Source organism: Mastigoproctus giganteus, chromosome 1 (assembly GCF_048544385.1).
Source record: "Mastigoproctus giganteus isolate SK-2022 chromosome 1, ASM4854438v1, whole genome shotgun sequence".
NCBI lineage: Eukaryota > Metazoa > Arthropoda > Arachnida > Uropygi > Thelyphonidae > Mastigoproctus > Mastigoproctus giganteus.
In genome coordinates this window covers 79,402,266-79,525,854 of record NC_143575.1, presented here as the reverse complement: position 1 = coordinate 79,525,854, position 123,589 = coordinate 79,402,266, and the positions used below count along the sequence as shown (strand labels likewise).

Below are 123,589 nucleotides of genomic sequence, written 5' to 3'. Positions count from 1 at the left end.
TCGTTTCCATCTTTAAATATTTTGAATCACATAATCTTCCTAAACTTTCTGGCCAGGTTAAATGAGTTTCTGCGGTCTGCAGCCCTGAGAGAGCGCAATTGAATCTTGGTTGGAGGTAAATGCCATATCGGAATAAATTCTGCATATATATATAGTATATATATTATATTTTGATTGCTTAGATGAATTAAACTTTAGTGTCTATTTTCCATTGGGTATTAGGGTGTATCCTGAACAGGAGATTTTGTTAGCATTTAAAGTCTAACATATTCCTAGGGGTCTGTGGTGGCGTTCAAATTATATAATAAACAATAATAAAAATTTAGTTCTAATACTAATTATTTAATTTTAATTAATGTTATTAATCAATTATTAATATAGTATATATATATATATATATATATACTGTATATATATATTTTTTTTTTAATTTTTTTTTTTTTTTTTTTTTTTGTGTTATATTATGCCCACCACCCGAAAACTAATTCCCTGCCCATGTGTATTATTATGTCTGTAAATTTGTGTTCTCTGGTATGTGCTTTTGTTTTTCTGGACGAAATAAAAGCTCTAATTTCCTGGAAGGAAGGGGGCAAAACCGTGCTATCCACGACTGAGACCGACTAATTAAGTCATGGAGTAAAAAAAAAAAAAAAGCCAACTAAAGCTCCTGGCGTCATTGACGGCATTCGAAACTGGTCCTTTTCCACCCGGTGCAGAGACGACGGTGATTAAAACCACTGTGTTACACGGGCGGGTACCTTTACATATATTGAGAAATTCTCTGAAAAGTGGCTTGCCCACGAAAATAAGTGACGTAAATGCAGAGATTAAGATTGGACATATTCTCAGTTAGCCGGTTTTTTTTTTTTTTTTGGTAGTTGTTAGCGCATCGGCTTCTGTGGCCATAGTGCACCTCCCAAGGTTTTTGCAGTACTTTGATCCAAGCCCGAGGCGGGATTCGAACCCGCGACCTTTGGGTTGCCAGGCAGGCACTTTACCCACCTGGCTAGCCCGGTCGGCCAGTTAGCCGGCCAAGGAGCTTTGCTGAAGATGGAAAGGACAGGTTGATAAGATTCCTCCCATGATTATCACCTCGTAAGATAAAGATAAGATTCCTCCCATGATTATCACCTCGTAAGATAAAGATAAGATTCCTCCCATGATTATCACCTCGTAGTTATGAAGACAAATGATATTAACCAAACAGAGAAACGGACAATTCATCGGTCTGAAACAGACTGGATGTGTTACGCAGCACACCCTAGAAATCGTTATCCACCAACCAGGCATAACCAAGAATGGCTTTAAAATTGCCTAAGATTTAATAAGATAAAATTCTTGCTGTTAACAGAATCAATTGCACTTCTTTCTTTCCTGTTTGCAGTAAGTATCTGAAAACAAGATTGATGGTGAGGGGCCCAGATATCCATGTCCTCAAGGAGACAGATATCGGTTAGGATAACGAAGTCTTATTACGCATTTAAAAGAATATCAATAAAGACAGAGAACTTGTTTTTCCGACTCCGGATGTTTTGCATGAAGCATTTCAAAGGCTTTTCTTTGAAATACTTCATGCTTATCTCTTTATTAGGCGACTTTGTTACTTTTTCTGGAACAGAATGGAATGTGGAAATCATGCATAGATTAGTTTGGACTGCAGGTGGGATCCTACCAATTCATGGATGGTACACACATAAACACGACCAAGTGACTGTGCCCCATCCTAGAGTTCAGTCATCGCTAAAGTTGTCACTACTCGAAGGTTTATCTGGACAGCTTCCTAGCTATGCTGAGAAATGCAAACCGCTACCATCTGGTCTGATGCTGGCGCACACATCTCATTCTTCGAGGGGTTCGCTTAGCAGCTTAGTAATAGCTCAGCTGTTTTCTACCCATATGGATACGTTAATATGTTCCTCGATGGTAGGACCTTGTGATTTTGATGATCCTAAAAGGAGCAAAGGATAGATTGAGCATACCAGGTATGTTCAGTTTCTTGAGGAAAATAAAGATTTTATTCTGTTGTTTCTGGTTACAGGTGATTGAATAAATTGCTAGATTCGACCTCATCGCTTTACGCTTGATGACTTTAATACCTAATATATATCGGGATTAGTACCAACCACAAATGAAAGTACGGTGTACGTCGGAGTACCACGGCATACCCATAAAATTTCATTAAGTACTGTAAATAAATAATTCTTTATTGCCCTGTCGTGCGCTACACATATATGATTTTGTTATAGTACCAACACAATAAAGTTCGCGCGATTGTTCATGATTTTTATTAATGCGCAATGATTCCTAGGATTTTATTATTATTATTATTTGTATTTTTATTTCAGATATTTTATTGTGTATTTATTCTAAGGATGTATTAAAATAAATTACTATAAAATATTTCTTTCCTAATTTCTTACCCAAACTTATTATTATAGTTTCGTTTATGGTGCCAATTATATGTTTTTCCACCAATGCAATTAAGGCTGTGTGGCAGTGTACTAGGTCTGTAAACTTCGTGTATTCTTTGATGGTCTGCATGTTTTTCTAGATGAAAAGCCGAGTCCCTTGTTGGGGATGAGGGACTTTCAGTTCTCATTCCAGACAGACCAAATTGCCCATGCCAACGTAACTGGTCAAAATTTACAGGGACTGATGGCGAGATGAAGTTATCAGCCATCTCAAAAGGCATCAGTTCCTCTCTCGCCACTCAGTACTGTATTTTAGGTCCACCTAGTCGTTTCTTTAGCTCATTGTTATCTGTGGACTTTCATATTTTAAGCATGTTTCCGTATTTAGGGGAGGGGAATGTTTTCATCTCGGCATGAGCAAGCACTTTCTTCACATCACATCCATACATACCATTTAGATGCACCAAACTCAAGGTAGTAGATAATGAAAAAGACCTGTGGGTAATTGTGTAGTCCCACATGAATCTCTATAGGTAGTGTAAACAGTCTGATGAAGCTCTGTGAACGATATATAGAAATTTTGCAAGCAGGAATAAAAGGGTTATCCCAATGTAGAAAGTGAAGTTCATGCCACATCTTGAGTATTACATACAGGTTTTATAATCACTCCTTTTAGGTGGTACAGACTGTACAGTATATCTAATGGAGAGGATGCTGAGAAGACCAATGATATTGCCGGGTTCACAATAATTCTTCTGCACACGTAGTGTCTGTAAACTAGGCATCAGCACAGAAATTTTATTCAAGCGTTAAAGTTTTATAAAGGCTGAATAAGATAAATGATAATGATAAGTGATGATCTCGCAGGAGACTAGGCACCTGCGAGGTGATCTGATTGAGGTGTATAAGGACTTGAATGGGTTGAGCATGCTGAATTCTGATAGGATTCTTCCACTTGGTCAGATTACGAACCTAAGGGGATATAAATTCAAATTGAGGAAAGCTGTGCGGAAATTTGCCTTTAGCTAGAGGGTAGTTAATTGCTGGAACAAACTTCCATCTGTCTTTGTGGAAGTTGATAGCTTAAATAAATTCAAGGAGGAACTGGACAAAGCATTTAGAGAGAATGGCTGTGTGAATTTTTTTGGCTGATGCTACATGAGCTCATACGCTTGCTTTCTTGCATCACATGCCTCTATTACTATTACGTCATCCCTACTTCTTTTTCAGACGACATACACACAAGAGGACAAATTTAAATTGATAACTTACGTCTCAGAATATTTATGTGGAAATTTGCCTTCAGTATGGGAGTAACTGATTGTTAAAATAAATTTTACCTAATGTTGTGGAAGTAGGAATTTTTAATACATTTAAATAAATAAATATCAAAATACATTAAACTTATTTCAAGAAATCTAGCGAATCTGCAGGAAAATTTAATTTTGTATTCATATTTTTCCATTTTATTCGTTTTAATTAAATTTTTGTTTTTTATTATTAAAAAAGTACACAAATAATTTCGATAAATTAAATAAAACTTACACAATTTCTGTAAAATTCTTACGTGTTAGAAAATAATGGATGTCGAATATGATATCGGTGTGTGAAAGGGTAACAAACTAAAATAGAAATCCAATTCCACAAGTTTCGTTTTGTAGGGTTCTGTTATCACATTTATTAATGAGATAATTTATATTTCAAAACTTCAACAGTGTTGAAATAAAATTCCTGATTCGCAGTGCATCGATTTTACTTAAAGTTAGAGAAGTCCATTAATATATATTTTCATTTACTTACTTGCTATATTTGTGATCTTCGAACTTCTGAGCGTTAAATAAGAAATAAATCTTTGCTACCAAATGACCGAATGTTTTATAGCACTTCTCTGTTGTTACCTATTATTGCGCCCTCTGATTTTTTTTCATTTTAACTACTGTGATAAATAAAATAGTAGAGCAGGGTCAAGGTGATTATCTGACCTCTGCAGGGTTGCAAACTTCTGTAAATAATTTTTACCAAAGATAAGGGGAAAAAAAAACATTTAAGGACAAAGTTTAACGGACGAAATAAATAAAAAAATGTGATGTAAAAACTGCCACTAATTATTGATATATTCACATACCTCGTCTTAGGTACTACTGGAACATCACCTAAAATAGTATTATGGTACTACACTTCGATCTTAGTCAAAAGGCCGAGAAGCGATTTGGTACTGACAACGTAAAATTTGAGGAGTATCATAAAGTTCATAACCCTTACCTAGAAAGAATAGCCCTGGAAAGGTGAAACTTCACAGGAATTTTAATCCTTTTCTATGTATCTCCATATATAGTAACATATTTCTCCCATATATGGATCAATTGTTTAATGCCTTGATCATAGAAGTCCGCATTTTTTGCTTGAAACCACTATTTAACTTCATTGATGACTTCCTGAGACGAATCAAAGCGGCGTCCACGCAATGGTTTCTTCATTGTACACCCCAATCGTCATTTGTCACCAAACGATCAAAAAAGTTCGCAACGTCTGCATTACACAAATCCAACAGTTGGTGAGAACATTGCATTCAACATTGCTTCTGCAAAGACGTCAGCAAACCTTTGCAACCGTCTCACTGTCTATGGACGTTGATGGCCTGCCTTCTCTTGGTTCGTCGAAGACACTTGTAAGACCGCACTGGAACTCCCGTGTCCACTTTTTTACAGTGTCATAGGATGGACAATTCTGCCCATACACAACTTTCATTTCTTCTTCAATTTCCTGAGCTTTCTTGCCCTGCAAATGCAGGAATTTAATCACTGCTCGATACTCCACTTTGTCAACCATAGCGTTCTTCCTCAGATTCCAGGCTCCAACTCTGGTGTACGATCACCTACGGGAATGAAATTTCACATGTTAGTTATTGAATATGTAGACAACTTATATTAAAAACGTCATCTTCCTACTGATGTTCTATTTAGGTCAGGGTACGAACGTTTTGATACCCCCTCATATATTGCAACAGTTTTGGTCGTGAAAAAAAGAATTAAGGGATTCAGTCACAAACACTGAGTACGCCAACTTGTAGTGGGTATTTTTTTTTTTTTTCGTCAAGTCTACAACTGAGCTATTTGACATTTTGTTTCATTTTTCATTTTTTTTCATTTATTTTTTATATACATAAAAAAATAATTAATAACAGCTCTAGCATTTTCAAAAATGAGCCAACTTTAGTATATTTTCATACAAGATGAATATATATTCATCTGATTTATGAATATAAATAAGTGTGCATATTCAGCCTTGAATTGGTATTGTGAAGTAATCAGCTTTATATTATCATATAACATCTGTCTGTTAATGAACTTTTAACTGACTTAGGGCCAGTGATGTAGTCGTAAAATTAGCAGAAGGTATCCCCTATGAATGTTACCAAAAGCAGTGGAGGATATACCCTCCATACCCTCGTAATCCTCCACTATATACCCTCGTATATCCTCCACTATATACCCTCGTATATACTCCACTGCCCATTAAAAAAGCCCATTAAAGGTTCCTCGCGTCATCAACGGGATTCGAACCAGGGCCTTTTCCACTCCGTGTGGGGAGGACAATGGCGATACTACTCTGCTACACGCACAGATGTAACCTGAAGAGAAATTATGCAGGGGAGTATTAGCTTCTGAAGTGGGCCAACTAAACTTCGTCACAGTCCCAGGATCATCACCACTGAACTGTCAGCCACCCTGACAACCAGAAGAATGTCCTTTATATTTAAAAGGAGCATCATATTCACTCTAAAATGCTTCTAGGATTGATCTCCCAACCCACCAACTGGGAGCCGTGCTCCTGGAGGATCCCACAACCTCGTTTCAGATCCACCTCGATGCTCGTCAGCTATAATAACAGGCTCATCGTTTCGGACAGATCCCTTCCCAACCAATTGCTTGACAAGCTGACCAGGAAGGCCAACAATAACCACGAAGATAGCGATAAAACTTAACATTTGGTGGTTACGCTTAAACTATTAAGAGGCTAGCAGTATCTAACAGAAATTACAAATAGAAATTTATTTCCGGTGTCATGTATGAAAATTATTTGACTTTTTTATCTTCTAAAGTTTATTGGTTAATTTGGCAAAGTACATACAACAACAAAGCTGGCTACAGCGTTTACATAAACCATTTCAACATCCAACAACTTTGACAAGAAACATAATATAACCTAAACATAAAGAAAATAAATAAATTAGTTGCCCATTTATAAGCAAATATTTGTATAATTTATTTATGAATAAGTTTATTTCAGAAAAAAAAATTCAATAATTAAATAACACCGTTTCATTGGTAAATATCACAATTATGTTTTTGATTTTCCTTCCGGCAAAAGAACTTGGTCTATACAATGAACAATTCCATCTTTCGTTAGAACGTCAGGTTCAATCACATGAGCGTTGTTTACCATGACATGTTGTTTTTTCTTGTGAACTTTCAAAGTTTGATATTCAGTCGGGACATCATAAAAAAGGCGTGAGGTGAATGATCCAGTGGAGATCAAGTTGTCGACTACGTGATTTTGAACCAACTGAAAGAAATATTGACATTCTGGTTAAATCTATATAAAGAAAATGTTAAAAGATTATTCGAAATATATTAACCAATGAAAATAAAATTGATTTAAATTAAATTAGTAATAAAGTGAGTATAAAAAAATTATTCCAATTTCATTATATCATATCACTTGCAACATAATGCAACAAATTATAGAAGAAACAGAAATTACAGGAAAAAAATATACACATAATTACAGAAGAAACATTAAATGTTTGGTCCTTGAGGTTGTCACAGACATTCTCTCAGATATGCCAGACAAGCTGTTCTTGCTACCTGGGAGTCTAAAATGCTGATGGAACTGATATTCGGGTGACACTCAAGTCAAGTGGACCCAATTTCGGCGAAGTCCGGACGGTCTATGACGGCCAAATCCTCTGCTTGCACCTTCACGATGGTGGGACTGTTAGTAATCCAGGGTATAACCTTCATGCACAAGTACATGGTGGGTGACCACCCAGGTGTGAACCAACGTAAGCAGGGGTCGAGGTGTGGTGCCCACACCACATGGAGAAACGCCGCCCCTCTATGTTACCAGGCAGTACTAGGTGGTAGATGACTCTCATCAACCGGTGAAATACCACCACTTTGCTTATTGGAGGCTTAAAGTGGTGGAACCCATGTTTAGTCTCTAGAGCTAAGTTCCGGCCAACCCTTCCCTATCTCTTCCATCATGCAGTATGATTGATGATTTTTGAGGTTATGATGAATGTCGTGGCGAGATCCATTTTCCTTACATTTCGAGGGTACAGCTCTAAAACGGTGTTCGCAGGCCGGCAGCTAGATAGTACACAGGACCAAACCTATTGGTAACTCTCTAGGAGGCTTCCGGATCAGCTAGTGTATAATCTTGCTACCTCTACTCTGCCAGATAGTGACTGGAGGGAGTCCGAGTAGTGTGTATGCAGGGAGCATTGTCGAGGCCACGTTATGTCAAGGATCTGGGTATATTCTTACCACATGTACGCCATATCCAAAAATTTCATTACTTCATACAGCATGTCCCAACCACTTTTTCTTACTATTGAATACACCATGAATTGTCAAAATAATAGAGCAAGCTTATCTGTGAAAAGATCGAAACCTCCCAAGGACTTCCTAATTCATTTCACAAGTATACGTGGTCTCAATTCCAATCTCAACGATGTCCATTTCCACTTGCAGTCTTCCAAACCCCATGTACTTTTTCTGACTGAATCTCAGTTATCAGTTGATTCAACTACTGCTCATCTCAGATGTCCAAATTATTTGCTGTATGATTCCTTTCGCCTCAAGGGTGGTACTTGTGCATATGTCCGTTCTGATATTCCCTGTCAGAGACTTGGCAATTTGGAATCTCCTCTCTTTGATCTTCTCTGGCTTAAAATCTCTCTACCTCATTGTATCAAATTCATCTGTTGTCTCTACCGTTCACCCAACTCCACTAATCACTTGGAGCTCTTTGACTTCCTCTCTTTGCAACTTGACTTTCTCCAGTCCAACTTTCCTAATAGTGAGGTAATTTTCCTTGGTGATTTTAACATTCACAACTCCAGCTGGCTTCCGTTTTCTAGTTACACCGACCCAGCAGGTCGAGATGCTGAGGCTTTTGCAATTACTAATGACCTAGCACAGATTGTTCATTTACCTACAAGAATACCGGACAATCCTAATCATACAGCCAATACGCTTGATCTTTTTCTCACAAACAACCCTTCTAAGTACAAGGTCGAAGTGAGAGGTCCTTTAGGCACTTCAGATCACAACTTGGTGATTGTCTCTTCTCCAATGGAACCTTTATCTCATGGCTATTCCCAACCTCGTATTGTTTGGCATTACAAGAATGCAAAATGGGATACCCTGCGAGACTTCTTTTCTTCTTTTCCTTGGTCTGATTACTGTTTCAAAACTTCTGATGTCAACGTTTGCTCAGATCGTGTCAGTGAAATTATTCTTGCAGGAATGGAATCCTTTATCCCACACTCCACTTTAAAATCTCGTCCTTTATCTAAACCTTGGTTCTCCAACAAATGTGCTAAGGCTGTCCAAGAGAAGAATGTTGCATATGGTAACTGGCCTCTTTCTAATTCTTCAGTTTCATTTTCTGCCTACACCAAAGCTCGCAACAATTGTAAAGCAGTTATTAATCAGTCCGAACTAGAGTTTGAACAGGCTAAGAGTAGAAAACTTGCTTCTTGCCCTAATGGTAGCCGAGCATTCTGGTCTCTTGCCAAAGCTATTGGCCGCAACTTTTGCCCATATCTGCTCCCACCTCTGTCCAAACCAGATGGTTCTGTTGTCACTTCAGCCAAGGATAAAGCTGACCTGCTAGCATCCCATTTTTCTTCCAGCTCATGTATTAATGATCTTGGTAAAACACCTCCCACCATTCCTAACACGCTCCATTCAATGCCTTCTGTGGTCTTCCGTCAAAAGGATATCAGAAGGATTTTGATTAATCTTGATGCTAAGAAAGCTCCAGGTCCTGATGGTATTTCTCCACTTGTTCTCAAAACCTGTGCTCCTGAACTTACTCCTATTCTTTGCCGCCTTTTTTCACTTTCTTATTCCAAAGGTGTTTTTCCTTCTGCTTGGAAATTTGCTCATATCCAGCCAGTTCCTAAAAAGGGTGACAAATCCCTCCCATCCAATTATCGTCCCATTGCAATTACTTCTACTCTTTCTAAAGTAATGGAGAAATCAATTAACCGCCAACTCTTAAACTACCTAGAAACCTTCCGTCTGATCAACGATCGCCAGTATGGATTCCGCAGTGTCGATCCACTGGTGATATTCTGGCTTATGTTACCCATTTATGGACTAATTCAATGGAAAGGTTCGGTGAAACACAAGTAGTTGCTCTTGACATCTCAAAGGCTTTTGATCGTGTTTGGCATAAAGGTCTTCTAAACAAGCTTCCATCTTATGGTTTGCCAACTGTTTTTAGTAATTGGTTATCCAGTTTTCTCTCTGATCGCTCACTGAGGGTGATGGTAGATGGCTCTCTGTCTTCTAACTTCTCCACTAATGTCGGTGTCCCCCAAGGTTCAGTTCTTTCCCCCACTCTTTTCCTTTTGTATATCAATGACCTTCTTCCATTGACTGGAAATCCTATCCATAGTTTTGCCGATGATAGCACATTGCATTCAACTTTCCATTTTGAGAAACCTTGTCCTGCTCAATCAGCTTCAAGTTCTCGAAAATCTGCTGCCAATTCCTTAAATGCCGATATTCAGGTAATTCTCCAGTGGGGCAAAGACAACTTAGTTGATTTCAACCCTTCTAAAACTCAGTCCTGTCTTATATCTCGCAAAAAGGATTCTTCTGCTCCTATGCTTATCTTTAGTGACACTCTGATTTCTAGGCAAAATGATATATCTCTTTTGGGGATTACCCTGACTTCTAATCTCTATCTCTCTTGGCACAAGCACATTACAAATATTGCTTCTTCTGCGTCTAAAAAACTTGGTTTTCTCTTTCGCTCTCAGCGTTACTTTTCTTCCAAACAGCTGCTCACTCTGTATAAATCGCAAATCCGCCCTGCCATGGAATATTGTTCCCACATCTGGGGTGGTGCCCCCAAAATCTCTCTCAGGCTTCTTGATTCCATTCAGAAGAGGGCAGTTACGTTAATTAATGATTCATCTCTAACTGAGTCTCTCCACTCGCTTTCTCATAGACGTACTGTTTCTGCTGCATGCCACTTCTACAGATACTTCCATGGGAAGTGTTCTTCTGAATTGGCTTCTATAATTCCCGCTCTCTCTTTCAAAACAGTCCAAACACGTGCCGCCACCAGCCAACATCCATTTACTGTCCAACTTCAAACCCACAGAACCAACTATTCATCTTCCTCATTTTTTCATTCAACTGCCATTTTCTGGAACAACCATCCTTCATACGTATTTCCTGAAAATTACAATCTTCAGAAGTTCAAGTCGAATGTCAACAAATATCTTCTTTCGTCTTTTCAACCTCCAACCCAAGCACGGTACTAAGTACTATAGGTACAATACCTCTCGTGTTTGGGGTTCTCATAAAAAAAAAATAAAAATTAACATACATTTGTATGTTATTTAATGGTTAACGGTTAACACATACTAGTATAGGGTCATGTCAGCATGTTTAAGCACCGGGTTCCTTACAAGAAAATATCGTCTCGCTCAACTATATTAAAAATTTACAATAATACAATATTATATTAATTTTCCAACGCCTCACTACACATAAAATCCTATTAATGCTATTCAATTTACCGCCCATAAGAGCTGGCACTTGAATGCCATCACTTCCAGGTTTCCTCACAACGCATCCCTTTACAAGAACATTAAATTTTCAACTAAATTTAATGACACACCTTAAATTGCAAATATTTCCTATACATTCTGCAATAACTAAGTAAAAACGAACAAAAGAACTGGAATCAGATACAGTCATATTGCCATTTTAGTTTACACCATTTCGCAAGTAGGATGTAGAGCTGCTGGAACGAGTACAGAGAAGGGCAGAGATTATTGAATGGATCAAAGGGTTGCTCTTACGAAGAAAGGCTTAAGTTTTGCAAATTACAGTGTCTGGAGACTAGACACGGGCGAGGTGATCTGACAGAGGTGTATAAAGCCTTGAATGATTTGAGCATGCTCAATGCTGATGAGTTCTTCCTCTTGCTCAAAATAATCACCTGAGAGGGCATAAATTCAAATTGAGGAAAGACAGATGTAGGATAGATGTGCGGAAATTTGCCTTTAGCCAGCGGGTAGTTGGTTGGTAGAACAGACAAAATGGCCGTAGTTGCTGATGCTCCTAAAACATTGCCTACAACAAGAGCACAAAAAATTCCTCCTATCTTGACAGCATTCGAACCGAAGACTTTCCAATGCTGTAGAGTGAAGAAGAACAGAGATCGTAATTGTTGTGCTACTTGCGAGAGAAAAAAAATTAGGTGCTTCAATTAAATAACACATAATTAAAATAATGCAACTCTCTTCTGAGCCCGACTTCCTCATCCACCTGTGAAAAAAGCTCATGAAAATTCAACCCGTCATTGACGAGATTCGAACTTGGGCATTTTACACCCGGTGTGGAAAATGCCCAAGGGCGAGCGACGAATTTATCCACTTGCTACCACTTAAACCTTGAAATAATGCATAATTATTGACATTCAGAATTAAAATGGTTGTGGTTTTTATATAATTTACATGGAGGAAATTAAAATAATGAGGATCAATATGTTATGTCTGCAAATTGAATGTATTCTGTGGTCCGTCGGGATGAAAAATCTGCGTTACGATACGAAAGATGGCTGCCATAACCGCTGTGCTAGCTGATAGGATAGCTAGCAATTGTAGAGGGGTATAATTTATTCTCACAAGGCCTTATCAACTACACCGACAAGCAGTTCTGTAGTCGCAAAATTAGCAGAAGGTATACTCTATGAATGCTATAATGTTAAATATTTTAATAATATTTGTTTTTTCCAAGTCTTTCAGAAACCAGAAGATATACGCTATTCACCTAAAAAAATCCAGATGGTATACGGAGTAAACCCTCCAGCCCTGCTGATAAGGCTAGTGTAGCGGTTAGCATTAAACTTATCAACTGAGACAACTGAGATAATCCCATGTAAATTCAGTAAGAAAAGTAGCTATATGGAACTTCTTGAAGCATCTAGAATCCGCAAAAGTTGTTTAATAATGTCTTCTGTGTTATTTATTTCATTCGATACAATTTGTTTAGATGTGCAGTAACTCCAAAGAAAATAAGGCTCTGAAGCATCAGTATATTGTGCCAGTAACTGCGTGCATTCTTGTGTCGATTTGGTGTTTTCTGACGAAAAGCCTGAGTTTTCGAAAACCAACTCGGGAGACCGACTAACTCAGTCACACAGTTGTTTTTTTGTTTGTTTTTTGGTGCGTGTGTGCAGTGATATGTGGATCATTGTCCACAATCACATTGGCTAGAACCTCTCAGAAACCCACAGCTCCGTTGAGCTTAACTACAATATAGGAGGGTTGTAGGGCATGTGAGAGGAACCTCCATTGATACTCTTGCTAAATATTTGGTATATTGATATAATCAGACAAGTAGGCAAAGAGTACTAAAAAAAACCAAACCAAACTATTATATTTAGGCCACCGAATAATTAAATTCATCTGCCGTGATGTGTCTTATATCTGTTAATTGTGTTCCATGGTCGATTTGTCTGTTTGCTGGACGAAAAACCCCAGTTTCTGGGGAAAAAACCTTACTATCTACGCCTGAGACCGACTAACTCAGCCACGGAGTGAAAAAAGCCCATTAAAGTTCCTCACGTCATCGACGGAATTCGAACCCGAGCCTTTTCCACCCGGTGTGGGGAGGACGGTGACGATACTATTGTGCTACCGCGCAGACTGGCAAAGAGTACGTGTGTGTGTGTGTGTGTGTGTGTGTGTGTGTGTGTGTGTGTGTGTGTGTGTGTGTGTGTGTGTGTGTGTGTGTGTGTGTGTGTGTGTGTGTATACTGTGTCAGGGTGGTTCCCAGGCAAAAGCCCATCTCCACCTAAATAGTTTTACAACAGAAAATCTGTAAATTGGACCTGAAAAATAAAAAGATAGCTAAGAAATAAGAAGAGTAAAACCTAATTTTGAAAAGAAAAAGGAGGGAGAAAATTACATTAAGTTCATATACTAAATCTAGTGCATAATAAATAGATTTTCGTATAGGAAAGAATGAAAGTATATATACGAGAGATATGTTTGTGAGTGTAGTATGTTGTTTATGTCAAGTCACTTTGCCATCAGAAAGCAGCTGGACTTTTCAACTACAATCTGATGCCCGTCCCCGGCACGAGGAGCCGGACCTGCTACTACATTAAAAGCTGGAGCGCCAAAGCGCAATTCAACACTCAACAGAGAAAGTGCAATACTGTTGAGTGCCAGCTGTCCAGACTTGGGCCGCCCAAACCCAAGAACTGAACAAAAAAAAAAAAAAAAAACAACCACTAGAGTGGTACATGCCGAGGAACCCCAGACCCGACCAAAGGCTTCCAGGTCTGAAGTTCCCAAGCCCAGATGCAATCATTGAAGATTCTGGTTGTATACGGCCAGTTCAATGTCTGAAAAGTTTCTTATTATACATCTTCTGGAAAACACAGTATTTGCGAACACCTGTAAGGCCTGAAAGTTGTCAACTCCTTGCACCAATGTATGCACATTATCTTCATCAAAATTAGATATTTGTTCTTTCAAAAGATGCCTTTCTACTTTATAGTAAGGACAAGAAAATAATATGTGTTGCCAAGTCTCTATCGCTCCACAAGAACACCATGGATCTGGCTCCAATCCTCTAGAGTGCAATTTATCCCGGATCGAACCGTGTCCTGTCAGCAGAAAACTGGTATACATAGTGGGGCAAAACCACGACGACACTTGCTTAGAGATAGCAAAATCTGCCACTGGAATAATCTTTCTAGTTATCGCTCCCACCTCGGAAGAACTCCATCTGGCTCTCCATATTCCAACCAAACCAGTCCAAATACGAAGTTTCTCCTCCTTAACTGTAGCCGTCAGATTTAAAGACAACCCTAGATATTGGGCAGGGATACCCTTCATACATCATTCCTCGGTATACCACGTATAAATCCAGAGGTAACAAGCCAGCTATCACTTGTAGCGCAGCCGTAGACACAGTCCTTGGCGCATTCAAATAGGTCAGCATCATTGATCGCTGCAGCGACATTAACTTACGTTGAGTCCTGATCTTAAGCACAGCCTCCAGCCACACGCCAGCAGCATAGGCGATAACTGGTAGAAAGATCGTTTTGTAATACAAACTCATAGTTGTTTTTCTGAGTCCCCACTCTCGCCTAGAAATTCTTATAACTGAACATATAAACTTCTTTATTTTATCGTTAAGATGTGAAACGTGCAGGTGAAAACCCATCCTGTCGTCCATAATAACTCCTAAATACTTGATATTAGACACAAAGGGAATTTGTTTCCCATCCAACACAACTCTGGGTGGGCGGCGATAATCAAAATGGTTTTTGAACACCATGAATTTGGTTTTAGTAGATGAAATTTTCAATCTGTTCAATGTAGCCCAATTAGAGAGATCCTCCAGGACTTCCTGTATTCTGTGCTCCAGCACGGTTCTAGACCCACCTGGGACCCCCACAATCAAATCGTCAGCATATGCCACTTGTATGCAATTTATAGCTTGAGACTTATTTAACCACTGGTCCAGAACGGCATTCCAAAATATTGGACCCAAAACGGATCCCTGTGGACATCCACGACCTACATATTTACTAAACATCAAGTGCCCGGCTGAATTTTTTTTATCAATTGCACAGTGTTGGTAATCGAGAATATTGATCATAGTGATAATTTGTACATTAACAGTGGCGACCGCCGATAATTATAAGATAAGGAGATTTTTATGGTTGTTGGAGAAGCAGATGTATAAATTTATGTTCTGTAGGCCAGAGAAGGCTGGCCTTGAAATATCTATACTTATGGGAAATAACCGGTTCAATAAAGCAGGTAATTCTTGTTATTGAAACCTGTTGAGCTGCTTTTGGTAAAAAGCACTTTTCTCAGCAAGTAGCTTGTTTTTCAAAGTGCTGCCAAGAAACTAAGCTCAGTGTCAAAAAATATTCAGGTCTTGATATATGCTGACTTATTAATATCGGGTAACTTGAGAGGCCAATTCAGTTTAGTAGAACTTTTCTTAATAGAAAACGTTATTAAAGTTGAACCGCCCGGTATTAATTATAAGTGAGAAATGAGACAGTTACTGTCACGACCTTATAGATTGTTATGTACTTGTATATAGGTTTAAGACCCAGTTGGTGTTACAACACCAGCTAGGTCTTCTGTCAGATTGATGTTGGATGTGCGGCTTAAATTATCAGCATAACTCATTAATCTGCTGGCTTATTAACGATTGCAGGATTGCTGTGAATAATATTATTGAAAGAACTACTACAGGGAAAACGCCTACTCCTCTAATTCTCCGTCAAGAGGTGCCTTCGTGTGGAGAGAAGTAATTACAAGAAATAAAGAGAGCAACAGTATCATCTTTCATGTATTAACATTCTTCGCAAAGAAAAAATGAACTTTTTTTATAATACCTCACTAGTTAATAAAGTGTTAATATATTCCTTAAAAAGGAATATTTTTTAATTACAGTTCTAGTAATCCGTTGCTTTTAAGCATACATACCCTTCTCAACCGCTTCTTGTTCTTCATCAGAGAATGAACTTTATGCATACCAAGTTGATTGAATGCATCATCGGTAGGTGCAAAAATTGTAAATGCCTGACTTGCACCACGGGATTCAAGAAACTGAGGATCAATTTCTCTGACCCGACGGATGGCATCAGCGAATAAGCTAAAGAGAAATAAAGGAAAAATCGATCAGTTGCTATATTTAATAAGAGGAAAAAAATGACCAAAAATACTGCAATCATTTCTATAATAGTAAAGGAATAAACACCAACTCCATGCCATGTGAATTATTCACAAAAATTAGTTTATTAAGGTATTTATGGGGCTTCTACGTTCAGTGTTGGATGGACCAGAAATCTGTTACAGAAGTGGAACTGTAAAACTGTGGGTCCTGCCTTGATAGGCTCTGATTCAAAAAAATTCATACCTCCAAAAATTATACGTACAATATCTATAAACAATGTAAGTATACCAAACACAGCTATTTAATTTAGGAAGATACAACACACAAAAGTGTGGGAAAGCTTCATTACACCTGTTTAACCACCTATATATATCCCACAACAATAATTTTATAAACCAAAATTGCTGAACGGGACAGGGGGCCATTAAATTATTTGATCACAATGGTGTAAATCTTGAGTTTATTTACTTTCAGTATACTGGTTTTAGACCACAAAGCAAGTTATAAATTTTATTGAAATCGTGACTCGTCTTCCAGGATCTCCAGAAACTTAGAGGAAACGACAGTCATTCACTTGCATCCCCTCCCGGTCAATTTGCTTGCAAGGGTGAACTTTGGCAGGAAATGAAAAACATTGATATTTCCCCCCCCACACACTTCCAGTTTACGATAGCGAAATTTTCAGCATTTTTATAAAGTTAGGAATCCTGATAAGTGAAGCGTTTAAAATTTCGATTGTGATCCTTGATTGCAAAATGTATATAACGGAAATCTGCTTCTGTTCTTCAACGCCTCTGGAAAACACTTCAATTCAGACCAATCAGTGGAGGACCAACATTAGTCCTTTTTTGGCTAAAATTAAGTTCAAATGCACATCTGTCGAACTGGTATGTTTAGAATAAACTAGAAACTCCGCGAGGCTTGGTGCAGCTTTCTTAACTTATTTCAAGTTTTAGTGAAAATAAATTCATATGGGTTATAAATTTCATCATATAATAGCCCATTAAAGTGAGAGGCTCGGTGTGACTGTATGGTTGCACATGCCTTATGTTGGCTTTGGTTATGTTCTTGTTTATACTCCAGCAAACCACCATGCCAGACGAGTTTAGAATACATCATGAATACAATCTTTAATTATTTAGCATTCATGCGAAATTGAACCACTGTCTACTCAAAGAGCGTGTACTACTGACCACTCGGCTACGTCAGGTTGCTGCTATTTTAAAGTTTCAGAAAAATTGTGGTACCTTTTAAGGATTTTCACAAATTCACAACTAAATTAAAGAAATTCTTTTAGCTCTTTCTACTTTTTGGCTAATTAATATTCCACTATTAGTGGAATATTAATTATTTGACTAAAATGTTTTTTGCTATCCATTTTACAGTTATTCCACGTGAAATTTTTGTTCCCCCTCTGTATGTCATAAGGTTAATTTTTTAATTAATTTTGACTTGTATTCTCACCTGAAGTTTCCATCGTGCTCCAACATTTCAATAATGCTGCGTTCCGGTGGGATCATTACTTTGTTTATGACGTGAAGAACTCCATTTTGACCTTCAATATCAGCTTCTCTTATTATTGCAGATTCTACCCCAACTGACTATAGAAAAAAGAAAATAAGTTTCTCTTAAAATTTTTAAATAAATAAATAATCGTTATCCCCAACAGCAACTTGCCAGGGGTTCACAAAAAAACGGATATTTCATACACAAAAGTACATGTGGGGAAATACTAGACAAAATAACAAAGAAAAATGAAACAATAAATATTATGATATGCATTGAACTCCTGTAATGACATAAAGGTACAACACAATGAATTGTATACACGTGGGAAAGTTAGTAGTCCTATAGAGTACAGGTTCTTACACTTTTTTATCCTCGGCTCCTTTTCATAAGACGAAATTATTAGTGACCCCAGATTCTTTTTCGCGACCCACAGTTTAAGAACCGCTGGCGTATAATAATTTCAATAGTTCTATAATAAATATTTTATTTAATTACGTTTATCAATGTTTGCTGCGATCCCCAGAATCTTTTTCGCAAAGACGCGACCCACAATTTAAGACCCCATGCTATAGAGCACTATGGCGTATACGGGTAGCCCAGTTCTCCAGATTTCGGGGGGCTGTCCATTCACATCTGGAAGTGCTGAAGTGAGTTGCAAATTGGCCACTGTTGAATGGCTCTGTTCACACAGTTATGATGACGAGTCAGCAGGGGCGTTTGCCATAAGAAGCATATGGCATCTATATGCTTCCTTGATGGCGCCTATAAGCTTCTTTGGTGACAAATAGATGGAAGTCAGCATCCAGTTTTTGGTTTATATAATATATTCAGATTTGCATATATTTTTAAGGAAATATGCAAATTTATTGGCTTTACATTTTTATTTTGACTGTAATCCTAATTTTGGATTATACTGTTAATCTTTATTATTATTAAAATAGGGTGTAGGGGCTCTGTCCGTTACCCATTGTTCTTGAACTGTAGGATGATGGAAAGGAGTCGTCCTATAAAGGGACGAATCGCTTCGCACACGCTGTTCAGATCAGACAAGGGACTATAAGTTTGAAAAGTGCCAGAAAGCGTTAGGGCACAGTTAAAAATAGTAAAGTAAAGATTGAAAGAAGTTATCGTGTCAGCTGCTTCTCTTGGTATGGGCCACCAGTTGAAGTGTCTAGAATATTCACAGTCACGTCCTGCATTGAAAGTCTGGATACTTACTTGCAACCTGCATTGGGGCAGTTCTGTAGAAATGGATCCTATGTGTACCAGTATGATAAAGACACAAGGCACAAACTCAAGCACTTCGACCGGTTTGAGGAGAATAATGCTAAAAAATTTCCCTCACTCGTACCGAGATTTGTACTAAATCCTGTGGTACATCTTTGGAATAAGGTGGAGCCTTACTGGTTTTGAACACTACAAACACACAAACCCTTTTTGTCACATTTGATCGTTACTCTGAATAACAAAAGTGCAAAATGTTAGCAACCAGTTATAAATTAATGGGAAGTATTTCCAGGATAACTCTTGGTCACATGTTATTAATTTTGTAAATAAACATCCGCTATTTTGAAAAGTACTGGTGTCCAAATACTTCTGAGAGTATGGTGTATTTCCAGCTACGTTTAGGATAAACCTACCACTTAGAACTTATACTTACCTTTCTATAGACTTTGAGACGAATGTGGTTTTCGTTACTATCTAGAGTGTTAATGATTTGATTGTCCGATATAGTTTCAGTTCTCAGTTTTCCTGGAACCATATGGTGAAGTAATAACCTGCGGATGCTTCCTTTATCTGCGGTTAACTTTTCCATTTCTGATGGCAGTAAGGACTCAAAGGCTATATCAGAAGGAGCAAATATGGTAATGTTAGTATCTACGTTTGTCAGCATTTCATCGAGGCCTGCTTTCTGAGACAGTCGAACGAACGTATTTAATGATTCTTTTCTGGTAGCCAAATCATGGACACTGCGTACTGTAAAGAAACAATCTATGAGTTTAATAAATACAATATATGAATATAGCAAAAAAAAAAAAAAAACAGTATTCATAATATATTTCAATTAGCTGAAGGTTTGCACTTATATACATAAAAGTTCAAATTTTGGGGACTGAAAACTCCAGAGTAACTCACAAGATGAAACCTTACTTCCTCCTCCTGAGTTGACCTTTCGGGTAGCATAGCGGTTATAATCATCATCCTTCCACACCTGCTGGAAAAGGCTTGACTTAGAATCCAGTCAATGACGCGAGGAATTTTAATGGATTTTTTTCACAAGGTGACTAAGGTAGTCGATCACAGGGGAGGATTACAAGGTTTTTTCTCTCGGGTTTTCGTCCACCAAACTGACTGAATGACACAAGCAATATACTGTCGTCTCATAGCCTCACTTACTTTGGCGCTTAATACACGCTCAACCTCCTGAGATTGGCTATCCTCAGTCCAGTTTCAAGAGGCCTAAAAAAATTCTTCGAGACAATATCTGGATTTGAACCCAGATTTCTCAGAACAGGTGACAAATAAAAAAAATAATAAAAACCTGTCATATTATTATTATCCGTTTATTAACCAAGAAACTGTGGGTCACCCCGGGACGACAGTGTGCCAGGAGGCTGTGAGATTTACATACTGAGGTGCAAGGAACCACAAGTACAAGAGTACATGTGTGCTCGACCCGAGATATTTACATAATTGAACTTACATACGCTTGAAATAAAAACAAAGTTTATAGCAATAGACATCAGAAATTTAAAAAAAAAAACAAAATGCAGCAGGCAAAAAGACCAGGTGTAGGTGATCGTCACAGGTTCAATAGTTGGTAGCAGTTCTTGAGGCATTCCTTTCTGTAGAGCTTTTCCTTACAGAACTTATCAGGGTTGATGCCCAGTTTATTGTAGATTTGGAGGAAGTTGGCAGGAAACGTGCCCCTAAGGGAATCAGTGTTTGTATGTGTAAACCGCAGAGGGTGGCAGGAGTGACGGCGTTCACCTCTCGTCTTCTTTGGGCAAGAGATTAACGGGGCTACAGATGGAGCATCAATTCGGACTGTGATAAGCCATGCTAGCTTGAGTGCATTTCTTGTCGTGATGAGAAGTCTCCAGGGAGTGGTCCCTAGATTAGCTTAGAGGATGGATCTGGAGATAGTAAAAGGGTGACCCACCACCCTGTTCATCCATCTGAGCAACCAATATTCCAGAGTGAGGTACTTTTTTAGGTGGGAGGCAGGAGCAGATGACCAAATTTCAGATGCGTAGAGAGGGATAGGGGTAATGCACCTCAGGCTGTACCGACAAAGCATCGCTGGCTGATGCATACCAACGAGCTCCTGACTCACTACTGACTGACTGCCCGAAGTGCCGCGTACGTCTTCTGTCTCAGCCTGACAAAGTCACAGTAACGGACAGATGTCTGAGAAGTAGGATGGACTTCAATATTTGTAGCAAGGTATCTGCCAGATCGAAGTAGTGCTTCAGAATAGTAAAGAGAGCTGATAGGTATATTTTATCGTATGCTGATTTAACGTCCAGGAAGATGATGTCAATCTGGGATTTGTTGTTGATGGCCTGTTGGATTCTGAAGAGGAGATTAGTAGTTGTTGATCGCTTGTGCAGAACGGTATGAAGGTACTCGGGCCTGTGACCAAAGAAGTTCTGGGAAATTGCTGGCTGAATCGCTTTTCAAAGATTTTAAGTAAAAAGCAACTGATGGAAATTGGTCACAGATCGTTCGAAGATTTAGGTTTCCTTATTTTTTGGAATAGGCTTCACATGGTAAGATCTCCAAATTTATGGAACTATTCCAGATTGTAAGAGTTGTCTAAAAATGTGGAGTAGCAGGTCAACAATGTATGTGCTGCATATTTTCACTATGAATAATGGGAAACCGTCTGGTCCTACAGTAGCTTTGTTAGGTAATTTGTTGATGACATCAATCAGGGCCTCTCTAGATATTTCTATGTCGTTCATCTGTGCTCTAGGGTGACCCTAGGGCACAGATGAACGACACTTGGGTGACCATATTATGGTAACACAGATGTCTATAAATTTCGCGTGCTCTTAGGTGGATTTGCCTGTTTTGCTTTACGAAAAACCCAAGTTTCTAGGGAGATGGGGGGGGGGAGAAACTTGCTCTCAACGTCAAAGAGCGACTAACTCAGCCACGGAGTGAAAAAAAGGCCATAAAAGTTCCCCGGCTCAATGATGGGATTCGAATCCTGGACTTTTATACCCCATGTGGGGAAATTCGTTTGTAAGGAGCTCTCTATTGTGTTAATTTGTATATAGACCAATGCATTTTTAAAATTTTTCCTTTGAGGATAATTATTCTTATTTATGATAATACCGTAATCATAATAACAGACTAAAATTTATGTGAATATACAGGCTGTCCATAAAATATTTGAACGGCTTCAATCAGGCGCAGTGGGGAGGGAGCATATTTTCGGGCTAAATGGCGGGGAAAATATGCATTTCATATCCTTTGGACGATCGCTAACCTAACCAGCCTATTTAATTGTCAATTACAATATCTACTTTTGGAGTCCCCCTACATTCGGGGAGATCTTGACATGGACTGAATAGTCCGTTGCGGAAGGACGGTTCTAATCCTGAATCCCTCTTTCCCTAAGATTGAGTAACACGCAGCTTTTTATTATTATTATTAGTAGTAGTAATAATAGCAGTGGCATATGATGCAAGAAAGCAAGCTTTATAAAGCACTAGCCAAAAAAAAAAAAAAAAAAAAAAAAAAATCATCCTACATCATCTTCCATCCCCTCCAGTAATTTGTCTAGGTCTTCCTTGAATTTATTCAAATTACCCGCCTCACAACAACGAATGGAAGTTTGTTCCAACAATCAGCCACCATTTGGCTGAAGGCAAACCTCTGCACATCTCTCCTGCATCACCCTTCCTCAATTTGAATTAATGCCCCCTAATGTGCGCAGTCTGAGCGAGAGGAAGAACCCATCAGCGTTGAGCTTGCTCAATCCATTCAAAGCCTTAAATACCTCAATCAGATCACCTTGCAGGTGCTTAGTTTCCAGACGCTGCAATTTTCAGAACTAAAGTCTTTCTTGGTAAGCGCACCCCTTTGTTCTCCTCACCAATCTCGTTGTCTGTACTCGTTCCAGCAGCTACATCCTTCCTAATATGAGGCCTCTAGACTTGTATGGGCTATTCAAAATGCTGTCTTGTACAATGGGATAATCACCTTCTTATCCGTGCTTGCAAAGTTCCTGTATATCGATGGCAAAACCCATGCTACATTGCACTGCTCAGAGAATTTCTTATCTTACTGCACAATTACCCCAGATCTTTTTAATATTCCACTACCCTGAGTTATACTACACAGTTGGTACGTTAATCTGAGATTACTGCTATCCATATACAGTACCTTGAATTGATAAATTCCAACTGCCATTTCACAGCTTTGTAACTGCTCGAAGTACTGTATTATGGTTTCTAATTGTTTATAAAGTGCCCCTTTACTGATGGATTACCACTTTCATATTATCATTTTTGCAGTGAATGCATAATATGAATAATAAGAAGAGAAAATGCCACACTAAAATCGATTAGGAATAAAAATAATAGAAACAACCCAAACGTTCTCATTAGTTTCCATAGTTTACAAAGAATTGAAGGTGTTGGACCGAACGCTGAAATGCGATTCGTTGTTTTAAATCTTAATCGACAGGCGCCTCCGTGGGCAGGAGCGGCAGTGCGTAGCACACGCTTCTTGATTAGATCGGTGTTCGAGCCCGTCACCACCAAATACGGAGGATGGAGAAAGGTCAGAGAATGACCACCGCATATCCAGGAGCAATATGGCCTTAGTTGCTAATGCTCCTAAAAACCAAAAAACTAACAATCTTAATCGATTTCAGTTTGGTATTTTCTCTTCTTAATATTCATATTATGCATTGAAGAATACATCACTGAAACAATACCACACAATTTACTCAGGTGAGTGTGGTTGTTGCTGTTATAGGATTTTAGGAGCATCTGCAACTTAGGCCATAATGTGCGAAATATAATGTCTGTAAATTGCATGTGATTTGTGATAGATTTGCTGTTTTTTGGACAAAAAACGCTAGTGTCCGAGAAAAAAAAAAAAAAAACGTGTTTTTTTTTTCTCTCGGACACTAGCGTTTAGACTATCATCGCCTGAGACCGACTAACTGAGCTACTTTGTAAAAAAGACCCATACAAATTCCTCGGGTCATTAACACGTTTCAAACTTAGGTCTTTTCCACCCGGTTTGGGGAGGGCCGCGATTACACCGACTGTGCTACTCATAAGAGTGAGCGTCGATAAAAGATTAATACCAATTTTTTAGATACTGATATTTGTACAATGTAAAGGGGACATTGCCCTTGAATGTTTGTTTGTATGATTAAATAAAAAAAAAAAAGTGATAATAGAATAAAAAATAATAAATACATAGATAAATAAATAATAATAATAACAATAAATATAATAAATATAAATATATAATAATTACTAACATAAATAATAAATAAAGATGTAACACGAAAAATGAAAATAAAGCAAGTTTTTCAGCAGCAACATTATTAAAATTATGCTAAGCGTGCCCATGACAATTATTAATGATACTTAAAAAAAAAAAAAAACACTTTAACTGTTGAAGTTTATCAGCTAGATAAGTACAGTTCTTTTTTCTTTAAGGAGCTTGACCTCACATCAAAACAGAGTAAAAAAAGTAAGCCCATTATAATCACTTTGATTTTTTATTTGTCAATGAAACTTAAGACTGTCGCTGTGTCTGTCACATATTACACATGAAACCGTGATGAATCATAATAAGAGGGAACAGTGAAAAAACGACACTTCTTACCTCGGTCAGGTACGAGAACATCAGACACAAGGTTGACAACCCCATTTCGCCCAAGGATCATCTCAAAAGTTGCGCGAACTCCATTCACAAAGATTCCGGAAGTATTGCACATAAGCTCGAGGTCATGTCCTCCTATCGTCTTAAGTATGAGTTTCTCGATGACAGCCGAAAGACAGATAGTGTTAGGTACGATGTGATTCTGTAAGAGAGCTAACCACACTGAACATTTAAGTTAACGTTCCATGCAATTATTAAAACATTTAAAATGATTGGAAGTTATCAACATTTTCTAATATTGTGTAAATGAACAAATATAAAATGATCTGACGGCGTTCTTAAATAATATAAGAACAAAGAGTTAAATGCAAATCGTAGTATTTTCTGATATAATGCTGTTATTATTATTCTGTACACTGTTAGTGTACAGAACTCAACAATAAAACAACTCTTCTGCCAGTAAACAATAATAATAATAAAAATAAAGGACAAGATAATCCTGTAAGCATTTTGTAAAGAAAGAAATGGCACACTTTTTTGGTGTGCCGGATTTTACAGAGTTTGCTGTAAATTCTAACCTTTGAAGTGCATCAATCGAAACAATTCTGAAAACAACTCTGGTTACTTAAGAGAATTTTTTGTGCTGTTATGAGGTGACCCTCCATGCCTAATCAATATATATATTTTAATTTTTAATTACAAAGATTGTAACTTGTTGAATTGAGTATCTGCTGTACAATGGAGAGTCAGTAAGTTCCCAAACACGTACAGTACATCATGGTCGCCGCCAGGATATTCTACAAAGTGATTCCAGTGGGAATATAATTTTTTTTCACCAAATTTTCACCAAAATAAATTAAAGAAAATATTAAAAATTGTGTATTACTTCGAAATCCAAGGGTGGTCCACTTTCACCACCTTGCACCATGCTGCCGGCGCCCACGAGTCCCATAAATACTAAATGAACATTATGAGTTTTTGCATTAGCTGGCAGAACCATGGTGGTATAAAGTCTGCTTTTTGCGTTCGTGTCAATTAAGGTTAGTCCAACAAAGATATTTAAGCCTGAGCTATTGGAAGGAAAGGCAATGGTAACTGTTTTCTGATGAGCATGGAGTTTTTATGCATTTTCAAAACCCTGGAGAAACAGTAAATGCCGCCTCACGTTGCATCCTGCTGAAAAAAATAGGGACTCAATTCGCAGAAAACGACCTGGGGTATTGTGACAGAATACTACTGTTGCATGATAACGTAAGGCGGTATACTGCACTTACAACCCAAGAGATCATTAACGATTTGGGATGAGAACTTCTTAATCATCCTTCAGACAGCCTTGACCTCGCCCCTAGCGATTTCCATTTATTTGGTTCAATTTTCTGACGATCCCGAGGTTGAAAATAATGTACATCTCCTCCGGATAGCAGCCGATTCTTTTTACGCAGCGGTGTCCAGAATTTGATCAAGTAATGGGACGAGTGTACAATTTCTTCAAGGTGCCAGAAATTCAGCCAAACCTAAAGGATTGATGGAAGTAGTCATGCTATATAGATATGAACAACAGAAGTAGAGATATAAAAGTTTAAATATAAAAAGAGATTTGTAATTAAATTAATGACAATATTTTCACATAATTTACCTAATGTTGCTGCTGGGTCAGAAGTGAGCCTGCGTAGTTCTGATGGAGGGATGTTCTGAAACGATTCGTCTGATGGAGTAAATACAGTAAAAGGTCCAGATCGACGTAAGTCTGCCACAAGGTTGGAGCTAAGCATAGCTCGTCCCAACTCAATAAATCTTCCGTCTTGTACAATGGCGTCTGGTAATGTAGGATGGCCGTCTGGTCCAGGAGGTTGAAGTACCATGTCTATCAAATGGACAATTCCGTTAGTTGCTTGGTAATCTTTTTTTACGAGAAGGGCACAATTAACAGTGTGGATCTGAAAAAAACCAAAGTGAAAAGCATTATTGGAGTCTCTATCTACGAATAAATGCATATATTTTTTTTCTAAGGAAGAACTATACAAACTATTGGAGGGGATGAATAAGTGAAAGTTTTTTTTTTTTTTTTTTTTTGTGCTGATGCTGTGTAAACTTGCTTTCTTCCATTAAATTTGCCACTTCTAATATTTACACTAATACTATATACTGAGTGGCTACTTTATTAGGTAAATCTGTCCTTTTTACGAAATGGAGCGTTCTTTCAGTAACAGAATCATATTTCCTGGTAGATTCAGGTTTTCGTCCAAAAAACAGCCAAATCGACTACAAAATACACCCAATTTACAGACAAAATATACTGACGCTTCATAATCCTAGTTGCTTAAGCACTTAACAACACACAAACACACACGCACACAACTTCATGTGTTCGTACTATGCGATATAAAGCAGGTGGGCACATACTGGATGATTTTAGTGAAATTCAGTGCGAGAATAGGCATGATGAAAGGTTTAAGTGACTTTTAACGTGGCACGATAGTCAGCGCTAGATGTGCACGTATGAATACCTTGGAAACTGCAACCCTGCTTGAGTTTTTACGTACGACAGTGTCTCTGGTGTACTGAGATTGGTCAAATAACAAATTATCTGGTCAAACAGTGATCCTGTGATTGGGAACAGCTCATTGATGCTAAAGGAAGCTGATAAGACTTGTGCAAGGTAAGAGAAAGACTACAGTCATATAATAGCAACACAGTAAAACAGAAGTAACCAAAGGAGCATTTCAGAATGCGCAATTCGCTGTGAATTGTCATAGACAGGGTATCACAGCCGAAGATCGAATCGCGTTCCACTACTCTTAGCAAAAAAAAACAAGAATTTACGGATATCGGATTCAGGAATATCAACATTGGACAGTGCAAGATTGAAAAAAGGTTGCCTGGTGAGACGAATCCCAGTTTCCCTAGTGTAGATTCCTGTACTAGTGAAAATAGCACTAGTACAGGAACCTAACCTGCCAGGCGTCAACAATTCAGGGTGGTGATAGCAGTGCAGTGTGGGTTGTGTTTTTGTGGTGCACATTAGGCCTCTTGATACCAGTGGAGCAACGTTTGGATGCCACAGGTCATTGGAAATTTTTTCTGATCAAGTGTAGTATCCATCTACAAATGAGTTCTTCCCAGAGGATAATTTGCTATGTCAGAAGGCCAGAATTGATTGTACAGAACTGGTTCCAGGAACATGACAGTGAATTCAACCTACTGTGATGGCCTCTCCAGTCACCACACTTCAACAACAATTGAACACCTGTGGGATGAGATAGAATGAGCTCTTCGGAGTAGAGATCTGCAACCATCCAATTTACAGCAACTGTAGAAAGAAATTGAGTCAGCATGAACCAGCATTCCTGTGGCATGCTTTCAACACCTTGTTGGATTCATGCCGCAACGAATCCAGGTTGTTCAGAGAGATAAATGAGGATCTGCTCGCTATTAGGTGGATGCACCTAACGATGAGGCCACTCAGTGAACATAGGGTGGATTCGTGCTGTAATCTTAAAATTGGTAAAAGGTATATTCTGTGAATGTTACGTATGCAGAAAGTATACTATGCTTATTAATCGAATTCCAGAGGGTATACGGCGTATACCTACGCATACTCTCCACTATAGCCCTGGGTGGACCATATTTCAGTTCACCAGAATATATGCAAATTTACTGATAACTAAATAATCGAAAACAGTTTTAACAATTAATTTAAATGTCATAAATAATATCACATAAATTTAATATTAATAAAGTAATATGGGGATGAACAGGGCCGTTTTAAGAACTCTCGGGCCTCCCGGCGAATTTCCAAATGTGGCCCCTATTCAGTTTAAATTCAGTTTAAGCTTTGCACGGAGCGTAGCGGACACTTAAAAATTATAATTATATAATATAATTATAATTACATAATATATATATATATATATATATATATATATACTGTATATATATATATTATTAATTTAGAATCATAAGCGAGAATTAAATTTGTTAATTATTTTTCTAAATATTAATATTTTCGGCACTTTAAACTATAAAAAGAAAGCCAACAACATTATTGGTATATCATTATGTTCGGTGTTTGCGGTGCTTTCGATCGCAACGTAACATGTGGGACAGAGGGTCTTTTAAAAAATTATTTAAGATCAAAAAGTGAGGCTCTCAGTAGGCCGAGGCCCCTGGAGTCCGCCGGATGCGCCCATGCGTTAAAACGGCCCAGAGGATGAAATTGCTTTCAAAATTTAAATTCTGAAAATTATTTCTGAGTGATATGATATATGGTCTATCTTGTATATGAAAAATATTGAATCCCCATTATTTTGCAATGAAGAGGCCAAAACACAAATGAACTGCAGTGTGACTGCAATAATAAATGCAATAGCATGAATTCGTCGAAAATAATTAATAGCACACAACCGATTGCCAATAATTATGAATTAACGAAAATGGAAGGGACAAATAATTAAGCATACTCGTTTACATTCCCATAGGCAAGTAGTCAAAGGCGAGGATACATTGGTACAAGTGTTTCAGTTGACCGTTCGTAAATCCTCCCTAGATCGATAAATACATTGCTGTTCTTGTATTCTATATCTTTTCGAATTTCTCTGACCCTATGTGGCTGTCCCAGAGTATAAACAGAAACTTTATTTTTTATTTACATAATTATCAGTAGCAAACAAATGATTAACTCACAAATACCAAGATAAGTGTGTGTGCGTGCACTCGCGCACACACACATACACATTTTTTATAGAAGGAATAGAAGAATAAAATCCATGTGAATGATTTCCAAGCCTCATATACGCTTCAGGGAAAGGAACCGGAAATACAGAAAACATGGCGTGCTGAGATGGTACTGATTTTTAAAAATTTTAATTAGATATTTTTATGAATGGTGTAATGATGTAATGATGTTGTTGTAATGTTGTTGAATAACTACGATGACTATAGTATTTCAGTTTTATTGATTTCGATGCCTGTCAAAGAAGGAGCTAGTTACTTATTTTTTTTTCCCCCTTTTCATTCATTAATTGAAATTGCCTATTGGGCATTATCTTATTATAAATCTCTGACTTTTTCAGAATGCCCCTTTTCAATGGGTGAGTGTCCACTTCTGCTCCTGCCAACGCAATTGGCAAGAGGCCTTAGTTGCTTTTCTTGGATTTGATCCTGCAATAACCCCTTCTTCCAGCTTGGTTTTGCTCGTTAATATGAGTAACTTCTGTTGAGCTTTCTGGCTTCTGGTAGATGGCCGTTCGTTGAACTCTTTTTCTTTTGGAGAATACAGGCGATGATCAATCTCTAGGATGTGATGCTTGTTCTCACTGTGATAACGTCTCTTCGTCGGTTTCTGTTGTAGCCTACTTGTCCAACTCGTTGTGCTATAGCTGAGGGGATGACCGCTGCACACTACAGTTGATTTGTAATGTGAATGTGAAATTTGTATTGTTAATAATTGTATACTGTACTATACTATTTCTATATGTATGGCGGATTTGCCATATTTTTTTTTTTTGGCTAGGGTCCCTTTACCCAATAAATCAAAAAAAAAAAAAATGAATGCTCCTTTTCAACCAAGTTCTCAGTTCGTATGCGTTTAATATCATTAGTATCCACTTGGTTAAAGAAATTCCCATTAGTTACTTCAGAATTGACAACTGGTGACAACATCGCCGATTTTAGTACCAGACAGATATTTTCTGCTTCTATTCTACCTATCCTAGTGCATCCCTTCACTTGAAATATCACGAGGCACTTAAATCTCTGTCGAAGCTCGTTTTATTTTTCTTTGGGGCAGCAACCTGCTTTCCCGGTGAAGCAATATCGTCGGTTAATACAAGTTTTATTCGATATCGTCTCACTCTCTGTATCTAGTACACAGAAATGAGTTATCAGTTACTTTGATCACTTTCAAAAAATTGACTTTCACATGTATATGTAGCATATATTCAAAAATTAATTTACAAAGTACTAAAAATGTACTATACTGCACTTCAAAATTAAAATTAATATATATATATATATATATTATTTTAACTACAGAAATTCTCGGTTGCAAGTACAATTAAATATAACTTTTTATCTTAACTAAAATATTCCGACTTAACAATTTAAAACTGCATGAAATTCAAGATGCTAAACTTAGTACTGTATAAGCGTACCTACTAAGTGCGACTGCTAGAGGCTCCCTAGTAGCAAGCAAGAATAATACTCACTCATAATGGATTTATCCCTTTGAAAGTAATCGATGAATATCACCCCGTCTTTATCCCAAAAAATTTTGATGCCACGATTTTAGTATCTGATCGTACCCTTCGAAATTTATTGTGTCTACGATATCCTTCATGATACCATACTTGCACATCTGTTCGGTTCTCTTCAGTAATGAATCCAAGTTTCATCTAAGTTCACCCGAGAAAGTTGTTTAAATCCTGGCCAAATTTTTCAAAGTGTCTTTGCACATTCACCCTCTCCCACTTCAATTTTAAATTCAAATCTTTTAGTTTACATTTCGCTGAAATTATTTTCTGAATTCTTTGTAGATAGGGTCGTTCACAGGATGTGATTAGTGTCTTTGATATATATTCCAACCATTGTATCCTAATCCTTCAAAATCGAAACATAAACAGCGTAATTTTTTTTTTTTTTTTTTTTGTTTTTTGTTTTTCTGGTTGACAGTCACGGGTCGTCCAGACTTCGGTTCATCTTTGGTGACACTATGACCCCTTTTGAATTCTAAGCTTGCTTCCTTGCATCATTTTTGCCCATTCTAATGCTAATACTAATTCTAGTATTGCCATACAAAATAATGATTTCTTTTTATCGAACTATGTTCCAAGATTTTGAATGCGAATGCTTTTAATGAGCCACTGATTTATACATGAAATTTGTTTTACTGCTATTCTACTTACCCCGTTAGAATAACTGTTAATACGAAGCTTTCCTCCTTGTAGACTATCCACCTCCATATCTCCTTGAAAATTACGAGATGGAAATTTATAACCAACAGCGTGATAGAGAATATGCTGCTCTATATGGTCATTGAAAGCTTTCTGCTGTATGATGTCCATGTTCTAAACACGAGAAACATATTTTCATATTAGGAACTTATTTACACTTAATGCAATCTATTTTATATAAAAAAACACAATTTACTGTTAATTTCGTATATTATCAACATTTTTCCCGTGATAACAATAAACACTGAAGCAAATATAAAGGAGGGAAGAATGGTAACTTGACAAGATGATGAATATTGTTCAGTATATATAGATCTTCTCCACCTCTAATCGTGGTTTTGCTTATTCGCTGCTTCCCTTTTACATCCCCGATTCTCGTTTTAGAATCTTTTTTTTTTCCCAGTAAAGCAGTTTGTTGTTTTTCAGCAAACAAATTCAGTTGATGAAAAAAATTATTATACAGGGTTCGAGGAAACAATACTTTCCCACACAAATTACATAAACCTGAATGTTTCATATAAAACACCACTTTGCATAACTTTCCCTTGTTGATAGCACAGTAGGATCGCCGTTCTTCCCACACCGGGTGGAAAAGACCTGAATTCGAGTTCCGTCGATGAAGGGAGAAATCTTTATTGTTAATTTTTCACAATGTGGCTGAGTTAGTCGGTCTCGGGCGAGGGTAGAATGGTTTTTTCTCACGGAAACTAAGGTTTTTCGTCCAGCAAAACGACCTCAGAACACATGCAATTTATAGACAATATACACAGAGTAATATGGCTTTAGTCGGTGCTGCTCCAAAAACCGTATTGCAACAACTGCATAACTTAAAATTATTGTTGTTGGGTTTTAGCAACCTAGGATATATTGCGCCATATATATATGTGTGTTTGCAAATTGCACGTGTTCTGTGGTCGTTTTGCCTGTTTGCTGGACGAAAAATCCAGTTTCCGAGAGGAAACACCATACTACCCTTGCTTGAGACCCCACTAACTCGGCCACGTTGTAAAAAGGCACGCAAAAATTTCTCGCGCCATTGACAGTATTCGAAGTCAGATCTTTATCGTCCGGTGTGGGCAGAACGGTGATTATATCAACTATGCTACCCGCGAGAGTCGTACTGCAGATGCCACTTTTTCACTTTTTTTAGTTTTCAGCCCTGAAACGTGTACAAACCAGAAGCGCAATAATAAATATAATGCTGGCGTGAAAGTAAATGGAGGTGAATGATTAATTAATAAAATATAAATAAATTTACACCAGATTGGCAGACAGATAATGTTAGAAATGGGATGAAATAACCGTACGTTACGCCCCATAAGTCGTGTCTTCGACAACGGATTTCAGGGAGTTTTAAACTACGAAAGAAAGGGAATGTAACACCTTAAATTAGCAAACTGATACGGTGGCAGCGGCTAATTTGCAAACTCTGATTTGTCTCTGTTCTGTATTCGGATTTTGTGGCGAGAGATAATGTTGTAAGGCGGCTAAAATAACCGTAATTTACGTCCGATAAATTAGTCTTCAACAACGGATTTCAATGGGTTTTAAACTACGAAAGATTGGGAACTTAACACCTTGCGTGAGTAAACTGACACAGTGGTAACGGCTTATTTGCGAAAACTGATTTGTCTCTGTTCTCTATCCGGACTTCATGGTGAGCTATATGCCAATGAAGTTTCAGAACTGTTTATCAGCCCTGACAGGAAAATGACAGGGATCTGATCGGATGTGGCTTGCCTTGAGAGAGCTAGTTTCGTAATGGCCGGAACCTTCTCGAACCATTGGTGGAAGTTCATGTCGATAAACATCAGGTCCTATTGTTTCTAAACAGCTCTCAAGATAAGTTTAAACCAAACTATCACAGTTAGCTATCTGTCTTAGCTGAATTCAGCCTTCAAAATTTGTGTTGTAGCAAAAAAGTAAAAGCCACTAAATATACGTACGTATATTTAGTAGCTTTTAGTGGCTTCAAGTGTGCGTGTGTATCGTATTGAAGTGATGGTGACTTGCCATTTAGCTTCCAGGAGGAAACAATCACCTGAAAATATCCTCCTGAAATCTACCCTCCACCAGGAAGCGGGTTTCCATATAAAAGAAAAACTGTTCATTGTGCACCTCCGGTTTCCTGGGGGTTCGCAAAAAAAAAAAAAAAAAAAACCCTACTGCCAAGGGATCGACTTGTAAGTACCAGAGCAGTAAGTATCAGCGATCCGATGCTAGCATATTATACTACCGCGGAAACTAGCAAAAATAGGTAACGAAAAAAAAAAAAAAAAAAAAAATAGAAGAATGGGTGGGAAAAGAGTCAAAGCCACGAATAAAGTGAAGCTAGGGGTAATGTCAAAGCCAGGAATAATAATGAAGATAGAGTAATGTCGAAAACAAGAATTTAAGATCGAATAATCTCTAGGCATCTTTTGATGGTCTTAGTGAGCGAAAAATTTAATGAAGAAACCATGGTATTCCTTATTTTTTTATAAGCGAAGTTCCAGTTCTCTGAACAAGTTTCAATTTTGAAAGTAAGAATGTCTCGTATGGAATCTTGTGGCGCCACAAGATTCCGTACGAGAGGCCTTTCTGTCTTTTAACATCTTGTTAAGGCATATCAGAGTAGATTAAACTTCAGTGAGTAGTGCTGAATGCTAATGTATCGCCTTGATTTAATAAAAGAATTTGTGTATATAGAAGATGAAACTATTGAGACAAGAATGATTAGATGTTTCTAGGGACAGCTACTGCCTTCATGTTTCCAGGGGTAGGACAAGGACAGATCCAACCTTAATAGTTAAGCAAAGGGTAACAGCATATGAAAATGGTTTGTTTACAGATAAAGAAGAAGAAGGTATATATATATTTTTGGAATGATCACAGGGGGGTAATTATTCCTATTCTATCTCCCGACCGGATTCGCCCTTATTTAGCTCGGCGCTTCACCGGGTTTCTATTATACGGTCAGAATCACATATGATGCTAATAGAGGCGTAACTACAAATTATAGATCCCAACCAGCGAAATATTCGAACCTCTCCCTGTTTGAGTTGACCGTGTTTCAAGCTTGCATGACTATTGAATGCAGCAGTGTTCTTGTATTCTCCTGTCTCATGAACTTCTCTGAACCTATGTGGGCGTCACGGAATATAAACAAAAAAATATATTTATTTATAACCAAACTCGAGTTTTCCTCTACAGTGGTGGGCATGACAGTATGATGATTTCGCCACTGGCTACTCATTCGTGTTGCACCATGGCTACGTCGCTAGCTTGCTATTTAGGAATATTTGGACGAAAACTCCGCTGATGAGGAGAAGAATTGGGTGAGGTCTTTTCAGACAGCGTTGTGATAACCCATCTTTGAGGTTTGTGGGTTTTTCTTGGAATTTCTTTCTGTTTGACAAACAAGAAAAATCTTTCTTAGAACCTGGCTAATCTACATTGACTCGTGAATGTGAACAAATTAATGATCATTAGACTAAAAATTAAAATAAAAGAAAAAAGATAAAGATACAAGGAAGTCTTGTTTTTATTATTATTTTTTTTTTGTTCGTTTTAGTAATTAGCCCAGTCTATACATTCGTTTGTTGTTATTTAAATTTAGAGTTTAGATTAAATTTAGAGTTTTCCATGCAGCCTATTTAATAATAGGGCTGACATGACACATCTCTTTGAATTGTGCTCCTTTTATATCAGTCTTACTACTTCTGCATTTTTATCTACTTACTCTGAATGCTTCATCTGTAGGAACAAAGAGAGTCATTGCTGGACCGGACTCTCTGAAACGGCTTGCAAGACCTGCTTCGATTACTGCCTCTACAAAGTGAGTGGCTCCTAAGTCTGCAGCTGTCTCTAGCAGGTTGGTCATAGATTTTACTGAAAAAAAAAAGAAAAGAAAAGAAGGTTAATACATGGTACTTTACTGCTCAGAAGAGGAAACGAAATTCTGAACCAAGTGAAAAAAGAAAAGAAAAAGAGAATATGGATAGTTCATGGTCTGCATTTCACCAAGAACATTTTGTGCTGTAATGCATCACAGTAGTTATTAATGTTGACAATTTCCTTCTTCATTGAATGAAATTATGAATTATAGTGACTTAACTAGGATATGACGCGAAAATGAAATTAAAGAACAGACTCACAATTTAAATAACTCTGAATTTATAATTTACTTTAAAAGTAGAGTACAGTTATTATTATCTAAATCAATTACTGTATTATGAAAGCTTTATATAAAAGCTACAAGCTTTTCGACAGTAATTTATCCGAATAAAATAATAATTATTATTTTATTTATAATTTAAGAAATATTACAATTAAATAATATTAAGTAATAGAATAATATAATTATAATTTTATTTTATAAAGTTATTATTTAATAATTATATAAATTTAAACTGATAAAATATTAAAGGTAAGCAAGGAAACGCATCTGTGATATTCGGCCAGAGGAACCATAAACCCTAGTTAATAATTATTCATTATTTGCTATTTCTTCGTAAAATTTTCACCAGAATTAGAAATTTTGCATTTTAATTTGTAGTATTGCTTTCAGCGTTTCTACGGTCAGTTGCGTTTTTTGTGAAGTCCACAACTTATTGGTTCCCAGCAAACATAATGCAAATCCAATTACTCTTTCAGATGCCTTGTGTCGAAATGTTTAAAAATTTCGACCCACCTCATATCTGTGGGTATACTTTCGTATTCGTGTCCAAAGTTACAATTATCATGCGAAAACTGCAGCCAATAAACAATTAATCTAACCCTCTAACCACAAACTTTAATCACGAATGACAGATGACTGTTTATGTGGTCAGCCAGCACCATCTGTGAAGCAAAAGACGTTGTCGTCGACAGCAAGGATGCAGAATAAAATAAAAAATGCGAAATCGTGATTCATGATATAAGTATGGAACGGCTACATGTCCAATCTGGGACATTTTCCCGGACAGTTTGCAATGTGGGGCAAGCGACTTAAATTCGGGACTGCCCCACATAATCCGGCACGTTTGGTCACTTTATCTTAGTACGTACTTGAATATTAAAAACGTTTTTAATTTTAACAATAAAGGAAACTTTACTTTTTACTAGTTAGATACCTTGAACCTAACAACCGTTCCTAACAATCGCGAAACCCTTTATAAATTCGTATCTAATGGCACCTAGAGTGCAAAATATTTGAAAGTCATCGAAATAAAAAAAAAATACACAGAAATTTCATGTTGTTAACATTTTTTCACTTGCTAAAGTGAGAAAAGAGACAATGTACACTGGTGTTCAAAGAAAGTGCATCACTCCTTAAAATTGTAATTGTCGTCCGAATAACGTAAGGATATGGCAATATTTCATGCAGATTGCATCAGATAAGATTGACAGCGTAGGTGATGACATAATATTGCGTCAGCTGTTACTTTCAGCTATATAAGCATGCTCTGCAAGAGTTGCAGTCATTCCTTGCTTGTGTCAGGATGGCGAGTTACGTGCAGTTGACGGCACGAAGAAACAGTGCTATTGCTGCTTTACCTGAGGAAGGATGAATGTTCTTCCCGTCACATTGCTTATAGAGTGTCTTATAATCAGTCGACAGTGAGCAGATTTCTTTCCAAACTCAAGAATACTGCTGATAGGAAAAAAGAGAAACTGGACACAAACGATCTCTATGCCAAAACAGGACGTTTCGAAGCGCTTATGCCTTAAAACCCGTCAAGCTTCTTCGTCTGAGCTGAAAAGAGAATGAGAAGAACATACAGGAGTGGTAGCAGCAAGTGCAGTAACAGTCAGAAGACGCCTGTTCAAAAATGAACTTGTATCCAGTTGTCCTAAGAAGAAGCCCCTCTTCACACAAAAAATGAAAAAGGCCCGATTAATTTGGTGTAAGGAGCATGTCAAATGGACCCTCGAGCAGTGGAAGTCAGTTATTTTCTCAGATGAGAAGAAATTCAACCTACATGGCTCTGATGGGAGACAAACGATTCGCCGTAGACGTGGTGAAGAATACCATCTAGACTGTATGGTGTCCAGTGGCGGATTTAGCAATCGAGAGGCCCCAGGCGGAATTCAATTTTGAGGCCCCCCTCTAAATATTTTCGGTACCACTACAGTGTACATTCTACACGCACGTTTTTACTATAGCACGCGCTCTAGATTTGGTGTTGCGGTTTTAATCATTTTGGTTGCGCAATTCTTTCATACATATTTTAACTAATATTTAAATGAAATAATTTCACAACTACCACCCCTCCCAAATTTAACATTAATACATAAAATCTAGCATTAATGATAATATGTATTATACTTCAGATTCACTTAGTTCGCATAGATATTTCATATAATATGTGGGGATATTCGCATAAGGGTTTACTAACTTCTCATATTAAATTATAGTTTTATTCAGTAACGGTAATAAAGATGAGTGTAAGTGTAAGTGTAAGTGTGTGTTGTTGTCTTACGGCACCAGGGGTTTCCCCCATCTCCGCGTTGCTTTCATTGTGGTGAACCAGTTCACTGGGAAATGCCAGAGATTTAAAAGTGTGTGGGAATTGTTCATGTGTTGTGTTCTGTACCGTTGTTCATCTGGTCATTTAGCCGTTGGACCCCTATTGAGGCCCAACGTTGTCCCACTTACGCCCCGTGGAGGCAGACCAGGAACCCAGTAGCTGTAGATTCACTCTGGCAGGTCCTGCCGCTTAATTTCCTGGGATTTCGGCGGCTAGGACCTTAAAAAAAAAAATAAATAAATAAATAAAATAAAAAAAAAATAATAAAAATAAATAAATAAAAAAAAAATAATAATAAAAATAAATATATAAGTAAATAAAAAATCTGCGCTGGGGTAATGTCGCTTTGGTTTGCTAGGCCGAGTTTTGGGCGTAAGGTAATTTTATCATATTTAGTTTTTGACGTGTGGGGCTTTCGCTATGATGAAGGTAGAGAGGGGAGGGAGACCGAAGATTGGGGGGAAAAGACAGAAATATGGGGCCAATAGAGTAGATAGCCCCAGTTTTCAGTGGGGCATGCCCATGCCCCACCAGAGTAGAAGTTTGGGGGTGGAGGAGAAGGAACAAAAAATGTCCCCTCCCCCCAAGGAAGTGGGAATAATAGGTGAAGAGGGCGAGGGTGTCCTCTTCAGATCGCCATCAAGCTGTTTGCAACTGTGCTGCGTTTAGTCTGTTCTCTACTGTCTGTGCTGCATTCCCCCGTCCTTGCTTTTCTCTTCCGTGTGATCAGCACTCTTCTTTTCCAAGTACTGGTCCTCTGCAAGGTTTCAGTTTTTTTGTCACATTTGGCGCCGATTTTTGTCAATCTCTGTGTACGTTGCTGTAGATAGCTATTAGTGTTTTTCTCCTGGTGAATAAGTCTTGCGCATACTGGGAGAGTGCCCTATATTCATCCTCAGTGTCCAGGAAGTGGTGCTCCAGTCCTTTTGGGAAGTATCTTAACCTTGTTATTAGTAGCCCTCTGAGGTCTTCATAGTGTTGACAATCATAGACTATGTGGCTCCAGCTTTCACTTTCTCCACATATGCAGTTGGGGTCCTCAACAAGTCGGAAGCCAAACAGCTTCTCCTTGTAGGGTCCGTGTCCGGTTAATAGTGTTGTCATATGGTACCCTGGGAAGTACCACGGTGGCTGCTTTGGGTATATTTTCTGGAGGTCTGGTAGAAATCTTTTTGTTACTTCGCCTTTTGTAGTCTCTGTCCATCTTCTCTGCCAAAGATCTAGGAGGTGGGTCTGTAGCCTATTTTTTTCGTGTTTTAGGTTGCCCGCCGGGTCAGTCGTGTATCCTTGGTGGGTAGCGGCCACTCCCCTGGCCAGCAAAAACAGTAGCCCGGCCTGAACTGCCTCCAGGTCCAGAGGGAGCGCTCCAGCAAGTACCTGCAATGCTGGGGTACTTACCGTGCTGCAGGCGCGCGTTGTTGATAGCAGTATGGTCCTTTGGGTCATTTCTAGTGTTCTTTTGTTGACTACCAGTGTCGTTTTTGGATACCAAACCGCTGCTGCATAGGTGATTGCAGGCAGGAAGGTTGTTTTATAGTAAAGCATCAGTGCTTTTTTCTTGAGTCCCCAATCTTTCCTTGTGATTCTGGTTACCAGTCCAGAGTATCCTCTGATTTTTCTTCTGATGTATTTCAGATGCGGCTGGAACGTCATGTTTTTATCTAGGATAACGCCCAGATACTTCAGTTGGCTCACAAATTTGATTGTTACATTGTTGATTTTAATTTGCGGGGGTCGTCGTAGTTGCAGAGTCCCCTTTAGCAGGATCGATGAGGTCTTGTCTGACGATATTTTCAGCTGGTTCTTTGATGCCCATTGCTGCAGCCGCTGCAGTGCCTGATTTGCCAGCGTCTCCAATTGGGCCCTGGAGTCCGCCTCTACCGTCAATGTCAAGTCGTCCGCGAAGGCGTGTACTGCCACAGAACCCAGGTCCGTAGTCAGGAATTCATCGAGGACCATTGTCCACAGAAGCGGCCCAAGCACCGATCCCTGCGGACATCCTCTGTGCACCTCTCTTGTTATTTTTTGATAGTGTACATTGATTTCCACTCTTCTTTGTGTTAAATAGCTTTCGATTACTTTGTAGAGGTTAAGAGGCACCTCAGCCTCCCTCAACCTTGCCAGGACGCTTGGCCACCAAAGTGAATCAAACGCCCCAGCAAAGTCAACAGAGATGAGCAGCAGATACTTTCGTCTACAATCCTGGAAAATCCTTAGCAAGTTTCCCAGTGCGTCCACGGTTGAGGATCCTGGTCTGAAGCCATACTGATTTCTGGCATGTAGGCCTGCCGCTTCATAGTGTTTTATAACTCTCACATGGAGTAATCTTTCAAACAATTTGCTTGCCACTGGGAGCAGTGCGATGGGTCGATATGAATCCGGAAATTCTGGATTTTTGGTAGGATTTTTCAGTATTAGTTTTAAATTTGCTGTTTTCCATGCAGTTGGGAAATGTCCTGTTTCCAAGCATCTATTGTATAGTGTTAGGAGTAGGTGCGGATTGTATTCCACGGTTTTCTTCAGTATTTCAGGCTCAATAAGATCGAGGCCCGGGCATTTTCTATTTCTGACCCTACTAGCGGCCACGCTGAGTTCATCCAGGGTGAAGGGAGGCTCAATCGCCTGGTTTCTGTAGTTATCGTTTCTGTAGCATGTCTGTTTCTGACCTGGCATAGTTAACATATTTGGTTTTTGATATATTCTGTCGAGTATGTTATTCATCGACTGCTCCCAGGTTGTGGTGAGATCTCCCTGCCGAGTCCTAGTGGTAGAAATCACCTCCCCCCTAGGCAGTCTATTGGTTGTTACTTTGTAGACAATGCCCCAGGGGTCATTGTTCCCTGCTGTGGAGACCAAGGACTCCCAAGAGCGTCTTTTACTTGTCTTTATGGCGTCAGTGTACCGGTTTCTTATTTGTCTATATATTTGCCTCAGGGCTTCAACCTCATTTGCTGGCCATGTTCTTCGGGCCCTCTGGAAGTCCTTCCTACTCTTGTTCATTTGTCGCCGGAGCATGGCAATGTCCCGGGTCCACCAGGGGACTGCGCCCAGTCGGGGTTGTTTCTTCCTGATAGTTTGGTTGCTGATATCTATCATCAATTTAGTAATTGCCTTCTGCAGTTCGTTCGGATTATTCTGTGGATCTAGGGACGGAGGTTTGTTGTTAACCGCTGTAGTTAGTAGCTCTTTGTATTGGGGCCAATCTGCCTTGGCAACTGCGTATCTGTGGGGTGTTTGTATATTTGCTGTTGTTCTTGGCAGCGTTCTTGTTACTTTGCAGGTGATGACTCGATGGTCCGAGGTGGTCCAAGCGTCTTCCACCCTCCAGTCGGTCACGTGGTTCGCCAGGTTCCTAGTTGCTAGAGTGATATCGATGGTGGCCTCCCAGAGGGTGTTGCAGAATGTTGGCAGATGGTGCGGTTGGTTCAGTACAACAAATTGTGATCCTATCAGATAGTTTTCGAGTTGCTGCCCATTTGTTGTTCCTCTTCTGTCGGCAGTAACGCTGTGCCATAGTGGAGAGCGACAGTTTACATCCGCTCCTATAATTATTTTTTCATTCGGCAGAGTGTTTTGGAGACGGCGCAGGTAGTTGATTGTGGTCTCAATTTCCTGTCCTGGCCTGCTGTAAAGGGCCACTACATATAGGGAGCCTAGTGCTGTAATGAGCTGGGCACAGGCAGCCCAGGTCGTGCACAGTTGAGTTACTTTTGTTGCAGTGATTTTGGTGTTCCTGACTAGGACCGCTGCCCATGGGGTGTCCTCCTCCGTGTGGACGGCCTTATATTGCAGTGGATACCCCACCACCCGCTTTGCGTGAACGTATGGCTCCTGCAATATGATTATGTCGGTGTCTTCCTCATCGGCCCTGACCCGGATTTGGTCTGCCACTGTTTTGGCTCGTTGCGCGTTAGTCTGGATTATCTTAATCATTGCTATATTATACTTTTTATTTCTTGTCCCCATAATCGATTCTATTTTGGTATATGCTTTTGGCTTTAAGGTAGACTGGGCACTTCGGGTCCTTGATTGAATGCGCGTGTTCTATTTTCATTGCCTTACAGTTTGCGCAGGTGGCTTCCTTGTCTTTGTGTGGACAGTCTTTAAAGGCGTGTCCCTTCTCTGTGCAGTGTCCACAAGTTGGAACTGTCTGGGTGCAGACATGCGTAGTGTGTCCGAACTTGCAGCATCTAAAGCATTTCGGAACCACCACTCGCTCCCGGAATCGGTAGCTGCCCCACTCAATATATACCCTTGTTCTGTCCTTTAAGACTTGCCATGCTTCCGGTATAAGCTCCACACTCCAGTTGTTGTTTATTCCTCCTCTCGCCTTTATATGAAACTTTGTGGTTATTACTTCGTGTGTTTCTTTGTCTGGTATTTCCTTTTGCAGATTCCTGAGGTAGAGCTCTTCGGCCAGCTGGGCTGCTGTGACTTCTGGATTGACGTCATAGATTATTATTGACGGTCCCTTCCTTTTGGGCGGCTGGGCCGTTAATCCGAGAGCGTCTATTTTGGGGTTTTCTATGATACTTTGTATTTCTTGTCTAGTTTCGGTTTCAATTACTAGTCCTACGTCTCTCATTTTCCGTATTCCTTTTATTCTTGTATTTTTAAGGTCCTCCCTCATATTACTAATTACTTTTGTTTTTAATTCCTCACTAGAGGGGATCTTGCCAGTCTCTTTTGGTCGGAGTATCACCAGGTTTGGTGTTGGCAACAGTGTTTTCCTCTTGTGGTGCGTCTCTGCGGTTGGTTGGGTTTCCGTTGCTATTGGGATCCTCAGCGCTTCCGAGTATGTCGGGACGCGCTGTGGCGTTTGTTTTTCCCCGCATTCTTTATATGCTTGTAGCCGTGGTGTAGGAAGATTCGGTAGAGTGTCCAGCACCTTCTCAAGGATGGAGGTTCTTGTCTTAAGTTCCTCGTTAGTGGTTTTTAGTTTCTCGCTGTCAATAAAGATGAGTGTAAAAATTTAAAATGAAACGATTTTATTTTTTTTTTTTTTTGAGACCCCCTCGATTTAAGAGGCCCCAGGCGCGCGCCTCGTGCGCCTGTGCGGAAATCCGCCACTGATGGTGTCTACAGTGAAATTCCCTACCAGCCACGAAGAAAGAGTGCTATTGTTGCCAAATGATATGGGGGTGCATTTTGTATCTCGGAGTAGGTCACCTACGGTTTATAAAAGGTTCCGTAAACGCCAATGGATACCTGGCTATATTGGAAGGCAAATTGCTGCCAACCATTAGAGACCATTTCAACTTGCCAAGTAACTGCATCTTTCAGGACGACTCTGCTTCTTGTCATCGGGGGAAAAGTGTAAGTAGGCACTTATGTAGTTACTTTAGCTTCATTTCTGCATGTGAGTTTCTACAGTAATGTGTTTACATTTGTTACAGGTGAAAAAATGGTTGGAAGAACGGTCCATTACAACTCTTAGCTGGCCAGGAAACAGCCCGGACTTGAATCCTATAGAGAACTGTTGGCATCGTGTGGAATCTGCAGTTGTCAGAAAGAAACCAAAAGACCCTTCGTGAACTTCAGGAAGCCATTTTTTCATTTTGTTTTCCATTTAAAATGATAAACTGAAGCAAATTGAGAGCTTCTGATAACATTTCAGCCATAATTGTCATGTTTATCAAAACTGTTGTATAAAGGTTGCAAATGCTCATATTGGAATATTTTGAGAGAGCACCTGTGAAATATTACTTAGCTTTGCCTTAACTATTAATAAATAGTTTATATTTGTTTATATTTCTATTTGTGATGCTAGTCAATCAGGTAACATAATATCGCGAAAAAGCGTCAGAAATGTGAAATTCCTAGGTGATGCACTTTCTTTGAACACCAATGTATATTTAGAAAGAGATCATGCATATTTACAGAGAGTGTTTCAATTAAAAGGCCTATTTATCGTTTGGACCTTGAATTTGATGAATATAGACTAAGTATCAAATTTAGATTTTACGATTTCTAATTAAAATTTTTAAATTTTGTTAAAATTGGACTAAGTATTACCATTTAGATTTTGCTATGTTTAAATTTAAACTTTACCGAATTAGAAAAATTGTTCCCTGCCTTCGGTTAAGCCTAAAAACATCACCAGTGTACTTCAGACACGAACACAAACTGACTTTATTTGGAGTAAAAAAAAAAAAAATTAAAATAAAAAATAAATAATAATAATAACACAACGGTTGTAGGGTGAGTAGGCGCGACGCAAATTACCCTCTACAGCTAGCGTTTTTTGGTTTACGTAGCTAAATTACATAGCGAGATTTCAGCCCAAATATGAAAGAAAAAAAAAAAAAAGCCCTCGATAAACCTAAAATAAGCGAGATAAATCCTGATGCTTTTTAATTGAAACTCCCTCTATAGTCAGACATCTAAGGTCATTATAGTTTCCAGACTGAATTTTTATTGAAACTAACCTCCGCTGCATCCAGGCTTGCCTTCCATTTGCTGGTAACCTTCGCAGCACTCATATCGTATAATTCTGAAAGAGAAGATATGTTATTATATAATACAGAAAAGTTTATTATTGCAGCAATTTGGTAAATTGATTAATTACGAAATCACAAGACCACTATAGTTCTCCATTGAATAGAGGACAGCATTCAAGTATAGGCCTGTATATTTTCTGATGTACTACTATACTTCAATGCTATCCATACTGCTAGAACCCCACACACGCGGTGGCGATTCTATAGGTATAGGAGTTTTGTCACAGCTGTAAAGATATTTTTGGCACGTATTTGAAGAATGGAATCATCTGTTGATTCCATTCTTGCAGTAAACTGGAAATATTTTGAATTGAATTGAAGGAAAACTGCTAAACTTCTCTGCAAATAATTCGCACTAAATAATGAGAGGGTCATTTAAATTTGTTAGCAAACATGCTCTAAATTTATTCCAATTAATTTAAATTTTAAATGTGATACTTGGCCTTGATATTTAGCTCATATATTTTGTTTTTATAAGAGCGTGACATAATTTCTATATGGTGGATCTAATTGTTTTTATTGAGTTATAAGTTGCTAACTACTGTACATATATATATATTTTCCATGAATCTGTGTGCTAATTTGGTTTTTGTAATGATATAAGCTCTCTTGTCTCCTTGTGTATTTTAATTCAAACGTGATGTTACCTGTGGATTATTTTCGCAATAAATGCCCATCGATCGACTGAACTGAAATGCAAAAATATTTCCTTCCTTCATTTTAGGACATTGCAACATAAGTCTTCATTTTTATTTATCTTAGTTGTATTGACCAAATGTCAATAGAATATCTTAGTTCAATAATTAAAAGATACTGAAATAGGCATTCATAAAAGAGGATAGTCATTCAAAAAAAAAAAAAAAAAAAAAAAGGATAAACAGTAAAATAATTGAATATGAACACTTGTCCATGTTTTCTAAATATAATAAAATTCGGTAAAATCCGTCAACATACAAAATCAAAGCTTCAGAGTTGTAATATAGATAAAGCTATCTTTTGACTAATTTTTGTCATCAGAAATGACGTGCTATATAATAGTGTCTCATCTTGTAAACAAAAGACCAATTAACCTTGTGGCGGGGCCTTCTGCTTGAAAGTAGGACAATACGAGGAAAACTTGTCGCAAAGTCAATTCTGTTTTCCTGTACCAATTAAGGCTTATCTTAAGAATTATCTATGCAATTTAAATTCTGCTGGCTGCAAAAATAGATGAAGGGACAAGACATTCCTGTAGATGTCTCATTTTTGTAAGGCCATACACGGTTAGCTATATAATATTTTGTTATGTTAGTGCTATTTCTTATTCAGTGAACTTCGTAACTTAGAGCGAACCCTCTTGCACATTACAGCTACAGTGGCGGACAAAAGAAACTGCATCATCTTTAAAAAAGTAGCATTTGTAGCGAAACGTATAAGATATTGTTTGTTACAGTCATTTTGTTTGTCTCAAAGCAAAGGTACTACGTCAGATAACGCTTCTATTGCATCAGACAGTAATTGAAAGGTACTGCATCAACCGTTTCTATAAATACGGCGTTGGAAGGGTATACACGCTGATTATATCCCGTTTTGCGGAGGGGTAAGCATGGCTCCATATGTTCAGTTGACACCAATAAAATAAAAGTGTAGCTGTTGTTTTGTCCCAGGAAGGGCTTCTACGCGTGCTGTCGCTGAGAAAATAGTCTGCCACCAGTCAACAGTATCCCGGGTGCTGAAATTAAAGCATGAAACCGGTGATGTGAAGAGAAGACCTGGATCAGGCAGTAAGAGAGTGACTACGTCTTCCAGAGATCAATATTTGAAACGGCTATGCCTTCGTAATCGCCATGCTAGTGCTCCTGATCTAAAACTGGACTTTGAGATGGCTTCTGGTGTTGAAACCAGTGCATGAACTGTCCAAAGACGGCTTTCGGAATGTGGTCTGCATGCCTAGCGGCCGAAAAAGAAGGAAGAAGGGACTTGTTTGGTCTAAAACGCACGTTTCATGGACAAAGGAGCAATGGGACACCATCACCTTTTCTGACGAATCGAAATTCAACCTGCATGACTCGGATGGGAAGCGATATGTCAGAAGACGAAAATCGAAGGCATACCATCCTGACTGCATAACACCGACTGAAAAGTTCTTCGCCGGTTATATGGTCTGGAGATGCATGACAAGCAATGAGGTGGGGAAATTAAGTTTATTATCGGGACGGTGCATGCAGAAACCTACACTGCTACCTTGGAGGAGTGCCCGAAACCTGTTTTAGGGATTACCACACAGACATCCAAAACTGCATTTTTCAACAGGACTCAGCACCTTGCCACACAGCAAAATTGGTAAGTTTTATGCTATTTAGATTTAATGATGAGTTTGTCTTATTGTCTTAAAGCATACTTACACCAATGTTTTCCCTCGTTTTTCTCCCTTAAGGTGCAGTCATACCTCAGAAATGCTGGCATTACAGTGTTGGACTGGCCAACACTGTAATTGCTGGTTTTGTCCCAGGAAGGGCTTCTACGCGTGCTGTCGTCTAATAATGTCGGTACATAATGTCGTCTAAAATTGCTCAGAAGAAGCCAACAAGAAAGATTCAGCTGCAGGAGAGCATTTTAAGGGTGTGGTACGACGAAATTGGGCAACCGTATATCCAGAAGTTGATTAACTCTAAGCCAGATCGTTGCAAGGCTGCAATTGCAGCTCGAGGAGGAACAACAAAATATTGAGAACTAATTTTGCAGATTTACAGTACATAATGTGTAATGTGTACATACTATTACGTTAACTTGTCATTTCAGTTTGTACACGTAAATGCAATAAAATGTATGTTTGGTTGTCATGATTACCATTTGCACGATTTCTCATATTTCCATTAATTACACATTTTACCCTTTGGGAAGATATTTATGAGAATTAGGTATATCAGGTGGAGTCTCTTTATTGGATTTCATTCACAGAGATATATATCCCAACTAACTAATGCATTTCGAACATTTCTGCAACCTACAATGCAGCGCAAAACACATTATTTGCAAAATTCACAAGTGATGTAGATTTTTTTTGTCTGCCACCGTATTAAGAATTGCTGTTAGGAATTCCCCCTTACCAGATTCTCAACATTCAGAATCACCAACACTAATCAAGCTGTTCAAAAAAATCAGCAATACCATAGTTTCTGAGGGAGACATTTTAGTGTCCTTTGACGTTGTATCTCTATACACCAATGTACATATCCCATTCACCTTGCAAGCTTTATGCGAATTCTTAACAGCAGATGATACTTTAACAAAATGAACTACCCTTTCCATTAATAATAGTATTCTCGAACTTACTTCGTTTTTATTAGACGCCAGATATTTTAGATTTAACAACAAGATCTTTCAACAAATATTCGGTTTACCCATGGGCTTAGGTATTTCAGCCCCCCTGTCCGAAATTTATCTTGCCACTATAGAAAATCAAATTTCACAACCCTTTCCTTCAGAAATAAAATTATATACACGCTACGCCGATGACATCCTAAAAATAAGTAACAGATCGCCCATAGATAAGTCTCTTTTTAAAGTTCAAATCTATACATGACAGGCTCAAACTTACCCTTGAAATCGGAATGAATAGCCAGATTAATTTTCTTAATCTTACCATCTTCAAAACGGACACAAAATTAAGCACAAAAATTTTCAGAAAAAATACACATACCGGAAAATACCTTCATTTCGCTTCACACCATCCCCTTAACACAAAAAAACTGTCTTATACAACCAAATCCATAATGCCATCAAATTCAGCTCCTCACAAAATGATTTACAAAACAAACTTCAATATCTCACAGAGAAATTCATATCTAGAAACTACCCTCCCCAACTCATCTCTCACACAATTTCCACCGTTAAAAATAAAATTAATAACCCATCCAAACATAATAATAATAAAAAAACAAACACACGCATAATTCTCCCCTACCATAACGAACTTGCAGGACAATTCCACCGCATATTTAAAGGTACAGACATTTCGCTCACCTTTTCCGCATACAATAAACTAGGATCCTTTTTTAATTCCTATAAAGACATACATAAATACCCCACTAGTGACCTTAACAATATTATATATCTTATTAAATGCCAGCCCAACTGTGACGCCTGCTACATCGGCAGCACCACCACAAAATTCATTCGGTTCTTCTAAAACCGCCAACACCCCCGCATACTACCACCAAAACAGTTTTAGAACAGGACAATCTAGTACAGAACTTACAATACAAGCTCATACCCATACCCACAATCCCTAGTTGATTCCGCTATTTCCATTATTAAACTCAAATCCAGCCACAAAATTCTTCACTATGAAGCACTTATTATCGAATGGTTTCGGCACCATTCTAACCTCAACATCATAAACATGAAACTTCCCTTCAACCTTTCCCCGGCTTGGAACCTCTCGCGGTTGACGTTCCCATATGTCCAAAAGAACATCATGGAAAGTACAGACAACATTTAAAATACAGCACGCGTTTACTTCCCGCCCAATTTGCCAACTGAAGACGTTATAACCAACGAAAGTCCTTCGTAACGACTATAGGCTCCGTCACACTATATTATCCATTTTAATTCACTCTTAATAATTTCTTCTTTCTTTAATGAGAACCTAGGATTGGAGATGTGCACTTCTACTTCCTTGGGCCCATTTTAAAATTCCGTTAAATCAACCTTAACAACCTCCTTAATCCCTTTACTTTACTTCCCCATCTAAATGATTTAATTACCATTCTTTTTAAAAAACTATTGCAGATTTATTCAAAGGTGAGTACCGTTTTTTAAGCACTTGCTATTCCATATTTCAGTCTAATACTCACGGTATTATAAGATTTCTATAATTTTTTAGCAATTTGCTATAATTTATATTCAACTTTAATTTTTTGACCACTAGGAGGACTAGAATATTATTTATCGTAGAACTTGTCGTTTGTTTACAGTAATACGGTTAAAATTAGTTTGTTTGGTACTACAGTGCTTGTGAAGTAATCGTTAGTGACCCTTTCACTAGTGCATGCCTTGAATGCTGAAAAGTTGTTTCTGATTTGTAAATCTGAATTAGATCTATCGTGACTGGAAGATTTTTATCTGGTGCTGATTGACTGATATTTATAATAAACATACTCAGGTAAATATTGCTATCATATATTCATTCCTATCTGCTTTGCGTTATTAACAGGCCTAAGTAATGATCAGTTCAGCAGTGCCGTGTTCAAAAAACGTGTACAATCTCACTATTAAAATTTTTCAGAAAGTGTGATTATGCTGATTATGTTTAAACGAGTAGTTTAAAAAGCAATTTTAAACTACCCGTTTTTTAACAAACGATTCATTCTGCTTTATTTTATAAGGCCGTTAAAGTGTTAGTAAATGTTTATAATTTTGCATTTGGCTCGATTTGTTACATTTATTTTGTGTTTTCTTTAATTTAAAATATTCAGCTCCCCCCACTACTTTTCTCATGTTTATGTTGCTGTAAAAAATATGCAGAACTTCAATATTCCTTTCTTCAATACAAACAATTACGATAAATATGCACTCTCGGTTTCGCAGCTGTAACAGTCAACAGGCAGTCGGACGCATTACTATTCTGCGTTGTCATTGGCTCATCGAGTGGTCAACTGGGCAGTCTGACATTTTACTGTTGTCCGTCGTCATTGGCCCGTGGAGTTGCTTGTTTTGTGTTGGAATAGTGTACAGACAAACAAGACAAAACTGCATGGTTTATCACAGCAGTTTTATTATAATAAATAAAAAAAAAAATTTTAAAAACAGCAAAGAAAACTGAATGTCAGGAAAAAACTGAACATACTGTAGGTTGTTATCATATGCGGCGCCTAATCTAAACGTTCTACGGCACTGACAGTGGGGTTTAGGTGGCCCAGTAGGAAGATAAAGAAGCAATTTTCTTCGGAAAAAAATTTTCCACCTCGAAATAACAAAACTTAACATCGATTATGTAGTAATGCATTGCGGGCACTGCCAAATAAATCAGGCAAGCTTCGAAGATCTCTTTGCCTTTGTGTACGGCCGAACCGCACATCACGTGTGAATTTTTTTTTTGGCTGATGCTGTATAAGCTCATACACTTGCTTTCTTGCATCACATGCGATCACTACTACTACTACGTGGGATTATAACCATGGCGGCCTTTTTCATTAAGCACTGTGCATAGGGCCTACGAAAGAACACGGACCCGAAAAAATATAATTTAGATAGAATTCAACGATTCTATTCCAACAGTGAAATTCTACAAACAAATTTTTAAACAAATTTCTAAGATAAATTCTTTCTTCGTCTTTTTTGTTAGCAAACTCATTAACGACGTCAACAAAGTTCGGTTCCCTGACAAAAGCCCACACGAAAATTCCACACAGAAAAAAACCCAGTCATAAATGCTCACACGAAAAATACCCACACGGAAGAATGTTCACATTATTTTTAGTTTACAGAAAACAAATTATTTCATATTTCAAAACGCAACAAAATGTTGAATTTATATACAGTACAGTGTTTTATTTCTACTTCTATACGATATAACTTTTGATACAAAACTTTGATTTTAATATAAAATAGAATATTTGGATGTAAATGTTTGCAAGGGAAATTACAGGAAATCAAATGCTCTGGTTTTATTGCAACTATAGCCTTTTATGTTATTTATAAAAATAAATTATTTTTTCTCTGTCTTACAAAGTGAACAGTCAATACTTTTTGGGTTTTTTTTTTATCAACAAACAACCAATTCAGACACATTTCAGTGATTTATTTTTTTGTCAAGAATTTGAATGGAATTTTCATTACTGTAAGTATTTCAATTTGTCTTCTACCTGCTGATATTCCTACGCAAAAGCGGCAACCAAATCATGCAGTGCATTGTATTTTCTCATTTTCACTCTAGATGGACCTGCCTGTGCATTAGCCAGTGTCATTCTGTGGCAAGCCAGATCCCTCTTCAGTCCATCAAAAAAACCACACGCTGGGATGACTGCAGTGGAATAGGGAATTAAGTGCATTGTGAAATCTCTCACAGCAGTTTGTAGTTTTAGGTGACCGTTCAAGAGCTGCATCATGATGATTACATATTCTTATTGTAAACTGGGGATCTCTACCTGCTGCACCCTCAATTGTCATTCAGTTATGAAGACAAAAGATGGCAACATGGTACAACAACCAACTGAACATTGTCATTGTCACGATTCCTGTCCTCAAAAAGCAGAAGCCAAACGAGGCAATACATGAGAGTAGTTAGTTCTACTCCTCATAATGTGATGGGGAATGTGTTGTCAGAGTTGGGTAACGATGTACTGGCCCATATGCCTAAACAATCATCCCTTGCGAGAAATCTTCTTGATCACAGAAAAGACTGTCATTTGCCTAATCTAACAACAATAAATTTTGACATTTCTGAGAAGTACCGTCAACTGACACTTCATTTCATTTCATGATTCAGGTGTGGATGATCCAGACAGAATTCTGGTTTTAGGTGATATAGAATTCTTGGTTGAATCGAACAAAGATACAATTTATGAAGATGGCACCTTTGATAAAGTTCCAAACATGTTTTACCAACTGTATATGTGGCATGCCAAGGTGGGTAACTCATTAATAAATACATCCGCCATGTATTTGCATTTTCTTACAGAAAAAGAACTTGGATACTTATAATAGAATGTTTGAAATCATGAAGCTGTTGGTTCCAAATCTGGTGCTGTAAAAGGTTTTAGTGGATTTTGAGAAAGCTTGCATGAATGCAGTGACGATTGCCTTTCCACACGCTGTGGTCAAAGGGCGCTATTTCTATCGGTGTCAGAGTGTCATCAGCAATGTTGGCTTGAAGACTGAATTTGAAACTGATATAAATACAAAAACTCAAGTTGTATTAACCTTTGTCCCAGTCCATGATGGGGGGAGTGTCTTTGCCGCCACATTTCCAGACGAAGATAGCTATAATGAGGTGCTCACATACTTCTTTCCCACATACATTGAGGGTGCAGCAGGTAGAGATCCCCAGTTTCCAGTAAGAATATGGAATCATCATGATGCAACTCTCGAACAGTTGCCTAAAACTAGAAACTGTTGTGAGGGATTTCACAATGCACTTAATTCCCTATTCCACTGCAGTCATCCCAGTGTGTGGTTTTTGTTTGATGGACTGAAGAGGGACCTGGCTTGCCACAGATTGACACTGGCTAATGCACAAATGTCCATCTAGAGGTGAAAAAGAGATGTGATGCACTGCATGACTTGGTTGCCACTTTTGTGCAGGAATATCTGCAGGTAAAAAACAAACCGAAATACTTGTAGAGATTGGCTAACTTACAGTAATGAAAATTTATTCAAATCCTTGACAGTAATGAAAATTCTATTCAAATCCTTGACAAATAAATAAATCACTGAAATATGTCTGAATTAGTTGTTTGTTGATAAAAAACCAAAAAGTGCTGACTGTTCACTTTCTAAGGCAGAGAAAAAATAATTTATTTTCATAAAAGGTTTTAGTTGCAATAAAACCAGAGCATTTTATTTCCTGTAATTTCCCTTACAAACATTTACATCTAATTATAAATGTTCTTGTTTATACTCCGGCACGACCACCAGGTCAGTGGAGTTTACAATAAATCAATACAACTGGTATTTCACAGTCACAGTCTCGAACCCCGGTTCACTCAAAAAGTGTACATTATTGAACTTGTGTTCCTGACCATTCGGCTATGTTAGGCCTGTTCTGTTTTATGTTGTAATCAAAGTTTTATATCAAAAGTTATATTAAAATACATCGTATAGAAATAGAAATAAAATACTGTATATAAATTCAACATTTTGTTGCGTTTTGAAATATGAAATAATTTGTTTTTTGTAAACTAAAAATAATGTCAGCATTTATCCGTGTGAGCATTTTTCTATGTCAGCATTTATCCGTGTGAGCAATTTTCCGTGTTTGTATTTTTCATGTGAGCATTTATGACAGTGGGTATTTTTCTGTGCGGAATTTTCGTGCGGGCTTTTTTCATGTGCGCTATTTATCTGGTGACCAAAATTCCGAGGGGCCAAAATTCCTCCCAAGCAGGACGTTTCTAAGGTATGTTGCCCTCGGGTGCTAATTGAAATTTGCCGCCCCCTTTAAAATTTTCATTATATGTGTATGTAAGTTTCAGGTTTTCAGGCGGCCCTTGAACGTTGGCGCCCTGGTGCAGTGCACCCTATTCACCCTCGGGATGGCTCGCCCTTGCTCCCAAGAAAATTGTTTATTTATCTTTCTGTTGGGCAGTTCACACCCCACTGCCAGTGACACACAGGAACATTTATATTTTATGTCATAAAAATGTAAATGATTATGTGCACCTTTTGGTTTGCGATAAATTTTGTGGAAGGCCTGTTTTACATTTTATGTAAGATTAACTATTAAAATATTTCTGCTCGTGTTCAAAATTCGCACTTTTAAAATACTCCTGGATTTATCACACAAAGGCGTTTATGCGTTCTGCTTATACAAGCTCGTCGTGAGTATTTTTTGCGCCTAGTGAAAAATGCACTTTTGCATAATGCTACTAAGTTGTGCCACTTGTTTAAAATCAATCACACACTTCATGTTAAGAAAACCTAATTACGAATAAGTATGTATTATGCAAAATGCACTGAGCGTTAGGACATACTCGTACGTAGCTGAGAATTATTTAAAATACTTTATTATCCGCTTTTTTTTTCCATGTGAGAACTTGATTATTATTATAAGTACAGTATGTTTTTTTTTGTGTATTTAAAGACTAAATCATTATGAACTCCAATAATAATAATAGGGCGGCCAAAGCAATTATGTCGCCATATCTAAAGAAGCAAGTGTGAGTTATTAGCATATTATCTTAAGCGTGTGCAATTCATTAAACTGCTTTCAGCACTCTGAGCAGACCAGCATTCAAACGTGTCGTGGCATAATGTCCTTACATTAGTATCCACTTCGGACTGTCACCTTTAACTCTTGTCACGTGGACTTCAAAACAAAGCTTACAGGAAGATGGGTTGCCATTAAGGTATGTCTACCTGCGTTTCCTCCCACTCTGTTGAGGTCATTGTCTACATTCAAAACTGGAAATTCTAGATACAAGAAAAAACATATTCCACTACTCTGAGTATTGCGTGTACAATGCCATTTCCCTACAAGATTTATATCTTGCAGATGCCTCGAGGGACCGCAGAAAGGTCAGTCAGGGACTAACGTTACACCCACAGTTCTAGGTAATTCGATAGTGATAACCGCTTGGCAAGACATATCGAAATACAAAACCGAACAGTTGGGAGGGTCACGTTTGAAATACACAGTAGTGTAATTTCTTGATTATATCATTCCCCAAGAGCCCATAGAACAACAATTCTATAGTCTACAAAAAAAAGTCTACAAAAAATAATATTTCCTCTATTGCCAGGCATGTAATTAAGAACAGAATGTGTTAAAAATGAAAGCGCTTCAAGGGCGAATTAATTTTGATATCCGCCGGGAAAAGTATCGTAATGACTTAGAAAGTAGCAACTGAGAAACGAACGGAGAGATTTGAATTTCAGTCAGTAATGAGGTTAAATGAAAGTAATTATTATAGCGGTTAGTAAACGGCAAGTTTTGCGTGTGTTGGGAGGGTGGGGGGAGGTGTAACAGCATAGAAAAACCAATCTTAGAATAACAGCATATGGAAGTTGTTCTGTTTACAGAAAATACAGCAGCATACATGCTTGTGCATGTTACGCTCTTGCATTATCTGTTAGAATGATTTTTGTTAAGCAGTTTAATCGTCGAAGAATGAAAATATGTCATTAAGTATTCATCATCATCATTAGCCATTTTCAATCCACTGCAGGATGAAGGCCTCTCCAGCAACTTTCCAGTTCCTTCTGTTTTGTGCAATGGCCATCCATTTACTACCCACAAACTCATGAATTTCATCTATCCATCTCCGCCGTTGCCTTCCAGATTTTCTTCTAGCTCCTCTTGGGTACCAATCTGTTATTTTCTTATTCCATCTGTCATCATGTCTTCCAGCTATGTGTGCTGCCAAAGACCATTTTAGGTCTTTAGTTTTGATAAGAATGTCTTTAACTTGAGTTTGCTGCCTAATTCATGTGTTTCTCTTCTTATCTAATAGTCTGATTCGCAATATAATTCGTTCCATTCTTCGCTGTGTAGTTCTCAGCTTCTCTTCCATTCTTTTGGTGAGTGCCCAAGTTTCACTTCCATAAGTCATGGTGGGGAGTATACATTGGTTCATCATTTTACGTTTCAGACAAACTGGGATATTTCTCTTCAGTATGTGACTATATTTCTTGAATGCTATCCATCCAAAATTTATTCTTCTCTTGACTTCCAGCCATTTATCATTATTACAGCTAATAACTTGTCTCAGATAAGTATATGACCTTTTCAATTACTTCTTCAATCATTATGTCCCTTTCTGTGGCCTACTTGTTCATCATTACTTTTGTTTTAGCCATATTCATCTTTAGTCCAAAATCCTTACTAACTCTACATAACTGATTAAGATTTTCCTCTAATTCTTTGGGATCGTGGCTTATGACCACATTGTCAACTGCAAATCGTAAATGGTTTAGATACTCTCCGTTCACATTGACTCCTTTCTGCGACCAGTCTAATCTTCTGAAAGCTTCCTCAAGGGCAGCAGTAAACAGCTTCGGAGATATTGTGTCTCCTTGTCGAACTCCTTTCTCGATTTTAAATTTCCTACTGTCTTTGTCTAGTCTAATAAAGGAGGTAGCATTCTCATATATTTTCTTCAAAATCATAATATGTGCGGTATCTATGCCTTGTCTTTCCAGTACCCGAAACATTGCTTTATGCTGTATGGAGTCAAATGCCTTTTCATAATCCACAAATGCCAGGCATAATGGTGTTTTATGTTCATTTGCTTTCTCCATTAGCTGTGATATTAAGTGAAGGTGATCCATAGTTGAGAATCCTGTCCTAAAACCAGCTTGCTTTTTCGGTTGATTCTCATCAAGTATTCTTTCTAATCTGTTAGTAATGACCCTTGTGAACAACTTGTAGATGTGGGATGAAAAGCTAATTGGTCTATAATTTTTCCAATTTCTGATTTATCTCCTTTCTTATGCAGCAAAACTATGATTGCATTATTCCACTGCTTAGGCGTCACACATTTTCTAATGCACTTTGTGAAGAGCCTTGCCAGTTTTTGTGTTATGTCTCTTCCTTCCAATTTAACAACTCTATAGTAACTTCATCTTCCCCCGGGGCTTTCTGATCCTTCATTTTCTTCAATGCATATTCTACCTCATCAGGAAGAATATCGGGTATGTCATATGTGTTGCTAATTTGCGATCCATCTTCCCCACTGCTGGCATCATTCACTCGCTCCTTGCATAATTCTCTATAGTAGTCCTCTGCTATTTGAATTATGCCTTCTCTGCTATTTATAAATACACCATTCGCTATTCTTCAGTTTCAGTATCATTTGTCTTTCTGTATTACTGCTCATAGCTGCTGATTTAAGTCCTTTGTTTTTCCTTAATGCTTGTTCTACTTTTCTTGTGTTAAATCTTATGTCCTCTCTGAGTCTCTTTCTAATGGCTTTGCATAACTCAGTATACTCAATTTTCTCCTTGTCAGTGTTTATCTTGCTCTTCATTTGTTGCCTTCGGTTCATCATACAAGTGTTTCTTGACTAATTTTTTCTTCTTTGGATTTCTTTTTCGCTATAGGTTTCTTGGGCTGTAATATTTCTCGTCGATATCTTGGTCCTGAGCAGTCTGCAGAAGCTCAAACTTGTTCTTAAGTTCTAGTACATACTGCTTTTTCTCCTCTTCTGTTATGTCAATGACCTTTGTATTATTTACTCGAGTCAGTTTTTACGTTTCTTTTTTTACATCTATATGAAGTGTGCATCTTACCATTCTGTGATCACTTCCAACATTTATCTTGTTCTGGACGATAACATCATTCACGATATAACTTCTGTTAGTGAGGATGAAGTCGATTTCATTAGTTGTTAATCCATTTGGACTCTTCCATGTCCACTTTCTGTTCACCCTTTTCTTGAAAAAAGTGTTCATTACTGACAATCCTTGAGATTCTGCAAATTCCACAAGTCTTTCATTTTTTCCTCTTTCATTTCTTTCACCAATTCCAAAATTTCCTATAGTTCCCCTTTCTGCTCTGTTTTGTCTTTTCCAACCTTAGTATTGAAGTCCCCCATAATAATAGTGTAGTGGTCAGGAGCGAGGGTGCATAGCACGCGTTCCTTGAGTGGACCGGCGTTCAAGCCCGTGACTACTAAATACGATAAATATTTGTATTGACGATTTATTGTAAACTCTACTGACTTGGTTGTCGTGCCGGAGTATAAACAGAAAATTTATTTAGAAGACTCTCAATTTCGGTGTACATTTCTTCAACCTCTTCATCATCATGGCTCGATTTTGGTGCATAAATCATTATAACCTTTAGCTTGTACCTCTTAGAAATCTTGAGTATTAGTCTTGACACCCTTGGTAATATACTTTTGATTTCCAAAATGTTGTTTTTTAAATCTTTATGGACCAGAAACCCAACTCCACCTTCACTACTTTCACTGTTTCCATTGGTGTACAGCAGATTTCCACTTGATAAATTTATAAGTGATTCATTTCTTCTTCATTAAGTATTAGTATTAGCCAAATGATGCAAGGCCAAAAAATAATTACTATCCATTTAATTTGCCCATACCTACTCATAATTTGTCCAGTCCTTTTTTTTTTTAAATTTAATCAAATAACACTCTTGATCTGGTTATCAGCAGTGATCATTCGTGTATTAAGAATTTGCAGATAAAGGAACCACTAGGTGGCAGTGATCACAGTGTGCTGAAGTGGGATTTACTCAAAGAGGTAACTACCGGCAGGGGTAAAGGAAAGGGTTTTTGCTTCCGTAAAGGGGAGTACAGTGGTCTCAGACAGTTTTTAAATTCTGTACAGTGGGATCAACTGACGATGTTACAAACAGTAAATTCTAAGTGGGAAGCATTCAAAGAATTAATCGTGGAAGCTACTAGACTTTATATACCGATTAAGAAATATCGTTCAAGGTTTAGGCCTAAATGGTTATCAAATGAACTAATGAGACTCGTGACAGAGAAGAAAAATGCATGGGATGCATATAAATTATCAGGTGACGCAGAAGCCTGTGGCAGATATAAGCTAGTCTGTAATCAGGTCACAAAGGAGGTTCGGCAGGCGAAGGCGGATTACGAGAAATCTTTGGCAAAAGATGCTAAGAAAAACAGCAAGGATTTCTTTACTTATATAAACTCTAAAAGGAAGGGGATTAATATGATTGGTCCACTTGACATCGATGGTTCGACTGTTGATGATCCTGCTCAGATAGCAAACAAACTGAATGAGTATTTTGCATCTACATTCACACGTGAGGAATTATTACAGTTTGAAAATGGAAGAAGGTTGTCAAATTGTAGCAGTGTGCTTAATGATTTTGTAATAACTGAGAGCAAAGTGGAGGAGAAATTGTTGAAGTTAAACATAAGAAAGGCACCTGGGGTGGATGGGATCTATCCAGTTATTTTAAAGGAGGCGGCAAAGCAACTAAGCAAACCCTTAGCCATAATTATGAGAGCATCCTTGGACTCAGGGGAGGTTCCCACGGACTGGAGATGTGCAAATGTGTCCCCAATTCACAAAGGTGGATCGAAGGGTGTCACGAGTAATTACAGACCAGTTAGTTTAACTTCTGTTCCGGATAAAATAATGGAGTCACTGGTTAAAGATGCATTGCAGGATCATCTAGACAAGACTGCAGCAATAATTCAAACACAGCATGGGTTTGTTAAGGGAAAGTCTTGTCTGACAAATTTGATTGGTTATTATGATGTGGTCACAAAGGAACTGGATGCAAAAAATAATTTTGATATCATATACTTGGATTTCAGGAAAGTTTTTGACACTGTTGCGCATGGAAGACTACTGTACAAATTGGAGCAGAATGGTATTAAGGGTAAGTTGCTACAATGGATAAAAGGATGGTTAAGTGGGAGAAGACAGAGGGTGGTAATCAATGGGTGCTGCTCTTCGTGGACTAATGTTATTAGTGGAGTCCCACAGGGTTCGGTGTTGGGTCCACTGTTGTTTTGTGTATTTATCAATGATATTGATGAAGGTATATCAGGCTTAATGTCGAAGTTTGCAGATGACACAAAGGTTGGCAGGGTTGTTAATGACAGTAATGGCAGTGTGCTACTGCAACAGGATCTAGATAATTTGGGCAGATGGGCTAAGAAGTGGCAACTGAAGTTCAACCTTGACAAATGCAAAGTACTGCATATGGGGAGAAGTAACCCCAGAGAAACGTACCAACTGTGTGGTACTACACTTAAGGTGGTAGAAAATGAAAAAGACCTGGGAGTAATTGTGCAGTCAGATATGAAGTTTTCTGAGCAATGCAGACAGGCTGCTAGGGCGGGTCATGGGGTTTTGTCAATGATATATAGGAATTTTGCTAGCAGGGAAAAGGAGGTGATTGTCCCTCTGTATAAGGCAATGGTCAGGCCACGCCTTGAGTACTGCGTACAGGTCTGGAGGCCTCATTTTAGGAAGGATGTAGATTTGCTTGAGCGTGTACAGAGAAGAGCAAACGATTGGTGAAGGGAATGAAGGGATTCTCTTACCAAGAGAGGCTTAAGTTCTGCAAATTGCAGTGGTTGGAGACTAGGCACCTGCGCGGTGATCTGATTGAGGTCTATAAGGCCTTGAATGGGTTGAGCACGCTGAATTCTGATGGGATCCTTCTACTTGTTCAGATTACGAACCTACGGGGACATAAGTTCAAATTAAGAAAGGACAGATGTAGAATAGATGTGCGGAAATTTGCCTTTAGCCAGCGGGTGGTTAATTGCTGGAACAAACTTCCATCTGTCGTTGTGGAAGTTGATAGGTTAAATAAATTTAAGGAGGAACTGGACAGGTATTTGGAGGGAATGGTGTGATTTTTTTTTTTTTGGCTGATGCTGCATAAGCTCCTACTCTTGCTTTCTTGCATCATGTGCCACTACTACTACTACTACTACGCCCTTCCACAACACTAGATGGAAGTTTGTTCCAATAATCAATTACTCTCCAGCCGAAAGCATATTTTCGCACGTGTCTTGCTACCGTCCTTTTCCAATTTATGTTCCTTTGTTTGTATCGTTCGAGAAAGAGTAACGATGCCATCAGCATTTAGTTTTCTGAATGCACTAAAATTCAATGTAGTCAGGTCTCCTCGTACTTCAGTAAGGTTCCTCGCAAAAAACTAGGAGGAAACCTTACCTTCAGTAATAAATTACCGAAAAGAATAAGGAACCTAACACCGAACTCCTGAAGGACTCCACTAATAACATTAGTTTGTGAAGAGCAGTGGCCATTAATTAATAATCATTCTCAGTTTCCTGCCAATGAACCATCTCGTTAGCACAGTAGCAACTTGCCCTTAATACAGGGATTTCAAAATTTGTAGTAATGTGATCCATTAAAATGATAAATGAATTTACGTGACCCCTAAAGATTCTATTTAGGTTAGAGTTAGCAAGAAACATTTATGCCACTTACTTTCAATAATTAAATTTAATCTATACGTCAAATGAAACAATAAGCTTGCAACTTTATAAAATAAATTCGTTTCATGGGGGGAAAAAATCATGTAAAACCTGGGCAAAATTAAAAAAAAAGAAGAAAAAGAGAGAGAGAGAGCGAGAGAGAGAGAGAGAGAGAGAGAGAGAGAGAGAGAGTAGAAAAAACAAAAAAGGACGCTGTATTTAGCTGTGTGAGAATGTATTCGTTGTACTTACGTCTTAGCCCCACATACTTCTCTGTGCATCCAATATTTGCAGCCAGTCCATAATTTACGAGAGGTTCCAGGTACTTCCTCCACTGCACAGGTGTTCGGCCTATAGAAATAAAAATTTCTATTAAAATTAATAAAACTATTAGTTTTATTCTTGTAGTATTAGTGTAAAACTACACAATGATTTCATATTTTCTCTCTCTCTCTCTCTCTCTCTATATATATATATATATATAATAGAAGTAGTAGTAGGTGAATGAAATAAATCAAAGTAAAAAAATAAAAATATATAAATACGCAAGAAAATAATATTGCTGCATAACTTAAAACATTGGTGTCCTCTCCAGAGTATCAGCCAACAAGATTGTAGGAAAACGTTATTGTAAGTTATCCGGAAATATTCTTTTCTTGTGTATTTACATCTTTTTGTATTTTGATTTATTTCATTGACTTACTCCTACTTTATTCCTTTTCGATTTGTTTACTCTTATATTTCTCTTTCTCTCCATTACTTTTATCACAAAACGATTATTCATCATGGTCGTTGGCTTTTTCTTCAATATCAGTGGCCCTAATCCTTGAACCTTTTTTCTTATTTTTCTCTCCATTTTCTTCCCTTTTTTTCTTTCATTTGCACACTTGCTTATTCCTTTTCTTTTATACATATATATACCCTGGGATACCCTGTATATATATATATATATATATATATATATATATATATATATATATATATATATATATATATATATGTATACAGGGTATCCCAGGAGGAAAGGTCAATATTCCAGGAGGTGAAAGCATAGGTCATTTTAAGCAAAAAAGTTCAGATAAACACGTGCCCTATCCCGAATGGTTTACGAGATATAGTCATTTGAATATTTATTTTTCAAGTGACAAATTTGGAACAGTTTATAATAAATTTTCAAAAATGCCACCATCAACTTCAATGCACTTTTCTATTCTCATGAGATCGTGGCGTGTTGCTTGTCTAAGTGTATCTTCACGTTCCTTTTTTTGGGCAACAGCGTCCATTATTCGAGCTAGCAGATCATCTCTCGTATCCACCTTTCTTCTGTACATTTCACCCTTCATCCAACCCCATAAACAAAAATCTAATGGGGTTAGATCTGGAGATCGTGGTATCCAGTTAATGGCACCACCACGACCAATCCGCCGATTAGGGAAAATTCGGTCCAGATGTTGGTTGCTTCACACGTCTGGTAGAATGGGAAGGGGCACCGTCATGATGAAAGTACATAGCACACCGTGTGGCCAAAGGAACGTCCTCTAGTTGTTCACCTAATGTATTTTGCTAAACTTGAAGGTAATTGTGTCCTGTCATTTGATGTTCTAAAATAACGGGACCTATCAATAGGTTATCGATCATACCGCACCACACATTGATTGAGAAACGAACTTGGAAATTTGTTTCCACTATACCATGTGGATTCTCGTGTGACCATCAATGAGTGTTATGTGTTGTTGATTCCATTCCGGGTAAACGTGGCTTCATCAGTAAATAGTATTGATGGAAGCACTTCACGATTGGCATTTAACCAATGACAAAATTCAAGATGCATGGCACTGTCCTCTATGTGAAGGTTTTGCACATGCGGTGGGTGAAATTGGTACAAGCTTTCTTCATGTAGTGTTCGCCATACACGTGTTCGTGAAACACCGAGATGTGCAGAAAGTCTTCGCGTGCTAATTGTAGGACTACGCTGAACCATGTTCAGAATGTGTTCTCGTTCCTGCACATTTTCTTGACGTTCTCGTTCAGATGAAACATGAACACTGGGAAGCGTACCTCTTTCACAATCTGTTGAAAACTTTGGAAAACACTCTACGATCTGGAATTCGACGTCTAGGAAAGCACCGACGGTATTCTTCAACAGCAGCAGGGGCACTACCATTGCAGAAGCCGTAAACATACAGCATATCTGCATATTCGGCATTAGTAAATATGTGCGGAATTTTTAGCAAACACTTCTACAATTAGTACTGACAACTGACGCTACTCACTGATTCACTCGCAGTCTGATTCACTTCTACAGTCACAACAATCAACTGATAACTGACAATCAAATAACGCAGTCTGATGGGAGGGAAGGAAAATATTGCGCGCCAATTTCAAAACAAATGTACATTAAAGTAGCTCTATCTCAAAAACCATTCTGGATAGGGCATTTGTTTATATGAACTTTTGTGCTTAAAATGACCTATCCTTTCACCTCCTGGAATATTGACCTTTTCTCCTGGGACACCCTGTATATATATATATATATATATATATATGCTGATTAAGTATTATTTAAATTAAAAGTGAGCGATGTTGTTGTAAATTAGTGATAAGGCATCAAAGATTGAGCTGTTATGAGCTATCAGTGTTTGATTATAGTTATTAAAAATCACAGAATGTCCAAACAAATCTTACTCACGTTACCTTATCTAGAAATGCAATTTAACCTCTGATCATAACGTAGATTCGTGGTAAAGGAATTCCACGACATGAGGTTGCTGCACTTGGCTGTACTGTTATTGATCCACACGATCCACACTGTGGAGATACTTCCACTTTACAGAGAATATTTTAGTCAGCTGTTTACATGAACTTTGGATTCTCCGGCGTTGACATCATCATTGTATGTAGCACGAAGTGAAGAGGCGGCCCTAATTCCAAATTCACTGTTTACAGAAGCACAATGGAAAACCTAATACGCATCTCATACATGTTCCTCTCCGGCATCATCAATTTCTACAACACTCTTAGAAATAGATATAAACAAAATATGTTTCGAAAAACTCAGAAAACAAATCTTGGATGAAACCGCCTCACCATAAATCAGTTCGAACACAGCAAAGACTCGCCCAAAACTGACGTAGTTGCCCTGTAGCAACGAAAGAATGTCCATATATTCAGCCGACAAGGCTCGTTCAATGTGAACTGTTTTCCTCCTTGAATTGACATTGTCACTTCCTGCAATGAAATTCGGAGCGGATCACGCATGACAGATTTTTTCGATAATTGACTTTTGTTTTTTTATTTTTATTAGGCCCTTTAACATTATATGCGTAATGCACCAATCGTCTTCACTATGTCCGTCCGTCTGCCCGGCCCATCCACATATCATAACTTGGCTCGTAGTAGATGGATTTTCATGAAATTTTAAAACAATTTGTGGAGACATCCCAAATTTCATTAAAATTGGACCAAGAAAAATCGGGAAGTTATTATTTCTTTGTCAGTCCACATGTAATAACCTGAGTCCGAGTGTATGGATTTTCATGCAATTTTAGATTTTGCTCCTTTAGAACGATTTGTCGAGCATTCTCAAATTTAATTAAAATCGGACCAATGGAAATTCAGAAATTATTTATTTTTTCCATACATATCACACTGACTATCCATATATCATGTATTATAGCTGATGCACTGGATATCATGTTTGTTGCCATGCGCCGGTTGGAGGAATGAATGGGTAATATGGCAGGTGGCCAGAAACTAAATGTTTTCAGTTCGCGCATAAAAGTCGTTACTTTTTTGCTAATTTTTTTTTTCCTGTTATAAATCACGAAGCATTATTACTGTATTTGCTAACTTGCCTGAAATTTAACGCACTGTTTACATTAACCATCTTGTTTTATTAATTCCCAAAAGTTTTGTAACTTTATACTAAACCTATTTTATTCTTGTTATTCACTATCTTTAATTTAATAACTTCATAATTGTAATTTTATAATTGACTTGTCACTGGTGTATACCTCGATAGCACTTTGCTGTCCAGGCGAGATGATCATCTCAAATTGAATAAATAAATAGTAGTAAAATTAGTTTGCTTAATGGTACGTATAGACTGAATTATGCTCTACTTTCACAATTATGTTTTATAGTACTCTGATACTATATGAGGCCTTTGTTGGGCTTTTAAGCTGACTAGTTATTTGACGGAGCAAGTGCTTGATAATAATGAAACTGGCTTATTTTGGACAAGAATGCTTCGCTATACATTCTCTACTTAAGAAGAAGAAAAAAACAGTACCAGGTTTTAAGACGACTATGGATCATTAATACTATCCCCTGGTGGTAATATGGCCTGGGATTGCAAATTTAAATCTGTTCTCCTGTAACTACGGGGAAAATCCATAGGCATTTAATCACTTTTAATAAGTGCTCTCTTTCCGTTATATAGATGTCAAATCCAAAATGCTTGGGTTGCAGTTGCTATATTTTAAGCTGATTTCGGGAATCATTTCATCATTTAAATAAAAAAAAAAAGTTCTGTTTATACTCCGGGACGAGCAAACGGTCAGAGGAGTTTACAAGATACACAAGAAACAGCACCGTATTCAGCAGTCACGGGCTTGAACCCCGGTCACTCAAGGCACGTGTACTTATGCACCCGCGCGCCTGACCACTAGGCTACGGTGGCCTTTTAGTTGAAAGACTATTGCCTACCATTCCATTTATTTACACACAATTTTATGTACATTCTCATGATATAAACAATTTATATACAAGATTATATACAGTTTTATAGACATTATCATATATATATATATATATATATATATATCCATTCTATATAATGGTAATCAAGGTACTGTGTGTGTTTGCATGTGTGTGTTCTTATATCGGGGTGGCTCCTAGGCCTTAGCCCATCTCCACCTTTGTACTCTGTTATGGTGCAGAAACTCTGCATAATGGGCCTGAAAAGTGTCAGTGTATGTGTGTTGTTTTGTTTGTGGCAGGCTATTATGCCACCAGGGTGCAGCCAACGTATGGGCAGCTGCTGCCTGGTGCCCATCCCTAGCACCGGGCCTGGGTCAACAGTCCTCCTGTACCGCTGTTATTACCACCGAAAATCTCGCACCCGCCAGAGGGAGTGCAATACTGGCGAGTGCCTGCTATTGCCTACCAAAGGAATTCCATTAAAAATATTTCTGATCCTCAAAAGTGCCCTGGGTCATCCTCTACAGTTGGTTGCTGTGGTGAGTAACGTACGCCGACGCAAATTTGCACATTCTGAGATACAGCCCGTAAGTTCCCACAAAAAGTGCATGGCTCATTGTTAATTGTTGTCTTGGTAAATCAGCTGCAATGAAACAGTTATAATGAAATTGTAAACTCTTCTAGATTTGGCCGTCTAGAGTATAAGCAGAAATATTTATTTATGAATTACATACTAACATCAAAGTTGTGTTTCTACCACCAAACAATCTCTGTGCGCATCCAATGGACCACAGGGTTATAGCAACCGTATGATAAGCAGCTTTCAATAAAGTATAATATGGTTGCAAAATGGATATCCAAACACTTGTTTAAACCAATCAGAATCCATTCACGGTTCAACTCAAAATTCAGCCTAACATTTATTCTTATTTATTCTATCTACTTCTGGTCCCTAAAATAGCCTACCTTCATATGTTACTTTAAAACTACAAACTGCAGAAAATTTCAGTTCAGTGAGAAGGAGTTTTTGTTTCCCAAAATTCAACACATCTGGACTACTTTTTAAAGGAATCATCATAAAAAAAAAAGGTGAACGCGAATTATAAAATGAATGGAGATAAGTCTTCGACAAATTATATCAAGAAATAAACCAAAGGTTTGCTTTATTTTCTGTCCCTACCATACGTCGAATTTTCGCATACAGCATACCGAACTGTTGTACACTCTAAATTATGTTTACTGTCGCTGTTTTTACACACCATGTGAAAAAGGGCTGGCTTTGAATTCGAATCCTATCAAGACGGGAGGAATTTATGTTTTTATGTATTTTTTCTCACACAGTGGCCATTAGTTAGTCTGGTACGAGAGGACTGCATGGTTTTTACCCCCCGAAAACTCCGGTTTCCCTCCAGCAAGCGGCCCATAGAACACACCCAAAATTGAGACAATATAAGGATGCTCTATGGCAGGAGTCGGCAACCTTTTTGAGTGAAGAGCCATTTTTTATCTAATTAAAAAAAAAAAAAAAAAAGAGAGAATCCGAAGAGCCGCACTTCAGCTCAAATTGGGGAGGGGAGTTTTTTAAGAAATGGAATAGAGTGGGAAGGTGTTTTATTAATAATATAGTTCATGTTCGAAAACATTTGCCCGCAGAAATTGGTCGAACCAAAAACTGAGAGAAATCCAAACGCAAATATTTTCAAATTTATATCCGTGTCCGGTAAGCTACACCACGCATCGAACACAATTTGGTCTTGCCTTTTCAACTCATCTGTCGGCATCTATTTATGTAGAATTGCAAGGGCAGCCTTTTGCCTCTCCAAATCCTCGATTTCAGTTTTAAGGCATTTTAGTCTTGCACTCCACGCCCTTGATTTTTAAGTCCTCTAACTCCATTTTAAATTGTGCTTCATGTAGGCTAAAAGTTAAAGAGCCGCAGGTTGCCGACCCCTGCTCTATGGCTTTAATTATTTTTAACTCTGAATCTTCCAAACGTCTATTCTTACAGAAAGAGAAACTCCAATGAGATGCGATTTTCACCGCACTGTTGTAGAATTAAATAGCGCCGCTGTTGTGATACATACATTTATAGTTAGCCTATTTTGCGTAATGTGGAGCTTAAAATTATATTATGACGTCATATCTAATTTAAAAGTTTTCCTATTTACATTTTAAAAATCACTGTAACTTAACTTTTTGTTCAGCTATATAAGTATCCCTTCACAGGATAGTCCCGCTTATGACGAAATGGCGTGAACTAGAGAATACTGTAAATAGCACTCGACAGATTAATTTTTGAGTGTTGATCAGTATTATAGCTTATAAATTTTATTTTCTGGTTATTTTTAAATTTATATTAATATGGTATACTTTTCTAATGACTCCATTTTAAAGTAATTTATCAGCCAAAAATCTCCTCTTTCTGTTTCGGGCAAGGACCCCTGAATGACGTAACAGAATGTAGTCTTTGTAAGGTATTACCGAAACACTTGTAAATATTGTTATGAAGACTGGTGAGAATAGCTACTGGAGATTTTGAATTCAAGCCACGGCTTGCGTTTTACATACGCTTAAATCGATCTATCAAAACCTTTTGTCACAGGCAATTACATTCGAACTTCTTTCTTTACAGATCAGCAAAACAATAGATTTTTCACGGAGAGAGAGAGCAATTTTATTCTTGAACTTTACATAGTTTCTCAGCTATGTACCGACTACTAATTGAATATTGCTATCTGGACCGGTTTGCATTTGTCATAAAAATATGCGAAACAAAAAATAGCTACTAGCGGCTTAAAGCAGGAATGACATCAAAGTCATCCATCATATTCTACAAATGGAGTAAGATGAAATACCGAATCAACAGTAACTAAACCTGTAAATAGAAAATTAATTATAGTGAAACACTTCATAAAATAGAGAAGTGTGTGTGGGGGAAGGGGATTGGGAGGAGGTTATTTTGTGGGTAAAAAATGCGATGGATGGTTGAATGGCTACTGTTCACACTTCTGATACAGGCTGAACTCTCTACTGCATATTAAATGCAGTGGGCCATTTCAAAATAAAAAAAAAAGAATAAAAGAAAATAACTCATGGAATTTTTTCCGATTGGCCCTTGACTTGCGCGTTACTTGGCCGCATCCAACAAAAAACATTTTGCAATTGATTAACGAAAAAAACTTTAATGGTGCAATTGTGTTTAGATTTAAGCATTCCTTTTTTTTTGTTGTGATATGTATAGATCCCTGAAAAAAAAAAATTCTGGTTGTTTAATTATGGTTATTTAATAGCAATAATCCACCGAGAAGATTAATAATACGACAACTATGAAATTCAAACATTAAATCTTAAATATTCAAGTATGAGGAAGGGGAGACTTTTTTTATTTCTCCCGTACAGAATAGTAAATTTTCACCTTTTTGTGTGAGATAATTTTGCGATTTTTTTTTTTTTTTTTTTTTTTTGTAGGTACTGAAGTAACTAGGACCGTGTGTTGTCAGTAGATTGTGTGTTGGAATCATGTGATTGAGTTGGTCGTTTATTTAATAGATACCCAAGTTTCCAGGAGTTGACAAACTGCCTGACAAATAGCGTAATCACACGAGCGGGGTAAGGGGAACACACACACACACACACCTTTCGTCACTGAAGAATCCCTTTGAATATGCAATTAATTGTGGGATTTGCGGATAGGAACATTTAGTTTCATTTTATTGTGACAAACACCGGTGTTCAACACTTGACACATCGTGACTGTAAAAATGGCACGTATAAAAAGCCCATAAAAATTTCTTGCGTAATTGGTAAATTTGTCGTGACACATGGAAAATGATATTTTCGCTTTTCGCTCATATTTAAAAAAAAACATTTAAATCTTTAAAATGCTTTAGATTTTAGAAATTTACATTAGAATATAGCGATTTAGCAAGTGACAATAATTCGCATATTACATTGACAACAAATTTTGGGTCATATCTTGTTACGGGCATGAAAGTAAGTTTACTTTATAGATTTTGAGGTTGCTACGCGGAAATAGTGCTTAAAATGGAAGATCGGCTCTTGTCTTCGAAAAAAGGATTTTTTTAATATTTATACAAGGTATTTTTTATTTATATGGCAGTAAGATGTAGCTACCAATATACCTGTATCAAACACGGGACCTTTTCGCCTTTCGCTTGTATTCACTTTGGGGAGCATCCCTTTTCACCATCCAACAATAATCGGCTAACATGGCGGCACTCCATTTGCTTTTGCATCTTTGTTCCATCGCTGCGATGGCTTGATGGAATCGCTCACCATGTTCGTCGCTGACGGGACCACAGTTTGGCGGGAAGAAATTCAGGTGTGAGTGCAAGAAATGCATCTTCAGTGACATGTTCATGCACAGCCCAGTTTTTCGTAAGAAGTAAAGGGTAAAGTGTGTTCATGTCAATGCTGTCTCAGCCTTTTTTTTTTTTTTTTTTCTTTTGCTGGCATCTTATAATGCTAAGATGCGGGATTATTGCTGAATCAGCCTAGATAAGTGTTTTTTTTTTTTTTTTTTGCATACAGTCAGGAGTTTTATTTATTTATTTATTTTTATTTATTATTTTTTTATTTTTATTTTTTATTTTTTTGCTGGCATCACGAACTGATGATGCGGGATTTATCCTAACTGCTTGCATATGTTTTTTTTTTTTTGTTTGTTTTGTTTTGTTTGTATTCCTGGTGTGGGCAGCCAGGAATGCCGGGAAAGTGACACCTATCGGTATTGCACTTCATCCGATGGGTGTGGAGTTCGTGCATTGTACACAGACAGGAATAGTTGATCCAGACTCGGCTCTAGAGATGGGCACCGGGAGCAATTGCCAATTTAGTGTTTGCTCCCCGGTTGCAGAGTGACTTTTTTTTCTATTGGTAGATGTTCTGCTTGATACTGATTATACGGTGGAGATGGACTTTAAGTCTAGATGCCACCTCACATACATCAATATACTACTATGTGTTCATGTCAAACGGCACCAGGGGGTTCCCCATCTCCGCATTACTTTCATTGTGGGTCTAGTACAGTTCACTGCAATGGCCAGAGGTTTAAAAGTGTATGGATATTGTATGTATAGTGTTGTGTATCGTTGTTCATTCGTAAGAAGTAATGAGATCTTCCACAAGCTGCCTGTAGTTGCCGGCTTTAACATTTCCTAGAAAACCAGTCGAAACATTTCGAAAGGCTTTTCACGCTGACTTCTCGCTATCACCATGGAGACATTCAAACTGTTCGTCGTTGAAAAGTTGCTTTATTTGTGGACCAATGAAAACACCTGCCTTAATCTTCTCTGTACTGTCTTGGGAATTTTTCTTGCAAGTATGTGAATGCAGGACCGTGCACTTCCAAAGCCTTCACGAAATTTTTCATGGGCCACAGTTTGATGTGGAGTGTTGGAAGCAAAACTTATTTGGATCTACCAGAGGTTCAAATGCTAAGTTCTTCATTCCAGGTGTTAATGATTTTCGTTGAGGCCAACTCCTCTTCCCGTAGTACATGTACTTATTCATATACTTGGCACGACTGTCCCACTCGCAGATAAAGCAACCATACTTAAGTGTAACCCTTTTGTATTCCTAATAAAATGGTGATTATCTTTTAAATCACCACATATCTGCCACTGATACTTCTGATAGTGTACACCTAAGAGGATGTTCTCCATGTTTTCGTATGTTTATTTTTTTTTTTGTGGACGGCATACGCAAGAGCAGCATATTTCCATTGTGTAATAACATTAGTAAATTAATAAGAGGAGTTTACCTCAATATAGTACGTAGAACACTTCCGTATGATACCCTCCAGAAATTAAAACGGAAAAAACGAAAAAATCGACAACTTACCGGTACATTAAAGTAAAATATAAATAATTAAATAATCAATTTAACACAATTCAAATTCAATTTAAAACAATTAAAATTCAAATTAACGCAATTAAAAGAATCTAACGAAAATATTCAAAACGATTTTCCTTCCTGAAGCTGACAATGCTTTTCGACCGACTGTCGTGATCACAGGAATGAAAATTACCGAATCAGGTTAAACCTGCAACTTAAATAGTGATTATATGTCTTCGCGCATGCGCGTAAAGGTCCACGCATCGGAGATCAAATATGGCCGCCGAACATTAACAGAATTCTCGTGTAATTTAATTTCAACGGTTTCTGCAATTAATAGTCGCGTATAATTACGTTGAACGTTAAGTATTTTGGCCTCGTTAGATAAAAAAGTATGTTTTTCGTTCGACGCGGGTTTTCTCTTAATATTCGTGTAAATCAACACGAAGCCTCAGTTCGTGCTTCTCGTTCAACAGCGTCAGAATTAGCCTTTCATGCCATTAACGAAAAACATACTTTTTTTATTTAACGAGGCCAAAATACTTAACGTTCAACGTAATTATACGCGACTATTAATTGCAGAAACCGTTGAAATTAAATTACACGAGAATTCTGTTAATGTTCGGCGGCCATATTTGATCTCCGATGCGTGGACCTTTACGCGCATGCGCGAAGACATATAATCACTATTTAAGTTGCAGGTTTAACCTGATTCGGTAATTTTCATTCCTGTGATCACGACAGTCGGTCGAAAAGCATTGTCAGCTTCAGGAAGGAAAATCGTTTTGAATATTTTCGTTAGATTCTTTTAATTGCGTTAATTTGAATTTTAATTGTTTTAAATTGATTTTGAATTGTGTTAAATTGATTATTTAATTATTTATATTTTACCTTAATGTACCGGTAAGTTGTCGATTTTTTCGTTTTTTCCGTTTTAATTTCTGGAGGGTATCATACGGAAGTGTTCTACGTACTATATTGAGGTAAACTCCTCTTATTAATTTACTAATATTATTATCAACGTAGAACATATTGAGTATTACAGCTCTGATTCATACTATCTATTGTGTAATAACACAGCCTTAAGGCTAACCTTAGAAGCATCTATAAATAGTTGCCATTCTTCAAAAACGTGCCTCATGTTCATTGCTGCCATTAGACCATCAACATACTTACAAACAGTAAGTTCACTTTCTGTTTGATAAAATTTATTATAGTCTTTATTTCGGGTACGAAATGTCACTTTCACAGAATTATCTAGAAAATTCCACTGTTCGTAGCCTCGAGGCCAAAAGTTCTGCCTTATTCATCGGCAGTTCGAGATCCCTAGTTATCATCAAGCTCACTTTCTATGATCTTATGTGGTTCAGAAGGATAAAGGTTTGGACAAAATTGTAGAACCCTTGACGTAGACAGCTGCTGTACTTCGTGTATATCAAGTTGATGTTCATCAGTGTCTTCATCTTCATCAGAGTGTAAAGAAAAATGGTCAGGTGGTACAGGAATAGGTAGCACTCCACCGCCAAGAACGGGACAAATTGCAGATGGTATATTGGGTACGTCACAGTCCACTTTTTCTTCATTGTCAGCCCTTTTCTAATAGGAGGCACCTTACAGAAGCAACAGTTTGTGACGTGATTTGTTGGCTCCCTCCGTATCATGGGCACTGTGAAAGGCATAAAACGTTCCTTTCGATTCACCCGCGCATTGAGTTTTGATGAACAGGTAAGGTAGCATATGTGTGGAGCCCAGTTCTTGTCCTGATCGCCTACTTTACACACAAAGTACAAGAAGTAGGCCTTTCTTATGGCTCGAGTTAAGGGACACTTTCTTGAAGCTAATGTGACTTCTCCACTTACGTTACAGAAGTCATCCGGACTATTCATACAATTACGGGGCATATTAATCGTACACGACACAAATACTGCACAAAAAGTAAGAATCTCACATAGAACAACCGTTAATTGAGAACAAATCGCCCAATACCTAGCCGTATTCGAGGATTACTGCAACAGGAAGCATTTGAGCTGCCAATCACGTGATAAGAGCGTTGTGGTACTAGCTGCCATTCTACTACAAATCTGGCAGACATGATGGAAGAGACGGATAGGGACCTAATAACTAAAATTTATCCGGGACGTCAAACTTGTTTATCCAAAGTCGCCGCTTTTCTCTCCCGGCCTCTACTGTACATGTATTATAACTGGACACGGCTTTATTAATCATAAGTGAATTAATAATCACGATTATTAATAATCGTGAATTAACTCGTACTGTATATGTGGAGAAATTGAAGATTGGGACCATTTTCTTTAAAACTGCCCAATTTATGACGATCTTCGAGGAATACTATCCACCGACTCCAACACACATCTCAAGGACAGGAGCACCTTTCATTTCTGATGAAAAATCCTACAAACTACTAACGGAGTGCGCAAAAAACCTCTTTGCTAGGCGCAGGACTCTACAACCAACTTAAGCTAGGGATACAAACCCGTGAGGGACTTTCCCAAATCAGAAATAAAATCTTTACTTGATCTTTAGGCGCACTCCAGGCAGTTTTCAGATGAAAGTAACTTGCGTTCGTGAATTGACAAAAAAACGCAACGAAAATGCGACCGTTGCCATAAGTAAACGCATTACAGGCATTCTGGACAGCGAATTATCGTACTAGGCTAAATGTATCGGTTCTCGAACGACCACCGCAGTCAAGTAGTGTTATGCCTGGTTAGTAATTGGGAGAGTAACCACCTGGGAATACCTGGTGTAGTTATTTTCCTTTTTTTTTTTTTTTTTTGTTAAACCTGTGGAAAATTATGATAATTGGTAAGGTAATGAAGTGCAAATAAATGTGTGCTTTATATCTTTACTTTTATAGCCTTTGGATAATATTCCTCCTATTTTCGCTTATTAGAATCGCCGTTAATAGAACTAAAATTCAATTCGTAAACGTGATCACAGTGACCGGCCCTTACTACGTATCGTATAGTGAACGATATTTTATTATGGAGTGTCCATCGTAAAGTGATTTGATCGTACGGTGAACCAATCGTAAAGCGAGGGGGGGGAGGTACTGTAGTGTGCATTATAAGGCGTATACATATATAGCGCAAGTACACGTGCAAATGCGTCCGTGGATTGACAAATATCGCCAAGAAAATGCGACAGGAAATTGTTCATCCCTCCCCAACATGCCGAAGACGTTGTAAGTGAGCGTTGTAAGGCGTATAGAGCACATATACGTGCAATGCGACCACCGAAACCACCTCCATTGAGCACAAAGGAGAGATGTAAGCTATTTCGACAGCGTGCGATAGAGTTGAACAAAGCCGGAGAAGGTCCATCCACATCTTCAGAGCCTTACGTCTCCCCAGAAATGTTAGAAGTGAATTTGGAAGAAGGAGTCATGAAAGTTGATAGTGAAAATGAAAACGATGAAGAGTTCTCGAAGCCCAGCCGTAAACGGAAAGCGAAGAAGCCAAAACCAATTGCCAGAAGTACTCGATCAAATCGTTCAACACGTAATACACAGCCGGAGCAGCAACAGGATTTTAAGAAACACTGAAGTATCCACTCACAGTTTAAATGTACAGTCCTGGATAATGATTTCGGTTCAGTCTGTTCCGTATTTGATCGGCTTTGGTTCAAGAACGAGGTGAAGATTGTAGGAGCTCGAGATCACGCTCTTCTTCAAACAGCATTTTCAAATGAGGATGTAAGTCAAATGTTGGCCTGTAACAAATGTGGTTCTCTCAAGAACTAAGTGATTCCAGCTCTATCGAAGTCAAATGGTTTTAAATATCATCCGATAAATATCAATGCTACTTTCCGAAACTAGATTTCGTAACGGAAGGTGTCATATCTGCGAGGCTCCCATTAATGCAGATTCGTCTCCTGCAGCATTCATATGGTCAATACGCGATCCTCGGTCAAGTGATAAATGTTCGCCTAAAAATTTTTCACTTAACTGCCGCTATGCGTACTTGACACACACAATTTTTTTTTACCAACATCGACTTAGTAGTAGTAGTATAGTACCTTCTGCACAGCGGCTCCAGGAACATTAGTTCACCAACATCGACTTGCTAACTCTGGAACATCAGGGTAGGTTTGCCTGCTAACCCAGCCACATGGTTGCGTAGGATCCAGTGGTCTATACCATGCCACTGCCAAATGTCAGCCACATTCAGCACTCTCGCTATGTGGCTTTTCTACCTTCCCCTGGGGGTTATCAGGGGAAGGAAGCCGAGGTGACTCTGACGGAGACCAACCACAGAATAATCGGCAGCCTGGCTACCTCCTAGCGGTGTGTGCGAGTAACTGGTTGGAGCCCCACCAGGGTCCCTGCGGCCAAATGCCAGGACACATAACAGAACCCAACACAGTGCTATACCTTCAACACACAACACTCTCCAGGCATTTACAGTAGTTCTGTATTTCTTCACAGCGTACATATGGCGCAGATGTGGGAAACCACAGGTGGCACCTGACCCTAAAACTATGCACATTATGTAAAGTAACTTGCTAATATGAGACCCCAACCACATATCTGGCTCATTTGCGGTGATACTGTTCTTCACAGAGATACGAAGCGGAGTTGAACTGACGTTCTAGGAGCCGCCCTTTACAAAAACACATGTCCAAACCCCAACTGTTATTCGAAAACAAGAGCCAATCGACAAATTTTAATGTGATTTTGCATACACCAGCATGAAATTGGTGAATATTGGGTATTTTTGTACCATTTTACGTGTTGACCAGTGAATTATTTGCGTATAATTGGCAGCCTGTAGGAAAGGGTGTTAATTGATATAGCCCCTTGCGGGGGTTGATTGACATAGCACAGCGATTATAATCACTGTCCACCCCACACTAGGTGAAATCTCAGGAAATTAGGTGCCAGAGTAACTTAAGTCTACTGGGTTCCTGGTCTGCCTCCACGGGGCGAAGGTGGGGCAACGTTGGGCCTCAGCAGGGGTCCAGCGGCTAAACGATCAGATGAACAACGGTACACGGCGCTACACATATACAATATCCATACACTTTTAAATCTCTGGCATTTCCAGTGAACTGGTACACTCACAATGAAAACTATGCGGAGATGGGGGGGGGGAACCCCCTGGTGCCATCTGACACTAAATACACCTTACACTAGGTGGTAAAGGCCCGGGTTCGAATTCTGTCAATGAGGAGAGGAATTTTTATTGGCTTTCTTCATAGCTTAGCTGAGTTAGTCAGTCTCAGGTGAGAGATAATTGATAATTTATTTATCCCTATTTTGTGTTACAATTGTTGGAAGATAACAGCAAGAAGGGAGGGAGAACACATAAGCCAGAGGCTTTTTAGGGAGTGTTCCCTTAGAAAAAGATAACAATAAAAACAGATACATCATGAATCGGACATGTTTCTACCTTCCATTACCGAGACTACGTAAACCAACCACACATGTCGCGTGGTTAACAACGGTACATACTTATAATTACATTGTGAGTACTTTTAAAATAACAAGTATGAAAGAAAAATTATGAAATAATTGCATAGAATGTTACAATTTATGACAGCTATTCCTTCAACTTGTTTACACAATTTCCAAACTGGTATGCATTGTGGAAAGTTCAGGAGTTGAGTGGAAGGTGATGTGTTCAGTCAGGAGCTTCTTGAACTTGTTTAGTGAAATGGCATTTTTGATGTTTTCAGGAAGATTATTCCAGGTTTTTGCGCCTCTGTATTTTATATTTTTCTGGCCTATGGCTTTTCTGAAAAGCGGAACCTTCAGATTCGCTTCATTTCTTAAATTATATCTTATTCCTTCTTCTTCTATTGTTATAAAAAAGGATCTGAAGAGAGGAGGAAAGTTTGGTGTTTTCAAAGCATTGTAGACAAAGACCGCTTCAGCTTTTTGTATCAGTTGGTAGATGCTTAAGAGTCTCGCTTCCTTATATCTCGAAGTCACCGATGCATTCCAGGGAAGGCCCAAAATTGAACGAACACATCGATTGACAATTGAATTGATTCTCGTAAGGTTATATTGACTGGTCTACCCCATGAGATAATTCCATATGTGAAGTGAGGCTGTATTAAGGAAAGGAATACTAGTCTGAGAAGGGAAGGAGGTACCCAGGCAGAGGCTCGGGCGAGTATTCCTGCTAGTGACGAAGTTTTCTTTCGTAAGGTGATCATTTGTTTATCCCAACTCAGCTTGTCATCTAGCCAGATTCCTAGAAACTTGGTATCATTCACCCTTTCCAGTTGTTTTCCTTTGTATGTTATTTCGAAATCAATATTCAATGGTTTATTTTTCGTCCTAAACACCATATATTTGGATTTTTCTGGGTTTAGTATCAGCTGATTCTTTTAAAGCCAACTATGCATTTCAGAGAGCAGGGCAGAGATCTTGCATTGAAGTTGGTTAGGGTCTTTATCAGTGATTAGAATGGTAATGTCATCGGCATACGCTACTAGGTGGGAAGATGGAAGATGAGAGAGAAATTCATTAATGTAAAGAACAAATAGGATCGGTCCGAGAAGTGAGCCTTGAGGTACTCCCCTAGAGAAATAAGAAATGTCTGAAAAAGACTGGTTTGTTTTAACGACAAATGGCCTATCACTAAGGTAGTCTTCAAGGAGAAGGTTAATTTTTCCTCTCAAGCCAAGATTGTTGAGCTTGTTGAGTAGGATATTATTATTTATGCAGTCAAAAGTTTTTGATAGGTCTAGAAACAGTGCTATTGCATAGTGACCCTTTTCAAGACAGTCCGTGATCCTGGAGCAGAAGTCAACAATTGCCAGGTTAGTGGATCTTTTTGAACGATAAGCGTACTGTTGTTGATAGATAAGCTGATTGACTTCCAGGAAGCCCATGAGTCTGCCGTGAAGAATTTTTTGGAATAATTTTGCAAAAACTGAGTAGAGCTATTGGACGAAAATTGTTGATAGAGTTACAATTTTTCCCCTTAGGAACAGGAACAATGACTGCTTTTTTGAATTGAGACGGGAATTTACCAGATTGAACGGAAAGATTGTAAATATACTTCAGTGGTGTTAGAATTGAGTTAAGGACCTTTTTCAGCAGAGCAGGAGATATTTCATCAAAGCCAGGGGCTCCCATTTCTTTTAATTGATGTCCTGCTTCTAAAATCTCTTGATCTGAGAGCGCAGCGAGGAAAAAAGAGCTCCTCATTGAGTGCTTGACAGATTCTTTCGTTGCATTATCTCTAGAGTCAACTTCGTCTTTAAAAAGGTTATTCACGCTTGAGATAAAGTGATTACGGAATGCTGCGGCTTTTTCCTGGTCATCCGAAATGAGTACCTCGTTCTCAACTACATCTCCAACGTAGCTCTGTGGTTTCGTTTTTCTTCCAGGTAGTAGCTTGTCCAAGACTGCCCAATTTTCCTTGCTTGTAATGACGCCTTTAAGTTGGGAACTATAATATTTCCTTTTCTCCGACCTAATACTGTCGGTGACTTTGTTTCTGTACGTTGTGTATTTGTTTTTATCCTCCTCCTTTCCTGTTTCTCTAGCAATTCTTGCAAGTTTGTCCCTTTTCTTTAGCATGTTACAAATTTTGTTTGACATAAATGGGCATAATTTCCATCTTAGCCTAGTGGTCTTTTTATTCCCTGGGATCCTGATGTATGACGCGCATTTTTCGTAACTATTTAGGATATGCTCAAAGAAGAAGTTCGTCGCAATTTCAGGATCATCTGTAGCAGCCACTCCATCCCACGAAGACTGCTGGAGATCATAACAGAGCTGATTGAGAGAGCCTGGAGTCACAGATCTGTGAGTGTGCATGATCTCTTCCACAATTTCTTCATTTTCAATTACCATTAAGATGGGACGATGATCAGAAATGGTTGCATCCAGTACTGCATAGGTTAGTGAGCATTCCCCAATTGCGAAGTCAAGAAGGGAATTGTGGGACTCTCCCATTCTAGTCGGGATAATTCCGTCAGTCAGAAGAGAAAAACCATTGGAAGAAATGACATCTAGGAGGTCTTGCACTTGAGAGGAAGAGCTTTGAAGTATGTTAATTTTAAAGTCTCCCATCAGCAGAAGACTAAGGGATTTGCTTGTGAAGTGAGATAGAATATTGTCAAGAGTTACAAGGAAACTGTTGACTGAAGCTGAGGGAGGTCGGTATAGACACCCAATCACCAGAGAAGCAATGCGGATAAAAGTGATTTCACAAGCTTGATCAGGCAGATTTGTGATAGGAAAGGCAGAGCATCGCAGATGATTGTGAACGTAAATAGCAACTCCACCCCCTTTAGAATCACATCTGCAACTGTGAAAGAGAGCATAGTCTTGAAATCGGACTGAAACTTCAGGGGAGAACCAGGTCTCAGTAAAAACCATCAGGTCTGGATGGAGATTCCATGATGTCAGTTGCGCGAGGATTTCATCATTATGTTTTACAAGACTGCGTGCGTTCATATAGAATACAGTAATTGCATCTTTTGATGCTGTAGTAAGGCATAAGTTATTTGGTTTAATTGTTGACAAGTGACATGGCAGAAAGGTATTTTCACAAGAGTTAGAGTCATTCAAATTCTGGTAGGATGAAGAGATAGATGAATCGTTTATAGAAGTTCTTCCCAGTTGAGATTCCAGAATATCTGAAAAATGCTCGATATGTCATTCCCGTTGACTAGTTTCAATTGCTAAGTCACTGGCTGATGCCCCAGTACGAGGAAGAGGGCGGCGTCCATAGAAAGGCCGAATAATGGCTCCCTCAGGCCAGCAGTGATCCTTTAGTAATAGATCAAAATCCGTTTGTTGACACTGAATATAGAAAGAGCTGTACGAATCGTGTTTAGAATTCATTTTTATTACGTTTACTTCTATCTGCAGTTGAGTTCTGATATGCTGCTCTACTTCTGTACCGCACAGTTGGGGTTCGAGTCGCGAGACGAAAATACTCTTGGTTGAACTTTTAGTTCTTGGGACTGCTCTGATTGAAGAGTTGGTAGCTGTTCCCACAACAGCAGGGGTGTGTCGATGTCTTCCTGCCTGATTATAGGCAGATTGATTCCGTTGTCCTCTGATGTCATTTGCCTGCCTCCTGGAGAAAATGACATCTTCTAGGAGTGGATTGACAGATCTATTGCCATATTTACACGCTTTCTGAGATTGACTAGTAACTGGACCATATACTGGAGTATGTGGAGGTTCCTTTACAATAGATGCATAAGTGGCTTCTGCTATAGGAGTCGGTTGAAATGTGGGATTTGCCATAGATTTCGCCAAGTTTCTTGTAGGACTGGAGTTTTGAATAAGTCTACTGGAGTTTTGGATAAGATTTGTTAAATCCAAAATTTTTTGTAGTAAGATATAATTTATTTCGCGAAGTTGGGCGTTTTCTGACCTGATTTTTTTAGTTTCGTCAAGAAGAGAAGCCATCATGGATTTTTGAGTGTCCAGGATTTGAAAAATCATTTTCGTGGTCATCTCATTTGGCTTTTCAACTTGTGAGACTTCGTGGTTAAGAAGGTGAGAGAAGGAGCAATTTGTCTGCTCTGATATCACGTCATGAGGTATGCGCTCGGATGGCCCACTCTGTTGAGTGCCATTTGACGATGAGGTGAAACACTGAGATTCGCCGTCGGAAAGACTTAAAAGATCCGTTGGGGTTGATCCTGAGTTATTTTCATTTTTCGTCTGTTTTTTCTTCGTCTGCCTGTAATTTATGCAACAGGGACCTTTCCACGAGTCGATAGCTGCCTGTGACATCTTTTTCCAGTTTACGGTTGACAAATCTATGCATTTTATACAGTACACAAGACCGCATTCCGCATTGCACTGGAGGAAGTCTTTGCATTTCTTTTTACACATATGGCAAATAATTTGCACTTGCGGAGCCATTGTAATTAGCAGTAAAAACAATAAATTTCTTTTTTATATTAAAATGAAAATTAAATATGCAAGGTAAGATGAAACATTAAATGCAAAATATAAAATATGCAATATTCGAAACAATATTATTGCTATTTGAACTAATTTTACAGTAAACTAATCAGAGAATTAGTTGAAATACTTTAGAATTCTTTAAAATACATTCAAAGATTTGAGTGCGATTTCTGAGATAAGCTTAGAACAGTCCTAATTTGAACTACACGTAGTACTTAAGGTCACACCACTGCAGATTAGTCAGTAGTCTTTTGAAAGGCACGGTCCTCTTTGTAGGAACAATGACAGGTGACCTTGCGGGCTATAATCAGACAAAAACAGTAAAGTGACTGACCTTGGTTAACCTGTGAGACAGTAATCCTTACGCTGAAAACTTCCCAGCTTCGTGACTGCCTATAGAAACTGTATGAGATACCTTGTTGAAGAGGAACATAAATTTCGTTTACTATCGCTTGAAAACTATCTTTCGAGTACTTCTTTCTTCAGAGTTGTGAAGAGCAACGCTAGCTGACCCGTAGTGTATCAAAATGTTGGAACAGATTCATCTTGAATCATCAATTCTAGCATACATTTGCAGGAGAACAAACACAACACCACAGTAACCATTCGCGCACGCGTACTGGGAGAGTTGCATGGTTTCCCCTCCTTGGAAGGGATTTTTCATCCAGCAAACAGGCAAACCGATCACAGAATACACGCAGTTTATCGACGTCTCATAGCCTTAGTTTCTTTGGCCTTTAACGCACTTAGTTTCACTCATTCCACAGAAACTGCATTACACAAAAGCATAAGCCATCCTACTAGATGAACCAGTTGGGCAGAGAGAATACATTTGAAAAAGATTATTTATTATCAACAAAGAATAATTCCAGCTTTGGGTTCGCCTTAGAATCTAGCGATTTGATTTGGCTGAGATAAAGGGATTGGGCGGGCCTTTATCAATCTTAGAGATTTTCAACGAAAGAGTCAGTTTCAGGAAGGATTCTGTTAGCTGAGGGCTTCAATTGAGTGCATTTGAGGGAAAATGCATATGCCAACTAAGCTCTGTTGAAATGGAAGTGCTGTTCTGATTTGGAAAATAATTTGAAAAGAAGGGAAGAGATTTTACCCCGATCAGTATTTGTAGAGGAAAAAGGTTAAGATTTCTGCACATTTCAGTCATAGAAATAGCGAAAGGATAATAACACATTTCAGGTTCATCCTAGATTAATATTCTGTGCTCCACTGGGATATGATCCGTTAGATACGAAGAGACAATCGCTCACCAAACCTCTGAGTATAAGTCAAGCAGGAAAGATGTCTATTAATGTATATAAATGAAAAATCTGGTCAGTAAAATGTAGTAAATTCATTTTCAAGATCCATATTTTCTGAGGGATAGAGTTAATTTGTTTAATGAGGACGGAACAGAAGTTTCTAGGCAGTTTTTACTGGTCAAAGTGCATCCAAACATTATTGTGGAATGCAAGCAAACTTCACCATCTGATTGAGTTTTTGTAGTGAAGTGAAAGGGATGACTTGTTTATTTATATTATATTTTTTTATTTGTGAAATGCTTTCTACAAGTAAGCATCGCAGAAATCTCCCTAAATACAGCACACATTCCCAAAGGGGAGGTTGCAAGGAGAATAATGTCACGTGAACGATAATAATATCAAGAGTTACCACATCTAAAAGAGGATTTAAAAAAAATCAAAATCTCGAGTTCATATAATTGAGCTGGTGCTAATATTGCAGTCTCTGAAATGCCTTCTAAAGAATTTCTGTTCTATGCGATTTATTCGAATGGAGGATGTCACACTTAGTTTCTGATTCATTTATAGTGCCTTGTATTAGCCATCAACAATCGCTCAGTCAGTTTACATTAAGTAGCTAAGGCTATCAGGCATCAGTATATATTCTGCAACGGTAGGGATGATGTAAAGTCTGTTTGCAGACGATATTAAGATCCTAACACCCATCCAACCGTCCATGAACAATAGGGCATTGTGTGAGAAGATTAATTATAAGCTTCTGAACTTATTCGTGTACTTAGACAAATTTGGCTTGGCCCTAAATCCGCAGAAGACTGTAATCATGGTGTACTCGCTCAAAAAATCGCCTACGCTCGTACACCCGAAACTTAATGGCAAACCTATCCCAGTTGTTGAGACGCATAGAGATCTGGGAGTAACATTTGATACGAAACTTACGTTCAAGTCTCATATTGACCTGATTGTAAAGAAAATGAACTACTTAAGTTGGGCAACAAAACAGCACCTCTTGCACGTGAAGCAGACTGCAACAACCGCACGATTTAAGAACCACAGTGTATTCGGTCATTTTGTATGGCGCCGAATTGTGGGCGTCAGCTACCCCTACCCACATTAGGAGAATATATGCGAGTGAATTCTGGCTGCTGAAGTGGGCAAACCATAAGCACCATCTCCCTAAACAGTTAAGGACCATGCAGCTCTCTGAACAGCTTAAACTGCAGCGTTTACCAGACATCATTGCCTGGAAACGATTAATAACTATAATCAAAATGATGACTGGCACGATATCATCACCATGCTTCTGGCAGCTTTGCGAGTGGCACATCCCGCCACCTGCATTAAGAGGCACAAAATCCTTGAGAATGAAGACCAACAGACTGAAGATGGCCGACAGGTTTATACCCGCCAGTGCGTTAGAATCAATTCAGTGCCTAACACATATCGGAATTGACCTACTAAGGTTCATAGAAGATCTGAAATATAGGAAACAAACCGCAGTGTGTCTCGCTGAGGCTACTGTTGCCTAGTAGTTGTGTGAATTTCTGTCAAGAACTGTGTGTACGCAATTGAATAATGTATATCTCGCACAAGTTGATCAGTGGATGTGATGTTAAGATGAACTTTTTGTATTACAATTGCTAGGACACTAGACAGAAATGTAGTGAAGAGTAATGTAGTTTAAAAATGTCATCTTTTCGTGTATATTTAACCTTTCTTGTATATTTTACACATTCTTTTATTCACATTTTATGGTAATCCCCTGGCATTTTCTGCCGTGAAGGGAATTTGTCACTTACCAATGTACACCTATATTTTAAATTTGGTAGGACAAATAAAGATTGATTTATTTATCATGTCTTTAACTGTGTGTATTCTTCGGTCAGTTTGCCGATTGCTGGACGGAAAACCTAATTTTCTCGGAGCGGGATAAAACCAGGTAACCCTCGTTTGAGAGCTACAATACTCAGCCACTTTGTGAAAAGGCCCATAAAAATTCCTTGCCTCATTGGCGAAATTCGAACCCAAGTCTTTTTTTCCCGTTATGGGAGGACGGTTACACCCGCCTACACGATTTTTACCTCCGAAACTTAAATGCTATTTTAAAGCACTTTTTATGCGTATATTTCGAAAATTACCATGATAGTTTCACATCACGTCACAGTTATTAAATATAGAGGAAGTTCATTTTTACCAAAATATGCCAATTTCACATAATCTAGCCAGTAATGTATGGCATATTGATTTGTTTTAACAGATAAAAGCTAATTCTCTTAATTTTAGCATTCGATTCAAGCCTCGGTTTTCTTGTGATAAACATAATCAGACTTCTACCTACGGTTCTTAGGTTCAAATTCCGGTGCAACAATTTACAATTTGAAGAGAGCACACTTAGCTTTTTTGGTGAGGATTTTTTTAGGCTGTGCTAAGGATTTCCAAGTATTAACGTGACATGTTCTCATGGTTGTAAATCTATCATCCAAACAAAGATTTCAGTGTTTCGAAAAAGACATGAAATGTTTTCGAAATATTTTGCTACGGAGGACAGTATGTGTTTTTGCAAAACACATTATTGGACTTCTGAAAGAACTAGATGTCGCGCATAAGTCAGATGAATGGCATTTATTTATAGATGCTTCAAAATTAAGTTTAAAAGTAGTTTTGCTTCATAATGGCAACGAATTTCCACCAGTTCCTCTGTTCAATTCAGTTGGATTTAAAGAAAGTCACGAAAGCACGCCTAAGGTTCTACATGCTATAAAATACTAGGATTATGTTTGGTTGGAACGTATGCAGTGATCTTAAGGTTATTCGTTTTCTGGTTGGTTTACAAGGGTGGTTTCATAAAATATTGTTGTTTTTTGTGTTTGTGGGACAGCTGTGCGACAGAACATTATGCTGTGCAACATTAAGACAAGCGGGACGAGTTCATACCAGGACAGGCAAGGTAATGTAAAATATATTCCTTTAGTGCAATCAAACAAGGTTCTTCTTCCACCCATGCACTACTCACTTGGATCAATGAAAAATTTCGTGAAGGGACTAGATAAAGAAGGTAATGGATTTGCATACTTGAGAAGGGTGTTTCCTAATTTAACATATGCCAGACTTAAGGAAGGAATTTTTGTAGAACCCCAAATTAGGAAACTCCTGAAATACGATGTGTTTGAAACCCAGCTAAAGGAGGTTGAATTAGCAGCTTGGCGATCATTTAAGATGGTAATACATGGTTGTTTGGGTAATAGGAAAGAAGAAAACTATGAAATGTTGGTGTCTAATTTACTCGAGTGCTACGAAAACATGGGTTGTCAAATGTCGTTGGAAATTCATTTTCCCCATTCCTATCTGGAATTTTCCCCTGAAAATCTGGGAGATCTGAGTGATAAACAAGGGGAGCGATTTCATCAAGATGTAAAAGCTGTACCAAGATTGCTGGGATCCTGTAATGATGGGGGATTACTGCTGGTTCCTTGTGAGGGAAAGTAAGCAAGAATACAAGAGAAATTCCGTTAGTAGCAAACATTATTAAGGACAACTACAAGTATGCTGATTATATATTATTGAAATATAGCTATTTTGATATGATTTGTGATATTTTTTCGAAGTTAAATGGGTTATAGAGAACGTATAATATTTTTTTTACACTTGTACAGTATTACAAACTTTAATTATACGTATATATCCCTTTAAAAACTTTAGTACATCTTTTAATGTAGACGTGACGGTCTACATCAAACGACGAAATGACCTTCCTTCACGTGTGTATCCAAAAAATTACAACCACAAAAATTTAAGTACGAGATCAATAATTATCTGTTAGCTTCTTATTAGTATCAATATGTATCGTGGATTTAGTAGCTATAAAAAATTGACACTACACTGGTTATTATAATTACACGAGTATTTAATCTTTCCTAAATGGTAATAATTCAATTTATGATCCCGCACTCTACTTATTCTTGGTTTATAGAATTAGAGATAATTAAGAGCTAAAGCAAACAAAAGCTTAATGAAATTTACTCTGACTGGGTTTGCGTTTCTTAGACAGATTAAATTACAAATAAGTACATAGAATGCTACACGGCTCAAGTGCAATTAAACAGATTAAATTACAAATAAGTACATAGAATGCTACACGGCTCAAGTGCAATTAGAAAAATGTCAAGGTAGAAAGAAGGCGGAAATTGACGCCTAACGTTTTCCTGCTTCCACCTCCGTAATATAAAATGCTATCTTCCATTTAGAAGGAAAAAAAAAAACAAGGTAACGTAACGCCCATTTGTCATACAAAAAAAATTCAATGTCTTCTACTAGAGATTGGAATATATACACTAAAGGCGGACGTGGTTGCTATTTGGTAGATGTACTTAAATAAATTTTACTGTAAAATATCATTTTATCATTGAAGATCATGTATGTGCAAGGTTGAATATTTCAGGATATGGTCTATTTTCTGACTGTTCTTTTTAAGTTTTGTAAATCAGTACGTATCCAAAATTCAGCAATATATTCCTCATTTTTTCGGAAAAAATAAACTAGGAAGTGCATAAGCTCATTTAGCAATACCAGCGTGACTAAATTAAACTTCATTAAGGGGACATTTTTATCAAGACAAGAAAGCAGACATTCAAGAACTTAGGAACTTCAATGTCTTTGGGAAAACTTCCTGGAAAATAACTTGGGGGAGTAACCAATTTTATTTTACCACATATCAAAAGAATGTAAACATTGCAGAAAGTAAAGCAAATAGTATTGCTCATGCATCTGTGTTTCCTACATGCTTTATTACTTTCATTGTCAACATTCATTTTGTAGAATTATAAATCGAGCAGGTTTTATTAGTTTATATATGAATTTGTCTGTCACAAACAAAAGGCTTTTCTTGTTTTTATCTTATATTAATTCTAGGAATAGAACGATTAGGTGTGCATACATTCCAAGGTAGTTCGGAGAAGTGCGAGAGTGACTGTAAATGTAAAGATGAAATTATTTTTCTATTTATCCTTTGATTCCCCTCTTTAAATCCCGTGTTCGTTTTGTTTTCCTTTTCTTTCTTAAAATCAATTTTTTAGAACTTTGAGAGAGTATATGAATGTCTCCCCACAACCAGTCAACTGAGCAGCGCCACAAATTAAATATTCTTTTTCTGAATAAGTAGAATGTTATTTCTGTTGAACTAATAGCCATGCACTTATTTTTCTGAAAATTCTAGATAAGTTTAGTTAGTGTCTTGCGGAACATACGATGCTTTATTAAAAGTAATGAACAAGTTGTCAAATAAACACACAGTGCAGGCCAGATGGCTGATATCCATTAGTCGTTACCTCCTAGAAATCTTTGAAGAAGATGATACACCAAGAAGAAGCGCTGTAATCAGAAAGAATTCGATGGGCGGTTCAAGGTCATTCACTCTGCAACGCCCTTCTCTAGCTTACCTTTACGCCAATAAACTGTTGGTGTAAGAACAATAATGCTGATATTGCTAGTCGATAACCTTGAACTGCTTGTTGATTTTCTCTTACCATGCACTGCGTTGGCCATAAACCTTACGCACAAGTCCGCGTGGCTAGCATAATGGTTACTGTTCTTGCACGCACGCCATGTGGAAAAATTTCGAGAGACGGGAGGAATTTTTATGGACTGTTTTCACACCGTAGCTAGTTAGTCCGTCTAGCGTTGCATGGTTTTACCTTCCAGAATCTCTGGATTTTCGTAAAAAAAAAAAAAACAGGCTAATCGACAGAAGGATTCATGCAAATACAAACAAACTGTTAAATTTGGGCCACACAAGAATAAATGTTGTGTGATACATCCTTAAGCTCAACTCATCTGCCCAAATTTTTGCCTGGACGAAAAACTTGTTTCCATGGGAAAAAGAGTAAAAAAAAAAAAAAAAAAACCCTTTCTATCCTCGCCTGAGACCGATTAATTTATTTCTTCATATCATTGACGGGATATGAACCCGGGCATTTCCTACCTGGTGTGAGAAGGACGGTGATTATAACTTAATACAACCACAATATACTAACGCCTCGTGGCCTTAGCCACCATGGAACTTAACACAGTTTTCTACATATAAATCATCTGAAAAAGGTCAACTGCAGTCACCGAATGGTCAGGAACGCTCTTTGAGTGGACCGGGGTTCGAGCCCGTGACTACTAAATACGATTAACAATTTGTATTGGTTGATTTATTGTAAACTCTACTGACCTACATGCCGGTCGTGCCGGAGTATAAACAAGAACGTTTTTACACAACTTCCCTCGACATAAAATCACCTACGGTAATGTATCTTTTCCAGCTTTCGTATTTCTTTTCATGTACTGCGCCTCGGCAGTTAAAAGCTTCTGCATTGCATTTAAACATGTTTACGAAAACTTCAACACTTGATAGGTAGTCAAGAAGTGGGATTTGTGTAGTAGTATTTATGTAGTAGTATTATACTTCATAACTGGGTTGTCACTGTAAAGTGTAAAGTATATTGATGTCTAACGGCACCAGGGATTTCTCCCATCTCCGCGTTGCTTTCATTGTAGGTGTACCAGTTCACTGGGAAGGCCAGAGATTTAAAAGTGTGTGGATTTTGTATATGTGTAATGTTGTGTATCGTTGTTCATCTGGCCGTTTAGCCGCTGGACCCCTACTGAGGCCCAACGTTGTCCACACTTGGCCTCGTGGAGGCAGACCAAGTACACAGAATGAAATTTTACTCTGGCAGGCGCTGCCACCTAGTTTCCTGAGATTTCAGTGGCCAGGGCCAAAAAAAAAAAAAAAAACTCGGTAGGGGTGAGCGCTGGAATTAGAAAAGCCAATTGAGGTGTATGCGATTTAATTTGGACGAAGTTAAGTTTTTGCAGTTTGTGTGGGGTTATACGCTGGCGTATTAGGCAGAGTAGGGGGGGGGGAGACTGAAGGCTGGGGGGAAAAGACAGAAGTATGGGGACGATAGAGAAGACGACCCCAGGATTTTCAGTGAGGCAGGCCCAAGCCCCACCAGGCGAAGAATCAGGGTTGGCAGAGGTGGGAGGAGACAAGACTGTCTCCTCCTCCCCACCAGGGGAAAGGGAGTAAAGGTACCAGGCAAGGGAGCCCGGTACTGATCGCCATCAGGCATTGACAGTTGTGAGCACGTGCGGGTCCAAGCGATCTGAACCGGATCTTCTTTGGTGTTCTTTTTCAATGTGGGAGTCAGATCCCAGTCGCACGGTCATACATGAATCAAGTCCTGTGTCAGGTTGTCTCTGGTTCAGACGTAGGTCTTCCTGGTTGTCAGTTCTCTCGTGAACAAGGCTAAATGATGGTCATGTTCGTGGGTTATTTGGTACAGTTTTCTTGTGTATTCCGGTTTTCTCTAGTCCTGGTTTTGGGATTCATCATCAGCTTCTGGGTGCTGTGCATGGTGGTTTGCTATAAGTGCTCGCCTTCTAGCAAAGAGTTTCTGTGCAAAAATGGTAAGGGCTTTGTATTCTTGTTCCGAGTCGAGAAGATGCTGTTCCATGTTCTGCGGGAAGTAGGTGATAGCAGTGGTGAGCCTGCATCGCAGGTCCTCATACTGGTCGCAGTCATACATGAGATGTTGCCATGTCTCCTCGTGGCCACAGAGGCAACGGGGATCCTCAGTGATTCGGAAGCTAGATAGTTTTGCATTAAATGGCCCGTGCCCTGTGAGCAGAAAGGTGACGTGGAGCCCTGGTTGAAACCAACTCGGGAGTTTTGGAAAGACTCTGTTAACGCTAGGGAGGAACTTCTTGGTGATTTCACCTTTAGTGGATTCTGTCCACCGATCCTGCCATTCCTGTCGGAGGTTCTGGAGTGCGTGCGTGCTGACTGTGGAGACAGCTCGTGTGATTGTCAGAATTATTGACCGCTGGATGCTGTCCAAGGTTCTTCTATTTACCACTGTGGTTACCTTTTTGTACCAAACTGGTGAAGCATATGTGATGACCGGGATGAAGGTAGATTTGTAGTAGAGGGACAGGGTCCGCTTGTTTAGCCCCCAGTCCCTCCTGGTCACTCTTGCAACCAATGCAGAATATTTCCGTATCTTTTGTTTAATGTACTTTAGATGGGGCTGAAAAGACAGATTTTTGTCAATGATGATTCCGAGATATTTGATTTCTGTAGCAAGTTTAATTGTGGTGCCTTGGATTTTCACTTGCTGGGTTGTCACTATTGCAACACAAGGGTACCTGCCTGCCCACCCACCGAAGAGAAGCCAACAAGCTTTGAAACGATGCCGTCTGGGTGGTGGCATCCGCCGAGAATAAATAACAATAGTCTTCTCCACTGGTGAACTGTTATTTATTCGAGGTAGTACAATACCATGGCAACTTGTTGTGAAGGTATTCCCAATATGGGATATAACCAAAACGATGCCAATGTAATTAATTAATTTAATTAATTAATTCAACTACTTTGGTAGATAGCTACGTTAAAATGATGCATTTGCACTAACCTATATGGTAATAGTATCTCTTAAATCTGTTCACCTCTCGGAGGACGTATGGGAAATGTGTTAACAGTCCAGGGGTGGCAAACATTTTCTGCAGTGTGCCACGTGTTATGTTGGGAATGCATCTTGTGTCACCTAGGGGCGAATTCAGAAGCGACCGAAATCAATAATCCCCCTCCCCCAACTGATCCTAGCCTGGTGCCACCAAATGTTTTTGCTAACTACGTAAAGGTATTTTATGCTAAGTACTTGTAATAAAAACTTGCAATTTTATGCTAAGCACTTGTAATAAAAAAAAAAAGAACAATGTTATGTTTATAAGATAATTTAACATAACATAAATTTAACGAATAAATGTTCATGGCAGAATCGATATCATGAGTTCACTAACCACCTTACTTAAATGAGATGAATTAACGCTAAAAGCCTGTAAGTAAGAACAACTAAGTTTCCGTCACGTTCAAACCCGAGTAATAATTTCTGCAAATAAAAGTGAATTTAGACTGTATATGTTTTTTGCTTCATTTCTTTTTTTTTTTTTTTTTTTTTTTCAATCGGTTCTTCCAAGTTTTTTTTATTATTTTATTTATTTTTTTTTTTTTTTCGCGTCAGGAGGCGCGCCACTAACGAGAGCTGCGTGTGCCATTGGTTACCATCTCATTCTTGGTGTAGCATGTTATCAGAATCAGACTAATGGCAATATGTATTGTTTACTAAGCTCTATCATTAATATATAAGGAAGTATATGTCCCGATTGTGTACTATGGAGCCTCCATCTGGTGTGAAAAGGCAATCCTGGGAAGGAACAAGCGCAAGCTTCATTCCATTCAAAGATTTATGTTATTATCGGTTACCAGGGCGTGCTGTACTGTCAGCACCCCTGCATTACAAGTCGTTGCAGGATACTTACCTCTCTATTTGGAAGTTGTCAAGAGGGGTCTCTTCCAGCGCCTGAAGAAGGGAATCCCAACGCAACTGTTAAACCTGCAATTGAACCATGCAAATAACCCTAAGAAGGAAAGAAGAAAAATTGCAGACCACCTACAAAACCTCTGGCAAGAAACATGGGACACAACGCCTAAAGGAGCAATCACCAAAAGGTTTATTCCCTCAATTAGTCGGACTTCCCCAAAGCCTCCTCCCTGGTACTCGCCTGGATCGCAAGTCACTTTCACTTTCCTGCTTACAGGTCATGGACCGTTCCAGCAAAAACTAACAGCCATGGGAATAGAAAATAACCCATATTGCCACTGTGGTGAAGAGGAGTCCTGGGAACACCTTATGTACGAGTGTCTCACTTACGACAACGCCAGCCTTCAATTTCTCACAGAGATTCAAGGAAACCCCCGCAATCAGGAGTCAACTTTACTTCAAGAAGAGGCCACATACCTACCCTTAACACGCTACGCCCAGGCTGTTTTCAATTGTAGAAGAGAAAGACTTGCGGAACTAGGGCAGAACAGAATAACGTGCCACCCTTACGATCCCCTACTGGGATAGGATAATGCAATTTACCCTGGGTGCAGGATACTCACAGGAGCACCTGCTCCTATAATTTTCAGCTCCCTTCTCCATCCTCTTCCTTAGAGTGGACTGCTTTCCCTCTTTGGTCCACTCCAAATACTGTTCCCCACATTTGACCTCTTTTTCTTCTCTTACTCCCCCCATATGCTCTCTTATCTTTTTTTTTTTTTTTTTTTACAGCCTCAACTTTTTTTTTCACTCTTCATTTTTATTTTATTTTATTTTTTTTTTACAGCCTCAACTTTTTTTTTTCATTCTTCATTTTTTTTATAATTTTTTTATTATTTTCATTATTAATTTTATTTTTTATTATTATTTTTTTATGGCTTCTGTCAGGAAGCTCAGGCAACCCTGGCAGAGGCAGCCAGAGTATAATGAGCAGCCTGGTTCACCTCCCAGTGGTTGTGGCGGGCAACGTGGAGTCCCAGTAGGGGCCCCGCGGCCAAGCAGCCAGACATAACAACAGAACAAAGCACAATACTACATTAACTAGACATTACACTTTTTTTTTTCTGGCTGTGCAGTAGTTCTGCATTTCATCACAGAGTACATATGGTGCAGATGTGGGAAACCACCAGTGGCGCCTGAACCTAAATACTATGCCACTACTACTATGTATTGTTTACTAATGAATCCAGAATTGCTCTCCAGGGTGATTCAAAACTTATATTAATCTTAGAGCTAGAAAATGGTATTCGATATGATCATTTAAAGAATCAACTGCGATAAGGTAGAAGGACGGTAGTTTTCTTATTTGGGCAGTTCTCTCTTTGGATGGACATACCCAGTTGAATGTACTTTCACTTCCACGTGGATAAAGACTGCGTGTAGTTATAAATATCATATCCCATATCCGTATGCCAGACATCTGCAGGGACAGTTTCAGCTTACAGGATGATAGTGCTCAAGGATGATTTGCTCCTTGAAGATGAATAGATATTTAATTACATTTATTTTGTGTAATTTGATTATTTTCAGTTTTTCATTGAAAATAATCAAATATAATCAAATCAAATAATCATCCACCATAGGTTTTTTTAAGGAGCCAATGTAGGTTTTTTTATATTCTCATCACAATTTTGTTATTTTATATTTTTAATAAATAAATTCTCCGTTTCATTTTTTAATTGTACCATTTTTCATTTTTTAACTGTACAGACTACAATATGCAAAAAAAAAGCCTAGTAAACATGGGTCCTTAAGTGAATCGTTTTCGAGATATTGCACATTTCTAGTTGGGATCCACCACTGACTTGTTTGTTTAGGTTAGGTTATGCCCATTCTCTCCCTTTCCCCTCTCTCAGTGCTCTGAGACGTAGCAGGCATACTAGTACTTGTCAAAGGATAGTCAACATGGAAAGATGTTACAGCAACGAAGCGTATGCGGATATGCACTTCATGTATGCTAAGGCCAGCGGCAGTGCACTCGAGGCTGCACGTTTGTACCAAGAAGCATTTCCCCACCGAAGGCAGCCCAACAGGCGCACATTCATCAGGGCACATCAACGCCTTAGAGAACATGGGCGCTTCGCACATGGAGTACGATCGGGTAGGTCCAGAAGCATAACACCTGATGTTGAGGAAAGAGTGTTAGAAAGAATATTATTATTTTGTTGTTTCTCTTATATTATTTCTCCCTGATTGGGGGATTCCACTCCGTGACGGGTCTGCTACCAAGTACACAGGGTGGTTATAATGTTTGGTGTTACTGTTAGTCGAGGAAATCTCTGACTGCGTACAGGTCTGGAGGCCTCATTTTAGGAAGAATGTAGATTTACTTGAGCGTGTACAGAGAAGGGCAACAAGATTGGTGAGGGGGAATGAAGGGATCCTCTTACCAAGAGAGGCTTAAGTTCTGCAAATTGCAGTGGCTGGAGACTAGGCACCTGCGCGGTGATCTGATTGAGGTATATAAAGCCTTGAATGGGTTGAGCACGCTGAATTCGGATGGGATCCTTCCACTTGTTCAGATTACGAACCTAAGGGGGCATAAATTCAAATTAAGAAAAGACAGATGTAGAATAGATGTGCGGAAATTTGCCTTTAGCCAGCGGGTGGTTAATTGCTGGAACAAACTTCCATCTGTCGTTGTGGAAGTTGATAGGTTGAATAAATTTAAGGAGGAACTGGACAGGCATTTGGAGGGAATGGTGTGATTTTTTTTTTTTGGCTGATGCTGCATAAGCTCATACATTTGCTTTCTTGCATCACATGCCACTACTACTACTACTACTATCCTACAGGTGTTCAGGATCGCGACTTTCTGGAGTTCCTTGTAGCTGTTCTCTGGGAGACCTATTGCTCATAGGCTGCTATGGTGCCAGAGACTCTTTGGCACCATACCGGTGGTTGACACGATGATCGGGATGGTCGTTACTTCTTGCATATGCCACATCTCCTTCACCTCACGTCTCAGGTTCGTGTACTTCCCAATTTTTTCTTCATGTGCTTTCTGGACATTGCTAGCGTTGGGCACCCCTATGTCAATCAGGTAGGTAGCCTTTTCCATCTTGCCCACAAGGGTTATGTCCGGTCTGTTGTGCGGGATAGTCTTATCCGTTATTATGGCGCAGTCCCAGTACAGCTTGTGGGTTCCGGTCTCTAGTACTGCCTAGAGTTCGTACTTGTAGTATGGTACACTTTCTTTGGTCAACTGGTATTTCCTCGCTAGCTTCTGGTGTATTATCCTGGCTACCTGGTCGTGTTTATGAGTGTACTCAATGTATTATTATTATATTAGGGTCTCCCGTAAATGATTGCATATACCCGTTTATGTGTTATGTCTGTAAATTGCGTGTGTTCTATGGTCGATTTGCCTGTTTTGCTGGACGAAAAACCTTGTGGGGCTAAAAAAAACCTTGCTGTCTACGCCTGAGACCGACTAATTCAGCCACGGAGTGAAAAAAAGCCACGGAGTGAAGCCCATTAGAGTTCCTCGCGTCATAGACGGGATTCGAACCCGGACCTTTTCCACTCGGTGTGGATATGTTAGAAAGAATAGAACAAAATCCAGGAATTTCGACAAGGAGGGTTGCTCTGCAAGAGCGTGTACTGAGTCATAGCAGTGTGTGGGGAATTTTACATCGCCAATTACTGTACCCCTACCATATCGATACAGCGTGTACAAGGTCTCAGCAATACAGACTACCCTCCCAGAGTGAACTTCTGCCAGTGGATGCAACAACAGTGTGTCGTGAACCCTCAATTTTTAAACAACATTTTGTTCACTGACGAAGTTGGGTTTACTCGTGATGGTATTTTTAATTTTCATAACTGTCACACGTTTGGTCCGTCAAAATCCTAATGCAGTTCGCGAGTCACGACGTCAACAATGTTTCTCATTGAATGTCTCGGTAGGACTACTAGGAGACCGTCTAATTTTTTTTTTTAATTTTTATTAATAACAAGATACACAACAGGTAACTATTAACAGTGTATCTGAGATCCGAACAATAAACATAATAACAATAATATGAAATCCAACAGCAAGATAAACATTGATATAGATTCAAACATTAAAATCATATGTACAAAAGAGGATTGCATTAAGTTAAGTTACCGGTAAAACAAGTAATAATTAATCAGTTAGAGAGTAGAAAAATAATAAAACACATAATACTAATAAACTATAATAATTAGATCAGAGTTAGTCACTTTGCAGTTTAAGAGAAGAGGCAAACTTGTGGATGGAGTTCATCAGTGATTGGAAGTTGTCAAAGAAGTCAACGAGAGAGTCATTTGCTGATTTGCTGATTCTGTACAGTGGACTGAACTTCATAAAGTCCGTGCTGGCAGAGTCAAGGCGAAACGGTGTAAGGTTCCTGACTTGTCTACAAGGAGCATTGAAATTGATTTTGCTAAGGATATCAGATGCTTCATAAGTTCCAGTGATTACTTTGGCTAGAAGGGTGATGTCAACAGTAACTCTTCTGGTGCACAGAGGCCTCAGATGAAAGTAATCACACAGCGATTCATCATACACTGAGTGATAGAATAGAGGATTGCGGTACGTAAGGTAACGGACAAAAATTTTTTGGACTGCTTCAATTTTGTTAGTTAAAGTCTTTGTGTGAGGATTCCAGATGGGTGAGCTGAATTCAAGGATTGGCAGAACAATAGTTTTATAAAGGATAACCGCATATTTGTAGTTTTTGAACTTGTATGTGTTCCGTTTGATGAATCCCAGTGTTTTGATGCTTTTCTGGTGATTTTAAGGACATGAGCATCGACCAAGTTAACGACTTGGGGATTCTCTTCTCCAGCACTGCTGGAGAAGAGAATCCCCAAGTCGTTAACTTGGTCACACCTTTCGATGATCACAGAGTAAATACTGTACTCCGTATTTATTAGTTTTGGAGATTTGCCGGATGAGAAAAACTGGACCACACTTTCTGCCAAGCAGGCTAACAGGAGAGCTGTACCTTCAGTTCTTGCAGAATGTTCTTCCAGATCCCCCTTGATGATGATAATGTTCTATTTCAGCAACGCCAGAACACGTGGTTTATGCATGATGCTGCACCGGCACATTTTGCTCCAGTTGTGACTCGGTATCTAACTAGAAGGTATGGTCAATGGTGGATTGGTAGAGGTGGGCCTGTAATGTGGCCTCCCAGATCACCAGACTTATATCCTGTGGATTTTTGTATCTGGGGTCATGTAAAAAGCTTGGTGTCACTTCTGACATTAACACATGTGAGGAATTGCAGCGTCGGGTTGAAGGAGCCTAGCCTTTCAGCCAACGAGAAATGACCCAGGAATGCCTGAGAGGATTCGCAACCCAATGCAGAGAAGACTACAAAGCTGCGTACGGATGCAAGGACAGAGTTTTGAACACCTTTTGTAACATCCTGTAACATCTGTAAAATTCTGTGCTGTTGAAACCAAAAAATGAAGTTGCAAATGTATTATCTTATGTTTAATAAAACCACCAAAGAATTCACAGCTTTTTGCTAAACTAGTGCTCCCATAGACAGTGGCGGATCTTAACAGAAAATGTGCATTATATCGAAAACGATTCATTTGCGGTACGATGTTCACTGGGACTTTTTTGCTTATTTTAGTTTGTACTTTTCACCTTTAAATTATTGACCATCATTTTTTAAACACTCTGTATATGTTTTTTTGCTCTTTTATTATCATTTCTATATGCTCATACATATCACTTCTTTCATTGTAGTCGTAGGGTGCTTTCTGTCTGTCAAGGGGGCAGCCCCTGTCCATAAACATTTTTTATGTTTTTCTATTTTCATTTTCACTTTCTTCTATTTCCCTTTATGCAGTAATTTGTTAAAAAATGTAAATAGAGGGGATCCGTTCAAATGGTATCTTTGTTATAACATAATTGTAAATGTAGGGGAACCCCCCTATATTTACAGCTATATAAATTCAGCAACAGCAAGCGTTTAGGAGTTTTTTTTTTTTATAAATACAGTATGTTGTAACAGTTTCAATACGCTTAGGGCATCTTTGCTGTGTCGTTTGGGTGCTTCACTGCATCTCGTTTTAGGTGGTCCTGCATGTCCGCGAAATTTTACGGTTGCACTTTTTGCATTTGAAAATTTTGATATAATGTGGTAATCTTAGGCTTTAAATTTGAACTTATATATATGTTTGTTGCCAACTAATTGGCCCGGTTTTATTTAGGGGGCCGAATATAGATTGTTGTTTCCAGGCGCAATTTCTTTGTATTTTTTCGGACCAATCGGTAGCTAACAATGAAGGATTCGATTACCCTTTAGTATTTTGAAACAGAGAAAAAACATTTTGAACATAAGATACTTGATGTAGGGACACGTTTCATTTATATAAGGCCGAAAACGATCCGTCACATACTGTTCCTCGTCGGATGATTATGTGGTCATTTATGTACTTATCTGGTTATTTTAAACCGTGATAACTACATTTCATTTTATTGGTTAAGAAGGTTGTTTTTTTTTTTTTTTTTTTTTTGATATCATCATCATCATCAGCCATTTTCAATCCACTGCAGGATGAAGGCCTCTCCAGCAACTTTCCAGTTCTTTCTGTTTTGAGCACTGGCCATCCATTTACTATGGATGGCCAGTGCTCAAATTGAAACTCAAGATGAAACTCATGAATTTCATCTATCCATCTCCGCCTTTGTCTTCCAGGTTTTCTTCTAGCTCCTCTTGGGTACCATTCTGTTATTTTCTTAGTCCATCTGTCATCATGTCTTCGAGCTATGTGTCCTGCCCAAGACCATTTTAGTTCTTTAGTTTTGATAATAATGTTCTTTACATGAGTTTGCTGCCTAATCCATGTGTTTCTCTTCTTATCTAACAGTCTGATTCCCAATATAATTCGTTCCATTCTTCGCTGTGTAGTTCTCGGCTTCTCTTCCATTCTTTTGGTGAGTGCCCAAGTTTCACTTCCATAAATAACTCATGGTAGGGAGTATACATTGATTCATTATTTTACGTTTCCGACAAACTGGGATATTGCTCTTCAGTATGTGACTATATTTATTGAATGCTATCCATCCAAAATTTATTCTTCTCTTGACTTCGAGCCATTTATCATTATTACAGCTAATAACTTGTCCCAGATAAGTATATGACTCCACCTTTTCAATTACTGCTCCTTCAATCATTATTTCCCTTTCCGTGGCATACTTGTTCACCATTACTTTTGTTTTAGCCATATTCATCTTTAGTCCAAAATCCTTACTAACTGTGCATAATTGATTAAGATTTTCCTCTAATTCTTTGGGATCGTGGCTTATGACCACAATGTCATCTGCAAATCGTAAATGGTTTAGGTACTCTCCGTTCACATTGACTCCTTTCTGCGACCAGTCTAATCTTCTGAAAGCTTCCTCAAGGGCAGCAGTAAACAGCTTCGGAGATATTGTGTCTCCTTGTCGAACTCCTTTCTCGATTTTAAATTTCCTACTGTCTTTGTCTAGTCTAACAAAGGAGGTAGCACTCTCATATATTTTCTTCAAAATCATAATATATGGGGTATCTATGCCTTGTCATTCCAGTGCCCGAAACATTGCCTTATGCTGTATGGAGTCAAATGCCTTTTCATAATCTACAAATGCGAGGCATAATGGTGTTTTATATTCATTTGCTTTCTCCATTAGCTGTGATATTACGTGAAGGTGATCCATAGTTGAGAATCCTGTCCTAAAGCCAGCTTGCTCTTTCGGTTGATTCTATCAAGTATTCTTTCTAATCTGTTAGTAATGACCCTTGTGAACAACTTGTAGATGTGGGATAACAATCTAATTGGTCTATAATTTCCAATTTCTGATTTATCTCCTTTCTTATGCAGCAAAACTATGATTGCATTATTCCACTGCTTAGGCGTCACACCTTTTCTAATGCACTTTGCGAAGAGCCTTGCCAGTTTTTGTGTTATGTCTCTTCCTCCCAATTTTAACAACTCTACAGTAACTTCATCTTCCCCCGGGGCTTTCTGATTCTTCATTTTCTTCAATGCATGTTCTACCTCATCAGGAAGAATATCGGGTATGTCGTATGTGTTGCTACTTTGCAATCCCATCTTCCCCACTGCTGGCATCATTCCCCTGCTCCTTGTATAATTATCTATAGTAGGCTTCTGCTATTTGAATTATGCCTTCTCGGCTGTTTATAAGTACACCATCGCTATTCTTCAGTTTCAGTATCATTTGTCTTTCTGTATTACTGCTTATGGCTGCTGATTTAAATCCTTTATTTTCCCTTAATGCTTGTTCTACTTTTCTCGTGTTAAATCTTCTTATGTCCTCTCTGACTCTCTTTCTAATGGCTTGGCATAACTCAATATACTCAATTTTCTCTCTGTCAGTGTTTTTTTTGCTCTTCATTTGTCGTCTTCGGTTCATCATGACAAGTGTTTCTTGACTAATTGTTTCTTTTTTGGATTTCTGTTTCCCTATCGGTTTCTTGGGCTTTATCACTTTCAGAAAGTTGTAATATTCCTCGTCGATATCTTGGTCCTGAGCAGTCTGCAGAAGCTCAAACTTGTTCTTAAGTTCTAGTACATACTGCTCTTTCTCCTCCTCTGTTATCTCAAAGACCTTTGTATTATTTACTCGAGTCAGTTTTTTCCTTTCCTTTCCTACGTCTATATCAAGTGTACATCTTACCATTCTGTGATCACTTCCAACATTTACCTTATTCATCTACCTTTTAACATTTACCTTTTTGGATATAAGATATATTAACTATAAAATAGGTTCTGAAACTTCTGTTGTTGTTTAGTAATTCAAGAATACCCCAAAATAGACTTAAAATTTACTCATGAGCTCTCCAGCACTTGGTCACTTCGAAATTTTCTTATACAGCCCATCAACCGTGCATATAAAAAAAAAAGTGTGGGGGGGGATGGTTGTCCATCCCTAGTTTGTTATTGAAAATAACTTAGTTGCCTAACATTGAGGTTCGAAACAAAATTGGTAACTTACTTTCTTCCATTCACACCGACGCGGTGTTGAAAGGCGTCTGCTGAAAACAAAGGGGGGGGGGGAAAGAAAAAGGACAAAATGTCATGCTTGAATTACACCTTTGTCGGAGACCAGGCGGGTAAGAAGGCGTTAACCAGTTTCATCCGCTACTATTTTGTGCCAACACACCCTTAGGCCAGGAGATCAGAAAAGAACTCGAAGAGAAACTCTTCACGTTCAACGAAGGCGTAACACTGTCAGTAAAACCGTCGGCTTCCGTTTGGTGTCTGGGGAGTTGTGGGCGTTGAGCGGTATTTTCAAGTGATGGAGAAATGTTAGGAAATTTAGGCACATACTTGAACATTTCGATTCGGTTATCGAACTAACCAAACATTTGTAATTTTCATTACTGAGTGCTGAAAGAGTCCAGACAATCGCTAGCTATTTTTGTAATTACGTACTCTGTTTAATAAGTTTGCTAGCCGAACCTGTGATAAAAATTTTGTTTCTTTTTTGAAGCAGTAATTTGGCTGGGAACCATAGGCGCCAGAGCGTGTGAATTAATTGAGGTGGTGGGCGATTTTTTATGATTCGGTAAATCGTAAAAGCTATGATGTTGACCTTGTACCACAACTGTTCCGCCACATGAGTCGCAAAGTGTGAACGTAGACTAAGGAACGTAGTCCACATGAATAAATATACGTAGTATGTCATGACCCTTATTTGTTGCTATTTTTAGAATATTACCGCTAAATGTGTACAAAAAACTGAAAATAACTTACGCTTGTTAAGTGTTGTTATTTGGTTTTTAGGAGCATTAGCAACTAAGGCCATATTGCTCCGGGATATGCGGTGGTCATTCCCTGACCTTTCCGCATCCTCCGTATTTGGTGGTGACTGGCTCGAACCCCGGTCTAATCAAGAAGCGTGTGTTACGCACTGCTGCTCCTTCCCACCTGGCTACGGAGGCGCCCTTGTTAAGTGTAAAGTGTATTGATGTCTAACGGCACCAGGGGTTTCCCCCATCTCCGCATTGCTTTCATTGTAGGTGTACCAGTTCACTAGGAAGGCCAGAGATTTAAAAGTGTGTGGATTTTGTTTATGTGTAGTGTTGTGTATCGTTGTTCATCTGGCCGTTTAGCCGCTGGACCCCTACTGGGGTCCAACGTTGCCCACACTTGGCCTCGGGGAGGCAGACCAGGTACACAAAATGAAATTTTACTCTGGCAGGCCCTGCTACCTAGTTTCCTGAGATTTCAGTGACTAGGGCCTATAAAAAAAAAAAAAAAAAAAATTCGGTAAGGGTGAGCGCTGGAATTAGAAAAGCCAGTTGAGGTTTATGCGGTTTAGTTTGGACGAAGTTAAGTTTCTGCAGTTTGTGTGGGGTTATACGCTGGCGTATTTGGCAGAGTAGCAGGGGGTAGACTGAAGGCTGGGGAAAAAGACAGAAGTATGGGGACAATAGAGAAGGCGACCCCAGGATACTTACGCTTGATAGTGCCGTGAAGAATTAAATGTTTGTCACCTTGTGTCCGCTCCTCAACGTGGGCACCTGTACGTGGTGAGGGGACCTCCCAGTGACGCTGCTTGTCCTCCAGACTAGCATCATTGGGATCCAACGCCCACAGCCTAGGTTCTAGGGCTAACACAATAGGAATCCGGCGTGTTTGCCGTGCACTGCGATCCGTGGAAATCCGGAAAGGGGCCCAGCTTCAACACACCACTTTGGCCTCTGCTTCAACAAAACAGGTGGTCCTGAATGGCGCTGCCAAGCTAAACCGTCTAGTGGGTTCACCTGCAATGGTCAACCGTGTCATGCCCCTACCCTCATGGTCCAATGGATAGAATTCAGGCAGGCGGCGATGCGGGTATGATGTCTAGATGGCCATGGCGTCCCCACTCCCAAATGCATTTATTGCTTGGCGCCTCCGTAGTCAGGTGGGAAGGAGCATCAGCGCGTAGCACACGCTTCTTGATTAGACCGGGGTTCGAGCCCGTCACCACGAAATACGGAGGATGCGGAAATGTCGGGGAATGACCACCGCATATCCCGGAGCAATATGGCCCTAGTTGCTAATGCTCCTAAAAACCAAATAACTAACTAACTAACTATTTATTGCTTGCCGGGTAGTGGGGCACCCTATTTGGGCTCCGTGGTGGGTGGGGATCCCGGACACTGTACCAAGACAAAATCTCCATGAATCCTGATAGAGTAATTAAATTGTCTGTAATCTTTATGATTTTGGCCGGTTGTTTTTCCTGAACAGTTCTGGTGATATACTTTTTCCATATGGCGGGTATGTAGGCCGAATACAGAAGTCTGTTGATGGTTTGGAGGAGAATATTGGTGAAAAAGGGGATGCAAATTTTGAGAATGAATATTGAGAATCATTTAGGCCCTTCAGTTATGTTTATATCTAGATATATACAGGGTTGTTAAAATTAAAGTATCCCTATGTAGAGGGCTCGTACTGAAGCGAAATTTGGACAACAGGTACAATAAAGAATGCGCTCGCCATTTATTGGAAAAAAAATTAGTTACAAAATTTGTCACTATATGGGCTGTGGCAATACAAATCACTTGAACAGCGCTACAATTGTTCGTGTCCTCCATTTTGGTCAACAATGGTTTCCATTCGAAGAACAGCATTTTCTACAGCAGAACGTAACATGTCAACTGGAATAGCCAGCACATGACGTCTAATGCTGCCCTTCAGATCTGCCAGTGTTCGATATCCTTCCCGATACACCTGGTTCTTCAAAAAAAACCCCACAACCTAACCTTATCGTCCACTAGTCCACCCACATGGGCAATCCCAAATAGGAGCTAAAGGAGATACGGTTTCCTTTTGCTGCTATATGATCAAAGCTTAATGATTCCCCAGAACACTGCTTTAGTCCTCTCCTTTAAAAAGATTGCAGTGAATCTCGTATACGAAAAAAAGCAGGGATTATAAAATGTTGGTATACAAATATAAACCCGCGTTATCCTAAATCCACGGTTGGCAAACCAGCAGTTGAAGAGGGATTCGTATATTTACAATATACAGTATATCGAAAATGAACAATTTTCATGAAATATAGCAAAGTTATATAGATTTTTCCCCCTCGGTTATTGGCTGGGATAGATTAAAATGTTTGTCCCAATTTGCATTCACACGCTGGCATCACACCACACTCATATATGACGTGCGTACTGGTTGTTTAACATATGATATGCGACGTTACTTCCTTGGTCGTCGCTTTATTAACATCTGTTTCAGGTGTCTCAGAGTTCTTCTCTGTCCCGACTTTGTGATTTAAAAATATGAAAATCCTATCGCTATAAGAATATCAAACTTCTTCCCATCTCAACAAGAATCGAACCCAGGACTTTTCCACATGGTGTGGAGGGAAACCGATCGTTGTTAGCCTGCTATGCTAGCTGTGAGATCATAAGGAGGTTCCTCGGAATCCTTATTAAAAGAAAAGATTCTGTCACAGCAAAAAAGTTTGAGAATCAGTGCTTTAGGTGAAATAAATATGCAGCATCCATTGCTTCCCTCCTGCAAAAATGGCATCCTCATAACGTTTAGTGTTCTTTAAAAAAATTAATCAGTTAATTTTGAAAAAAAAATTTTTTTTTAATTTTGTTAAGTAATTCTCAGACAGTTATAGGTTATGTACAGACAGACAGTCACAATTTCACCAATTTTGACAGGTATTTATTTATATTAAAGGAAGGGTACTATGTTATAAAGGCCTCCGTAGCCGAGTGGGCGGGAGTGCAGTAGCACACGCTGTTTGAGTAGACCGGGGTTCAAGCCCCTGACTGCTGAATACGGTTGATCTGCCAACCCGCACTGGACCAGCGTGGCAGATTATGGTCCATTTCCCTCAGCATGAATTGTTGAGGAGGCGTACATCCTGCAGTGGGTTGATAATAGCTGCACTTTACTTTACTATGTTATAAACAATCATAGTAATAAGTAGGAGACCTCTGGACATTTTCTTCTACCATGAAATTATGACATAACTCTATTGATTTTTTTACTGCAGTATATACTGTGCTTTTTTGTTAATTATACGTTCCCTTTAAAGTTGTGAAAGCGTGTTTTGAATTCTGCTCGTTCATAAACGTAGTGCTTGATTATGCGAAAATTTTATAATCTAGTTAAGATAATTTATAAAAATATAACACGAGAGGGGAATTTGTCCTTCATATTATGATGCAGAAACTAATATTTCAAGGAAGTTCAATGGGCATAATTTCTTTAATTTGATTTTCATGGCTTATCCATGATAAATAGGTGTATGGAAGCCAAAATTGAAGTTCACTCTCCGCCTTCACATTGCAAAATGGATGTTGTTTTATTAAATGTTAAATTATATTTGGGAGTACCTAAGGCTGGAGGAAGGTAGCTGGTACGAGTCCCTTGTTTAACTTTTGGGAATTATCCGAAGTCAGTGTAATATATCCTTACATACTCGTACTGTGCATGCTTAATTAATAGATAAAAGGCATAATTATTTGCATCAGCGTTTTCTGTTTCTTCCCCTCCCCCTTTTTCTCCATCCATTTACTACTTGTTGCCACTTTCCTTTCGCACAACATGCGCTGATTAGACTATAAATATCAAATGTGCGGGGGAAACTAATTCAAGAAATTGAAATAAGCTAAGAGGAATAAAGAGAAACTGTTATATGTATAAGACGCGGTATTACGGAGTGGCGGTTTAAATTTTTTTTTGAAAATCCCTCATGTATCTTTGGATGTTATCTCTCGTATGATTTAAAAAAAAAAAAAGAAAAGATTAATGGCGAATTTAATACAAATAAAGAAACGGCTTATCACCTTACCCTTGCTTCTGGGCCATTTTCACGTGCCACCAAGGAATTCGGCTACCTTCGGCCAAGTTCAAGTAGACACTTAGAAAAATTATTAACGCGGCAGCATAAGACGAACCTCGATTTTTACTTTCCATCGTATGACTGGATTTAAACAAATTTCTGATATTCTAAAAAAAAAAAAAAAATTAAAAATCTACACGAAGGCAAGAAATGCTTACTTTTATTACCAACTGCGCTTATCTACATAACATCTCTAACATTAACCTGGCCTTACGAACAGTTTCTTTAGTGGTTTGATCTAACCGCCGCCACCACGTTTTATCACCTTAAGCTTCAAAACAAGAACTGGGCTAATCAGACAATCTGACAGCATTGTCCCCTTCTTGGCAGAAGTGGGCAGGGTTTATTGAATGACATCACATATGACGTAACCTGTGAAAATGTTAGCTGGTGACGGTTGTAGTTAAATTTACTAATAGAATTTCCGGTACTCTCTCTCTCTCTCTCTTTCAAAAAAATGAAAAAGAAATAGTATGTTGTTATGCATTCAGTCCCGGACTTGAATGACTTGAAACAGATGTGCTCTAAGTTCACACAATTAGAACGAAGACAAACAGCACCATTTTATTGTAAGAATAAAAAAAAACCCTGAAAATTGCATATAATAATCATCAACAAGGAAGGAATAAAACCATCTATAAAAGAAAGATCGGATAACTAAAAAAAAAAAAATGATCTTTTATTTACTCATCGTAGGTTTTCCCAATTTATAATTTCCTGTATACTCATATACACTGGTGTTCAAAAGTTGAATTACAACAATAAAATCTGAGATATCAAGAAAAATAGGTATTTGATGGAATTCTATAATCTTTTCTGGTACAGAGCTGTTATAAGATTCATTTAAACATGATATCATGGCTAATCCAAAATTGAGAGCTCAGTAGCACATAAATCATTCTGGAACAGCCTAAAAATCCTCACAGTGAGCTTTCAAACAGTTGATAAGACTGATAATAAGGCTTTATGTTAACAAGTACCGCTCCTCACAATAGCAGATCTTGGTGTACTGAGAAAATGGGTTCTTAACTCATGTTGATCTTTAAGGCGCCGATTGGGGCATGCCAGCCAAAATCTATTGACCACTAAATCTGAAGAATACCTTCACTTTAAAGGAGTTCGTATTAGCTTATATTATAAGATGATTATCATCCATGAAAATAAATTCAGGATCTATGGCACCTTTGAAAGCTTCATAGAAGGCTCAACGATTTCATCCCTATTTAAAAAAAAAAAAAAAAAAAAAAAAAAAAAATGCTCCCTGTATATATTCCGACACAACCGCATAGGTCAAAGGAATTTGCAAGTAATCATTTTTACAATAATACCATCATTAACTGTATTTATTGGATTGGTCACGTAGCTCGAAACACGATCACCTAAAATGCGTGTACTACTGCACACCCGCGTTGGTTACCCCGTTATATATTTATATGAGCAATGAAGAACATCCCTCAAAGATGTGGAGATCGGTGTGGCAGTTTATCATGATACCATTTCAGCCATCATTCGCACGACAGAGGTACCTTTCCCTGATTGGGAAATGATCACTATGGGGATGAGAGCATGTTCCGCGGTCTCTCCAGATGAATAAAAGAAACCAAGATAAAGCTGAACTCCTTGTCTTGAGGCTATAGTAGACACATTTAGACTATAAAGCATTTAGGGCGTAAGCCTCAAGCTATGGAAAAGTCTAGACTATGTATAAGTATAGTGCGAAAGCATCAATAATACATAGCCAAATCTGAATGAACAGAATATTACCAAAGCGGCATCGTTTAAAGTTATATCTCATATTGTGAATACCTTCACAACGAGTTGCCATGATATTGCACTACTTCGAATAAGTAACGCTTCACCTGAGGAGAAGACTAATGTTACTTATTCTCAGATGGATACCACCACCCAGACGGCACAGTTTCAGGGCTATTTTGTATTTGTGTGGGATAATAGCTCGACTATCCAGTTGTCCCTATTAGACTTAGAAAAGCAAAAAGGTAGAGGGAAAGTAATAGTAGGAGTGGAAGAGGAAAAGAAACGGTGTAGAAGAATGAAAGGGACATTAACTCCTTCAACTCACACCACTCAAAAACTCAAACTCCTCGAATAGGCAACGCTTCCCCGTGGAGAAGCTGTTGTTGCCTATTCTTGGAAACTCCGGACATCATCAGGCTCCCCCTGGCGGCACCGTTTCAGGGCTATTTTGTATATGTGTGGGATAATAACTCAACTATCCACTTGTCTCTATTAGACTTAGAAAAGCAAAAAGGTAGAGGAAAGGTAATAGGAGGAGTGAAGGAGGAAAAGAAACGGTGTAGAAGAATGAAAGGGACAGTAACTCCTTCACCTCACACCACTCAAAAACTCATCGAATAGGCAATGCTTCCCCAGTGGGGAAGACTGTTGTTACCTATTCTTTGAAACTCCAGACATCATCAGGCTCCCCCTGGCGGCACCGTTTCAGGGCTATTTGGCTCTTCTTCGGTGGGTGGGTAGGTACCCGAGTGATGCAATGATGGCAAAACAGTTATGAAGTATAACTCCACAATATGAGAGATGCCTGATGGTGTATGATGTATTTAGACTATAAAGCATTTAGGGCGTAAGCCTCAAGCTATGGAAAAGTCTAGACTATGTATAAGTATAGTGCGAAAGCATCAATAATACATAGCCAAATCTGAATGAACAGAATATTAGCAAAGCGGCATCGTTTAAAGTTATATCTCATATTGTGAATACCTTTACAACGAGTTGCCATGATATTAGCATTAGCATTAGTAGAGGCATATGATGCAAGAAAACAAGCTTATTCAGCATCAGCCAAAAAAAAAAAACAAAAAAAAAACATACCACTCCCATTTCACCCCTCCGTTCGTTCGAAATACCTGTCCAGTTGAGCCTTAAATTTGTTTAGGCTATCAACTTCAACAACAAATGATGGAAGTCGGTTCCACCAACCAACCAACCACCCGCTGGCCAAAGGCAAATTTCCGCACATCTAACCGACATCCGTCCTTCCTCAATTTGAATTTATGCCCTCTGAGGTGATTATTCTGAGCAAGAGGAAGAATCCCATTGGCATTGAGCATGCTCAAACCATTCAAAGCCTTATACACCTCTATCAGATCACCTCGCCGGTGCCTAGTCTCCAGACTCTGTAATTTGCAAAACTTAAGCCTTTCTTCGTAAGAGCAACCCTTTGTTCCATTCACTAATCTTGTTACCCTTCTCTGTACCCGTTCCAGCAGCTCTACATCCTTCTTGAAATGAGGCTTCCAGACCTGTATAGAGTACTCAAGATGTGGCCTAACCATTGCCTTATACAATTGAATAATCACCTCCTTATCCCTGCTAGAAAAATAAATTCCTGTATATCATTGACAAGACACCATGAGCTACTCTTGCAGCTCGTCTGCACTGCTCAGAGAACTTCATATCTGCCTGCACAATTACCCCCAGGTCCTTTTCATTCTCGACCACTGTCAGTGTAGTACCGCAGAGTTGATACGTTGCTCTGGGGTTACTGTTTCCCATATGTAGTACTTTACATTTGTCAATGTTAAACTTCATTTGCCACCTCTCAGCCCATCTGTTCAACCTTTCCAGATCCTGTTGCAGCAGCATAGCGTCAGTAGTGTCCTTAACAACCCTGCCAACCTTTGTATCATCTGCAAACTTGGACATTAAACTTGATATCCCATCATCAATATCATTCATAAACACCGAAAACAACAACGGACCCAACACTGAACCCTGAGGAACTCCACTAATAACATTAGTCCACGTTGAGCAGTGTCCATTGATTACCACTCTCTGTCTTCTGCCACTCAACCATCCCCTTATCCATAGCAGCAATTTGCCTCCAATGCCACACTGCTCCAATTTGTGCAGCAGTCTTCCATATGCAACAGTATCAAAAGCCTTTCTAAGATCCAAATATATAATATCAAAGTTATTCCCTGCATCCAGTTCTTTTGTGACTACATCATAGTATCCAATCAAATTGGTCAGGCAAGACCTGCCCTTAACAAAACCATGCTGCGTCTGAGCTATAACTGAATTCTTGTCTAGATGATCCTGCAGTGCTTCTTTAACCACTGCCTCCATTAATTTTCCAGAAGTTAAACTAACAGGTCTATAATTACTTGTGTCAGCCTTTGATCCCCTTTGTGAATTGGGGTTACATTTGCACATCTCCAGTCTATGGGTACCTCCCTTGAGTCCAAAGAAGCTCTCATAATTATGGCTAGGAGTTTGCTTACTTCCTTTGCTGCCTCCTTTAATATAACTGGATAGATCCCATCCACCCCAGGCGCCTTTTTTGTGTTTTTATGTTTTTATCCTCAACAATCTCTCCTCCACTTTCCTCTCAGTTATTACAAAATCATCTAGCTCACTGCCAATGTCTACTTTACCTACGTCATTCTCCTTCCTGAATAACTCCTCATGCGTGAATGTAGATGCAAAATACTCGTTTAGATTGTTAGCCACCTGAGCAGGATCCTCAACTGTTGAACCATCAATATCCAGTGGATCAATCTGATTCATCCCTTTCCTTCTTGAGTTTAAATAGGTAAAGAACTCTTTTCTGTTTTTCTTTGCATCCTTTGCCAAAGATTTTTCGTAGTCTGCCTTTGCCTGCCTAATCTCCTTTGTGACTTGGTTACAGACCAACTTATATCTATCATAGGCTTCCATGTCGCCCATTAATTTGTATGTAGTCCATGCATTTTTCTTCTCTGCCACATGTCTCATTAGTTCATCTGACAACCATTTAGGCCTAAACCTTGAACAATATTTCTTAGTTGGTATGTAAAGCCTGGTAGCTTCCTTGAATGCTTCCCATTTTGAGTTTGCTGTTGGTAACATCATCAGTTGGTCCCACTGTATAGAATTTAAATACTGTCTCAGACCATCATAGTCGCCTTTACGAAAACAAAAACCCTTCCCTTTACCTCTGATGGTAGTTACCTCCTTGAGTAAATCCCACTTCAACACACTGTGATCACTGCCACCTAGTGGTTCATTTATCTGCAGATTCTTAATGCATGAAGAATCGCTACTGATAATCAGATCAAGAGTATTGCTCCCTCTTGTTGCCTCACGAACATGCTGATGTAGAAAACAATCATCCAATAAATCCACAAAAGCCTGGCTAGTGTGTGAGTGACCAACCCCCAAATTCCAGTCAATATCTGGGAAATTAAAATCCCCCATTATAAGACTCTCTGATTTACTGGCCCACTCCATTTCCCTGTACAATATCTTATTATACTCATCAGAGTCATTAGGCCTATAGCACACTCCTACTCTCAATTTTGATTTCCCTATGCTTATGTCACACCAAACTGACTCGACACTGCCCTGTCCATCGATGTCGACTGGCTTCACTTCCTTGGATTTTATGTGTTTCTTAACTAACAGCATAACCCCTCCTCCCCTCCTGTCCTGTCTATCCTTTCTATACACATTGTATTCCCCAAATTCCAGTTCCGCATTCCTTATATCTGTGTGACACCACGTCTCTGATATCCCAACAATATCTGCCTTTGATGTTTTGAGCAATACCTCAAATTCATCAAATATTGCACTACTTCGAATAAGTAACGCTTCACCTGAGGAGAAGACTAATGTTACTTATTCTCAGATGGATACCACCACCCAGACGGCACCGTTTCAGGGCCGTCTGGGTGGTACCGTCTGGGTGGTGGTATCCAGACGGCACCGTTTCAGGGCTATTTGGCCCTTCTTCGGTGGGTGGGTAGGTACCAGAGTGATGCAATGATGTCTCACGATCGAAAAAGAAACAAAGTTTTGGCGACATTCTTTACAAATAAACGGTCTGCTCTGCTATTGCCATGATATCAACAGAGTTTTTAGGGAATTGTCACAAGTACATATGGCACTTCTTCATCGACTCCGCACAGAAAAATTTGAAAGCCGTTGTCTTGCATGACGAGATCTGAAGTTATACATCCCCATTGCCTACTCTGTTCCTGTAAAGGGGATCTACTCTAACAGGAAAGCACTACTCGAAGCAATTCAATACAATACTCATCATTGGAATATCTGGGGTGGCCTCAGTATCATTTGTATATTAATGGCCATGCAAGGTAGGTTCACAAAATATTACAATGACTTCTTACTTTTCGCGTGTTTAAATCACGCGAACGCGATGGTATGTTAATTAATCACTAGCATCACAAATACAAATATAAACAAAAGACATTTATTAATAGTTAAGGCAAAGCTAAGTTTTAATAGTTAAGGCAAAGCTATGGCTGAAATGTTATCAGAAGCACTCAATTTTCTTCAATTTATCATTTTAAATGGAAAACAAAATGAAAAGTTCACTAGATGCAAACTAATATTTAGTTGAATCGCCTCTCGCCATAATGATAGCAGCACACCGTCGAGGCATTATCAATTTCTGAAGATAATCAACTGCCAGTTCGTGGTTCCAAACACGAATTATTGTTTCCTGAAGTTCACGAAGGGTCTTTGGTTTCTTTCTAGCAACTGCAGATTCCACACAATGCCAACAGTCTACAGGGTTCAAGTCCGGGCTGTTTCCTGGCCAGCTAAGAGTTCTAATGGGCCGTTCTTCCAACCATTTTTACCTGTAACAAATGTAAACACATTACTGTCGAACCTCTAATGCAGAAATGAAGCTAAAGTAACTACAGAAGTGCCTACTTTTCGCCCGATGACGAGGAGCAGAGTCGTCCTTAAAGATGCACTTACGTGGCAGGTTGAAATGGTCTCTAATGGTTGGCAGCAATTTGCCTTCCAATATAGCCAGGTATCCGTTGGCGTTTACGGAATCTTTTATAAACTGCAGGTGACCTAGTCCGTGATACGAAATGCACCCCCATATCATTTGGCTGGTAGGGAATTCCACTGTAGACACCATACAGTCTGGATGGTATTGTTTACCACGTCTATGGCGACTCGTTTGTCTCCCATCAGAACCATGCAGGTTGAATTTCTTGTCATCACAGAAAATAACTGACTTCCACTGCTCGGGGGGTCCATTTGACATGCCCCTTACACCATATTAATCGGGCCTTTTTCATTTTTTGTGTGAGGAAGGGCTTCTTCTTAAGACGAATGGCTACAAGTCCATTTTTGAAGAGGCGGCTTCTGTCTGTTACTGCACTTGCTCTCACTCCTGTACTTCTTCCCATTCTCTTTTCAGCTCAGACGAAGAAGCTTTACGATTTTTAAGGCATAAGCGCTTCAAAACGCAGTCCTATTTTGGCGTAGAGACTCGTTTGCGTCCGGTTCCTTTTTTCCTATCATCAGAACCAGTATTGTTGAGTTTGGAAAGAAATCTATTCACTGTCGACTGATTACAAGACACTCTATAAGCAATATGACGGGAAGAACATCCTTCCTCACGTAAAGCAACAATAGTACTCTTTCTTCGTGGCGTCAACTGCATGTAACTCGCCATCCTGACACAAGCAAGGAATGACTACAATTCTTGCAGAGCGTGCTTATATAGCTGAAAGTAACAGCTGATGCAATATTACGTCATCGCCTATGTGTATCAATCTTATCTGATGCAATCGTAACAAATATTGCATATACTTATGGTATTCGAACGACAATTACAATTTTAAGGGGTGGTGCACTTTCTTTGAACACCAGTGTATATATTTTTAATAAAACACCTTCCCACTCTATTCCATTATTCCATTTCTTAAAAACTCCCTCTCAGCCCATCTTGGGCTGAGGTGTGGCTCTTCGGATTTTTTTTTTTTTTTAATTAAATCAAAAATGGCTCTTCATTCAAAAAAGGTTGCCATCCCCTGACCTACAGGAATGAAATTTCACATGTTAGTTACTGAATGTGTAGACAACTTATATTAAAAATGGCATCTTCCTTCTGATGTTTTATCTAGGTCAGGGTATGAATTTTTTGATGCCCCCTTGTAAATTATAGTCCATTATTAAAATGGGTGAAGAGCAGAGCCAGCTTTGTTTAAACATTTTATTTGGTTGACATTACAGACACATCATATGTAATCAATTCTCTTGCAGTAACCCTTCTGTGGAATGGACTGTAGAGCATTTAAGAATAAATGATTAGAGACTTTCTCTGAAAGGTTTCTGAGAATATCTGCAAGAACACCATTGAGGGCAAAATTATGTATCTTCACCTACCACAGGTTTCATCTGTGGTAGGTGAAGTAATAACTGCCACAGTATGTAGATCTGTTGAAGCAGGTGCAGATAAGAGTAAAGATTAGTGAGGGGAACAAAAGAGCACTCTTACCAGAAAAGGCTTCAGTTCTGCAAATTACAGCATCTGGAAGCTAGACACCTGCTGCAAGGAGATCTGATTGACCAATTTAAGACTCTGAATGGATTGAGTAAGCTCAATGCTGATGCAATCCTTCTCAGACAACACACAAGGGGCCATAATTTAAATTAAATTGAGGATGGATGATTGTAGGATAGACGTGTGGAAATTTGTCTTTAGCCAGCTTGTAGTTGATTGTTGGAACAAACTTCCATCTGGTGTTGTAGAAGTGGGTAGTTTGAATAAATTCAAGGAAGAACTGCGCGTTTTCCGTATTGATTTAATTTTTGTGGTCTTGAGGTCCTCCGCTAGTTTCGTCATTACTGTGGTTTTGACTGCTTGCTGGAGGTGTGCTCCTCCAGCCTTTTCCCCTTTTATATATTATGTCTGTAAATTGCGTGTGTTCTCTGGTAGATTTCCTGTTTTACTGGACGAAAACCTTGCTATCTACGCCTGAGACCGACTAACTCAGCCACGAAGTGAAAAAAAAAAAAGCCCATTAAACTTCCTGGCATCATCGACGGGATTCAAACGCTGGCCTTTTTCACCGGGTGTGGAGAGGACAGTGACGATACCACTGTGCTACTGCGCAGACTATTAAAATACATCTGGGAAACGTCTAATATATCTGTGAATAGAAAATTTTACTTTGGTTAGTTCTTAACGATTTTTTTTTTATATTAAAAGACGGTCGCTAGGGAATAAGGTCTTTTGAAAATCCACGCACAAATTTTATTGCTAGTTCATCACTGACTTAGTAAATAACGTTGTGTGGCTACTGAATATAAAAGCCTAAGTCTCAATTGTATCAACGACCGAAGAATCATCTTTATGTTTTTTTTTCCTTGTTTTGTTTTAAATCGTTACTGAGTAAGTTTTTAAATATTTTAGTTTTTAAACCGACTCTTAAATGCATGTAATTTATGGACGCAAGACACAGGACGTATTGCTGCCATTGTGCAAAACTAATTAGCTTCTTGAAATTCTTTTTTACATAGCACACGGCAACTAACTCGCCCATCTCTTCTCTTGTATCCGTCAGCTCGACTGTAAGTATCAGATCTAAAAGTTATCAGACAATCATTGATTCTGTTTGGTTACAGAATCTCTAATGAAGGTTTTTTTTTTTTTTTTTTTGCTGAGCGAATTATAATAGTCAGCTATGGATGGTAGGTGATGGCCTGTTCAATAAATTTTCATTCCCCACCGCCGTAATTGTATTCTGATCTCATGTGATAGAGGCAGCGTCATCAATCACGATACGTATTACCACCATGCCTTAGTGGTATTAAATAGTTCTCTATCAGGTGGCCATGGGATAAGGAAAGTTTAGCATTCAGAAAGTTGTCTGCATAATTAACGAAACAGATTAAATGCCTTCATGAAACAGATGGCAGACATTCACGCAATGTTAATTTTTTAATATCTTATAATTTATAGCACATACTAGATGTTTCGATTTCTCCTCGCAGATTTCTTCTTGGGCTTTCGTGTATCATCATTTACTGTTCGAGTTCTATTGTTATCGTTGAACATATCATTCCATTCTTTTTTTGTCCTTCCTGTTGCACACGCGGTAGCACAATGTGTGTAATCGCCGTTCTCCTCACACGGGGTGGAAAATGCCTCGCGCCTTTATCTGGATTTGAATCTGGGAGGTTCGAATGACGCTAGGAATTTTTATGGACTTCTTCACAGCGTGGCTGAGTTAGTCATTCTCACGCTAGGATTTCATAGTTTTTCGTCCAGCAAACAGGCAAATTGACCACAGAATACAAGCAATTTACAGACGCAATATTCTGTTGCATTATAGTTTCTTTGGCGCTTAACACGCACTCCTTCATCCTGTTCCATTTCCAGCGCTAGTTTCTAACTGCTTTTTGGCCTAGATATTCACATCCCGAATTCAACCTTGTGATGTGCTCATCTCAGTTTTCAATTTCTTAAATGTTGTGTAGTTCTCCGATTTTCTTGTCTTGTCGGTTTTTCTCTGTACATGATCAGAGATAACTAACGTATGGCGAGTGTGGTCCCGGGCACACGCGTTGAATGGAACTAAAGAGTTAGAATAAGTGAATTTATAAGGTATTTTAAGAATATGACAGGTGTTATCTGATTCAGTTATTATAAATGTCTTCTTTTTTTTTTATAAAAGTTTCATATCATGGATATTAAGTAAATAAGTTAATAATTATTTTTATAATTTAACTATAATTTAATATTATAATGAATATTCTGATATAACTATAATTTAATTATTTTTATGAAAACAAGGGCACATACTGAATGTGGAATTACTGAAAATTGGCCATAGGTGTCAAAATTCTCAGTTATGCTTCTGAAAATTGTATCGTTTGTGTTCTTTTACTGGATTTTGGTCGTTTTAGCGTCATATGTCATAACTGGAAATAGTGTTATTTTTGTATACTCTTTCGTTTTCTTTTCCATATTTATTTTATTTTATTTTTCAGACATTTATATTAACTGGGAAGCTCATTGAAGTGTTAGTATTTTGACTACTAAGAAATGAATATTAACATTTAAATTTTATTTCACATAATATATATATATATATATATACACACACACCTTTAAACTGTGAATCAGCTTTTATGGTTTGAATTCCTGATTTCTCGTTATGTACAATTTGTGTGGAAGATTTGAACAGAAAAGCCTCCAGGAAATTTTTGTTTAATAACGTATTTTCAGTCTATTTCGGGAACAAGTGGAAATAACTGGATGTCCAATCTGGTAACTGGATGTCCAATCTGGTAAGAGGGCTTGTTTTCAATTAGTTCAAAACGCTGATTGCTAACTCTCTGTTAGCTGTACATAAAATTAAGCCAGTATTTTAGTCATAATGCAACGTATTTACGACCCTAGTGGGCATCAAGTTTCAGATCGGCAGTAGATTTTCCCGTAATTTTCAGGTAGGCAGTTGATTTTTATGACCGCGATTTCAGTTCCTTTTCTTTCAATGTATTATACATTATCAAAACCTCTTCTTGAATATACGTTTGTTCACAATATTGGCCTCTAGTTTTGCATCTACAAAGAAGAATTATATATCGTTCGAAAAGTCTCAACCAGGAATTGAGTTTTTCTTAATCAGAATTTAATGAGGTAATTTTTAAATGCGAAATTTAAGCAATTCATGGGTTACTCCCAATTTGTTATTATTTTTCCCTTTTGATTTCTTCTCTTTCCATTGTCCTTTACACCCAAAATCATTTCTCCTATCCCTGCCATAATACCAATTCGTTTGCATACTAATAACCGCCTCATGCATTCTACTTGTCTATTCTTATGCTAACACTCTCAATTTATAAGTTGGTTTTTACGCTCCCAGCATGCCAGAGTATTCATCTTTATTAACAAGTGACTGTCCACTGGCTTCAATATTTTGTAGTCTACTACACCTTTATTCTTCACTTTGTATCACCATGTTTTGGTACTCTCTTATTCCTCGCAGTCATTTTCCAACAGGAAATGTATAAAATTTCAGGGCATACTTTTACTTTCCTTAATCAGTCTAATGAATTCTCAATTTATAATCATTTACCTAGCGTCGCGACTATTCTCCATACTACTGTTGATACCAATTCAACCGTTGCAAAACTAGTCACATTGCTAATCTTTGCTTACCTTGTCGTCCGGGATAGAATTTTTATGGTTGTATTCTCCTGAAGACGTTAGCCGTGATGATCTGTACAACTAATATAAGTAGTTGGCGAAGGATGTTACGTGGTTTATCCATTTCTGTAGAGCCGTAGCATTATGGTCTGATGATGGGGTTTCTGTAAGAATCCTGAAACGTCACCTGCTACGAGGGGCATTCAAAAGGTTTTGACAAACACATACTATAAATTTAAGTACTAAGATAGTCTTAGTAATATCTGTACGGAAATTCTGTTTCTTTTTAGCAGGTGTGATTCTGAAGTCCACTGACAAGCAAGCCAAAAATTGAAAATTATGAGTAGCGAGCGGTTATAAAATTCCTAAAAAAAGAGAATGTGGAATTACTTGAAATAGTTCAACGTTTGAACAATCTATATGGTGAATACACTCCATCAGAGTGTACAATCCCGAGGTGGTTTGTTGAGTTTAAGCATGGCCGAGAGAGCATCGAAGACCCAAGGACTGGGTGGCCAACAACAGTCCAAAATGAGGTAAACAATTAGTTATGCACCTTATAAAATGAACATTGAACAGACAGCCAATAAAATAAAGATTAGTCCTGGGTCAGTACATATCATCCTATATGAGCAGCTACGCATGACAAAGGTGCCTTGCCGTTGGGTTTCAAGAATGCTGAGTGAAAGTCACAGAGAGGCAAGAGTGATATCGCCAAGTATTTTTTTTTATTTTTTTTTTTGTGTGCCACTCCGAATCAAGATGTTTTTTTCCCGAATTGTTACTGCTGATGAATGTTGGGTTCACCACTCTGACACAGAAACTAAAGTTGCTACCATGTAGTGGAAACACTCTGGGTCACCCACTCCAAAAACATTCAAAGTGCAAGCCTCAGCTGGGGAGATTCTGTTGACCGTCTTCTGGAATTGTTCGGAGTATTGCTCATTGATTTCCTTGAAGAGGACAAAACTGTGACGGGGCGGTACTACGTGGATCTATTAATTGCATGAAAATATCAAGTGGCAGCGACGAGGAACGCTATCCCGAGGAGTGATAAACAAAATAGACTTCTACAAGAAGCGTGATTTTCAAGTAGAAACTTGAAAATCACGTAGAAACACGGGTGGGAAAAATACATAACTGTGGGTGATGACTACATAGAGAAGGCTTAATATGCCGTCCGAATTTCGTGAGTCTAGGGCTACAGGAATAATGTTTGACAAAACTTTTTGAATCCCCCTTGTAACAATTTAGTGTAGAAATTGACCTTGTATTCCATGTGAGTTTTATAAAACCTATTTTATTAATAATTTCAGGAGATATAATGGTGTCATTTATTATCAGTAGACTATCATAATAACGACACCTTCGGGGATTCAAGATGCCGTTATTTCGATTTTTCCGTTATCCAGAAAGTTTTATTTTAAATATATTTAATGCAGAAATAATGAGGCTAAATAAGAAATAGAGAGATTAAGAATGCAATTTTATTAACTGCACATAAAAAAAAAACAAACATGTCGACGATCCAATGTTATATTCTGCCATTAATACATTCCTACTTACGCCCGTTCTATTTTCTATTATTATATCGAGTTTGTCACTAAGCTTTAATATTGTTCTTTTCTTCTCTGTTTAAGTTTATTAACTTTAGGAGTCATAGTGAGAGGTTTCTAATTTAAAATAAATGTAAAACAGCGGTATAATCCGTGATATCAGTACAGAATTCACTTTCAAAATGGCGAACTTAAACAAATACAGTAATCACGTGGCTTGCAGTTTTCTTTTCTCGGCACTGCAAGACATTGCGCTGTATGTAAATATCTGATCTCAATACGATCAGAAAATATATATTATATTGACTGTAAGAAAATATATGACATATTTTCTTTACAAACTTATTAACCCCAAGGTAGGTTGTTCGGCGCACATTGAAGCAGCTGTCAAATTTTTTTTTTGATGCCTCTCACTCTGTTACCTGACATTCCCCGATGTTTCGTCCAAGTATAATAATATTTAGTTATAAATACTAAAAAAAGAGAACTAATTATGAACAATACAGTCCCTTAACTCGTGTGATGTAGAAAGCGAATTCCATGCAGCTTGATCTCTTCGAAGTTTCTTCCTTCCTTTCCTCACTGCTTGCGCTGTTTAATTTACACGTATGGTATTACATTGTTACAAACACATTGCCTTTTTATCAATAGGGTATAATTACTAAATTGCTCTGTTTTTATGTTTCAGACTTCAGACTAAATATTTCTGTATACCTACATCTAGATATATATTCTGTATATATATATAGTTATGTATATATGTAAATAGCCCTGATGGCTGATTAGTAGGGTTCGCCGGTAGGTCACAAAGTTCATAAGTAAAATAAATATCTTTCTCTATATGCATAAACTGAGTAGGCGCCTATATGCGAAGCGATTACTGGTTGCATATACTGCATTCGTACTTTTCCGGAACATGCAGTCAAGAAGGTGCGCACATTATGCTTTGTCATTTGTCGGTTAGGTTATTTTTCAATGTAAGAATCTTTTTGACAGTGGTAAAAAAAAAAAAAAAAAATAAATAACTGTTTCACTCTTTTGTTGGCGCAAGAAAATAGTATAATGGTTTCTTTTTTTATTTAATACTGATTAAGAAAAGATAAATCATGCAATAAGAAAACCAGAAAACAGTATATTATCAAAATATATGATCATGAAAATAATATTTAGAAGAAAAAGACTTTTTTCGGCGTAGTGGAATCTTATTCTACCGGAAGAAACGTACGGTGGTATCTAAAGCACCTCATGTAAAATTATGAAAGGGTCCTGAACTTCTTTGGAGCGCTTCTGAATGAGAAGATCCGACATACAGGCGTCTAGCGTGACATGGCGCTTCTAGTACATGGGAAATTTCTTCCTCTCTTTTGTAACCTCTTTCCTCTTTAACCCCGCGACACTTGTTTAGGTAGACACGTTAGGCGTGGCTCTAGCATCTGTCCTTCTTGAAGGTCATTATTCTGGCGTCTGTATCTGTTGTTTTTCAGGTGTTCAAATTTTTGTACGCTGTGAATCATTCAAATTGAAGACAATAGGAGTGACATAAACCTCAGTAGTTATCTTGAGGAAAATTGCGACCAACAGATTTGTTCTTCCTGTTTGGTGGATTATAACAAAGACAGACAGAGATGGGATGTGAAGACTAAGTGAGAGAGAGAGAGAGAGAGAGAGAGAGAGAGAGAGAGAGAGAGAGAGAGAGAGAGAGAGAGAGAGAGAGAGACGAATAAAAGATTAAAAACTTAAAAAATAACGTGGAAAGTGCTGACATGTCAAATGGTATGAGAGAATAAAATGAGACAAGATATCCAGAAGGGAAAATAAGTAATTACTAGGTACAGAAAAACTAACCATTCGATGCTTGCAGCGTTGAACTTGCAAGATGTCGCTCAGCAGAAGTCGAGGACCGTGCAAAGCATATTAATCATGAAAGAAGAAATGATGTGTGAGCTTTTCTGTGGTAAAAAAAGTACAAATGTGCTTTCTTATATTCCTGGAAAAGACCATTTTTGGAAGTATTCACAACTGGTTTACAAAATAGAAACGTTGAGGATCATTGAAAACGATAAAATTTTATTTTCGATTATTTTACCTTTTCATTAGTACAGTCAGGGTGTACATTCAGCCTTTTTCAATTAGTCGGTCTCAGGCGTGGTTTTCAGAATATTCGCTCGTCCAGCAAGCATTCAAATCGACCACAAAATGCACGCAATGTACAAACACAATATAATGACGCCTCACGGATTCAGTTGCTTTGGTGCTTAACGCGCGCGCGCACACGTATTATTGTGTGTATATTTTGGCGTAGCCCGACTAACCCGGCCACGTCAAAAAGTCATAAATGCTCATTTCATTGAAAAGGGATTCGAACCCAGGCCTTTTCAACACGAGTTTTTCAACCTCAGTTGGATCACCATAGAAATGATTGGTTTCAAAACTTTATAATCTACAGAATTTCAGTCTAGTCTCTTTTTGGATAAGAATACACTTTCGTGCCCAATAACCATCCTTGTTACTGTTCTTATTCTTTTCAGCTGATCCGCATCCCTCCCATAGCTAGCAATATTTGATTTAAGGAAACAGGAGATCTCATAATTTTGATTGAGGTAAAGCAGGCGAAAGTAGATTTTTTTTTTTTTTTTCCTATCCAGAGTTTGCCCTTGGAGTTAAATTTCACTTGCATTATACATCTTTTTATATAAAGATACAATCATGTAACTGTTGCTTCAAGCATTAGTGCTATTTTGCTTCAAGCATTAGTGCACCCAGGATTTTTTTCCCTCTGAATTTCCATCTAGAATTATTTGTTAGTACTGTACCGCACACCAACTTATTATCACCGCTTCGAGAAAGATACTGTTGCAAGCTTTGCCCATTAGAAATGTTAGTTCCAAGCTTTATTTAACAGTGTCCTTTCCACTGTCTAGGCACTTCCGTGAAGAGCATTTCCAAAGTTTCATCAGGAAAAGTTTTTTTTTTTTTTTTTTTAATTTCACCTGACTTCTCACACTCAGCATTGCTATGAGCAATTATTAAAATACCAAGCATGACTTGAGATAATTTGTTGTTTTAAGTTTCCTTCTTCACTTGTCAGTTCCCATCCAAGGACCACTGCATCAATTCTTTCTTAAAACTTTCTGATAGGTTCACGTAATGTAATTGACAGAGGTGACACTGCAAAACAACTGTTACTGCATATATTTCTATATCTTCAAGTGATATTGAGAAGTAATGGAAACTTTTCCAAAAAACTTCAATTTGAGCTGCTTTTAGTTTTGTTTCTCTCTCTCTCTCTTGATTGGGAGATATACAGTATTCTGAGAAATGCGCGAGCATGATCAGCTCAGAGAAGATTATTCTATGATAAACGGTTCAGATAAGTTCAGAACGTGCGCGCTTCGCTTCATTTTGAAATTGCACGTCCATTGAATTTTTTTTTCTACGCACTACACATTCTAATGCTTATTTGTTTGCAAATTTTCAGATTTTACAATACACTAAAAATCTTGTCTATATCTTTTTAAACACCACGTTGTATTTTTAACGGATGTTATTAAATCGCACACACGTTCATGAAGTTTATTCAAACTACCTGCTTGTTCCAGTAGCAGTTTTCTGCAGTAATCAATTACTTTTTGGTGAATGCAAATATTCGTTTATCTTTTCTGCAACCATACTGTCATGCAAGAAAGAGCAAAGATGCCATCAGCATTTAGCACATGTCCATTAGCCTTCTTCGCTGTCGCCCTTGAAACGGATCTGTCATCTAATGCCAACTGCACATCATATGCTGATGATTTAAAATTCTTTGTAA

The 123,589-nt window shown here is 38.4% G+C and overlaps 1 protein-coding gene across 2 annotated transcripts; it reads right to left on the bottom strand.

Moving 5' to 3' along the window:
- Positions 1-6,670: 6,670 nt before the first annotated feature.
- LOC150090917 (transforming growth factor-beta-induced protein ig-h3-like) lies at positions 6,671-106,558 on the bottom strand. 2 transcript variants are annotated; one of them, XM_090380656.1, is made up of 11 exons: positions 106,443-106,558; positions 61,540-61,638; positions 44,615-44,679; positions 35,417-35,565; positions 31,648-31,809; positions 26,382-26,682; positions 24,749-24,958; positions 19,548-19,864; positions 17,843-17,979; positions 16,189-16,357; positions 6,671-6,977 (listed from the first exon to the last, which is right to left on the bottom strand). In XM_090380656.1, exons 2-11 carry the CDS (start codon positions 61,566-61,568, stop codon positions 6,753-6,755), a joined length of 1,764 nt encoding a protein of 587 aa, XP_090236782.1. In that variant the 5' UTR covers positions 61,569-61,638; positions 106,443-106,558; the 3' UTR covers positions 6,671-6,752. The 2 variants fall into 2 exon arrangements, with proteins under 2 accessions (XP_090236782.1, XP_090236776.1); XM_090380650.1 differs by lacking the exon at positions 106,443-106,558 and adding an exon at positions 106,234-106,416.
- Between the last annotated feature and the right edge of the window lie 17,031 nt (positions 106,559-123,589).

Excerpts from the sequence above, each read along its gene's own strand:
- LOC150090917 (XM_090380650.1), bottom strand. The coding sequence starts at position 106,358 with ATGGAAAGTAAAAATCGAGGTTCGTCTTATGCTGCCGCGTTAATAATT. Across the intron at positions 31,810-35,416 it reads CTACAGATGAAGCATTCAGA|AACATGGACATCATACAGCA; the intron begins GTAAGTAGATAA and ends TCTCGTGTTTAG. Across the intron at positions 6,978-16,188 it reads ACAAGAAGCGGTTGAGAAGG|TTGGTTCAAAATCACGTAGT; the intron begins GTATGTATGCTT and ends TATTTCTTTCAG.